Source organism: Carex rostrata, chromosome 25 (assembly GCF_964058835.1).
Source record: "Carex rostrata chromosome 25, lpCarRost1.2, whole genome shotgun sequence".
NCBI lineage: Eukaryota > Viridiplantae > Streptophyta > Magnoliopsida > Poales > Cyperaceae > Carex > Carex rostrata.
The window spans coordinates 2,448,870-2,581,074 of NC_135942.1; the positions used below are offsets into that span (position 1 = coordinate 2,448,870).

At 32.6% G+C, this 132,205-nt stretch overlaps 14 protein-coding genes, 1 non-coding gene and 1 pseudogene across 18 annotated transcripts; 11 read left to right on the forward strand and 5 right to left on the reverse strand.

Moving 5' to 3' along the window:
- The first annotated feature begins 2,035 nt into the window (after positions 1-2,035).
- Positions 2,036-4,227, forward strand: LOC144576054 (expansin-B3-like). The gene is made up of 4 exons (XM_078326297.1): positions 2,036-2,354; positions 2,996-3,105; positions 3,389-3,582; positions 3,718-4,227. Exons 1-4 carry the CDS (start codon positions 2,111-2,113, stop codon positions 4,043-4,045), a joined length of 876 nt encoding a protein of 291 aa, XP_078182423.1. The 5' UTR covers positions 2,036-2,110; the 3' UTR covers positions 4,046-4,227.
- Positions 4,228-5,455: 1,228 nt separating this feature from the next.
- LOC144543919 (BTB/POZ and MATH domain-containing protein 2-like) lies at positions 5,456-6,499 on the forward strand. Its single transcript, XM_078292370.1, has one exon. It carries the CDS (start codon positions 5,456-5,458, stop codon positions 6,497-6,499), a length of 1,044 nt encoding a protein of 347 aa, XP_078148496.1.
- Positions 6,500-10,157: 3,658 nt separating this feature from the next.
- Positions 10,158-12,428, reverse strand: LOC144543687 (expansin-B7-like). Of its 2 annotated transcripts, XM_078292046.1 has the most exons (5): positions 12,119-12,425; positions 11,989-12,088; positions 11,525-11,634; positions 10,926-11,119; positions 10,158-10,723 (listed from the first exon to the last, which is right to left on the reverse strand). In XM_078292046.1, the coding sequence occupies exons 1-5, from the start codon at positions 12,167-12,169 to the stop codon at positions 10,390-10,392; spliced, it is 789 nt and encodes a 262-aa protein (XP_078148172.1). In that variant the 5' UTR covers positions 12,170-12,425; the 3' UTR covers positions 10,158-10,389. The 2 variants fall into 2 exon arrangements, with proteins under 2 accessions (XP_078148172.1, XP_078148171.1); XM_078292045.1 differs by having other exon boundaries at positions 11,989-12,428.
- Positions 12,429-13,316: 888 nt separating this feature from the next.
- On the forward strand, positions 13,317-15,705 carry LOC144543920 (WAT1-related protein At5g47470-like). Its single transcript, XM_078292372.1, has 7 exons — positions 13,317-13,567; positions 13,670-13,735; positions 13,843-13,959; positions 14,103-14,325; positions 14,607-14,768; positions 14,923-15,074; positions 15,567-15,705. The coding sequence occupies exons 1-7, from the start codon at positions 13,326-13,328 to the stop codon at positions 15,703-15,705; spliced, it is 1,101 nt and encodes a 366-aa protein (XP_078148498.1). The 5' UTR covers positions 13,317-13,325.
- On the reverse strand, positions 15,433-20,634 carry NS1 (Class II aminoacyl-tRNA and biotin synthetases superfamily protein). Of its 2 annotated transcripts, XM_078326355.1 has the most exons (16): positions 20,223-20,634; positions 19,909-19,977; positions 19,713-19,823; positions 19,409-19,516; positions 18,854-18,991; positions 18,470-18,550; positions 18,254-18,331; positions 18,086-18,154; positions 17,917-17,991; positions 17,626-17,709; positions 17,435-17,521; positions 17,178-17,273; positions 17,022-17,096; positions 16,668-16,794; positions 16,409-16,533; positions 15,433-15,640 (listed from the first exon to the last, which is right to left on the reverse strand). In XM_078326355.1, exons 1-15 carry the CDS (start codon positions 20,559-20,561, stop codon positions 16,418-16,420), a joined length of 1,653 nt encoding a protein of 550 aa, XP_078182481.1. In that variant the 5' UTR covers positions 20,562-20,634; the 3' UTR covers positions 15,433-15,640; positions 16,409-16,417. The 2 variants fall into 2 exon arrangements, with proteins under 2 accessions (XP_078182481.1, XP_078182480.1); XM_078326354.1 differs by lacking the exon at positions 15,433-15,640 and having other exon boundaries at positions 16,237-16,533.
- Positions 20,635-26,654: 6,020 nt separating this feature from the next.
- Positions 26,655-31,667, forward strand: BETA-UP (beta-ureidopropionase). Its single transcript, XM_078326575.1, has 7 exons — positions 26,655-26,881; positions 27,304-27,411; positions 28,298-28,486; positions 28,864-29,091; positions 29,436-29,660; positions 29,879-30,243; positions 31,324-31,667. The coding sequence occupies exons 1-7, from the start codon at positions 26,780-26,782 to the stop codon at positions 31,325-31,327; spliced, it is 1,221 nt and encodes a 406-aa protein (XP_078182701.1). The 5' UTR covers positions 26,655-26,779; the 3' UTR covers positions 31,328-31,667.
- A 1,073-nt stretch (positions 31,668-32,740) lies between these two features.
- TRNAG-GCC (transfer RNA glycine (anticodon GCC)) lies at positions 32,741-32,811 on the forward strand. The gene has a single exon. It is a non-coding gene; the product is annotated as a tRNA-Gly (tRNA).
- Positions 32,812-34,239: 1,428 nt separating this feature from the next.
- Positions 34,240-40,248, forward strand: LOC144543922 (protein FAR1-RELATED SEQUENCE 6-like). The gene is made up of 9 exons (XM_078292373.1): positions 34,240-34,288; positions 35,720-36,691; positions 37,394-38,419; positions 38,527-38,651; positions 38,736-38,906; positions 39,270-39,338; positions 39,432-39,500; positions 39,841-39,936; positions 40,058-40,248. Exons 2-9 carry the CDS (start codon positions 35,730-35,732, stop codon positions 40,246-40,248), a joined length of 2,709 nt encoding a protein of 902 aa, XP_078148499.1. The 5' UTR covers positions 34,240-34,288; positions 35,720-35,729.
- Positions 40,249-79,055: 38,807 nt separating this feature from the next.
- Positions 79,056-80,932, forward strand: LOC144543826 (adenine phosphoribosyltransferase 4-like). The gene is made up of 6 exons (XM_078292258.1): positions 79,056-79,263; positions 79,489-79,599; positions 79,991-80,083; positions 80,195-80,344; positions 80,435-80,493; positions 80,691-80,932. Exons 1-6 carry the CDS (start codon positions 79,125-79,127, stop codon positions 80,742-80,744), a joined length of 606 nt encoding a protein of 201 aa, XP_078148384.1. The 5' UTR covers positions 79,056-79,124; the 3' UTR covers positions 80,745-80,932.
- Positions 80,933-81,107: 175 nt separating this feature from the next.
- Positions 81,108-84,479, reverse strand: LOC144543824 (spindle/kinetochore-associated-like protein). Its single transcript, XM_078292257.1, has 9 exons — positions 84,336-84,479; positions 83,591-83,715; positions 83,399-83,508; positions 83,117-83,228; positions 82,433-82,503; positions 82,235-82,340; positions 82,124-82,153; positions 81,728-81,841; positions 81,108-81,360 (listed from the first exon to the last, which is right to left on the reverse strand). The coding sequence occupies exons 1-9, from the start codon at positions 84,433-84,435 to the stop codon at positions 81,277-81,279; spliced, it is 852 nt and encodes a 283-aa protein (XP_078148383.1). The 5' UTR covers positions 84,436-84,479; the 3' UTR covers positions 81,108-81,276.
- A 1,715-nt stretch (positions 84,480-86,194) lies between these two features.
- On the forward strand, positions 86,195-88,121 carry LOC144543762 (autophagy-related protein 8f-like). 2 transcript variants are annotated; one of them, XM_078292156.1, is made up of 6 exons: positions 86,195-86,430; positions 86,593-86,639; positions 86,735-86,790; positions 87,159-87,211; positions 87,343-87,461; positions 87,816-88,121. In XM_078292156.1, exons 2-6 carry the CDS (start codon positions 86,603-86,605, stop codon positions 87,920-87,922), a joined length of 372 nt encoding a protein of 123 aa, XP_078148282.1. In that variant the 5' UTR covers positions 86,195-86,430; positions 86,593-86,602; the 3' UTR covers positions 87,923-88,121. The 2 variants fall into 2 exon arrangements, with proteins under 2 accessions (XP_078148282.1, XP_078148283.1); XM_078292157.1 differs by having other exon boundaries at positions 86,421-86,462.
- Positions 88,122-89,576: 1,455 nt separating this feature from the next.
- On the forward strand, positions 89,577-91,768 carry LOC144543854 (uncharacterized). The gene is made up of 4 exons (XM_078292292.1): positions 89,577-90,168; positions 90,267-90,384; positions 90,560-90,621; positions 91,456-91,768. The coding sequence occupies exons 1-4, from the start codon at positions 90,091-90,093 to the stop codon at positions 91,585-91,587; spliced, it is 390 nt and encodes a 129-aa protein (XP_078148418.1). The 5' UTR covers positions 89,577-90,090; the 3' UTR covers positions 91,588-91,768.
- Positions 91,769-92,077: 309 nt separating this feature from the next.
- LOC144543599 (actin-depolymerizing factor 2-like) lies at positions 92,078-94,469 on the reverse strand. Its single transcript, XM_078291920.1, has 4 exons — positions 94,311-94,469; positions 93,250-93,360; positions 92,708-92,856; positions 92,078-92,449 (listed from the first exon to the last, which is right to left on the reverse strand). Exons 1-4 carry the CDS (start codon positions 94,311-94,313, stop codon positions 92,299-92,301), a joined length of 414 nt encoding a protein of 137 aa, XP_078148046.1. The 5' UTR covers positions 94,314-94,469; the 3' UTR covers positions 92,078-92,298.
- Positions 94,470-107,322: 12,853 nt separating this feature from the next.
- Positions 107,323-110,228, reverse strand: LOC144543621 (scarecrow-like protein 14). Its single transcript, XM_078291950.1, has 2 exons — positions 110,135-110,228; positions 107,323-109,375 (listed from the first exon to the last, which is right to left on the reverse strand). The coding sequence occupies exon 2, from the start codon at positions 109,332-109,334 to the stop codon at positions 107,436-107,438; it is 1,899 nt and encodes a 632-aa protein (XP_078148076.1). The 5' UTR covers positions 109,335-109,375; positions 110,135-110,228; the 3' UTR covers positions 107,323-107,435.
- A 12,603-nt stretch (positions 110,229-122,831) lies between these two features.
- LOC144543783 (scarecrow-like protein 14) lies at positions 122,832-125,651 on the forward strand. The gene is made up of 2 exons (XM_078292178.1): positions 122,832-122,972; positions 123,579-125,651. Exon 2 carries the CDS (start codon positions 123,624-123,626, stop codon positions 124,704-124,706), a length of 1,083 nt encoding a protein of 360 aa, XP_078148304.1. The 5' UTR covers positions 122,832-122,972; positions 123,579-123,623; the 3' UTR covers positions 124,707-125,651.
- On the forward strand, positions 125,025-125,627 carry LOC144543923 (scarecrow-like protein 9 pseudogene; annotated as a pseudogene).
- Positions 125,652-132,205: the final 6,554 nt, after the last annotated feature.

Here is a 132,205-nt window from a genome sequence, read left to right on the forward strand (position 1 = left end):
CAACAGTGAAGATTTAAGCACCATGTCTTATGGAGCTGAAAATTTTATTTATACCATCTTAAAAAAAAAAATCAAATAATTATGATTTTGAGAAATTTAATTTGTAATACGGCAAATTGGGTGTCGGTTTGAAATTGCGGACACTTTTTTTTTCAACACTGCAATTTTGACTACCGGCTAAAATTGAATGAAATATAGATCTTTATGCTGGTAAAAAAAGTTGGCGTGCTAAAGACGTTATTTTTTTTGGCCCGCTACATAAAAGTTGTATATATTAAAAGCTAAAGATCGACGTTACGTGATATGTTATTTTCGATTGAAAAGAAATTTCACACGACACACAAATTACAAATTACGATCAATGTATATGACATAACAAGTCGTGACGAAACTGATAATATCGTAACTTTTACTTGGCTACTTCAAAGAATGATGAGACATCGCCCAAGGAATCGTACTTCTATTAGAATTGATCGCATGATCTATTGCCACATTGAATGCCAAGGGCTAGATTTGCACAATTTTATACCCAATTTTGCAATCAATAATACTGACTCAAGTCAAGTCCCCTGTAATTTGTACACCCGAAGAATGTTTTCGGATCATCTGATCTAATATCGTACTTTCAATTATTAATTAAATCCATACTGTTCTTTAATTGATTGTTGTACGAATCTTAAAAACGTACCCCTATATGTAAATATATATTGAACTCCTATTATGTATTGACAGAAATACGCGGTACTGTATACAGTATTTCACAGATATGCTTCAAAATAATATTAACTATGTCCACGGTATCTCAGTAGGGGTGAAAACGGAGCCGGATTATCCGGCGGATATCCGCTCCGTATCCGGATATAATCCGAATCCGGATAATCCGGATTCGGATAATTCCCGGATACGGATTCGGATAATTTTCGGAAATCCATAAAAGATCCGGATACGGATACGGATACGGATTAGGAGTCCTAAACGGAGCGGATATCCGGATTCGGATAATTTGGCCAAACCCATATAAAAGAGGAATAAATATTTGCTATAGGTGGGATTTGAACCCATGTCCTCCCATCTCAATGCCTTAAGACCAAACTTCAAACCACTACACCACAACATCTTTTGTTACCATACACTTATTTGATATATATATATTATATGAATAGATTATCTTTCATCTCTTATAAGTTCATTAATATTTATATTTAATGTTTTAATTAATATTTGTATTTTAGAAGTTCATATATCTTAATTATCCGACCATTATTCGTTTTATATCCGTATTCGAATCCGTATCCGTGGACTATCCGTTCCGTATCCGTATCCGTTTAAGGCGGATTTGGTTTTGAATTTTGATATCCGTTTACTATCCGTATCCGTATCCGTATCCGCTCATTATCCGACAGATGCGGATATGGTATTAGCATTATCCGCTCCGTATCCGCTCCGTTTTCACCCCTATATCTCAGTCATTTAATAAATAAAAAAAATAGCAAAGAAATACTGTTCACTGTTGACAAATACTGACAAAAATCTTGAATTTCAAATCAGGACCAATGCATATCTGGCGAACATAATAATATCAAATTTGACAATAAAATCAAAAATTTTCTTGTCAACTTCTGTTTACAGAGCATAATTAATTTAGCAAGTTGCCAATAAAATTTTCTTCCAGCTTCTATTGTCAGACTCAACCATCCGTTCCCCCATGGCAATTATATCACTGACAAGTTAATTAGCAGCTAAATATGAAAATTTCTGTCTAACTAGCACCGTACAATATTAACAAGTAGTGGGGCTCTTCTTGCCAACCAAACATAACTAACGAATCTTTACATACATAATAATTAATTAGTAATTAAGAGATGTTGTTTACTAAATTAAGTATCATTCATAAGCTCCCTCAAATATAGCATTGATAATGAGCGAAATAGACTCAACTATCATCGAGAAATATGCTAATCCGACAACTAATTAAACACATCTTATTGTACACGCACAATAGCTCATACCATTAGCTTATAAATAACAACATATTGCTGGTAGCAGATGATATCCCCTCCTGACTGCCTCATTTCTCTCGTTTGGTAGAGAGAAAGTTGAGGCAGATATTATGGCTCTCTCTCATTGCATTGTTTTCCTTGCTATTAGCTCCGTTTTGGGCGCTTGTGTTGCGCATGACCTGAGCTTTCCCCATCTTCCTGATGGCCATCATGTGATTGAGTCCCTTCATGGCATTCATGGCCGTCATAGCATTCATGGCCATGGGATTCGTGGCCATAATGACACTCAAGGGTGGCTCTCAGGCAGTGCCACATTTTATGGGTTGCCCACTGCTTCCGGGCCTCCAGACAATGGTAAAGGACACAATGCTTTGTTTAATACACACACACACACACACAAGTTATATATAACAATATGGTTTATTTTGCAAGTAACCTAGTAATCATTAGAGGTAAGATACGCGAACAGATTTTAATTGATTATATTTATAGGTCGATGTTTGTAACAGATTGGCCATGCATTACGACGACTTTGTAAATTGTAATCACTAGATATATATATATAGGTCTGACACTTTGTGAGCCTCCGTTTGAGAAATTTGCTCAGAATTTACTGGTTCCCAAGGCTTCTGGAGGGAAGCTATTTTAATTTGTTTCTTTTCTTCTTTTTTTCCAAAAGTAGATTTTGGAGAAACTTTTAAAAAGTACAAAAATGTAATGGTTCTGGCTAAACGTACAGTTATAAAATTGTGCTCTTAACAAAAATATTTACTCAACAAACATCTTTACTAGCTAATGTTAAAATCTTGCTGATTAATTAGCTAATTAATCAAGAAAAGAGATTTCTAATACATATAAGACCTATAAATTGTTATGCTGTATTGTATAAAGTCACAAGACTGCTTCAAGGGATAATATGCAATTTCCTAACATGTAACACTTTATCTCCTAATTAACTAATTGTTATGTTTCCTTAAACGGATGCATATATACAGGTGGTGGATGCGGATTCAAGAATGTGAACCTCCCTCCTTTCAATTCCTTGACTTCATGCGGCAGCAAAGCCCTCTTCAAAGGAGGCAAGGGTTGTGGTTCTTGCTACCTGGTAATTAATCAGTTCATTTTATAATTTTAATGACATTGTGAAATAGGTTTATAATTTGTTTTGTATTATTCTATTCATTCCATAAATAATCCGGGAAGCGATTTAAATAATAAAGGAAGATAAATCGATTTAAAATGATTAAATACTTTTTTGACGAACAGTTGAAAATGATATATATCGTGATATTGTCTTCTGACAAGCAGGCATGCATGAAATTTTGAATTAAATTTCTAATCCAAAAGTTCATCCTATAAATATCATGAGATATATTCGAATGTTTCAGGTGAAATGTACCAGCCATCCTCTATGCTCTGGCCAAACAAAATTGATTACCATCACCGACGAGTGCTTGTACGGTGGCTGTGCTGATGCAACTTATCACTTTGACATGGCCGGCATTGCATTCGGTTCTTTAGCTTTGCCTGGTAAAGAACTTGCTCTTCACTCAGCTGGAAAACTTGCTGTTCAGTTTAAAAGGTGAGCAAATTTCAATTCAAACTTTTAACCTTTTGTTTTAGACTTGTTCAGAAGGGTCATTTGATCAAAGTTTGATTGAAATATTAACTATTGTTTAATTAACTAGATACGATATGAATTTGGTCTTATATATAGGGTTCCTTGTGACTACAAAGGCCGTAATGTTGCATTCCACATCGAGAAAGGATCCAACCCGATGTACTTGGCTTTCTTAATCGAGTACCAAAATGGCGACGGCGACCTCTCTAATGTTGAATTGAAGGAAGGGTCTTCTACGACATGGACCCCGGTGAAGCAATCATGGGGTAAAATTTGGAGACTCGACTCTTCCCACCCTCTGCAAGGACCCTTTTCGATCCGCCTAACCACCCTTTCTGGTAAAACTTTGGTGGTGAATAACGCTATCCCGGCTGTATGGCAACCCAATACCCTGTATGAATCTAATGTGAATTTTGGAATCTGAGTAAAAAAGTATATACTTCTCTTCGGGAGAGAGTAGCTGGACTATTTAAGAGGGTGATATCTTAATGTATCTTTATGCTATATATATGTATATAGCATGTCTATGTATTTCTACTTGCCTTGTATGATGTGAAACCCGAATATTTGACATGGGTTTTTTCCAATGATGAGTTCCTTTATATATATATCTATTTGCCTTCTATATATATATGTTCGTACTTTAAATTTTTAGATTCCTCAAATCGTAACTTACTCATCTATAAAATTTCCATTGTTATGAAATAAAATAGAAAAACGAATGATAGCAACTGGTGACACAATGGGCCTCTTGAATGTTAAACGAAGTTTCAAGAATACTCCCCCTCTTGTAATGTTAAACTAATAGTATAGATATATTGGACAATGGGCCCCGGAGGCCCATTTACAGCCCAGTTCTGAGCTGACTAAAACAAGTTATTTGAGCATTTACATTGATAATTTAATTTTAATTTTAATTTTTAGGTAGTAATTTTATGTGTAATTTAAAGATGTATGCTCTTAGGTCACACAGGGCAATATTTTGGATAGATGTCACGTCGCTCCATCCAGAGCTTTTAAGTTAATATATCCTTCACTTAAATAAAAACAAAAGAGCGTTTCTAAATATCTATCTTAAAAGGTTTTTAAAAACTATATTCGAAATTCTACAGACATAGTTTTTTACGAGGTTATTATATAAGAGACATTTGGATGATGTTTTAGATAAAGAAGAGATAGAAACGTTTACTGTTCCTCTGTATCTAAATTGTTAATTTACCTAAAATATCGCAGTATTCTATATACATAAAGGAAGCCGTTTTTTTTATCCATAGCATTTAAAAGATATAAATTTTAATTTATGGTATCAAATAAACAAAATCTCCAAATATCTCTAAAGCAAACATTACTTGGGAAAATTAAAATAACTTGGTGAATACTATCAATGATACCATTTTTACCTCAGTACAAAAAAAAATAAAAAAAAATAAATAAAGCTGTTTTTGACAGCAAAGAATTCGGGGCTAAATAGCAGTCTAAAATTTTAGGTTCATCGATCTTGGAATCTGAAAGCAAAGAACCTTAATTGGTTCTTGTCATCTTGAACGTTGCCAAATGAATTAATATAGGAAGTTTTAAAGTTACAATCCACTAAATAATTATATTAGTTGCATTGTACTTGAAGTTAATTAATGCAATATATTATTAAATTCGCATAGAGAATCCGAGGAGATTATACTAGTTGCATTTTACTTGAAGTAAATTCAATGTATTACCAAATTCACATATGGAATATGAGGAGATTATATTAGTTGCATTGTACTTAATGCATTTTGCTTAGGGAAGACTAAATGTTACATTTTGCTTATATAAGCATTGCAGAAATTTGTGATATATGTGTAAAATTTTGTCATCCTTTTATGCTTCTGAAATCTCACTAATTTTTTTTGTTTTGGAGTCATGGATTCTTTCAGCATGGTGGCAGCTACAGGAGTCTACCACTTCAAAATCAACCACTCAGAAACTAAAGACATGGACATTGGTGAGAAAATTACCTCCCCAAATTTCCGAGTGGGTCAACATGATTGGGCTATTACTTGCTACCCTCAAGGATAATAGCGAATATGTGTCTGTTTTTCTAGAGCTGCAAAGAAAATTTGTTGATGTTAGAGCAAAAATTGAATTTGCTATATTGGACAAGGATGGAAATGTTTCGCCAACCACTTTCAGAGAGGCATCGCACACATATACATCACATAAAGAATCATGGGGTTTTCCTCGCTTTTTGAAAAGGATCAAATTGGAGGAAACATACATCAAAGATTGTATTTTTGTAATCTGTGTTAAAGTTACTATAAAAGATGAATCATGTACAGGAGCAAGTTGGAATGCTCATTCCATGTGCTTTCGGCATGAACGCATTCAAAAGTTTCGAGAGGAAACTAAAGGAACTGATGTCACTTTTGATGTCAATGGTAAGAATTTCGTTGCGCATATACTAATCCTGGCAGCTCATTCACCAGTATTTGAAGCAGCATTCTTTGGTTCGATGGCAGAATCTAATATGGACTGCAAGATAATGATAACTAAGATTATGCCTTCAGTTTTCAAGGCAATACTTGATTTTACATACAATGGTGTGTTATCGGTTAATGAGAAACTAGTTGACTGTGAAGAGTCAATGCCGTCTACTGTCTTCCTTCAACATTTGTTCGCGGCAGTGGACCGTTATGCGGTGGAGAATCTAAAAGCTACATGCAAGTATGAATTAGTTCAGTGTATCTCTTTGGACACTGTTCTTTCTATCCTACAATTAGCTGAAAATCACAACTGTAGTGACCTCAAGAAAAAATGTCTCCCGTTCATTGTTCATAAAGATAATTTTGTTTCATTAGTGTTATCTGAGAGATTTATTAATCTGATGCAAAATTATCCCTGAGCTTAAAGGCTTGGCAGAAAACGAGGTTTAGTATAAATTTTAAATTAGGGGAAGAAATATATTTGAAGGGTTTTATATTTTATCATCTTAATTTTTTTTATCGTTTTCATTGATTCCTTCCTTCTTGATGAATGCTTGTAGTTTTGTTAAATTGGCAACTATGGTTTAATTAATCAATTAATCAGTTGTTACTGTAACGAGTTTTCTTGTGCCTTTTTTTGGAAAAGAATTTTGTAGTTCATCGGGAACAAAAATAAATAGTCATTCAAAGAACATGAAATTATTAATGCACTTTGAAACTAGATCTTTTGGAAAAATAAATGATGCATCAGATCACAATTGTGTTGAATACCATATCTTTATAACGAAAGTTACCAAATCTAATAAAGATTCATCCAAAATTGAAATTACCAAACGCAGTTTAAAATCTAATAAAATTCAATTCACAATTGTGTTGAATTCCACTCAATTCATCTATTCTGGTCCAGTCGAACAGGCCCAAATGTGACTCCAAAAGCATGAGAAGAACACATCAAGGTATGTACTTATAACAATAATTGTTCATGAGCACGACTCCTGTTTCTTACTCAAAAAAACAATAATTGTTCATGTCTTTCTGTTTAATAAAACAATAAATGACTCAAAATGTAAAATGCTTGAAATCTAACTAGTTTTCAGATTAAGGAAATATAAAGTAATCAGCATTCTTGAGGACCAATCCTTGTTCCTACATGCTATTAGAAATTTGAGATTTTTGCTACCCTATTTCTTCTCTGAGTCCAACTGAAGTCATGCTCCCTTTAATTTAAAGTCGGTACCAGTACCAGTGTATTATGAGCTCTGGTACACCCTTTTATAAATTCCAGGGGTCCATTTCTAAGATCTTGGAAATTTAAAGGCATGCTTTGTAAAGTTTTCAATGAAGGGCCTAATCTCTCTTCCTTAGCAACTCAAAGAGACTTTCTCTAATTGTTGTCATTCAGTACCACCAAATATATACGTGCCATATTGTTTTGAAAATTCTTTTTTTCTTTTTTCTTTTTCCAATCGATCATACAATACAATCGATCATTCTCGTGCATGTCTTGCACATTAAAATGATTGATTAATTTATGTTCAACTTAATTACTCATCATACAATAATTTTTTTTTTTTTGAGTAAGAAATAGGAGTCAAGCTCCTATTTTATTAACCGCAATTGGTTACAATCATTTAAAGGGTTTTGAGAAGGAACCCTAGTGTAGATTTACAGATGGATGAAAAAAACAAAAATAGAGAAAACAAACAAGAAAAAAGAAAAAAAGAGTAAAGAAAGCGAAAAATAACAAAGTACAACAAATGAAAAGGTTAATTTCTTCTTGCATATAATTCTTCAATCTTCAATCTTCATTCTTCATTATTCAGAAAGTGCCACTGAGATCTAACTTCTTCAACTAAATCGTTGACTGTTTTATATTGCTCTCTAAACAATCGAGCACACCGTTCTCTCCAAAGGACGAATTGCAAGATGAGAATCAATGCTCTGCCTTCTTTCGGTATTGACCTGTTTACCAATTTTGCTATGATATCATTTCCAGAAGTCAAGAAGCCGTGGTGATTTGGCAACAACCTGGTCTCCACCAATTGATAAACTTCCCTTGAAACCATGCACTCGTTAAAGATGTGAGTTGTTGTTTCAATATTCGCACGACACAAGTAACATATACTCACCAAACTAAAACCTCTTTTGTTTAGATTTTCAGTCGTCAAGATCCTATTTAATAGAACCAACCATCCAAAGATTCTGAAACGAGGTGGGGCTTTGAGCTTCCAAATTAGTGGAAGAACCGATTTGATCCTAGGACCATTTTTCAGTGCAAAGTAGGCTGATTTCACAGAGAAAATACCCACTGATTGAGCTGTCCATATTGCATCATCCCGATCATCATTTCTTAACATCCGTCTTACGCCTTGGACTACCCCACACATATCCGATAGTTGTTGCCGTGCAGTCCTTGATAAAACTGGTCTGAATAGATCAGACAGATCGTGCTGCAGCAAAATTTCTTCCAAAGTGACATCCTTTGACCATACAAACGTGTACAGCTCAGAATATTTTTGCTTCATTACGCCACAACCCCAATTCTCATGCCAAAAATCAATTTCTTTTCCATTACCCACAACTCTGTGTATAAATGCTTGAGAAAAAGGTAGTAGTGTTTTCAATTGATTATTGAATAAGTATGAGTGGTTGATATTGCCCCCCGGCCTTGTGTACAGCTCTTGAAAAATTGATTTCCATAGTTTCTGATGCTTTGAATCCCATTGCCAGATCCATTTGACTAATAATGCCAAGTTTAACATTTTGAGATCGAGTACGCCTAAACCTCCAAGTTCCTTAGGTGTACAAACTAAATCCCAATTGACTAGATGAATTTTCTTCTGACCTTCTTGAACACCATGCCAAAGGAACCGCTTCCTGATTTTGTCGATTTCAAAGATAACCCATGAAGGCATTTTGAATACCGACATAAAATAAATCGGTATAGAGGACAAAACCGTATTTGTAAGTAGAACCCTGCCGGCTATCGAGAGAAATTTAGCAGCCCAACCTGACAATCTGTTTGCAATCTTTTGGATCAAAGGTAAGAAAGCCGTCTTTGGCAGTCGGCCATTTGTCAGTGGTAGACCCAAATAACAGAAGGGAAATGTGCCTCTTTTGCAACCCATGATTGTAGTTAATGTTTGAGATAGCTGTTCTGTTACTCCCGATATCAATATCTCAGATTTCATCATGTTAACATGCAGACCCGAGATTGAGGCAAATGTTAGAAGCACAACTTTTAGTAATTGGATTTGTTGAACTTCAGGTTTCACAAAAAATAACACATCATCCGCATAAAGCAAACACGGATGCATCCGTCGTATAGGTAATCTTATTGCATCTAGAACCTGAAGCCTCGATAGCCACCTTGGAAGGAAATCAATCGCCATGATAAACAAAAAAGGTGAGAGAGGATCTCCTTGACAGACACCTCTCTTGAGAATGATCTTTTTTCCGAGTAATCCATTTACTAAGACTTGAGATGATCCCTTTAGAACCAATTGCCGTATCCATCGTTGCCAAATTTCTGAGAAGCCTAAACCCGCCAATATTTTTTCAAGAAAATTCCAATTCAGCATATCAAAGGCTTTGTGAACATCTGCCTTAAACATTGCTAATGGCACATCGTTCCCTTTTGCAAAATGAAGCATCTCTTGCGCATATAAAAATCCTTCTGTAATTTGTCTCCCCTTCAAAAATCCAGTTTGTGACGCACTTAACAATTCTTGTATGCCTTCTTGTTAATAATTAATACAATCTTTCAAAGAAGTTAAGTTAAACATGCCAAATAGTGAAATAGATCCTAAAATATTTTTTTACGGATAACAACACTTATTGTTCGACTTGAGTCAGATATTTGATAATTGATAGTGGGATAAAGTGAAGTGATAAGTAGATAACTATTATTCTCATATTAAAGTAGCGTAAAAGAATTATTCTCTTGTTACCACACTCTATTCCATAAGACCATATATAACACAGAGAATTGTACAAAGAATGAAAGTGTAGACACATATCAAAAAAGAAAAAAAAAAAAGTTCCTTCTTGAATAAAGTAAAAGTTGTTTACTAAATATTTCAAACGATCTTTAATTTAATTCCTCTTATATATTATGTATATTCCGGAGAAGATGCCATCTGAACAATTACAACATTGCTCCAATAACAAAATAAAATTAAAATAAAACAAAGAATCACATATTAAACATCAAAACAACCAATATTTGGGTTTCACATAGTGCACCATAGCTAGAAAGAGCGATGCATACTCATCAAAAAGATCACTGCCATCTAAGAATGGGCAAACTTTAAAGCGCAGCCTGGAAGTTTACTTTAGCATCATACTTAGTGTTGGCCTTCCAGTCAGCTGGAATAGCATCGTTTGCCACTATGGATTTCCCAGAAAGGGTTGTAACCTTAACGGAGAAGGGTCCCTTAAGAGGGTGGGCAGAATCGAGTCTCCAGATTTTACCCCACGACTGCTTCAATGGGGTCCATGTAGAAGAACCCGCTTCCTTGATTTCGAGGTTAGAGAGATCCCCTTCACCATTTTGGTACTCAGTCAGCAAAGCAAGGTAGTTTGGGTTTGAGCCTTGCTCAACGTGGAAGTTAATGTTACGGCCCTTATAGTCACAAGGAACCCTACATTTAAACCAAAATCATGTTATGTATAATTAATTAAACAATGTACACTTCGATAATGGATTTTTGTAAGGATTGACTATCAGGAAAAAATAATCTATTGTCAACATCAATGTAATTTTATGGAACGATCGATTCAGCTGTACAAATAAACTAGAAGCTGTAAAATCACATATGATAGTTAAGAATGAAAACCGCTTACCTTTTAAACAGAACAGCGAGCTTTCCAGCCTTGTGGAGATCGAGTTCTTTACCGGGCAAAGCCAGTGAGCCAAATGCAATGCCAGACATGTCAAAGTGATAAGTTGCATCAGCACAGCCACCATACAAGCACTCATCAGTGATTGTAATGAGTTTTGGTTGGCCAGAGCAAAGCGGATGGCTAGTGCATTTCATCTGAAACGTTCAAAGATCTCGTGAATTTTATGGTTTGAAATTTGAAACGGAAAATTAAAATTTCATGCATGATTGTCATACGGAAATATCAGAATGTCATTTGCAACTATTCATATATTGTGCAAGTGCTACATGTAGGAAACCTATATATCTACATAAAGAAAAGTTGGAAAATATAATGCTAGTGAGGTGCATGTACACAATTGATTTCTGTGGTGGTTTCTTTCAAAAATCTTTAAAATGGTATCTTTAAATATCACTTCCCAGCCACTGTCAGTAAGTATTTTCAATAAAAATAAATATCACTTCCCCTTCTTTCGATGTGATAATTAAGTAGAATTACAAAACAGATTTATAATCACTATGCCACAATCTCATTCCAAGTTGTCTAAATAGTCAACTAACCAAGTAGCAAGAACCGCAGCCCTTGCCTTCTTTCCATAGGGCTTTGCTGCCGCATGAAGTCAGTGAATTGAAAGGGGGAAGGTTTATATTCTTGAACCCACATTTACCACCTGCATGTTTATGATAGAATAATGAACGACCACTTAAATCATTTTGCAAATTTATTAGAGATTATGAATTACATCTTACCCCTTGGAAAGTCAAAAATATTATTCACAATAAATTACTTCTTTGTCATATACTGACACCACAAGTTTTCTTTATGTTGCTTGTTTAAATTAATGAATAGTGCTAATGAATCTTGTAGAAATGTATTAAGTTCTTATGTATGTTTGGACCTTCGTATTCTTAAAACTTAATTGTTAATTCCGATACTGATCATTTGAATTAACTACTAGATCATTAAAAAAAACACATCCTTTGTTTTTACAGTATGTGAAAACAAAAGGGAAGCATTTTGTTACCATTGTCAGGAGGCCCAGAAGCAGTGGGGGACCCATAAAATGTGGAACTCCCAGAAAGCCATCCACCGGTGGAATTGGCAGCGCCCTCAGGAGCAGCGCCCTCAGGAGCAGCGCCCTTAGCAACACAAACACCCAAAAGGGAGGCAATGACAATAAGAGTAATGGAAAAAGTGGAAGTCATTATATTCAATAATCAATCAAACAAGAAGAAAAAGTGGCAAATGAAAGATGGATTTGCTTGCAACAATCCGGATGTTATTTATAGGCGAACTGTTCTCTTCAACTTTGCGTGTGTTATTTTATCTGATTGGGTGTCATAAGAAAGCTTTTAGATGCGAGTGAGTTGGCTATAATATTTACCGTTGGTTTTGGCGAAAGCTCTATATAAGATTTTGCTTAATTTAGCGAAACAACTTCTTTGACTAATTATGTAAAATTTGTTCATGCTAACAGTTGGCGAGAATGCTGTCCTTATAGCCTCATGTGTTCTTATTGTATACTGTAGACGTAAATTTCCATATTTATGTAGTTAATTAATGAATTAATAGTTGCAAAGTAGGCATTGTAATGCTTCAATTTGACGACCAAAGTTTTTTGCAATCAGAGACCTACCAGTTACCACATTGCTAATTACTTCAAGGACAACCACTTCCAACAATCAAGGTGCAATCGACCAATTAATTAAAAAAAAAAAAACTATTGCCGTTGTTACTTGTTGGGCTTTAGGAAATGTATCCATTGAAATATTAAAATAAGGATGTAAATGGCAAATACTAAATATTGCAAACGATAAAGTATATATGCTTTGTGTGTCATTCAATCAATTATCCTCTCCTGCCAGCCCTTGGATTCTAGCTTGATCACTTGTTGGTTGGCAAGACAGTGGTGATGCTCATTGTAGAAAGATGATAAATAGATAAATAACAATTGTCAACAGGAAAAAAAAAAAAAGATCAAATGATAATAGGAATCGTCCAAAAAATTATCCCAATAGAAGGAAATTTTAATGATACATCATCAATAGAGAATTTGTAATTTATATGCTGAATAATTAAGAAGTACGAAAATCGAGCATATGAACAAAATGTTCTAATTAAAGCATGAAAAAAAAAGCCTACACCTGCACAAATAGTTGAACAAAAATGGGGAAAAAAAATAGAACAACAAATTAACAAGAAGGCACAAGAGAAACAAGAGAATGCTACAGATCCAAAATTATAATAAAAAACTAGCAAGACCATCGAGGCGGATTGGAGGCAGAGGAGCATCTACCATACCTGTCCCACCACAATTCTCTTATTATGTCTTGTACCACAGCAATTGCAAGTTTATGTGCCATGACATGCCAACATTGCTCCCACCATGGCTCGACAGCATCATCTTTTGGTCCCAACGACAAAAAAGAATGGGATGATGCGATTATTATTATCGGCCTCGTGGCGGTGCAAATTGTCAATGCCGCATTCATGGTTTTTGTTGCCCCTCTTCTCTCTCAAGGACTTAATCCCCTTTTTCTTGTATGTTTTGGTAGCCTCACAACCGCAGTATTTATCCTACCCTTCGCTATTTTATTCGAGAGGTATACATTTATATTTCTTGACATTTAATTCTTGATTATGTGAATTTCTCATGGCTTCTTCTCATTTTCTTACAATTGAGTCCTTCCATTGTATTCTTCTAGGAAGAAATGGCCGTCTAGGTTGAAACCAGCTTTGATGGTGAAGTTCATCTTTCTAGCTTTGGGAGGGTAAATTAAGTCTTAATTATGCCTTATGTATATATATATACCATACAAGTATCAATTTAGAAGAGGCAACTAAATAGATAACAAAAACCTGGCAAACACTCTTTTAGGGTAGCCTTTTTTCAAGTTCTAATGATGATTGGAATGAAGAAAACATCGCCTTCAATTGCCGTAGCTTTGCCAAACCTAGCACCAGGCATCATCTTCATAATTGCTGTTAGTTTCAGGTATACCCCCGTTACCTACCCTACGTTAATATCCAAATAGATTACAATATTTTTCAAATTAATTTCACAGTTATACATACATCGCCTTCATGATATCAGAATCATGCTTTCAAAATTGCTGTCAATGCAATGTGTTATTATAGGTTTGAGAAAGCTGATCTCATGTGCTTCTACACGAGAGCAAAAGTACTAGGCACCTTGTTATGTTTGAGTGGAGCCATTGCCATTAGCTTCCTCCAAATTCCCTCCAACCCAATGCTGCACAAATCTGACAGTCCACAAATTGACAGCCACAGTGACTGGATCTTTGGTTGTTTGTGCCTTCTGGCTGCAGTACTTGTTGTGTCATGCACCACTGTTCTACAGGTATTCATTCTATCACTGTTTCTCTCTCTCTTTGCGACCTTTCTCTTTCTATTTTATTTATGAATTCCAGCAGCATGCAGTAAGTTGCCTGATAAATGGCAAACATGTTTGATATATTTTCTCGAATAATTATGACGTACATCCAAAAACAATGGACATCTAAATCTATGACACAACCAAAGGCTGGGATTATTTCATTTCTATATATGTTTTTCCATTTTTTTTATTTGTTTTCTCAAAGTTTTGCTTCGTTCGAATTCTTGTTTGTTACTTAATTATAGGCAGAGACCATGACTCATTTCGCGGCACCTTCCACGTTATGCAGTGTCACATCTTTCATTGGAGCAGGATTTACTGCATTATTTCAAGTAGTGATGGAAGGAAAGATCGACATGGGATCCCCATCTATCAAACCTAGTTCTGTAGCAAGCTTTATACTTGTGGTATTGAGTCTCTATCTCTTCAAAGTTTATCTGTATATAAATCTAAATCTAAAGCAAGTTTGCTTCAGTAGGTTTTGCCAAAATTGGTGGAGAATTCCTCCTCAAAAATATTTCTATTTTGTGAGGAAGAAGATATTTGATTTGTCATATGTAGGGAAGTGTGACAGGCTCAATATGTATAGCATTCAACACATGGGCAGTGAAGAAAAAGGGGCCAGTTATGGTGTCAATGTTTAGCCCCATCTCCACTGTGGGATCAGCAATCCTGTCTGCTATCTACTTGCACCAAATTTTTAAATTTGGAAGGTAACAATGTTTTCGAAAATATGTCTCTCCTGTGAGAGGTGTATCTAAAGACATGCCAAAGGTGCTTAGCCATCCTCATAATTAATTTTTTTTTAATCATGCATATTGAAATTTAATTGAATTTTTGTTTTTGTTTTTGTTTTTGTTTTTGTTAAATTTTATAAAATTTAGCCCCACTCATAAATTAACAAATGTGTTTTTATAACTTAATTAGTGGTTAGAATTTCAATTTGTAATTATGGAGACATGAATTCAAATCACAACTGTCACACATTATGCATTTTACGTTTCAGACTTGTTGACATATGCATATGCATTAAAAAGATTAAAGAAAATTAGCAGACTAATTGACATATGCATTAGAAAAATTAGCAGACTACTTGTCTTAAAAATTACAAATGGTTTTTTTAAAAGAAGGATTGAAAAATAATGAATACAACAAAAGCTTATCTTTTTTTATTCTAATAATATGTTTTCCGGTTGCTTTGACAGCATAATTGGGATGATTCTTCTCTCCTGTGGGTTATACATAGTCCTGTGGGCAAAGAAGAAAGAAGGCGTGGTACCTGCCACCACAAACGAAGAGGTATCAACGCGAAATGTTGACGCAGAGAGACCACTCTTAAATTAATCCGAAAGAAACAATTGCTTATTGCCACATATTTGTCATGGTATCGTGTATATATATAGCAACTTTTGGTTTATGTTTGGTGGTAGTGTACTGAAGGAAATGTAACTCGATTAGCAAGCTATCTTACCTCTTGTATAAATTCTTAGGTAAACTTGTTTTTTTGTGTGAAACCCAAAGGCTAACTAAGGCCAAACTGAAGAAGAAAAGTACATGTAGATCAAAATATTTAATGCAGACAGTACAGACAAATTTTATTAAACTGTTCTTTCAATGTGGTACAAAATTATAGAACATTTCTGTACAGATTATAATTCATTTTCCTATAACATGTTTGTCCAAGAAAAGACAGTGTGTCAAAGTGCCAGCACAAGAGAAATAATTTCATGAGAAGAGCACTATACCAAATTGACAATTTTGCAGAGATGCATAAATTTTCTGTTATATTTTTCAATCAGATTTTGATTTCAGAAAGGAATTTATGTACAATTATCTTTTTGAGAAAAACATGTAAAAAAGCCGCAGTCAAGATACGAAGCAACAAGTTATATTTTATCATTTTGTTCCCAAATTTGACTGTGTACAACCATAAGGTGTAAAATGAAAAGTCGCATCAAAATCATGATATTTTGAAACAAACAAAAAAATAAAAATAAATAACAACCTCCTCAAGCTGCTTCTTGAAGAAAGTATAAGACACTCTCACTTGGGGATTTCAAAAATCAGCAGAACCAGGGGTCCGGGGAAATGGAATAACATCTCTTATATTATCAATTCCAGTTGAAAATTGCACGAGCCTCTCAAATCCAAGCCCAAAACCAGCATGAGGAACTACAAAATGGGCAAAAGTCAAGTATACAATTTTTTTTTTTTTTTTAAAAAAAAAGATGATATAGAAATACAAAAATATGATTTTTTTTTTTTTTTTTTTTTTTTTTTTTTTTGGAGGGGGTTAGAGGAGTAACCAGAGCCGAAGCGCCTAAGGTCAAGGTACCACCAATAGGTCTCTTTATTGAGATTTAATTCCTCTAAGCGAGCCTCTAGATAATCTAATCTCTCTTCCCTTTGGCTTCCTCCTATTAGTTCGCCTACCTGAAATCAAATGAATCAGCTTTAATTTTCAGCCTTCTCAATTTTTCAATACCATCAGAATTCAAAAGTACACAAAGTGCCCTATATTGAATGCATCCAAGTTTTCTTTTTGACTTGCAAAAATTTATTCTTTTGTTTGTAAAGCTTTTGTCCTGTTAGTACATAAAAATAAGACCTTCATAATTACTGCAATTAAAAGAAATATATCAAGTTTCAGATGCACAAACCCTAGGAACTAAGAGGTCCATGGCTGCCACAGTTTTTGCATCATCATTTTGCCTCATATAAAATGCCTTAATTTCCTACAAAAAGAAAGAACAAATTGAATAAGCATAAATTTAAATAATACTTTCTTTTATTCAATAAACACAAAAAACTATTACCTTAGGATAGTCCCGAATTATTACAGGACTGCCACCAAAGGCCTGTTCTGTGATGTATCTTTCATGCTCACTTTGCAAGTCTAACCCCCATTTTACCTAATATTGCATAATCAACGTGTTATTTGCAAGAGAGTATAAATATCCAAAGTTAGATGTTATTTATGCACTTCAGAAGTGGATATACAATGATGTGGACACACTCATGCAAAATAAGTAATAATAATTAAAAGAACATATCAAATTAAAATAAGAATTACCGGGAATTCAAATTTCTTTTTGGATTTGATCAACAAGTCAATGGCTTCAGAATAAGACAATTGCACAAAGCTTTTCTCAACAACATCCTGTCAAAAGACACGAGACTACAATTATTAAATTAAAATTTTACTAATTCCAACTTGAGTAAGTCAAGAGAAATGTGAAAGTCATAAACAATGTTGGGTCATACATTTAAACGATTTATAATCCCTTTCTCAATCCAAGTGTTGAAAAATTCCATATCCTCTTTACAATTTTCGAGGACATACTTGACCTGCATGTGCCAAAGTAGAAGTGTATATTAATAAACTATACAAAAGTGCAATAATATGATCAATCATAACTTAGTTGAGTGAGGCACAACCCAAAAGGGCCAATATCAAAGTAGTGCTTTTGTAAAAAAAAATACTTAAAAGGGTTTAGACATGTAATTAGTTAGTCAAAAATGGATCAACAGAAGTAAAATAAGAAGAGGACATACTACATACTGGAGATAAGCAGTGGCACATGCCATGTCATCATTCAAATCCGCAAATGCCAATTCAGGTTCTATCATCTGCCATGAAATAAAAGATAAATGACTACAACTAACAACTCCTCGTTCATTTGAAAGACTAGCTAAAGATGTAGTACTCAAATAATCTCTGTACCCAAAATTCAGCAAGATGCCGTGAGGTGTTAGAGTTTTCAGCTCTGAATGTTGGGCCAAATGTGTAAATCTGGAGACAAATACACAGAAAAACAAAGCAAAATAAATACAGAAGTATCTATTTATATAAAAATGCATTTGTCCAGGAGAAAAAGAAGATAGCATATACATCAGATAGAGCACATGCATATGTTTCTCCATTCAACTGCCCCGACACTGTCAAAAATGCAGGTTTTCCAAAGAAGTCCTTAGAAGAAAAAAAAAATGTATCAGAAAATTATAACAGATAATAAAGTTGAAAACAAGGGAGAAAAAATGTTATTTCACATGAGGTGAAGTAATGATTTTAGTGGATAATAAAAAGGATAAGTGTCATCTTTTGTACCTGGGACCAATCAATTTTCCCATCCTTTGTAACAGGAATTTTTGAGACTGTGAAATTGTCATTTTCAGTGTCATTTTGAATCTGCAACATAAACATTAGTAAAGTACTTGAGAATGAAATGGAAGGAACCAAAAAGTAACCACACAAATGACCATGAAAAAGATACCAATATCTTTGTTATAATGCATGACAAGACAATGTGAAATAATATTTTCTTTCTTTTCATTCATGTTGTTATAATAAATACTCTCAGATTGATGCTAGTTGCTAGTCTGTTTATTTTAAAATTTATTCTCATCTGCCATTGTTTATTAACCATTGTCCAACTTAACCTGGAAATTTATTATCTTTACTCGGGAAATTTGGATAGAGAGAGTGAAATACCAATGTAGTAACACAAAATTGTTCACCGGCACCTTCGCAATCTGATGCAGTTATAATCGGGCTTGACACCCATACAAACCCGTTTTCTTGGAAGAACTTATGTGTTGCATATGCCAATGCATTTCTCACTCTTGTCACCTACAAACATAAATAATTTACCTGAATGAAAGTAGCAGTAAGAATCATTTTTCTGATTATTAGAATGAATAGAATGAAAAATGTTTATATTATTTAGGTATAGCCTGAATAAGTAAGACGATACAATTTTATTTTTATTTAACTTGTAATAGTAGAGAACAGATATTCAAGTAACAAGCATTTCACATTCTTTTACTTAGATTTTGTATCATATCAGTTAGGCCCAGAACCAGAAAGAACAACCAGGTCCCATACTTTCGTATTGGCATCCAAGTTTTTTTACTGTTTGCATGTTTGTGGTTTTTTAATTCTTATACAGCTAAAAACAGACTGGTACTAAGGTGTACCAGCAATTCACTAATCCCTGTATTATTAAAGGGGTATAAATGGCAATTTTGCAAATGATAATAAATTTACCGCGCTGAAGGTATTTGTTCGAGGACGTAAATGAGCTATGCTTCTCAAGAATTCTCTAGTAACTCTCTTCTTTTGTATTGGATAACTTGTGGGATCACTTCTACCTATCTAAATAATAACAAAACAATAATTATGATGACAAATTGTCACTTAAGAATTAAGAGCACTTTAAACAATGAAAATTATAGAAAATTGCAAACTATCCTAATAAAATAACCAACATTTCCAGTATCAGAAATAAACACATTAAACTTTACAGTCCTGCATCTAAGTTGCTAATAAAAATCTGCGAAAAGAGTGGTACCACAACGAGTCGTGTGACCTTCAGTTCGATTTTTTGTTTAGCCCCTTGACTTGGCACCACTGTGCCATCTATCAGAACTGATGCGCCTGTTGTAACTGCTCCTGACTCAATCTTGTACAAAAATTAAATGAACTTAATTTCATTAAAATGATTTTTTAACTTACAAAATGGAACACAAGAGGGATATCAGAGGTACCTGATCATAACCTTCTGCATCAGATGTCATGACACATTGCATATTAGATAAGCATGAACCATCATTGACCTAGATAATTTGTTAAGAATAATTTTGTTAAGGCCCAACAAAATACAAACTATGGTATGTACCAGTCATCCAATTTCGTCAAGAAAGGACATGATACAATTAAAGTACCATTTGGTCTTATACCAGTCATGCTCAATTCTTGTACTGAAAGTTCAACTCTTTTTGTGACATTACAGCTGGTACCAGTCGGTACAGAAACGCATGCATGTACATAGAAAACATGTAATATTACCGTAAGTTCCTACCTCAATGAAGGTAACACTGCTCTGGACTCTGCAAGTCCGGACCCACCCTCTGACAGTCAATCCCTTTCCGACCCAACTCAACCCTTCGTCAGGGCCACCTTTCAATTCTTCAATTCTCAATCTCTTTCTAAACTCCTTTACTGTATCTCCCAACTGAGCGGCGGCTTCGGTCGGCTCGGCTGTGCGAGCGGAGACTGAACTGGAGCAGAGGAACCGTCGATTCATTGCTCTGACGGTTGGAATAAGAGGGGATATAGGGTTAGTAGGTCTTCGGCAACGGCTCGAGAGGAGCAGCGTTGCTACGCGCCGACTCATAGCCGCAGCTGCTCCCGCCATCATTAGCGCTAAATCAATCTATCTATTGTTCGGGGTCTAAGTAGGAGAACTGCTCAAATGGGGATAGAAAGCGCCGAGTTTTTTATTAATAAAAAAAAAAAAAAAAATATCGAAATACGGCATAGTTTTTTATTTTTGTCGAAAAATAAATAGAACGGGATGTGTTATCCGTTCAGCAGCGGACGGGTCTAATTATTCTGTTCGACTTAATTTTAGTTATCACCTGTATTAACCAAGCTCAGCGCAGAAGAAGAAGAAAAAAAAAAAAAAAATGCGTGATATTGCTGTGCACCCATTTGCCGAGATTTTTATTTTTATCCAAAAAATAAATAATTTTATTATAAATAACCACGTTTTTCGAAAAATTATATTTATGCCCAAACCGCATATATTCCTGGCGGGCCGAATTTTTAATTCGGACTGCATATATTCCTGGCGGGCCGAATTTTTAATTCGGACCGCATATATTCTAGGCGGTCCGAATCGAAATTTTTTTTTTTTTCTTTTTTCTTTTTCTTCCTTAAGCACTATAACTAAAATGCAAGTTATCAATAGTTATGCCAATACACCAATTATTAAGGTTAGGAACTTTAAACTTCGAAGTAGATAGGTAATTATAATAGGTTAGTTAAATAAAACGCGTTTAATTTATCGTCTCAGGAATAATTAGGGTGTTCTAGGATGAAACTTGGCAGTGTTGTTCTAGGATGTCGAGACTGTATGTCGGTAAATTTTCATGATTTTTGGAGATATTTTGCTAAGGAAACCAGAGATGCAAAGTTGGACCCTGGATGAAACATTCATCGGTTGGGGCTATTTTTGCGATCTTATATCTCACGTTCTGTTCAGAGATTCTGCATGAAACTTGGTAGTGCTGTTCTAGAATGTCGAGACTATATGTCGGTAAATTTGCATGATTTTTAGAGCTGTTTTGCTAAGAAAACCAGAGGTGCAAAGTTGGACCCCGGATGAAACATTCATCGGTTGGGGCTATTTTTGCGAGCTTATATCTCCCGTTCTGTTCGGAGATTCTGCATGAAACTTGGCAGTGTTGTTCTAGGATGTCGAGACTATATGTCGGTAAATTTGCATAATTTTTAGAGCTGTTTTTCTAAGAAAACCAGAGGTGCAAAGTTGGACCCCAGATGAAGCATTCATTGGTTGGGGCTATTTTTGCGAGCTTATATCTCCCTTTATGTTCGGAGATTCTGCATGAAACTTGGCAGTGCTACAATTAGCTTAAAAATGTTATTATTTATATAAAAATATGATTTTTATAAGTTTCATGCAGAATCTCCGAACAGAATGGGAGATATAAGCTCGCAAAAATAGCCCCAACCGATGAATGTTTTATCCGGGGTCCAACTTTGCACCTCTGGTTTCCTTAGCAAAAAAGCTCCAAAAATAATGAAAATGTACTGACATATAGTCTCGACATCCTAGAACAGTACTGCCAAGTTTCATGCAGAATATCCAAACAGAACGGGAGATATAAGCTCGCAAAAATAGCCCCAACCGATGAATGTTTCATCCGGGGTCCAACTTTGCACCTCTGGTTTTCCTAGCAAAACAGCTCTAAAAATCATGCAAATTTACCGACATATAGTCTCGACATCCTAGAACAACACTGCCAAGTTTGATCCTAGAACACCCTAATTATTCGTGAGACGATAAATTAAACGCGTTTTATTTAACTAACCTATTATAATTACCTATCTACTTCGAAGTTTAAAGTTCCTAACCTTAATAATTGGTGTATTGGCATAACTATTGCTAACTTGCATTTTAGTTATAGTGCTTAAGGAAGAAAAAAAAAAAAAAAAAAAAAAAAAAAAAAAAAAAAAAATTTTGATTCGGACCGCCTAGAATATATGCGGTCCGAATTAAAAATTCGGCCCGTCAGGAATATATGCGGTTTGGGCATAAATATAATTTTTCGAAAAAAGTGGTTATTTATAATAAAATTATTTATTTTTTGAGTAAAAATAAAAATCTCGGCCCATTTGTTATCTGGTAATATTAAGTTATCTATCTAACCAAAGCAACAATTTCAATTTACATGAGTTCAGTTCCTTTTTTCTCTTTTTATAAAGATATCTCACCTTTCTCTTGGATTAAATTGGTGATCTCAGATATAGTCGAAGGATTTAATGTTTTCAAGACGTCAGAAGCCTCTTCATTGACGGAAAACTTCAAAGAGGAAGAATTTCCTTCTACTCAGACGAAGGAAGATGTGAAGCAGATTTGCCCGGACGGGTTATATTATACCGTCCGGCATTTTTTTTTTTTTTTTAACCCCAGATGGGTTGAAGTATACCATCCAGCTTTTTATTCCTTCTGCGCTGAGTTTGATTAATACGGGTGTTAACTAAAATTAACCCGGACGGGATAATTAGATCCGTCCACTGAACGGGATAACATAACTCGTTCTATCTATTTCTCTACAAAAATGAAAAGCTATGCCGTATTTCAATATTTTACTTATTTATTTTGTATTAATAAAAAACTCGGATGGAAAGCGAGCACGTGATATGAGCATGAGCACTTTTATGAGTATAACGGGTTCAAATGTTTTCATTCTTTTTGTCTTCATTATATTTCTACTTTTTAAATTTTTAATAACAAAAATTTTAAGATTATATATTTTCTATATGTATATGTACGTAATGAATTTATAATTTTTATTATTTTCTTTTTATATAAATTAAAAAATCAACGTTCAAAATTTATTCATATCAATATATTTTTATAAATTCTTGATGTTGACCTAAATAAAATCGAAATGTTATAATTTTTTATATGTACATAGAGAAAATAATATAAATCAAATATAACGATTGTAATTTGACATTTGAGTTTTAAATTGTAAACATTAACATTTAAAAAAATAGATTTGAACTCTCATTCTTGTATAGCTTCAAATTATTCATCGAAACAATCTATAAATTATTTTTCAATTTTAATACATTTATTTTTTATTATTTTGTTACCCACTTGATTTTATACTAAATTAATTCAAAATTATAAAAATCTTGCTTGTGAACGTATCACTCGTCATAGGCAGATACAAGTTCGATGTATGGAGGTCAATTGACTCTCATTTATTTTCAACTTTTTGTATTTATGCGTGATTTTTTATATTTATATAAAGTAAATTGTTACGGTAATTTTAAAAATGACCTCATGTATTGACCTCATTTACGTTTGTTCTCTACAGCTTGAAAGTCTGGCTCCACCCTTATTACTTGTAAAATAGTCCAGTTTTAATACTCGTAAAATCAATCCGATAAAATTTAAAATTAAACTCACCAAGAATTGATGAGCTTAGGAGTTAAAGAATACTCTAGTATTCTACGTACTTTTATAGTTATTACTTTTAGAATAGAACTAGGATTTTCTTAAATTCACTAAATCTCTTTGTTAACTTAACTCTAAAACCTACCGGTTAGCTTAAACGAGGAATTCAACACGTTAAAATTTATTTATAAACATTATAATTTTTAAAGCTTGAATTTATATAAATTAATTATAAAATTAATTTCACAGATTAACTTGATAAAAAAATTGATTTCAACAGTTTTAATTTGTCGTTTGAAGTACATCCGATAAATTTTAGAATTAAGTACATCCGAGAAGTTTGAACTTGACTATAGAAGTGCAGCAATTACTCATAGAGTCATAGTTTCATTTGACAATCATCGAGAAAACAATTTGATTTTAAAATACGATGTTATAAACATACAGAGTACTTATCAAACCTAAAAAATAAGTTTATATTCTATTGTTCATCAATTTATTTATTTCTCAAGCGATCTAAAATTAATTTTTATTACATCACTAAATAATATTTAAATTCCATATATTTTTCTAATAAAATATCTATATGTCAAGTCCAACAATATTATTTATGAATTATTTTAATGTTCAAATTATTTCAATTAATTTAAAAATTAATCAAGGTTGTAAAAATAAGTAATTATCAAATAATTTGATTTTTTTTTAATAATTATAATTGATATCGATTTGATCAGATGATCTGAATGAAATAATGAGCCGGATATCAAGTTTTGTTTGAAGATTTGCGTATGCTATAACTCAAAAACTTTTAATCCGTAAACATTGAAATAGAAAAATATGCTCATAACTATTTCATATCATATTATAAGCGATACACAATTTTTTTTTGGCATGTTTCTATATTTATAAATATTTTTTTTAATTTTGCTTCAAAATAATTTAAACCTCTGTTTACAAGTATATAAATCTCATGTACAAGCATATAAACCTCATTAATAACACTTTAAATCTCTAGAATAAAACATATAAACCTCATTAATAACACTTTAAATCTCTAGAATAAAGCATATAAACCTCATGTACAAATAATTAAAACCTCAACAATAATATTTCAAAGCATATAAACCTCAACAATAACACTGCATTTACAAAGCTCATTTACAAAACATATAAACCTCATGTACAAAGCATTAAAAATTTTAATGGTTGTAGACTGAGATTTAAAAACTTGAAAATTTAAAGTGCTCATGAGTTTTACTTTAAAAAATAAATAAATGACTTTAAAATTACTCAAAAGTATTTTTTTCATGAATCTTATTTGAAAGATAAAATCGAATAGAAAACGTTCGTATTTTTAGATTCATAAAATTTATCATGAATCGTTGAAAAAATAAATTATAACGATCAAAGAAAAAACAAAAAAGAGTGGGTGAAAGGAATCTTTCCGTTTTTGGCTTGAAGACAAAAGTAGTTAGAAATTAAAACTATACAGATTTAGAATTTTAATGCTTTTAGACGGAGGTTTATATGCTTGCGAGTAGTATTGTAAAATGTTATAAACATAGCTTTAAATGTTTGGATATTAATGCTGGAAATGGAAGTTATATAATATTTGAAATTTTTTCTGTTAAACTACTTTAGAAACGCGCTTAGATATGATGGCTCGGGATACCATAACATTTCTCTATTTTTTTTTTTACTTTTGGCATGTTACAAATTTTATTTTGAGCGAACAATGCAACTAAAATGAATTTTGGGTAAATTTCGAGATTTATTATTGCTGTCAGTAAAAATATATGCATTCCTACCTGACCCAATAAAATACTTACCAAAATACATTTGCATCTTTAATCATAAAACATGATGTAAAAAAAAAGTTAATGATGCCAACCATAGTAGTAAGATTCGCAAATTATTCGAATTTGAGCTGTTGGCGAATCAATTCCCGTATTATTCGGTTTTCCGAATTATTCGCGAATAATTCACGAATTTTACGAATTTTATCTCAATTTCTGAAATTTTTGTGATTTTTGTTTTTTTGTTTTTTTATGAGAATTTTTTTTCTCTCAATATATTATTTCGAACTATTTTTAAATCACGATTTTTTGACTTCATCGAATTTTTTTGGAATCATTAAGTTGTCGCCATCAGACCAACGCAATACAACGCTTCATTTCCAGTAATATTTTACATTTACATTTGACTTCAAGTTTACAAGTGGACGGGACACTCGAACAAGGATTAAATTGGTATTATCTAAGGTAACATGGTATTTCTGTTTGGATCTGGACTGTCTAATTATAATTTATATGATTATTAAAGCCGTCCGTTACGTTCTATGACTTGTATCTGAAATTGAATTAGCCCGAATTCTGATCGAGCGGTCTTGATCCAAACAGAAATATTCTGTTACCTCATGGATTCACAAAGATTCCCGTCAAATTCAAGTTCCTCATTGTTGTACAATGTACATAGAGCCCGACAAATCCATCTTACATCATTCCCTAAAGTAGCTCAAAAGGTCGACTTTAGATCTGGACCGTCCGATCTGCTTTGGCACGAATACTAACGTGATTCCGTGCATTCCACCTCGGGCAGGATTGGCTCGGATTCTGATCGGACAGTCCGAATCTAAACTCTAATTTTGTTTTACTTTAGGGGATCAGAATTCGATGAGGATAATGTATATAATATATAATATGGATTATATCAATTCCCGTGGGATGCCAAAATAGGACTGAATTGTGGCTCCCACTTCCAAAATTATATTGTAAAATAAAAGAGTTTGTAAAACAAATCCACCTGCTCGATAATACTTCCGATAGTTAGCAGCATTTTAAAACTTCTGTAATCCAACCAAACCAATTGCATCAATTTCTCTCCTTTCTCTCTATTCTCAGTGCCTCAATTGATCAAAGGAGATCATGGAAGGAGAAAATGGAGACAAAATTGCGGAGGGATCTATTCAAGGCTACGAGTCTCTCCAACGCCTTCTTGAATCCAACCTAAAGCCGGAGCTTTTCAAGGTTTTCCCCCTTCTCGTCCATTTTTTGTATCATTAGCTTCAACTGAACCTCTTGAAATTGCTATTTTTCAAATTATAAATAGAAAGTTCGACTGAAGTAACCTCTGTTTTATTCGGTGGTGGATATTCTTGTGTTATTGGTACAAAACTACAGGCTAATTGTGCATGCTCTATCTGACATGTGAATATTTATTTCAGAGATTTAGTTATGCTGTAATTGGTAAAATAATTTGTCCTTTTAATTTATAGCTTGGAATTTTTGGTATCAAACAATTACCCTTGCTATGGTGCCAGCATGAACTGCCTGAGAAGAGCTGGTATGGCAGTTAAAAAAAAAACAAGGGGTTTCATGAAATTTTCCTTACCTGTATAAAAATATGCATCTCTAGGGTGCAATTCTGATCCTATATATTCCGTAAGCAGGAAGTAAGTCGGGTCCTATTAGGACTGAATTGTGGGTCCCCACTTGAGCGCATCACTGTGCCAGAGGATGTGACTACTCTCTCTTCAAAATATAATTTTGATCTCCAGGTATTACCCTTATTTCATGTCATCTGAGATAGGTGATATAAAAGATTTTAATTTACTTGAATCATGAACTTGTGATTTGTTAGATGTTGAAAACTTGGATTTTTCAGCCAAATATCTTTTTCGGATTGTGTAGTGACATGATAGTTCCCTTATTTCGGATTGTGTAGTGACATGATAGTTCCCATCCCTTTTTCGGATTGTGTAGGGGCCAAGTGGAGATTATTCTGAATAGCTATTCAAAACTAAAAGCCTAGTGAGTGAAAGAAAAAATTAATTACAAAAAGGAATGGGATACTTGGTTGTCAAAATAAAAATAAAATAAATTTGTATATATGCTAGGTTCCCTATAGCTTAGATAGGTTGCATAGTAAATTTGGTACAACACCTTTGGTCAATGATCACGATAAAACTAAACTGTAAATTTTTCAAATTGCTTAATGAATGATCTCAGTTTTCAAATTGCACCAAATTTGATGCACAACCTATCAAAATTATAGTGAACATATCTAATATTTTAATTTTTTAAAATTATGATAACTGTTTATTGGTTGTCACACCAAATAAGATAGTTGTCAATATAAGTTATCCCTACATTGATATGAATTCGCATCCTCTAAGATATCTCATATTTTGCGTGACTTCTTGGAATATCTCAAACGTTCAAAGACGTTCTGCACGAATCTTATAGCTCAAATAATATTGGCCGCTGCGCTATCCTCGAATAGGCACCAGACACGTCGGTCACGCAAAATATGAGATATCTCAGAAGATACACAGTCCCTTGATATATGATGAGGCCAATTTATTAATGGAGACGAAAATAAAAAAATTCTTCATGACCTTTTTCTTTTTATGCATAACTTTTGTTCAATTCATTTATACACAGGCATTCTCTTTCAAAGCTGACAAAGAGCAATTGAGGGAACCTAGGGTTGTGCGTGTGGGGCTGATTCAGAACTCCATTTCTTTACCCACAACTGCTCATTATTCAGATCAAAAGACAGCTATAATAGAAAAAATAAAACCCATGATAGATGCAGCCGGTGCATCTGGGGTAAATATCTTATGTCTACAGGTACATTTAATATTATATCATGCTATTTTTCACACAAGAAACAAAAACTGTAATTTCTGTTCTGTACCGCCCCTGTATGGCAGATTATAACCAGCATAAGCAGTGATACTTTTAAGCAAATATTGCAACCTTGATCAGCTTGCAAATGGTATTTGGTTGGTGTATACTGTTGCCAGACTTGACATGCACCTGTAAGCACCAGTACCAACCAGCATTTTTATGGCAATACTCAATTTTAATGTTTGCAGTAACAGCAAGATAAAATTGAAGCCTAGACACAATTAATCCCAAAGAAACATAAATAACGCAGAAAGAATTAAAAAGTTGCCAAATTAAAAATTAGAACTTTACAGCATCTGTTATTTTTTTTATAACAGGAGGCATGGATGATGCCTTTTGCATTTTGTACTAGGGAGAAAAAATGGTGTGAATTTGCTGAGCCTGTAGATGGAGAGTGCACCCAGTTTCTCCAGGGTCTTTCTCGTAAATACAACATGGTTATTGTTAGCCCCATTCTTGAGAGAGATTTGAAGCATGGGGAAACAATTTGGAATACTGCTGTTGTTATTGGAAATCATGGGAACATAATTGGTATTCACCGTAAGGTAGGACCTTAAATTATTTTGGTAATTCTCGTACCTTCTTCGGAATTTATTTAGTTTAGCATATTGTCCAAAGAGTATTTGGAAACATTTTAAGGTCATTTCTTTCAAAGTCTTCGAATTGCAATTGTTATGTGATTATTTGGAGACCTTTTGCTAATTAACCACTCAGCCTTCGAATTGCAATTATTATGTGATTTTTCTTGGAAAACAATTTTTTTGAGTTAAAAAAATCTTATATATTTGCAAAATTGTTCAAGAAAAACCAATTTAAAAGTGTCTTGTATGATATCAATACATAAGGTGCAGTTGACTCTCTCTGTACTGATTCTGTATAATAAATGTAGAATCACATACCGAGAGTTGGAGATTTTAATGAGAGCACGTACTACATGGAAGGAAACACCGGCCATCCCGTATTTGAAACAGCCTTTGGTAAAATAGCAATAAACATTTGCTATGGGAGGCACCACCCCTTGAATTGGATGGGATTCGGGCTTAACGGGGCTGAAATTGTTTTCAACCCTTCCGCTACTGTTGGTGAATTGAGTGAACCTATGTGGCCCATTGAGGTTAGTTGCTTTTCTATTTATTGTTTGTTCTTATTTTTTAACATAGCCCATTTAAATTAATATTATGTACAACCCTGCTACACTTGAAAGGATTGTTTATTCATCTGCAAAATGAGATTTTTATGCATAACCTTAATAAGACATGAGAATATTAGATATACCCTATATAACTTGGAATTTTTCTTTTTTAACCTGTCTTCCCATTATTCATTTTTCAGGCAAGAAATGCAGCCATAGCTAATAGTTACTATGTCGGATCCATCAATCGGGTTGGGACTGAAACCTTCCCTAACCCGTTTACATCAGGTGATGGCAAACCTGCACATGCGGACTTTGGCCATTTTTACGGATCAAGCCACTTTTCGGGCCCAGATTCATCATGCACCCCATCTCTGTCCCGGTACCGAGATGGGTTGCTTATATCAGATCTGGATCTCAATCTGTGTAGGCAGATAAAGGATAAATGGGCCTTTAGAATGACAGCCCGTTATGAAATGTATGCAGATTTGCTTAAGAGGTACTTGGAACCTGGTTACGAGCCACAAGTCATTGTGGACCCTTCACTTCAAAAGCCTGAGCACAGGTTATTTTTTTCTCTATTTTATAGTGCTACTAATCCTGTTTACGTATTGTCATCATCATAGTTATCATTTGAGTGAGGCTATTACTATGCATAGCGCAAATTTGGTCCGTACTACGGATCAATATTTTTGTTTCCAAAGTTCAAATAGTTGATGTGGACCGTTCAACGTGATCTCCATATGAAAATGTACTTGCATATCAAATTTTACATTTTTTAGATCTTTTTACTATTTTTTTAGATAGGTAGAAAATCACTTTATTTTAAGATCAAATGATTTTCTATCTATCTATAAAAATAGTAAACAAATTCTAAAAAATGTAAAATTTGATCTGCAAGTACATTTTTGTATGGAGATAATGTTGAACATTCGGATTGATTTGTTGAACTTTAAAAATAGAAATATTGATCCGTAGTACATACCATTATGCGCTGTTCATAGTATCATAGCCTCACTCTTATCATTTACTACCACCACGTGTGGTACAGTATTGTTGCTGTCACCATCATTGTGTTTGATGCTACTGTTGTCTTTCTTAGTAGAAGGGGCACTACCAAAAGAATTGCATGACTGAAGCACTACCATAACTTGAACAAGTCAAGAAAAATATATTTGATGATTTGATCGAAGAATTGCATGACCAATGGATCATGAAAGTTTACTTGACCAAAAGAAAAAATGGTGCTTTGAGTCAAATAAGGTCGACTGCAGAACTGTTGCTGTCAGTACCCAAACCTCTAAATATTTTGCTGTTACCATATGAGAATTACAGATGTTTCACATGATCTGTAGACATTCCACAATACCATTACTATCACTATCACGTGTGTGCATAAGCATAACTGCACTAAATGTGAATGTTATATAGACCAAAACAGTTACCATTCATCCTGTAGTGTCACGCTTATATTTTCTTCATTGTAAATACAAATTGTGCCAGCTGAAAAGAACTTGAAGATGATTTTCATTTCTTCATCAGTAAATAGACTGCAAAAGGCATTAAATTGCTGTCAAGAGTGGCACAGCCTGTAATGCTGTTCACATTGTCACAAGGAAATATATAATTTTTTTTAAATTTGCAGATAATAATGGACAGACCAAGTCAAAGTAAATTTGGGACCCAGATAGTAGATGATGGTGCTATGTGTTTCGATTACCGTACTTGGCCAAATAAGCCAATAAATTGTGCTTTGTTGTTGGAATTTAGTTCCATCTCAAAACTTCATTACCTATTTATTGGTGAATAATCTGTCTGTTGTAATTAGTGTGGTCTTATCTGCTGAAATAGTGGTGTGTTTCCCTTTCCTCATTTCATGCAGAAAACACCTTATTATGTTCTTGTCATAAATTCGTTTGTCTAGTTGTCTGCTGTGCTGTATATGATTAAAAAAAATGGAATAAATAAAATCATTTGAATTGGATACCATTCTGAGTAAATCACACAAGGATATCTGGCATGTGACACTGGATATGCTTTGATTGATGTCGTCTAAGATATCATGTTCAAATTTTTGTTCTTATTTTGTTTGAGTAAATGCCTGTAGGCCATATCATGGTTATGTTGGAAGGTGCACTCAGTCTGATTTCTTGACTCTTGTCGGCTGTCATTTTTTTTTTCTATTTTGAAAATGTAGCAAAATTCACCTGTTTCTTAATGAAACAACTGTAGATACAATGTTCTTACATCCAAATAAATTAATCCAGAAACCCTATCTACGCTTAGGTTTCTAGTTTCAGCTGATTCTACTTAACCTCACCGAAGCTACAGGCCTACAGTCATGGATTTCAAATCACAAAAGGAGCATTCTCAGCTGTTGATTAGCATCATCACATCTTTTATACCTAAAGTGAATGGCCCTCCCCAACAAGCAAAAAGAGTGGCACCAAACTATTTTATTATATCAATTAGATGAAAGGCTCCACACCCATCTTCATAAGAGTTGGGCTACGGTGCTTCGCAAAGTAAAACGAGTACTTCACACTCATATTTTGCGATTTTAAAGTTCAAAAACGTTAACTCGAACTATTCAAGTTGATCTCCATATTAAATTATGCTTGGAGACCAAATTTTTACTATTTTTTTAGAATTTTTTAAAATAGTTGTTTTTTATGGTCCAGATTTTTCTGAAAAACAGTAATTTTAAAAATTCTAGAAAAGCAGTAAAAATATTTCCAAAAAATGTAAAATTTGGTCTCCAAGCACAATTTTAATATGGAGATCAACTTGAACGGTTCAGAACTTCAAATCGACTGTTTGGACTTTAAAAATCGAAAAACCGAGTTGTTTGTTCCAGAAACTAGAAAAAAGCGTTTTTTAGCCTTTCTCTATATATGCACGCGTTAAGAAGAAATTCTGAGTAATTTGTCAAATACTAGTTGCGACGGACGACGGTCACACTCATTTAAAAGACAGTATTTAATTTTCATTAGTGATAGGTGATATTAAAGTGGATCTGAGTTTATTACTTATAATAACAAAGCGAAGAAAATAGCACAGCAGCACCAGTGGTCTAGTGGTAGAATAGTACCCTGCCACGGTACAGACCCGGGTTCGATTCCCGGCTGGTGCACTTCTTTTTTTTCCTCTATTTTGTTATCAGAATATGATTTTCCGATTTTTTTTCGAGACGCTTTGCTTTGGGATTTATAAGATCACTGGTTTTTCCTCTATTTTGTTGTCAGAATATGATTCCCGGCTGGTGCACTTCTAATTCAGTAATTTGCATTAAAATTATCCTTCTTATCAGAAAAATAATAAACTAGTTGTGAGAATAAAATCACATCTATTAAAAACATTGAGAGTTGAGATGGCAAAACTCGCGCTACAAATTCTCAAAAAAATTAAGATCTTTTATAAGAATCAATTTGTCATTGGTGTAGTCTCGATTTTCTCATGTTTTCTCTTCTTCGTCGTCTTATCTGTCTTCTCAGCAGTATAAATCGTGATTTTAACACCAATGAACAACTTTTTCTTCTTTTTCCTTGTGGCATTTTTATTTAGAGGGGTTTTTTAACTTTTTCCATCGATTTTATTAAGTCCTGGGGTTTTTAGTTGTTTCAATCTTTGTTCTCTATTGTGCTAATTCACTCAACAAAATTTGATGTAAATTAAATTCTATTTTATTAAAATTCATTGAATTCTTTGTCATGCTTTATTGTTATTGCATTCAAAGGTCAATGCCGCGTTAGTTAAATATTGAAGGAAATTATGATAAATTGTTACTTTTTACACATTATGACACCAGCCACCGCCTAATTTTAAAAATAATAATGGATAAAATCTTATACTTCTAGCAAATTATCTTATTAGCTCTTACTTATTAAAATCAAGAATTCAATCTAAGGAGACATCATTTAAATAAGAGAAAAGGTCTTGGTCCACTGACCTTTGTCCACAGAATGTCCACCACGTTATCCAGTTCAATTAACTTCCTTATCCAGTCCAATTAACTCCCGACGTTCTAACTGTCTAACTTCCGACCTTCTAACTGATTTCGTCTCCGCTATTTAAACTTGCCATCGCGCGTCCGTACCTTCCTTTTTTGAATTTCATTTCCCAATTTTCCATTTCCGATCAGATCTGTCGTTATTTTCTCTGCGATTTTATTCCTCTTTCATCTCGATATTCCATTTCCGATCAGATTCCAGCGTGATTTTCCTTCCTATTTCGTCTCGAGGGAAGATTCAAGCCTGATTTTCGTTGCTCTTTCGTCGCGAGGTCGTTTCCTTTCTCTTTCATCTCGAGGGAAATATCAAGAGTTCCTATTGCGTGGCGATTACCTATTTCGTCGCGAGTTCGTCGTAATTTCATCAAAATTGGAAATCGTGACGTCGTCGCCAGTTCGTAGTCATCATTTGATCGGTAAATGCTTTCATTCAAACGAAATCTTATTTTTTTGTATTTTTCTTCTCTGATTCAATTTTGCTTTGCAATGATGATTTTATTTTTTTGAGATTACTGACTCAATCTCGTTGTTTAAACATGATCGCGACGTAATCATCAGGAGTCGATCTCTATTGGATATAAGACGGCGAAATTGAAATCCAGTAAGTTTTTCTTTTGAATTTTGTAAGATGTCGGATATAAGTTACAGCATGTAGTTAGTAATGTTACAGTATTGGTGTCAGTCAAATGACATCTTTTTTGGATGTATGGAAATGATAATTTTTTTTTCTAAGATGTGTTATATAAGTTACAGCATGTAGTTAGTAATGTTACAGTATTGGTTTCAGTTAAATGACATGTTGTCTGGATGTATGGAAATGATATTTTATTTGTTATAATATGTGTTATATAAGTTAGATCATGTAGTTAGTAATTTTATAGGATTGACATAAGTCATATGACATTTTGTCTAGCTGGATGGAAATGATAATTTATTTTTTGTCAAATGTGTTATATAAGTTACAGCATGTAGTTAGTAATTTTACAGTATTGGCAGGATTGACACAAGTCAAATTACATCTTGTCTGGCTGGATGGAAATGATAATTTATTTTTTGTAAGATGTGTTATATAAGTTATAACATGTAGTTAGTAATGTTACAGTATTGGTTTCAGTCAAATGACATGTTTTCTGGATGTATGGAAATGATATTTTATTTGTTATAATATGTGTTATATAAGTTAGAGCATGTAGTTAGGAATTTTATAGGATTGACAGAAGTCAAATTACATCTTGTCTGGCTGGATGGAAAGGGTAATTTATTTTTTGTAAGATGTGTTATATAAGTTATAGCATGTAGTTAGTAATTTTATAGGATTGGCAGGATTGACACAAGTTAAATGACATCTTGTCTGGCTGGATGAAAATAATAATTTATTTTTTGTAAGATGTGTTACATAAGTTACATCATGTAGGTAGTAATTTTACAGGATTGGCTTGTTATAATATGTATTATATAAGTTAGAGCATGTAGTTAGTAATTTTATAGGATTGAAAGAAGTCAAATTACATCTCGTCTGGCTGGATGGAAAGGGTAATTTATTTTTTGTAAGATGTGTTATATAAGTTATAGCATGTAGTTAGTAATTTTATAGGATTGGCAGGATTGACACAAGTTAAATGACATCTTGTCTGGCTGGATGGAAATGATAATTTATTTTTTGTAAGATGTGTTACATAAGTTACATCATGTAGGTAGTAATTTTACAGGATTGGTGCAAGTCAGATGTCATTTTCCTGCATGTTTTGGAAATATGTGGTATATAAGTTACATAATATACTTAGTATTTTTTTTTTTTGTAATATGTGGTATATAAGTTACTTCATGTACTGGGTAAATTTACAGGATTGTCACAAGTAAAATGACATTTTTCATGAATGTTTGGAAATGATAAACTCTTTTTTGTTAGATGTGTTACATAAGTTACAGCATGTAGTGAGTAATTTTACAAGATTGGTGCAAGTCAAATATATTTTGATGTACATAATGATATATTTTCTGTTTGTCTTACAATTTAATTCAATTTTTACAGTTTTGTTGCAATGGAATTTAATATGAATGAAGATGTGGCAATTTATAATTCTACAGTGAATAATGTTGCAGAAAGTAGGGGTTTAGTTATTGATTTGAATGTCGAACCCGATTTTATGGGAGATATAGGAATTGAAGAATCAGCAGAAGCAGAGATTGTGGCACTGGATTTGAATGCACCATTAGATGGATTTTTTGATTTAGTAGATAATGAATCAGGTGCATCTGATGTATCTGATAATTGCATAGTTGCTGCTCCTAGACTTGGTGACGATTTTTTTTCTGTTGAAGAAGCACACAACTTCTTTAAACTGTACGGTTTCCAAACTGGTTTTGGTGTGTGCAAGAAAACAAGTTATAAAAATGGTGATGCCGTGGTGGGCTGTAGATTTCAGTGTGTTAAATTCAGAAGAAAGCAAGAAAAGGTTAAAGATGGTGAACGTTTTCCAGAGAGGCGGAGACCTTCTGGAAATTCAGATTGCAAGGTTTTTATGACAGTGAAATATTCTGAACTCACTGGATCATGGCGAGTGATTAGCTTGCACTTGGAGCATAGCCATGAACTCACTCCAGGTTCTTCTTTTTTAATACCAGCCTATCGGTACATTCCAAAGAGGTTCAAAGATATGTTGGAATTCAATACAGATCAAGGGTTGCCTACAGCTGATAACATTGATTTAGTTTTAAAAATGGCTGGTGGTTATTATAAGGGTACATTTACACGGAAAGATGCTCGAAACCATATCGACAAGTACAAGAGAGGAAAATTGAGGGCTCTTGGTGGTGATGATACCAAGCTTCTAGCTGATTATTTCGAGAGGAAGCAACTGTGTGATTTAAACTTCTGGTATACGTATAAGCACACGAATGATGCACATTTGTGGAATATCTTCTGGGCAGATGGTCGTGGGCGTGCAGCGTACAAGTATTACCATGATGTTGTTGTTATGGATGCGACATACCTTACGAATAGGTAATTTTTTCTTTATCAGATTTGGACATTTTCTTTTATTTACATATTTCATTAAGTTACAGCATGTAGTTAGTAATTTTATAGGATTGACTCAAGTCAAATGACATCTTGTTTGCATGGATGGAAATGGTAATTTTACAGGATTGGCGCAAGTCAAATGTCATTTTCCTGCATGTTTTGGAAATGATAATTTATTTTTTGTAATATGTGGTATACAAGTTACATCATGTACTGAGTAATTTTATAGGATTGGGACAAGTAAAATGACATTTTTCATGAATGTTTGGAAATGATAAACTGGACAAATGTCTGTGGATTTGTAGAGGGTTGAGTAGTTATTTTGCAGGATATATTGTTCTGTGTTATAGTGTATTTTGTAGAATGTATTATATATTTTGCAGGATATATTGTTCTCTGTTATAGGATTTATATGTACTGAGTAATTTTACAGGATTGGGACAAGTAAAATGATATTTTTCATGAATGTTTGGAAATGATAAACTGGACAAATGTCTGTGGATTTGTAGAGGGTTGAGTAGTTATTTTGCAGGATATATTGTTCTGTGTTATAGTGTATTTTGTAGAATGTATTATATATTTTGCAGGATATATTGTTCTCTGTTATAGGATTTATATAATATTTTGCAGGATGTATTAGATATTTTGCAGGATGTATGTGATATATTTGTTTGTTTATGTCAGGTATGACATGGCACTTGTTTTGTTTGTCGGTGTAAACCATCACTGGCAGACAACCATTTTTGCTTGTGCTCTGCTTGGAAGAGAAACTGAGGAAGACTACATATGGTGCATGGAGAAGTTTGTTGCTTGCATGAATGGTGTCAAGCCGGGTGGTATCTTGACAGATCAGTGCCCGAGTATTGAGAAAGGTATTAGGTATGTGTTGGGTAGTGATACTGTACATAGGTATTGTGCTTGGCACATTCTTCATAAATTACCAGAGAAGTTTGGTGGTCAGGAAGATAAAACCGCTTTAACTTATTTGGTGAAGGCAACTGTCTATGAATCGAGAACTGAATCACAGTTTGAACAAAGTTGGCAGACCTTGATGGTTGAGATTGGATATGAAGATGCTCCATGGTTTAAGAGCATTTTCAGGCAGAGGCGTAAATGGGTGCCGGTTTATCTGAACGACAGATTTTGGGCTGGGATGAATACAACTCAAAGGGTTGAAAGTATGAATTCTTTTTTCGACAACTATCTCAGATCGAAATCAACCCTTGCTGAGTTTGTAGTGAACTTTGAATCTGGACTGAGTAGAATTTGGCAAAGGGAGCACTATTTGGACCATAAGGACAAGAGCACAACACCAGTTCTGATTTCTGATTTGGAGCTGGAGAAACAGTTTTGTCGTGTATACACCAATGAAATTTTTTATAAGTTTCAAGATGAAATCAGAAATTCTTTGAATCTGACCTGTGTGTTTAGGTTCCATCTAGATGACAACACGAAGGTTTACGAGGTCCAAGATATAGGTGGGAATATTTTTGATGTTCAGTACAAGGCTGATTTGAAAGAAGTTTTTTGTATTTGTAAAAAGTTTGAGGCATTTGGGATTTTGTGTTCTCACTCAATAATGGTTTTCAAACATGAGAAGCAACTGTGTGTGAATAATAAATACATACTTGACCGATGGAGGAAGGACCGGTTGCGTTTCGATTTAATCCCTGCTTGTTGTCCTGATGGTAGCAGTGTTGAAGTCAATAGGTAATGTATTTTATTTCTAATGGATGTAGTTATTAATTTTGCAGTATTGGCCTTTATGTTTTTTATCTTTGTATGTGAAATTTTTTTTTGATATATTTTTTTTGTAGGAGGTATGATCTGACAAGGAAGATGAATCCTATAATTGAAGATTTCCTTAACTTTGGTTGTGTTAGTGATGAGAAGGAAAATGAAGTTCTTAATGGCTTAGAAGATCTTCTAAATAGACTAAAAGGTTATTAATTGCAAAACATTTTTTTTTTTTTTTTGTATTTTTTTTTGGGAATATGTTACTTAGTGAAATTTTCATTTGTTTCAGGAGATGTCGTTTCTGGATCTGTAGTTGAAGATGTTTTAGATGGTACAAATACAAATGAAAATGGTGGATCTGGAGGAAGGGCTTCTAGAGGTAGGGGAAGTGGTGCATTGAGAGGACAAGTGCGTGATGGTTCTACAATCCCTAGAAAACGAGGCAGAGGTAGTGGGAAAGGTATTTCAATATAACATTTTAATTTATTGAATTTTTTTTTTTAAAGGATTGTCATTTAAAATTTACAGGTTTCATAGCATTATAATTACCAGGTCAGACATTGATTGGCCAAATAAAATTTTCAAAGTATTTTCTTGCAACTTTTGCATTGTATGTAGGTGAAATATATAGTATTGAGAGAGTTTCATATTATTTAACAGGCCATGAAGAAACAGTTCAAACAGATTGTGATGTAAATTTGATTTTAAGTGTAACAGCTAGAGTAATAGGTTATTATGTATTTATTTTATGGTTTGTATTGAAATTTTTACTTTTTATAAACATCTAATTTACAGGATTGAAATATTTGCATTTGTTTAACAGGCCAACCATTGTCTGGTGGAAGAAATGGTGATGTAGATCAGTCTTCAAATGCAACAGCTAGAGTGATAGGTAATAGTTATGTATTTTAAAGTTTGTATTGAAATTTTTACTGTTTTTGAAGAAGTAATTTACAGGATTGAAATATTTGCGTCTGCTTCGCAGGTCAACCATTGACTGGTCAAATAAATTCTGATGTAAATCTCACTGCAAATGGGACAAATTTAGTAGAAGGTAATATTTTAATCATGTTGTATGCTTGTTGTTTTTGTTTCACATTATTAAATGTAAGTCTTGATAGTATTTGATGATGTAATTTACAGGAATCATAAATCTTTATTTAATGAAATTTGAACCATTATAATAATATTTTTTTCTTAAACAACAGAGGCAATGACTGTTCAAAGAAATGATGATGTAAATATGTCTTCAATTAGCACAAATAGAGGAGGTAATACTTTATTCCTTTTTTTTTAATCTTTGTGACAAAGTATTTATTGTTTAATTGTGCTGTATTTGTTGGAGTAGTTTACATGATTGTAAACCATTTGGCATAATTTGCTTGTTATATTAGGTTATCCAGATCCTCGAGATTGGGTTGGGCTTATTGGATATCTTGAATCTATTGCCAAATGTAATAGGCAGTCAATGTCTAGTTCCTTTGTCAGAGGTAATATGGAATTAATCACCTTGTATTTGTTTAATTTATTACATTTATTTTACTTTTTTAGTATTTTTTTGTAGATAACTTACTATAATTGTTAATGATATTGATAGCATTTTAATTGTAGGTGAGGAAGTCCCAATGCAATCGTCATCAAGTGATCATCAAGAATTGAATATCACGACCAATGAAGTGTTAAATTCTGCACCATCAATCAATATCTTGCCTCCACAGAAATCAAAAAGAAAGGGACGACCACCGAAACATTCTTATAAGCACCCAATGGATGTTAATGTGAAGAATAATCGCACACAATAGATTTTGAATTATTTTTTGTCAATATATAGTGTAAAAACAGTTTACTTTTTAATTGTTTGGTTGTTTGTAAATATTTTGTTATTTTTTAATTTTAGTTATTGAGATTTTTTAATTTTAGTTATTGAGATTTTAATTGTTTGATGGAAATTATTTGAAATGAGAATATAAGTACTTTGGATTTATTTTTTAATATCTTTTATTTATTGTTTTATATGATATATTATACATACAATTATTATTTGTTTATTATTTGATTAGTTGAATATATAATTTTAGAATTTTTTTTACATTGCAAACTAGTAATCGTTATTTTTTTGGATATTTGAAATTAATTTATGTTTTTGAATGTTGAAAGCAAATCAATTCCTATTAACATTAAAATTTAATTAATAATAATTGTTAAAATATAAATCAATTTATATTTTATTTTTAAATTCAAATTAAGTCATATAATAAGTTTTTTTAATTATTAAGAAGTTTATAATTTATACATTATTAAAGTATAAATTTACATGTTCATCCCCAATTTTGATAGTATTGAAGTGTAAATTTACAGTTTCGTCCCCCAATTTAAATGCATTTATGTACAGTTGTGAAAAGTTGTATTTGAAATGGAGAAGATATTACATTTTTGTGGGTCCCAAAGTACAAAATTGAAATCTAACCGTTCTAAGACTATACTTTGCGCCACTTCATTCCCACCCTTTCATATTTTATGATTATATGTTATGATTATATAACTCGAGACGTCATTTCAAATTCATATGACTTGACTCCGATAACACTCCGGTCCGATCGATTCACTTTATCAATTACACTCAACCTCACTCTCTCACTACTTCTCTTTACCGACTAGTCCCATCAGTCTTTCTATCTTCTCTCTCTCTATCGCGGCGATAGAATCTAGGTTTTCAAAACCGTGGCATTTTCTTCTCTGTTTCTCGACGCAATCGCTTTTTTCGGCGATCGACTAGTATCAAGGACATTGTTTGACTGTTTTTCGTCGATCGACTAATCTCTAGGGCATTGTTTGATCTGGCAACGGTTTCATCGCTTAATCGGTGGATTAACTGAGTGTGATTTCGAATTCTTTTGAATAAAAATGAAGAAAAATAGTCAAGGTTACTCTTATTATCCTTATTTTCAACACATTTTTGTTATTTTGAACAATTTCTTACTGAAATGTTTCGATTTTGTGATTTTGCAGTTTAGATTTGCTATTTTGTTCTTTTTATTTGTCATATTTACGGTATATACTGGTATGTTACCAATTTGTCACTCAAAAATCAGAGTTTGTGATTTCTAAGTTATTTTATAGTTTTGATTTGTTATTTATACAGATTTGATAAAGTAATTTGTTCAAATGATTGTTGTTGTTGTTCAAACACTGATTTTATAGTTTTAATTTGTCAGATTTACTGAATCCACTATTTTTTTGTAATTGTTAATTTAACAGTATGTATATACTGGTATGTTACCAATTTGTCACTCAAAAATCAGTGTTTCTGATTTGTAAGTTATTTTATAGTTTTGATTTGTTATTTATACAGATTTGATAAAGTAATTTGTTCAAATGAGTGTTGTTGTTGTTTACAAGTTTCGATTTGATTTTTATAGTTTTAATTTGTCAGATTTACTGAATCCACTATTTTTTTGTAATTGTTAATTTAACAGTATGTATTTTAATGTTCACCAGATTTGCATAAATTGTATTAAAATTCATACATTTGTTTTTTTAACACTAATTTTTTGTTTCTCAGGTGATTTGAAGAAAAATGAGAAAGGGAATGATAAAACTGAAAAAAATGCTAGTCAAGATGTCAAAGTTGTAGAAGGTTATTATTATTCATTTTTTTTTGAAGTTTTATAATAAAAATTTTACTATACTCAGTTAGATATTTTACAGTATTGTATGAAATTACTTTTCAGAAGAAGTTCAAAGGAGGAGGAAAGGAAAGGGTAAGGTTCAAGAGGGTGATGGTGATTCTAAGAAAGAAAAAGGAAAGGGTAAATTTTTTTGTTTCTGAAATGATAATTTATATTTTATAAGATGTGTTATATTAGTTATAGCATGTAGTTAGTAATTTTATAGGATTGATAAAGGTCAAATGACATATTGTCTGGCTGGATGGAAATGATAATTTAGTTTTTGTAATATGTGGTATATAAGTTACAGCATGTAGTTAGTCATTTTATAGGATTGACTCAAGTCAAATGACATCTTGTCTGCATGGATGGAAATGATAATTTATTTTTTGTAAGATGTGTTATATAAGTTACAGCATGTAGTTAGTAATTTTACAGGATTGGCGCAAATCAAATGTCATTTCCGTGCATGTTTTGGAAATGATAATTTTTTTTTTGTAATATGTGGTATACAAGTTACATCATGTACTGAATAATTTTACAGGATTGGCACAAGTAAAATGAAATTTTTCATTAATGTTTGGAAATGATAAACTCTTTTTTGTTAGATGTCTTATATAAGTTACAGCATGTAGTGAGTAAGTTTAGAAGATTGGTGCAAGTCAAATATATATATATTTTTTATTTGGATGCCATGTACATTATTGTAGTATATATGTTTTTGATGTACAGTATTTGTCATACATTTCACAGCATTGAATTGAATTTACTTTTTGTAATATGTGGTATATAAGTTACAGCATGTAGTTAGTAATTTTATAGGATTGACTCAAGTCAATTGACATATTGTCTGCATGGATGGAAATGATAATTTATTTTTTTGTAAGATGTGTTATATAAGTTACAGCATGTAGTTAGTACTTTTACAGGATTGGCGCAAGTCAAATGTCATTTTCCTGCATGTTTTGGAAATGATAATTTATTTTTTGTAATATGTGGTATACAAGTTACATCATGTACTAAGTAATTTTACAGGATGGCAGAAGTAAAATGACATTTTTCATTAATGTTTGGAAATGATAAACTCTTTTTTGTTAGATGTGTTATATAAGTTACAGCATGTAGTGAGTAATTTTAGAAGATTGGTGCAAGTCAAATATATATATATTTTTTATTTGGATGCCATGTACATTATTGTAGTATATATGTTTTTGATGTACAGTATTTGTCATACATTTGACAGCATTGAATTAGGAATTTCACATGATTTGCGCAAGTCAAATGACAGTTTTCCTATATGTTTGGAAATTACAATTACAGTTTTATAAGTTTTGGTATATAAGTTATATCTTTGACTTATGAATTTTAAAACAATTGGTTTTTTATATGTTAATTATTTGACACTTGTTTTAATAAATACATTAGTAATATCACAGTATACATGTTTGTGTCTCACAGTGTCAGTTTGATGGTTTTTTCATCTTTTAATAAATACATTAGTAATTTGAAAGTATACATGTTTATTAAGTTTGCATTATTCATCACTAATTTCACAGTATTAAATTTAATTGTTTCACAGTATTCAATTAAATTTTTTCATCTTATTTTGCAGGAACTGGAAAGAATATGAAAAAATATGACATGGTCACAAACAAATGTGTGGTTGACCGTGCTATGACTTTTATTCATGGCAGAATTTTTCATCTTCTGAACCGAGAACATATCAAGCTCTTATTCAAGACACCATTTATCCATTTTCTTGTTATGCCGAAGAAAATGCAAGTATCAAATTCTGTATTGCATTCAATTCTTGCTCGGTATGACAATGAGAATGGTTATTTTAATATTCTGGGTAAGAGGTTGCACTTTACATGTAAAAGTGTAGCTCATTTTTTGTGCCTTCCATCAGAAGGTGAGGTTGTTGACCTTAGTCAGGTTAGATTTTCAACATCACCTCTTCGTGCGAAATATTTTCATGACCATAATTCGCAACTAAAGAGGTCTGAACTTGAAGATGTTATTGAGGAACTCTTAAATAAAAAGTCCTCTGATGCACAAGATGCAAGAGATGTGGTTTCTTTATTGCTGTTGTATGTCTTTACAACAATTTTATTCCCTAACACTGCTGGTAGCGTCCCGTTACAATTTTTCAGGTGCGCAAAATCTCTTTGTAATTATTATATGGAATTTTCTTAATATAATATATAGTATTGACTAAAATAAGTTATGCACTTTGTGAATTAGGTACGTAGATCGTATTGAAAAATTGTGTGATTACAATTGGGCTTCAGCTGTTTTTAATTGGATGCAACCACACATTGTTAATTGTGCTCTATGGTGCAAAATGAAAGATGATAAAGATGTGGAGTATTCTGAGGAAGAAATAGCAAGCCAGTTGGAAAGTATAACAGGGGATGAGGAAGAGATAAAGGAAACTGGCTATATTCAAGGCTGTGCTTTGGCTCTCATTGTAAGTATTTTTTGAAATATTTGATCAATGATTTTACAGTATTCAGCGAGATTTTACATTGGCAACTTTTTTGCTGCATTAGTTACATTTATTGTTTTTTTGTTCTTACTATAATTTATGACAGTATGCATATACCTTCCTTATAGCTTTGAGTAATTATTTGTTTAATTTATTTACTTTTTGTTTTAGGTCTGGTTCTATGAACAGACTTCATTTGAAAGAATGAGAACTTGCACTGGACGGATTCCTCGTTACTTGGACTGGTATTTGGGGTTGTCTAGTAAGGTGAAGAGACCATATTTTGAGAGGCAGTTGTATTATTTGGTTAAAGCAAATGTGTGTGAAAATGATATTGATTATAGCAAGTACGAGAAACCTTTGAGGGAGAAAGGTTTTATCGCTGCAAATTACTTGGAGTTTGTTGTTGATTCGAACAAGTTGCAGACTCTTTATAACACCTCAAAATTTGAGATGTTGGTTAAATACACTCCTATTTTGATGAAATTTGGTGTTGTACCATGCCCTTTCTTGAAAGAGAGAATCGGAGATGTAAGTGCGAAGGAAGTGTATGTGGGTTCTAGTTTTCCCGAACTTGACGAGATTGAACCTGATGTAATGCAGAAGATAATAGATGATAGTGATTTATTGGAGAGAGAGTACTATGCGAATAAGTTGATTGCAGAGAAAGCGGCTTCTGTAGAATCATGTAAGTTTCTTTGGATCCATGAAGTCTGTTAACTTTCATGGGTATTTTAGTATTTCACAGGATTGTTCAGTTATTTCACAAGGTTGATAGTACATGTATAATATAAGTCTGTTAACTTTGATGAATGGTATATTAGTTTTTTTTATATGATACATTAGTTTATTTTAACTCAGCACATCCAAATTTTACAGTTTTGACTGTCATAATTATATATGAATTATCTATATACATGAACTTCTTAATTATTTTGTAAGATCTATTAGTTAGTTCACAGGATTGATACTTAATTAATTTACTGTATTCAATTTGCTAATGTACAGTTTTCATAATGAATTTAAACTGATATTTAAAATGAATATTTATTATGCAGCTAAGAAGAGGATGTTGGCATTGACGTCTGGTTCATCACATAATGTTAAGTCAAGTTCAGAGAAGCGAACAAAGCGAAAATTCGATAAACAGGAACATAAAGATATAATCCCTTCTTTTAGCCTGAATATGGGACTTACACAGTCACAGAGCACTCAAGAGGAAGTGGATGGTTGTACATTAAGTGAGAGGGAAGATGAGGAGGAAGAAAGAGTTGTACAATCAGAGGAAGATAATGACGGTGGGAAAAAAAAGGAAGAAGGAAGAGGTGTTGTTGATAACCAATCTGAGAAGGTAGTTGAGGCACCAATGAAGTATGGGACTGTTAAAGATTCTGATAGTGATGATACTGTATCTGATGTGGAGAGGATGGCTACTATTGCAAGCGAAGTACCAGATAAAGTTGTTCAGTCAAAGAGAGAGAATTTAGTTGACAAGCAACCTCCGTATTCAATATACACAAGGAGAAGTAAAATTCTGCAGGTTTGCATTTTTTTTTACTATTAAGTTATAATTACAATATTTTTTTTGTTTTACAGTATTAACTTTGTCATTTTAAAGTATTTATTTATTTTTATTTATTTTTGCTGAAAAAACAGGAAAGAATGGAAGAGATGGATCGTTTTCAGAAGGAATTTGGCTCTCAATTTGATGACCAAGTTGGTTTTGGCTCTCAATTTGATGACCAAGTTGGTTTTGGCTCTCAATTTGATGACCAAGTTGGTTTTGGCTCTCAAATTGAACAGGACAATGCAACTGTCGAACAAACTGAAGTTGGAGCTGATATTCCTGGTGAAGGGGGAGATGAGGTCTGTATAATTGTTTTTCTACAGTATTAATATAGTATATTTTTGCTTTATTAATCCAGTTATTTTAGATTAACTTCTTTAGTATGCAGTATTCTTATGGTAATTTTACATTATTAAATTCAGGGAGGTATAAATCTATCTCAAATTAATGCGGGAGGGCCTCATCTGGATGATCTCATAGAAAGTTTGAATAAGAATCTTAATTCTCAAGAGCGGGATGCGGTAATTACATTTGCATTTGATTATTATAAAGCTCTTTTTGATGAAGCAATGTTGGAATATAACTTAGAGGTGTTGCAGAACAAGGAGAAAGAGGAGCTCAATAAGAATTTGGATGGATCATCAAGTACTGCAGAGGATGATGAGCAAAACGAAGCCTCGCCGAATGGTGGATCAGGAAGTACTGATGGGTTAGTAGAGAAAAATAAAGTACCGCTGAAGCGTAGAAGTCCAATTGCAGTAAGAAAGGTTGTAAGACGACGTAGAAAACCAGCTGTTAAGAAGGAGACTGATGACAAGAAGAAGTCTGTGCAAAACCCGGCAAATATTACAAAGAAAACTGAAGCCGAACTAAGGGCTGAGTATGTGGATGTTATCGTGGATTCTTCTTATGAGACAAAGTTGAATGCGGGTTTGACCTGGGTAGAGTGGGAAACTTTAATGCCTCAGATCATCGAAAATTACAGTCCTCCTAAACCTGTTATTTTTTATGCTGATGTTTCTGAATGGTCATTTAAAAATAGTTTGTTTTTCGATGATGGCGATCTTTTGATAGAGAAGCCTCGTGCTGTCAAACTTTATGGATATCTGCATCGCGAGAAGTTGTCCAAGGATGCAGCTTGTATAGTTGATGATTGGTGGATCCAGGTGAAGTTAAAAAAGAAGATAAATGACGAAGTGGTTTTCAAACACACTCGAGCTGACATATGGTGCAGTGTGGGAGCTTTGAAAGATTTAATGAATCCCAAGTCCCCAGTAAGCAGTGAGGTATGTTTTATAGTATTACATGATTAATTGTTAATTTTATAGTATTCATTATTTAGTTCACATGTTTCAAATTTAAGTTAACTACATACACCAGTTAGTTTATAGTATAAATGTAAATTACATGATAGATTAGTTAATTGTACATAATACATAAAGTTTGTTAGAGGCTTTATTTTGCATTTATTGTATGAATTAGTTAAATTGATAGTATACATCAGCTAATTTTACATGATATATAAGTTATTTTTGTTTATTTGACATATCATTGATTTTTTCAGTTTGTTGAGATGGTACTGAATTTGATTCAGTTTGAAACTCCAGTGAAGCATCCATGGTTTTTCATTTCGCCATATTTAACTGTAAGTTATTATGTAATGTTGTATATTATTTAATTGAATGTAATCTACATTAAAACTTAAGTAAATTTCAAATTGCTTTTTTTTTTTTTTTTTAATCCAGATTGGGATGCATCAGTACAATGAAAAGGAAGCGTGTCAGGCCCTTCCTCAGTTGTTTGGGCCACAATTTGACACTATTAAATGGCTGTTTATTCCCATATGTAAAGAAAACCATTGGATGCTTTTTGTGGTGGATGTTCCTTTGGTGAAGTTGCACTACTACTCGTCAGTTGGTGATGTTAATACATACTTTGAATACTTCTGGCACACTATAAAATGGCTGAAGGAATTTCTTTGCTGGAGGACTTGTGAGTTTTTATTTTTTTAAATAAGTACTTTGGAATGCATTAATTGTTTTATATTTTTGTAAGATGTAACTGTTAGTTTACAGTATTTATGCAATAGGTGATTAACAGTTGTTTCATATCAAATTTTATTTCAGCAAATCCACAATGGAAGGATGTTGCTATCAAAGAAGAAGATTGCCCTAAACAAATTTTAGGTTCAATGGATTGTGCTGTGTTTCTTCTCCGTTATTTGTACAACATCATAACAGAGACTCCTATGAACTTCAGCCAGGTAATTTATTATAATTTGTAATTTTATGATGTTATTCGTTTTGTTTTTATATTAAATTATGTCAGCTGGATAACAAGTTCAATTTATAACATGTTTTGGTGTTTTTTTTGTAGGATGATATTAGCAAGGAACGTATTGTTCTAGTTATGAGGCTACTGACTCATCCGAACAATACGAAACAAAGGGTGATGAAGTGAAAGTTTGTTAAACTGGTTGTATAGTTTTGAACAAATTGGATTATGTTGTTAGTTTTTGGTGAAAAAGTTGTTGTTTCTTGTGAATATGTGTTTGGTGATGAAGTGAAAAAGTTGTTGTTAGTTTTTGGTGAAAAAGTTGGTGGAATTTTTTTGTTGGATTATGTTGTTGGTTTATGTTTTGGTGAACAGTGTTTGTGAATGGTTTAGTGTTGTTTAAGAATTTGCTTATGATATATTTTTACTGATACTTTTTTTTAATATTGCTATGTTTTACGTGTGTTTTATTGGTTTCATATTCTAATTTTGAAGTATTGAAATTTGTAGTGACATTTTTATTCTTCTGTTTACGGCTTTTAATTTTGTATTATCGAAATTTACAGTGAACATATGTCTATTTAACTGTTTACATCTCTTAATTTTACAGTATTGATATTTACAGTTACATGTTTATTTTACTGTTTACAAGTTCCAATTTTGAAGTATTGAAATTTAGAGCGTACATTTGAGGTAAAAAATTATGAAATTTTTAAAAAAATTATGAAATTTTTAAAAAAATTAAAAAATTATAATTTTGCAGGAAAAAATTATTTTTGAATATTTTTGAGGTTTATTTTGAAAAAAAATGTCAGTTATAGATGTTGTCCTAGTTTGGAATCTTCTAGAAGTTTGTGGAATGTTCTAGAAGTTTTTAGTAAAATTAGCATTAACTGCAAATAACTACCATTAACAGAAAATAACTACCATTAGTCGTTAGTAAGAAAGTACAAGAAAGTACAGTTAGTTGGCCAAGTGGTCCCACACGAAGTACAATTAGTTGGCCAAGTTGCAAATCTTTAATCAAAGTTTCTGGATGGTTGAATATTTATATTAGGTTTTTTATAAGATTTTGTTTACAAGTTATAGCATTAAATTGTTAAATTTACAGGATTCGGGCAGGTCAAATGTCAGTTTTTCTGTGGACAAATGGTGGACAAATGTCTGTGGACAATTAGACGCTTCCTTTAAATAATGTTACGTGGTGTGTTGGATAAACTAGATTTGATGGTCGATTCATAAATACTAGAATCACGAATTTAGTGCAGTAGCATGACTTCTTGTCTCTTTGTAAAGAGAAGCAGATTTAATTCTAAAAATAACATTTGAGTGTACCGGACCCTCTAATAAAACAAAATTCATAAATACATTTAAACACTCAAGAAATTTTTAAATCATTGTTAAACGTTATTGAAATTAAGAATTTCGAATTCCTAGTGGTATCATCTTCATTTTATAAATATAGATTAGGAGTTAAAAGTAATGATTTTAGAGAAATCCTATTAATCACCCATGTAGCGTCTCATCTAATGTATAAAAATAAAAAAATAAATAAAATGCCGGATTTGTCTGTTGTTTCTATCTGTCATTGCTGAAGTTCTGGCTTTTGTTCATTTGGACAACTTGTTTATCAAATCAAAGCACTGTAAAAATATAAAACTGTTTTGGCTATTTGTGGTTGTGCTGTCGAAGTATTATTGGTAGGTTCATAATCAATCACAATTAATATATCGTAAATTGAAATTGCACGTTTTTTACTACTGTTGTTTCTCTCTGTCGAATTGACGTTCGACTATTTCAAGTCTCTAGGTTGCTATTGGTGACAGTCTCCCGAGTCCCGATAAGTTCTTTCAAAAGAAAAAGGATTTCCGCAAAAAAATTAAAAACTTTTAAAAAAAAAAATAGACACACAAAAAGAATTAAATCAAATCAATGTTGTAAATAACGGTATGCGTTTGTCGGACAGACATATATCGTTAAACAATTAATTGGTATGCAGCTGATTAATCAGAATCTCACTGATAATTTAGCGTTTTCATTAAAGATATGTGTATATACTTGTAATTATTAAAAATAATTAATTTAGCTCATCAAACTTATCAAATAAATTTGTTTTTAACTTAGTTTCATTGTTAATTAATAAAATTTTATGAAAAATTACCATTTAGAAAAACTTAGATAAGACAAGGCAAAATATAGCACATATAACAAATAAATGCAGAAAAAAAAATAATAAAAATGACCAACTAATTAGTTGTATAAACAGAAAACAGACAATTCGTAACGGTTTGGTCACTGCCAACGACTAATCAGCTAAATAGTCAGACTAAATAGCAGTTTTTTACAGCACTGGATCAAACTTTATATTTTAAAATATTTGTAAATTATCTCTTGTGACTTCTAACACACAAAAAAACATCATCTTACCCACTCAGGGGCGGATCCAGGATTTCTGTCAGGGTAGGGCACTAATCGGATTCAAATTATTTAATCAGGTTCAAACCCATTAACTAATCGGGTATGCGAACTGATTTCTTCTTGCAAGAGATAGAAATGGAAGATCGCTGGATGAGCGCTTCTTCAGAACTGAGTAGATGCTTTAATCAATCCAATCCAATTTTAAATCACCTTAGGCTAAACAAAATAGGGGTTAATTTCTAAGCAGTTTTTATTTTGCTAGTTTAATCTCTTTTCTGTTGCAGTAAAATAGTGGCAAACAGAAAACTGGTATATTGTTGCCCAATTACCTTTCTTTTTTTCTCAATGGTCTTTTTTTTCGTTTGCTCTCTGGCTCCAGAGACGCAATGATCTTTTTTTTTTTTTTTGGTTTTGCTCACCTCTCCTAGTAGCCAATGAGAATTAAGTGACTTTTTTTTATTTTGTTGCAAGTGAGTCAATAAAAGTCTCAAAGCAGCGGAGCAGTATTTTATTTATTGGGCCAGCGAATCAATCAAAGATTCAAAGTAGTATTTTATTTAATAAGAATTAGGCAGCGAAGCAGTCAGATCGAAGCTTGTTATTTATCTTTTAATTCAATCAAGCGGAGCGGGCCTTGTTATAATTTTATCTGGGCCAGGTATCTGAGCCAGGGTTAGACACAAGAGTAAAAACGTACTGAGCCTAAAAAAAATTTCAAATCCAGGAGTAAGCAAGTGCCTACCCCTGGGCCTATGTGGATCCGCCAGTGTACCCACTAGTTTAAAGTTATTCTCAGAACTTCAAAAAACTTATATACAATTTTTTATCACAAGTTTAAATAACTTAAACAGAATTTTTGTTAACTATAATTCAAAAGTCACGTCAAATAACTTGCATGATATATTATAAAAAAATGAATTTCTAGACAATTCTTGAATTGATTTGACATGTAATTAAATGCACTACTACCTTGGAATGTAGTAGGCTTGAATGTAGAGCTAACTGTTTATATATTTTCAAAAGTCTAGACTTCGAATAAATATCTCATCTCATCTGTGATAACACAACCATATATTGAAGAGGAGGGTACAAATGCCTCTGTTTTTTGTGTCTCTATTATGCTTTCATTTTTAAAAACTTTAATAATTCAAAATCTAAAACTTAAAAGTCAAAATAAAACTGTTGGATGTGATATATGTTATTTTCTCTATGTGCTCATTAAAAATTATCATATTTTAATTTTTTTTTTATGTGAATCAATAAGTTGAAAAATCAACGTCCCTAAATTATCCACATTAGTGCATTTTTTACAAGCTCTTGATGACAACCAAAATAAAGTTGGAATGTCATAAATTTTTACACGTGCATAGATAAAATGATATAGATCATATCCAACGGTTTTAATTTGACTCTTAAGTTTTAGATTTTGAGTTATTAAAGCTTTTAAAAATGAAGGAATTATGAAAGCACAAAAAATAGAGGCATTTGAACCCTCCTCTAAATTGAATGACTATAAGTTCCGAAAAGTAGCATAAAAAATGTGCAACTTTCTTTATAAAAAATGCTACGTAATACCACATTGACAACTTCGTAATTCTGAAAAAAGTTCCACCGTCATAAAGTTCATTTCGAGAATAATTTGAATATAATTCCGAAATAATTCAAAAAATAATTCAGATTTATACATTGAGTCTGGACCAGAGATCTTAGTCTCACAAAAGAGCAATATATATATATATATATATATATAGAGCTAGGCTACGGTGAGTTGCGAAGTAAAGCGACTATTTTAATTCACGCTCATATTTTGCGATTTTAAAGTTCAAAACGTCGATCTGAACCGTTCATCTTGTTCTCCATATTGAAATGTGCTTGGAGACCAAATTTTACATTTTTTGGAATTTTTTTACTATTTATTAAGCAATTTTGAAAGTCGCTGATTTGATGGCCCAGAAAATTTTACTGTTTACAGCAAAACAGCAATTTTCAAAAATGCTTAATAAATAGCAAAAAAAATCCAAAAAATGTAAAATTTAGTCTCCAAGCACATTTCAATATGGATTAAACATCTAACGGTTCGGATCAGACATTTGGACTTTCAAAATAAAAATACGGCGTGAAGTAGAAATGCATTTTACTTCGCAACTCACCGTAGCCCACCTCATTATATATATATATATATATATATATATATATATACACAGAGAGAGAGAGAGAGAGAGAGATAGGCTAATATCAAATCAATTGTTCCTGAGGCATGGAGCAATCAAGTTTTAAACCGTCCGATCTGTTATGAAATTCGTTCTTGATCAAATTGATCTGATACTCAAAATGTCGCTGGAAATTGAAATGGACAGTCCAGTTTCGTAAACCTCACCCTCAAACCCCGACTCCCTCTCTCTCTCTCTCTCGCTTTTTCCTTCTCTCAGCCTATCTCTGTACTAGAAAGTTCGTTTGTCTAGAAAATAATTTGGATATAATTCATAAAAGAGGAGGGTTCAAATGCCTCCATTTTGTGTGCCTCCATCATACCTTCATTTTTAAAAACTTTAATAACTCAAAATTAAATCTTAAAATTCAAAATAAAACCGTTGGATATGAACTACATCATTTTATCTATGCACGTATAAAAAAATTATGACATTTCAACTTTGTTTTAGTTATCATCTTGAGCTTGTAAAAATATATATTAATGTGGATAATTTCTAGACATTGATTTTTTAACTTATTGATTCACATAAAAGCAAAATCAAAATGTGATATTTTTTTATAAGCACATAGAGAAAATAACATAGATTACACCTAATGGTTTTATTTTGACGTTTAAATTTTAAACTTTGAGTTATTTAAGTTTTTAAAAATGGAGGCATGTTGGAGACACAAAAAATGGAGGCAATTGAACCCTCATCTTCCTAAAATTCACGAATAATTCAGATATATCGAATATACATGAATTGATTCGCCAATAGCTCAAATCCAAATAATTCATAAATAATTCACAAATTATTTGTGAATCTTGTTAATATGCGTCGTGCAATAATGGATGTGCAACTTTCTTTATAAAATTTTGAAAGCAAAGTCAGAACGGCTTAGAAAATCAAATTAGTGTCCACCATTTAGCAATGATTTGGTGAATCTAAGATAGAAGATCTCATTAGATAAGCACTTTTAGGCTAAAACCTAAAAGTGCAAAAGCTACCTAGCTAGAGACAGCACCATTGCTACTTCTATTGAGAAACTGTATTTGATGATAAGGTTGTCAAGTTAGATTGGATGCTTTCCTCAGAAAAAAGGACAGTAGATGCGATGTTAATTCCTCTCCTACTCTCCCAAAAATAGATAGCTAATTACACTCGAATAATCTTGAATTTAATTTTATAATATGCAGCAAGGACCCTTGTTTATTGCATAATAACATTACACACGTAAATTCACAATTAAACTCGCTTGTAGAAAATAATCATTAATAAAATAATGAGCGGAGTCAAGATTTTTAGAAGGATAAGGCATAATATTATAATTATTTTAAATTTTAAATATTTTTTTATAATTTTTTATGAAAAAAGCACTTGAATGAAAACATATCTTGGAGGAAAATCGAATGAGACATAAAAATCAAATCACAAGAGGGAAAGATAACGCAGTGCATTGCAGAGTGTTCTTTTAGTTTGGCACAAATCTAAAAGTAGGCCCCTTACAGTCACAAGTCACAACAGATTCGGATTAGATTTGATCTAGATGAAATTAATCCGAGCTATTCTTTCTTGTAAATTGTACCTTAGATAGCTGAGGGGACACGGACTCTTGAGAGGGACTTTTTTTTTTAAATAGAACTATTTTTAATTTTTTTAACAGAACAAGCAATGTCAGTGGGAAAGTTATAAAAAAAGATTGATAGGATCGGTGGAGGCAAAAAACAATTTTCTCCACCAATCCCTAAGATCAGTGGAGTCATTTTCGGACTACCGATACTGCTGATTTTAGATAAATGTGAAGTTTTTTGCTCCACCGATTCTAGAGATTGGTGAAGAAAATATATTTTTTGCCTTTACTAAGTCTTTTTTTTTATAGCTTCTCCACGTGCAGTGCTTGTTCTGTTAAAATTTTTAAAAGCGGATCTATTTAAAAAAAAAATCCTTGTAGAGTTTGATAAAAAGAAAAAAAAAAACATATGTACCAAAATTGGTACGATTTGTGATTCGTGACCCCCACTATACAATATACATAGCAAGAAAAAACCAAAAAAGATAAAAGACAATCCAAGAGGATCCTAAGCCTGGCTCCGGCCGTCGTATGGTGGATCCCATTCGTTTTCCAGTAGAGGCTGTTATTGCACCACAAATTGTGCACCAGATGTCTATGGTTCGAGTAGAGACATGTTTTTAGAGTTTATTCTTCACAAATAAATTAAAAGGTGACAGTAGAAGTGGAGAAAAGAGATATTGTATGGTAATTTCATACTGTTAGTTATGAATTAATTGGATCTTTTTTAACTTATTAACTTAAATTTGCAAAAAATTTAGCATAAAATCACTTCCGATTCAATATTTAGCAGGATCATATCGTTGAGATTTTAAAATTTATTTCAAAATGGCAAGGATGAATTGCAGTTAATGAATTCAATCAGTTATACTATGAACAATCTTGCCTTTCGATTTTTCAATTGTTAGAGGTAGGGCATGCAATGATACTTTGACTAGAATTCACATCAAGTTTGGTATCTTACCATGACATGTTAGACCAGAACTATTCAATATAAGTTTGCGCTAATTTTGAAGTGGACTCACTGTATTCTATATAGGATTGAATTTTTTTTATAGCTCTCCTAAGACTTCATTCTATTCACTGTGGTTATCAAACAATAAATTCTCATACGTATGGATTATGGATTGCTTGATTGCCGAAATTTTTAAATATACCATACCCAAAAAAAAAAAATCAAATTACCACGTTTTCTAAAAAATTCAAATTTTGACACGCCCGCATTCCCTAAGTGCGGCCACTTTTTTTTTTCTTTCCCTTCTCATGCGGCAGTTCAATCTGAAGGAAAAAAAAAACGGGTGTCGCATCTAGAGGATGCGGCCCCCTATTTATGGTCCGCATCCCCTAGATGCGGCTCCTAAAAAAGTGACCGCACCTAGAGGATGCGGCCATGTCAAAATTTGAATTTTTCAGAAAATACGATTATTTGATTCTTTTTTTTTTTTTGGAATATGGTATTTTTTAAAATTACGGATTTGATGGTCTCTCACTTCGTTTTAGTTTGGATCGACCAATTTGACCTTTTCTACTTTTATAGAATTCCAAAAAATTTTAGGACTATATGGTAATTTTTTTTTAGGGAAAATTTCCACTATACCCATGGAAACTTTCAAAATAGCCAATATCCCCATGAAAACCACAAAATAGCCAATATCCCCATCAAAACTTAACTTTCTTATTTCTATCCCCTTTTATCTATTTTACCTTTCATTTATTTGATTTAAAATTCAAAAAGACATATATACCCTTTTAATAAAATGGAGGCATCCATTGAATTTCTAACAGGATTGAATAAGAACTTCCTTCTTCCTTTCAAGAGACGCTTCATCTTTTCAGTGGTTAATTTGTGCCAAAATTTCATCGCCCTAATTTTATCTTTCAAAATATCATGGCCAAGATTGGCATCACCATGATCTCAAGAATCGAATGACTTTCTTGTTGGCGGTTGAACTCGTCGGAAGGGCCAAGTCATTGATGACTTCATCAATTAGGTCGTTTTGAGGCTAGAAGAGGATCTTCATGGATTTAATATTGTGTTCCACTAAAATTGCTTTATTCCTCACAAAAGAAGCATCGTTTCTATATTTCAAAGAGATTGTTGGCTCCAATTTGAAATTAAAATCAACAAACCAGATACTATCATGAATGACATGAAACAACAAAATCTTTAGAGATGAACATACACCACCCCATGTTCTGGCCAGCAGAATAATGGAAGAAAGCAGTATGTGGTCAACTTTCTGTTAACGGGCGCACTACAACCCAATTAAGTTTTTTCTCCAAGCTGATGCCATCATTTCTACCTCATGAGGGGGCTGTACTGGATGTTTGATGTTGTTTGCTTAGTTTAATTTCTATTTTTTTTGTTTTCATTATGTACCTGGAATTCTATCTGGACCTCATGAGTAAGTTAGAGAATGTAACAGTATTGCTACTGGCACTGATGTACTGAAGAACTATGTTTCAATAAAACCTTGACTGCATCAGTCAAGTTATAAAAAAAAAAAGACAAATTGTGTTGATTTGTTCGAAAGTTCTTAACCTTGCTACAACATAAAACTGGAAAGCAACATAAATATGTAATGTTATTTTAGATTTCTGATAAACCAGTCAGTGCAGACTGGTACAAGGACTAAAATGAAAAATAAACTATACTGGCATGTAGAGTACTTCAAAACACACAGAATTGACACAAATTTCATATTATTTGGATTTTATTTCGATTTATTATGAATTTTTGAAGTTTAGCTTTTGAAACATGAAAATACAGCAAAATACCAGCACAGTTTCCTAATTTACCCCTCTGTTTAGACCACAGTCTGGTACAGGTAGGAAATCCCAAAATTCTTGAAATTTTACCAGCATGTAGAGAATCATTTCCTGAGAATTTTCATATAGAGTACACTAAATTTGGTTCAGTAAAACTCCCATAATAAATTTTCAAAGTCGGCACTTCCGTAAAAATAAATACTGCACAACTTAAGTTCCAAAGTTCTGCTCAGGTCATTACTTTGCATCATTGATTGTACAAAGTGACTATGTTAATTAACTACTGGATAGTCTTTTGTATGCTTTCAATAATTAAATAGTCTTTTGTATGCTTTCAATAATTAAATAGTCTTTTGTATGCTTGTATAAGAAAATTGATAATACTCATACTATAACATTGATGAAGTCATTAATAGAAAAAATATTTAAAACTTGATTAGGCTACATTTACAAATTATAAATTTAAACAGAAAATTATCTCTATGCCAATATGTCCTGGCTCCTATTTAAACAGAAAATTATCTCATGCGTAGCGCCCTTTAGCACAACGTATATCAACGCTTTATCTCCATGGTCATTTTCCGTACCAGTAAGTGTACCGGCATTCGTTTATCTCTGAAAATTATGTTGTTCATTTCTCTCCAAATTGCCCACATCTCGGCTGTCCATGCCATGTGCCACCCAAATTTTGACCTTGGTTGCAGTGTACTACCATGATCCCTCCATAGTTGTGGTACTGTTTCAATACCAGTACTCGATATCTCGAAGTTTAGGTGCGTCATGAGTCTCATCCAAAGTTGTGTAGTATAAATGCAGTGCTAAAATAGGTGGTCCTTTGTCTCAAGGATACTGTCAAAAAGTACTGTCACCACACAAAATAATACATCTAAACTTATTACCATTAAAATATATTTAATGCACAAATTAGTTTCATCAAGACTTAAGAACATCAAATAAATGTAAACTAAGAACAAATAATCTGCAATTTTGAACAAATCAACACAATTTGTCTTTTTTTTTTTTTGATAACTTGACTGATGCAGTCAAGGTTTTATTGAAACATAGTTCTTCAGTACATCGGTGCCAGTAGCAATACTGTTACATTCTCCAACTTACTCATGAGGTCCAGATAGAATTCCAGGTACATAATGAAAACAAAAAAAATAGAAATTAAACTAAGCAAACAACATCAAACATCCAGTACAGCCCCCTCATGAGGCAGAAATGATGGCATCAGCTTGGAGAAAAAACTTAATTGGGTTGTAGTGCGCCCGTTAACAGAAAGTTGACCACATACTATTTTCTTCCATTATTCTGCTGGCCAAAACATGGGGTGGTGTATGTTCATCTCTAAAGATTTTGTTGTTTCATGTCATTCATGATAGTATCTGGTTTGTTGATTTTAATTTCAAATTGGAGCCAACAATCTCTTTGAAATGTAGAAACGATGCTTCTTTTGTGAGGAATAAAGCAATTTTAGTGGAACACAATATTAAATCCATGAAGATCCTCTTCTAGCCTCAAAATGACCTAATTGATGAAGTCATCAATGACTTGGCCCTTCCGACGAGTTCAACCGCCGACAAGAAAGTCATTCGATTCTTGAGATCATGGCGATGCCAATCTTGGCCATGATATTTTGAAAGATGAAATTAGGGCGATGAAATTTTGGCGCAAATTAACCACTGAAAAGATGAAGCGTCTCTTGAAAGGAAGAAGGAAGTTCTTATTCAATCCTGTTAGAAATTCAATGGATGCCTCCATTTTATTAAAAGGGTATATATGTCTTTTTGAATTTTAAATCAAATAAATGAAAGGTAAAATAGATAAAAGGGGATAGAAATAAGAAAGTTAAGTTTTGATGAGGATATTGGCTATTTTGTGGTTTTCATGGCGATATTGGCTATTTTGAAAGTTTCCATGGGTATAGTGGAAATTTTCCCTTTTTTTTACTATCTCATAATATCAGAAAGTTCAATGCATTTTAAAACTAATAGAATTTTATAGAATTTATTATAGGTAAATGTGTCGCTTAAAAATCAGTACTTTGTAACTTATTATATTTGTTTCTAGTTTGTTAATACTCTTTTAATCTTTTTAGACAATTATATCGTATGTATATATAAACATGATTATGCAAATTAAATAAATATAACAATAATATTCGGCTTTTTATATTGGAGGCTAGGGGCTAGTGTTTTATTGATTATGATTGTCATGTATTTATCAGCGAAACCAGTTATTATATCTTCTGAGTCTAGATCTCGTGAAGTAACTCAAATTTCGAGTTTGAATTCGGAACATTTGATTTGAATTCAGGACAGTCTGGTCTAAGATGAAATGCACGAGACTCCTTTAATATCTGTGCAAAACTTATTTGATGGTTCATATCTAAACTCACAATTTAAAATCCCTCAGATATATAAATTCTTCTTTGGGTACAAAAATTAAATTAGTACATTATTTACTTTTATGTACCTTTTTAAAAAAAAAATTGTATTAGATATCATGATTTGGAGATAATATACGATTTCCAATTTCTGGAGATGTTTGTAAAAGTAAGAATATTTCATGCGCTAGTTTGCAAAAAATTGTGGGACCACAACAGGTAAGATTTGGTCCATGGATAGGTGCGTACCGGATTGGGCCCGTGGCGAGTACCGTCCTTGCATTTGACAAGTTCCTTTCTTCATCTCAAAAAAAACAAGTTCCTTCCTTGCATCTGGCACACAAATCAAATTAAGTTAGATACTAAATAGAAATTAAAAACAATTGTTAATACCAAGTATAAATTTTAAAAAAAATTAAGTTAATTTTTATTTCTAAATCTCTAAACTTTTGTAACTAATTTTTATTTGCTTTTAGCAACCACATCAGCAACTATTACTACGGAACAGCCAATAAAAACAATTAGGAAGTAAATTTTTTTTTTAAATATTCCTAAATTAAAAATTATGCTACATTCAAAAAATGGTATTATGGAAAGTGAAAATGTACTTGTAAAAATAAATAAATAAATTACAATACAAATGTTCTAACACAAATCAAATAAGTTAGATACTAAATAGAAATTAAAAACCATTGTTAATACCAAATATAAATTAAAAAAAAAAAGTTAATTTTTATTTCTAAATCTCTAAACTTTTGTATCTAATTTTTATTTGCTTTTAGCGATCACATCAGCAACTATTACTACGGAAGAGCCAATAAAAACAATTAGGAAGTAATTTTTTTTTAAAAAAATATTCCTAAATTAAAAATTATGCTACATTCAAAAAATGGTATTATGGAAAGTGAAAATGTACTTGTAAAAATAAATAAATAAATTACAATACAAATGTTCTAAAATAAAAACACAAAAAGCGGGCATATTTATAATTCATAAAAAAAAAATGCTCCGTAGAAAGATTTAATTTCAATGCAAAATAAATTTGATAAATCTATGGAGAAGGTGATTTAGATTTTTTTTTAATTGTAAAGTAGGAACAAATAATCTTATGAAACTTTTTTAAATCATGAGTAATACGTTATCTAGAAAGTTAAAATCCTCACTTAAATAAACAGATGTGTGTTGTTCGTACAATAATAATATTTTACGTCTATTTGACTAATTTGCAAAAACATACAATTATTGAATTTTACGATTTCTTCTACTTTAAGATTATGTAGGTTCAAGAATAATTGGAATTGCAATGTAAAATGCTTTGACAGAAGAAATCATGAAGAATTGGAATTGCAAATTGTAATACTTTGTACTTTGTAAAGTAAGTTTGAGTCTGTTTTAATAGAGGTAAAACGTTAGTAACGTTTTAAACCTGTCAGAAACACTGAAGTAACAGCTTGATCAAACTCAGAAACAATATGAAATGTTATAACGTTTCACAAAAACGTTATAACGTTTTAAGGATGTGACATAACGGTAAAATCCAGTTGTACAAAAGTCCTAAAACGTTATAACATTTTTACAAAACGTTGTAACGTTTTAATTAATTTTGAGCTTCAAAAATCATGTTTTTGAACAAGATTTTACAGAGCAAAATGTTATGTAACGTTTTGGATCGTTTAAGCTGAGCTTTCAGACAATTTGAAACTCTAAAATTGCAAAGGGAAAACGTTGTAACGTTTTAGCTCAATTTGCTATTTCTGGAGCTGTCTCTATAAATAGAGCTGTGGGGTCTCTTCCCCACTTTAACCTAGCCGTCCCTAATTGCAAAAGAAGCAATTTTCTGTGAGCTTGGTCTCACCATTGTTGATTGAGCTTAAAACTTCAATATCTCTCAAACAACCTCAAATCTGCTTTACTAATCTCAAGTTAGATTTGGTTAGAGTGATCTATTGAGTGTTTCTCTTATTCATCTAGACTTTGAGACTTCGTTCTCACCTCGAGTAGCTCGTGTGACTTCCCTTGGTTGTAAGGGCTCGCCGGCGCTCATCTCAAGTAGCTTGTGCGACTTCCCTTGGTTGTAAGGCCTCGCCGGCGCTCATCTTTTGTTGCCCGTGTGACTTCCCTTGGTTGTAAGGGCTCGCCGGTTCACAAGTTGTAATTCTTTCGTATTGGGTAATAGAAAGGCGCACCACTTGAGGTTGCGAAGCCCCGGAGACGCAGGCCTTTGTTTTGCCGAACTCCGTTAACATCCCGCGTATCAAATTTCTCTAAACTCATCTATTTACTTTTAATCGCATTTATTTTCAGTTTTTTAGTTAATTAGCGGTGCCCCTAATTTTAACAATGTGTATTCAGAAATTTTAGTGGGTGACATAGTGTATTTTTTTTTTTTTTGCAAATAAATTTTGTTCTTGTCACGAAAATTTTGCTAGAAATAAATGTAATACTATAATAAAAATGAATGATTATTATAAAATATTAATACCGACAGGAATCAGTAATCACAATGCTTATGTCATATATTTCATCAACAAATTATATACATTATATAAAAACAGTAATTCTAAAAATAATATCAAGAATTAAGCTTTCATCTAGTGATAAAGATATAATTCTCCAATGTCAAAAGCCAAAGTATTTGAAATTCTAATGGAGAAAAATATTTATTATAATAACAAAAGTTTGAAAATAATATTGGGTGCACCCAACCCTCTCATTCAAAAAAATTCATAATATATTATTGAGCACGTCAACTTTAGTGAACGAGATCACTTGCCCTCAGGGGTGCATAAAATTCCTGCTCCTAGAGCCACTGCCGGATGAAACTGGATCACTTTTAACATTTAAATATTTGATCTGGGGCCCACTTTGAATCCACCAGCAGTAACTCTAGGGGCAGGAATTTCCTGCCCCCGAGTGCAGGAGATTCGATCTCCAACTTTAGTGCTTTGGTGCCGAGTATTGATTTCTGAGATTCAAATAGTTGATTCGTGTTACATATTGAAAATTTGTAGGAAAATAAGTTTCACATTTTAAGATTATATTACTATTTCTCGGGCAGAGAGAAAAAATATTGGTTTTAAAATTCTGTACCGTTACGTCCAATGAGAATATTGTTTTCATGTCAAAAAAAAGAAAAGAAAGGAATCTACAATTATAAATTTAGTTGGTATGTTTGAATTGAGAATGAGATTACTGAGAATAGCGTGTTAACTTCGAATTTAAAATAGTCGCTAATTTAACATTTCAGTAGAATAACTTCTAATTTGAACCAACTTAAGTATTGAAAATAGCTATTTTTTTTACTTAAATGTGAAATAGTCGTTAAACCGAATTTAAAATAATAGCTAATCTAACTAACTCTACTATTCCTTAACATCCAAATGCATCTTTATTTTCAGTTTGTAAATGGAATTGAAATTGACGACTCCGATTGATCATTACAATAATACAATGTCAAAAATTGAGATTAAAGCCGGTAGCATAGCACTGAATACTAGAGTAGAACTAGGGTGTTTTTAAGCTCACTAAAGTGTTTGGTGAGATTATCTCCAAAATCTATCTGATTGGCTTCAAACAATAAATCAAAACTGTTGAAACCGATTTACTTCACGAGTGATTAATTTACATGTAAATTTTTTTAGAATTTTGAACTTATTTTGTATAAAGTCAATTGGTAAAAAATTGTTCAAAAAATAAATGCACTAAAATTAATTTATAAACCTCTAATTTTGACCGCTTGACTTAATACTATAATAATTCAAAACCTTAAAATCTTTGCATGTAAATTTATCACTTGTGAAGTAGATGGATTTCAACAATTTATATTTATCGTTTAAAATGGATATAATATATTTTGAAATTAAGCTCAACAAACACCTCAGTGAGCTTAAGAACACTGAATGCGTATCCTCTCTGCATTAACTCAAAAGATAATCTTTTGAGTTAATGAATCTCAACCATCTGATTTTAAACGGAGCCAATCCGATTTCTATCTATAATATATGGGCCCTTTAATATTAGTGCAAATTTAGTCTGCACAAATTTTAAAACAGATTAGACGGTCGAGATTCATTCACTCAAAAGATTCACACTTGAGTTAATGCAAGGATATGAATTGAAGAACACCCAAGTTTTACGAATTCTTATCCTCTGCATTAACTCAAAAATGAATCTGTTGAGTTATTGTATCTGGACCGTCTAATTAGCTTTGTGATTCGTGCAAATTAGATCCGCACTAAAATTAAAGGCCCCATATATTTTAAGCGGAGAACTAGATGTGCTCCGTTTATAATCGGACGGCTGATATCTTTTAACTCAAAAGATGCTCTTTTGAGTTAATGCAGACTCCTAGTTTTACTCCCGAATACTAACTCAATTTATGCACATACATCTATGTTTCGTATTACATATACAATTTTTGTTTGCCGACAGCGAGGGAATCCGTATCCTCTGCATTAACTCAAAAAGGGAATCTTTTGAGTTTATGCATCGGAACCGTCCGATCCGTTTTCAGATCCGTGTGGACTAGATTTACACTAATATTGAAAGACTCCCTGAATCATAAACTGTGATCGGATTGTCTCCGTTTTAAATCAGACAGCTGATATAGACGGCCGATCTGCGTTAACTCTTTTGAGAATGCAGACGATGCGGGCTCACAGCAGGGGCCCGTGGCAGAAATTCTGTAAAGCCTGAATTGAAACAGGAAAATAGAGGATAGACCAGGTCTATATGAAGGTCTATGAAAATCAGGAGGTAAGATACGGTGCTGTTGAGGTCCACAAATGACATCAGCGAGATCTTTTAGGTGTACCCGGGATCATTATGGGGTTTTGAAACAGAGCGGAGCGCACTTTTTCACACTTTTTCATGCTTCCTTCCATAAACCTCTCTGCGCCAGATTTCTTTACGTCCTTCTGTTAACCAAGTGACCGACACGTGAGGCCCACAACATTTATCATTTTTTGCCAGATTTTTAGTGCGTGTGATGTGGAGCCCAGCTCTCAGTGAATCCTCCATATTCCATAGTCCAGCCTCCCGCCTCCCGTTTTGTTCTACTGCTACATGGTTTCTAATTTGTGCCCCTAGAATTTTAGAAAAATAATCTTTTTTATTTTATTTAACAATATGATTATCAGCGTTGTAAATAACGGTATGCGGTCATTAGACAGACAGAGTACTGTCAAGTGATTAATCGAAAATAATCGGTCATAATCGAGAATAATCAGTTGATAAGTTGAAAAAATTTATAACGGTTTGGTTATCGCTATCGACTAATCAACCGATTAATCGACCTCAACAGACGTTTTTTTACAACACTGATGATTATATGAACATCTTGAAAAGGCGCTTTGATTTTTTTTTATCTATGGCATTTTAAAAAATAAAACTAAAAAGTAGCATGCATTTCTCGAAATCTAGAAATTTAACAAATACACAAGCTTGAGAATTTTTTATTTATAGATATTATTATCATATAATAAAGGGAAAAAAAGTGTTGGGATTTTTCCATAACATAGATAAATTTGAAAAAAAAAAACGGATTCAAATTTTAGAGCCAATTTTTTTTTTCCGGATGGCACAGATATCAAATGTCTTTCATCTATATTTTGTAAGGTTCTAAATAACAATTATAGCGCTATAGCTTTTAAAGTCCGAAAAAGCTATAGCGCAACTATTTATTTAGAATTATTATATAAAAAAAAATTAATAGCGTTATAATATTTTAGGACCCTGATAACAATCCCCGCAGGTCTATCCCCGCAAAAAACCCCGCACAAACTGCCAAAAATATCATGGGGGGGACCGCCCAGTCATTAATGCTCCGCAGAAACTGTTAGTATTTAACTTGAAGCATCAAAGTATTTATCTTGAATTCGCAAAGTATTAATCCCTATGCAATGATCTCTATTTAGGAAAGAATAAATCAACCCATGAGTTGTCCCCGCACAAAATTTTCTTTTTTTTTGAATCGTCCCCGCACAACTGGGGACCATTAAATAAGCAATTCCCTCATAAATACTTGCCATTTATCCCCGCACAAATTTTTCTTTTTTTTCTGGATTGTCCCCGCAAAATTGGGAACCATTAAATAAACAATCCCCCCACCCAATGATAAATACTTCTCAGACATAAGAATAAATATTTTATGATACATTGATAAATACTATATGTTACATGGATAAATACTTATCAGACATAATTGCAACTTTTAGTACAATATCAATGATAAATACTTCTCAGACATAAGGATAAATACTTTATGATATATGGATAAATACTATATGTTACATGGATAAATACTTCTCAGACATAATTGCAACTTACAGTAAAACATCTGTGACAATGATAAATACTTCCCATATATAATCGTAAATACTTGTCAGAACAACGATAAATACTTTCTTGAACTTTGTTCTTGAACTTGTCAATAAGTAATGTTTAATCAAATCAAAGTATTATCATGTCAGGGACAATGATAAATACTTCTCAGACATAAGGATAAATACTTGTCAGAACAATGATAAATACTTTCTTGAACATCAATAAACAAATTAATATTTATTAGCGGGAATTGTTATTAAAGGATAGTATAATTAATGCGTGGATTGTTATTAGAGGACAATATAATTAATGTGGGGATTGTTAATTAATGCGGGGATTGTTATTAAAAGGCAATAATTAATGCGGGGATTGTTATTAAAGGGCAATAATTAATGCGGGGATAAATGAAAATCTTAGAGGAATTAGTGCGGGGATAAAAGACAATTAAGGGAGTTAATTTGGAGAGAGAGAGTGCGGGGTTAAATAGGGGGACAGGGTTGAGGGAATTGTTATAATTATTCAATATTTTAATGTTCGAATGTCTTTCATCGAAGCTATTACATAGGTAGCGATTGAGAACCTGATATTTTGAGATTCCTCCAACTGTCAGGTACTGTTTTGAATTTTATTGTTTTAAAATGGTACATATATAATATTCAGTGCACTTGGACAAGAAAAGTTTTGAATTCTGCACGGTTTCTTAATTATTATTTGAGTGAGCCTATGGTACTATGCATATTACGATTTGTTACCGTGCTATAGCTCTATATTTGAGTTTTCAAATCCTAATGGTCGATCCGAACCGTTCATCTTGTTCTCCATATTAATATGTGTTTGGAGACCAAATTTTATATTTTTTGAAATTTTTTTACTATTTTTTTAGATTTATTGAAAATCACTGTTTTTGGATGGTCCAGAATTTTCAGATCAAGTGATTTTATAAATATCTAAAAAAATAGTAAAAAAATTTCAAAAAATGTAAAATTTGGTCTCCAAATACATATTAATATGGAGAACAAGATGAACGGTTCGGATCGACCGTTAGAATTTGAAAACTCGAATATAGAGCCGTAGCACAATAACAACCCGTGATATGCATAGTACCATAGACTCACTCTTATTATTTTATATAAACCGAAACAAGGTACGAGGGAAGCCAAGTCATACTTTCGTATCAATACATTATAAAATGGGAATATTAACCACTCAGGCACCCACTTTGTACATCGGCAATATAATAATACATCAATACATCATTATGTGGGAAATATTTAAGCATTCATTTGGACCTCTCTATATTTTTTAATTCATCTGTCTAACAAAATTTGGTAAACAGACTTTGGTGATGTCTTAGGAATTAATATCTAAATTTAATGTTGACCCCATTTTTCTCTCTGAAAAATAAACTAAATTTAACAGTGATCCTTGACATCTAATTTTAATACTGACCTCATATTTTTCATATATTTAATTGATAATTTTTATCAAGAGTTCATATTCATTACAGGTCTTGTTGTCCAATGATAAGTTAACACGTAACAAGCATTTGTTGTTAAATATAATTCATGTAAAATTTAAATTAAATTTTTTAACCAATAGTCTAATGTTCATTGACGTTTGAGCAATCTCAAATGAGCTAATTTGAATCAATAATTATTATTACAATGTACAATATTGATAACAATTGCGATCTACAAGTTTGTATCCTCTGTTGTGCTGCACGAGCTAATAAATTTTCAAAATAATTTTTTAAGTTTAAAATTACACAAATTTTAAGGAGAAAGTACCAAAATTTTTATTAATATCCAAAAAAAAATGAAATTTCATAAACTACTCAAGTTTTAGCGTTTTTTCAAAATCTACTCAAACCGCAATTTTTTTGCGGTAATTCAGTCTAAAACCGCAATTTTTTTGCGGTTTTAAACTTTGAATTCCCAAAACACAAATATTTTTTAGCGGTTTTCAATTTTTCATATTATTATTTTAATTAAATAGAAACATTTATAATTTATTTATTTTTTGTATTGAAATATTAGAAATCTTTTATATAGTTCTTTGAAAATATATGGAATACTATATGATTTGATTTATTAGAAAAACTGCTACAAATAACCCGAATCAACATTTTTCATGTTGGACTTTTTGCGGCTATAAGAAAAATTAAAATATTTCTCTGTGTTACTAAAAAAAATAAAATTGTTTTAAATTTATTAATCCCGGTTCAAAAATCACTTCTACGTAAATACATAAATTTTTTGAATTCTTACATGTTTGGAAAAATAATAATTTTATCAAATTGGCTTTGACACGGTTCTGACATTTGAAAACTTGTTTCAGAGAAATTTCCTGTTTTTCGAAAATAGAAGAATTTAAATATTTTAGGTATTTACCTAGAAGCTACTTTTGAACCATAATCAATAACTCAGATTAGAGGTGTAAACGGATCGAATATTATCTGATTTTATCTGGATCCAAATTTAGAAAATTACCTAAATTATCCAATCTGTATTCGTATCCGAGACTATCCGTATCCGTATTCAAAAAATTATAACAGATAAGGATACAGTTAGACTTTTAACTATCAGTATCCGACCGTTTACACTTTTAAACCACAATAAATATGCTATATGTTCTTAAATTGATTTATTAAATTGCATATTGTACCAATAATTTATTAAATTGCATATAAATATATATTTTAATGAACAATATAATACTATGACATAATTAGTGACTAATATTTTAATAATATAATAGATGTTTTTTAACCAACAAGCTAATTATGAAAAATATCCGTATCCGTCCGATATCTGATCTCTTTAATATCCGACCCGTATCTGTATCTGAGACTATCCGTATCCGAAAAACTATAACGGATACAAATATGGTAAGACCACTATCTGATCCGTATCTGACCGTTTACACCTCTAACTCAGATTCAAAATAATTTTATTTTTTTTCAATAACACACAAAGAAATATTTTAATTTTTCTTACAGTCGCAAAAAATCCAACATGAAAAATGTTGATCTGAGTTATTTGTAGCAGTCTTTCTATTAAATCAAATTATACAGTATTCCATCTATTTTCAAAGAAATATATAAAATATTTATAATATTTCAATACAAAAAATAAATAAATTATAAATATTTATGTTTAATTAAAAAAATAATATGAAAAATAAAAAACTGCTAAAAATTATTGTGGTTTGGAAATTCAAAGTTTAAAATCGTAATTCTTTTATTGCGGTTTTGGAATTCTAAACTGCAAAAAAAAATTGCAGTTTGGGTAGATTTAAAAAAAAACACGAATACCTAAAATTTTATATATTTTTTTGAATATTAATAAAAATTTCGGTTAAAAGTACAATGCAGTACAATAGAGAATTCAGAAATCACATTCTACTTCACACAAGTCTAGGGGTGGCAACGAATCAAACCTGCCCTAGTTTGAGTTTGATTTGAATAAGATTTGAACCGAATTGAGTTTGATTTTTTCAAATCGAATTAATTGCAAATTACATATTTTTCGAATCGAAGTCGAATCGAATACCTGAATAATTTCTGAAATTTCATATTTTTTTGGATATTAATAAAAATTTCGGTTAAAAGAAAAATGCAGTAGAATAGAGAATTCGGAAATCGCATTCTAGACACAAGTGACAAAGTCCAATAATTGCTTGAATTGCTTAGGTTAAAAATTTCAAACTAAAGCCAAATCAATAATGTATCCAATATCCAACAATGCTCTATCAAGATTTGATTAAAGCAATCTATGCATAAAAAGAGCAGATCAGTTATTGGAGTAATGGCCTTTTTGTTGAATTTAAGGGTTTTTATAATACCTAGTGGCTAGTGGTTAGCCATTGTGCCAAGTTAGATACTAGAAGATCTTGTGCTTTTTTCCTTTTGATTAAACATTTGTTTGAATAAAAAGTTGTAGCAACAAAAAAACATGTAGAATCTATCTATACAATTAAGTATTATAAGTAATGCTGCCTACCTAGAAATCTAGAATGCATGGGGGAGATTTTCTACACTTTTAGTCACCTTTTATGTTTTTTTTTTTCTTTGTGTTTTTATCAACTTCTGTGTAAAAAGTCGCAGATTCAAAACTCGATTAAAGAATTGTTTTCAATATTTAAAGTTAATATTTTTTTCACCGTCGTCATGTCTAATTCTTTTTTGTTTGTTCTTAGGTAATAACGACTTAAAAAATTGCACTGCAACATCATTTATGAGAACCAGACAAAATCAACCAATAATGGGAGGATAAAATTGAGGGGTTTCTAAGATGTTATAATTTAATTTCTTAGCATGTATGCATCAAGTTATCGTTCAATCAATAATTATTATAAAAATCTTTCAATTAATAATTACATAAAATATGTGGCCTTTTCAATATTATATCTCAATTATTTCCGAAATTTTTAAATGTACCATACTCTCAAAAAAGATAAATCAAACCACCACGTTTTCTAAAAATTTCGAATTTTGACACGGCAGCATTGCCTAGATGCGGTTACTTTTCTGCGGGCCGTATCTAGGGGATGCGGCCCATTTATTTTTTTGGGGTCTCCTTCTCGTGTGGCAGTTCAATCTAAACGAAAAAAGGGGTGGATGCGGCCAGCAAAAAGGTGGCCGCACCTTGGGAATGCGGCCGTGTCAAAATTCAAAATTTTCATAAATCGTGTTGTTTTGGTTTATCTGTTTTTGGATTGTGGTACATTTAAAAATTTCGGCAGTTATTTGTCACTGTGCTCCTGTGGGTTTATGCTGGTACTTGCATCTGTAGTTGTATATCTGCTCCAGAAAAAAGAAAAAAAAGAAGAGAGTATGAAATGACTAATCATAAATAATTTTGTTGTCTGAACAAATGGCATGATGCTGACATTAATTTAAAAAAACAATTGTCAATAGGCACTTATGTCTTATAAATTATAATGCCAATATAAACTTGACAAGTGACATTTACAGACTACAGTTTTATTGATTTATCTGTTTTTGGGGAATAATAAATAGTAAAGAGATGAAAGGCACTAACAAAGTAGAAAGCAAAAGAAACTTAGTGTTGGTGTTAGATACTCATATTTTATATTTATTTTATCTATTATGAGCTTGGAAGTAGTTTTTGTTTTCACAAAAAAAAAAATGCTTCAGCAAGGGAAAAAAAGAAGATAGCCTTTATAAAAGAAAAACGGCTAGAGTTGGTTGAATTTTTTTCGGCCATTTTTATTAATAACCCAAAAAAAATAGTTTTTTTTATAAATATACCCTCAAAATATGAGTTTTTTCAAATATGCCCAAACCGCCCGGGACATGGGCGGTCTGCTTCTATAGCAAACCGCCAGGAACACGGGCGGTTTGCTCATTTTTTTTTTAATTTATTTAGAGATCTGATTTTTTCTTAATATTTTCATTTGTGAAGTTTTAGTTTTTTTTTGTTTAGGGTATTTGCCAAAAAATAAAACATTTGATATATTTATAAGTGGTGTCGTAACTTTTTATAACTTTGATTTGATTTGTCAGTTGAATATGACAAGTCTAAAGATAACACTAATTAAGGACCACAGATTTGATTTGTCAGTTGAATATCATCAAGAATCTTAACTCATTTGAGAATTAAGAGAAATGAAAATTGAAGAGATTAAAGTCGACCATTTTTATTAATACCCTTCAGAAAAAAGTTAATTTTAAAAATAACCATCAGTTCTGTTTTTTTTCAAAACTAACATAACCGCCAGGCCCACGGGCGGCCCAATAGATAAGCAAATCGCCTGGCCCATGGGCGGTCTGCTAAGGGACCAAGCCGCCCCCCCCCCCCCACGGGCGGTTTGCTATAGGTGCCTACTTAACCCGATTTTTTTCTCTCTCCTGCCCACTCCAACCATTCTGTAAACTACATTTCATATGCTGCGATTTTACTGTTTGAGAGAGAACTTAAGACGATTGTCGGGCGATTGAAAGGCGATTTTACAGTAGCAACAGGTTTTTTTAAATTTCTTGTTAATTATTTGCTAATTATTAATTAATACAACTGTTGCAATTACTGTAGCAACATAAATTTTTTTAATTTTTTTATTTTCTAATTAGGTATTGATTACTGTACCCGTTATAATTACTGTACAATTACTTTAATCCTTAGAAAATTATTTTTTAAATGTAGTTTGTCAAGGAAAAGATGTTAGTTGCACTATATGTGGGCGGCAAGCTACAAAGAGGTGAAGATGGCGTGGAGTACACGAAAGATGCCGCATTTGGCTTCGAGATTAATGAAAATACCACATTTCAGGAACTTAAGCAGCTAATATATGAAAAGACTGCTGTGAACCCCAACAGGTATGAAATAGAATTGGTTACACGGATTGACAACTCACATGGGGGGGTAGACCTTACTTTGTTAGGTTTCCAATAACAGATGCGAATTTGTGGAGAGTTGTGTACACTCAATTTGTGGCTAGTGGGGTCCCGGTAATGAACATATATTCAAAGAGGGTTCCCCGGAATAGGGCTGGACCTTCAGGTTATGACAACCAGGGGTACCATCAGCACTCCCCTTATGACAACCAGGGGTACCATCAGCACTACCCTTATGACAACCAGGGGTACCACCAGCACTCCCCTTATGACAACCAGGGGTACATGTATTTCAATTGTTTACATATATTATTGTACTTTAAGAAAACAAATTTTTTTAATACAATTGTTTACTTACATTATTCTATTTCCTTATTTTTTATGTAGTACATGCCAAAGAAAAATCTCTACTTAATGAAGGTGGGCAAAAATAATCCCCGAGATGTCAACGAAGATCCAGCATACGAGAAAATATATCAATCCCGTGATGGAGGTTGGCGTTGGGGAATTATGACCACCAACGGATCCGAGTCGCTGAATGCAGTATTCAAGTAGAGCCGGATGTTGCCTGTGGTTGCAGTTGTAGAGGACACATTCTACAAGTTAAATGTCTAGTTTCAGGAACAGCGTGCTAAGGCTGCATAATTAATAAGGATGAACCAGTCATTTTCAACAAGGGTGGAGGAGAAACTAAGACGACACAGGGACAAAGGTGCAACTATGACCGTGATCCCGATGGGTAATGATGGAACAGAATTCGAAGTGCAAAATCCAAATGAGTACGTTCCTACCAGCCGTAAACCAGATGGCACTATGGCATTTGTCAAGAGGGCTTGCAAGTACGTGGTTAAATTCGGAGATGCCAGGGCGGTAACCTGTACATGCCAAGGACCCCAGCTAAGTCATATACCCTACAGTCACGTGATGGCGGTATGCCGAGTGAGGAACTACTGTGAGGATCACTATGTTGCTGACATGTACCGTATCGATTACCTTGCTTCCACTTGAGGTGGATCTTTCCATTCTTATCCCGATCAGCATGAGTGGCCCTCATATGTCGGTGATAGAATACTTCCTTCAGAAGGATGGATAAGAAAGGGGAGGAGGAGACACAAGCGTATTATAATGACCATGGACGAGATGAGTGGCAGGCGACCGTTGGGAAATCAGGCTCGCCATTCTGTTTCTGACAGGCGCAGGGCAGATATGTAGCATTGTACGAAATACATTTATGATCTTATTATATTACTAACTGAATTGTGTTCTTATGTTCAGATGCCATAAACGAGTACAACGAAAGAGAAAATGCCAGAGTTGTTGCTGAAGCAACTGGTAGAACACAACCCCCCCTCCTCCGAGCCAATCATCTAGTTGCCAAGGCTCTACAAGTAATGCCGCACCTGTAACTGGTACCAGTAGAACTAGTCGTTTGTTAGGTCTATTGAGACGTGGTGGCAGGGGCAGATAAACCTACTATTTTGCTAGTGTGAACTTATTTCGATGTGTTATAATTATGTTGTAACTAATTAGTTATAATTTGCTAGTCTATAAAATTGCTTAGTTTTAAAACTTGCTTAGTTATAATATGATATGTTTTAATTTGATTTGTTATAATTATGTTGTAACTAATAAGTTGTAACTAATTTTAGTTTCTGATTAAATAAAATATTAGATTAAATATAATACAATATTAATTTAAATGTTAAATGTAATATAATATTAGTTCAAATATTAGATTAGTATTAAAATAAAATATTAAATTAGCATTAAATAAATATAATATCATATTTAAATAGATTAGTATTAAATTAAATTTTCGATTAGTATTAAAAAATATTAGATTAGGTTACTCACTATAATTATGTTGTAACTAATTATCTCCATAAAAAAAAATAATCTCACCCATTCATCTCACCACACTTAGAAAATATATATCATAACCAATAATATTTTTATGAATTTTAATTATAACGAATTACCAAATAATATTTTTTTTATTCAAAAACCCTAAACCTATAGCAAACCGCCCGTGGGGGGGGGGGGGGGGGGGGGGGGGGGGGCGGTTTGGTCCCTTAGCATAAATTCGACTTTCCTAGCCAAAGTTATGGGTGTTTAAAGTTTTTTCGAAAATTAAACTTTGGAAATTCATAACTAACTGTTTAAAGTTACGACACCACTTATAAATATATCAAATGTTTTATTTTTTGGCAAATACCCTAAACAAAAAAAACTAAAACTTCACAAATGAAAATATTAAGAAAAAATCAGATCTCTAAAAAAAAAAAAGGAAAAAAAAAGAAGAGCAAACCGCCTGTGTTCCTGGCGGTTTGCTATAGAAGCAGACCGCCCGTGTCCCGGGCGGTTTGGGCATATTTGAAAAAACTCATATTTTGAGGGTATATTTATAAAAAACTATTTTTTTTCTGGGTTATTAATAAAAATGGCCGAATTTTTTTACTTTGAAAATTTTGATGTGTTTAATTTGCGGTACATGTTAATATGTTATACTATTATCCGGTCAGATCCTAAAGTATCTCAACTCTCTACTAGTTGAGTATAGTTTTCCAATAACAGTAGGCATTCGATCGATGAGCATTAAAGTCCTCTCATCTGCATCAATATTTGCATACAACTTCAAATTTCATATAGATTAAGTGTGCACAAATTTTAATGTGAATCAGATGATTCTGATCAAGTATCAAATCATTTGATCTAATGCTCTTGAGAACAAATTTAAACATATTACCGTCTTCTCTAAAAGATGAAAAAAATGTTTATGTGTTCACCCTCTCCTCTCCATATCCACAATTTCTTTTCCTTATATTCTTGTATTTTTTTTCCATTATATATATTTTTTTTTCCAGATGAAAGAAACATACAACTCTCATGTGAATAAACATACCAGTTCACATTCATTTTTTTTTTTTGTCTCCACAATATGCAAACTATTCTGCTCAGGATCATATGAGACCATTTCTATACCACTACATTAAAGGAAAAAAAATGTTCTACTTAATAATATTAATAAACAATGACAATACATCATGAAAAATAAATAGGTACAGAAATTGAAGGATTTTGCAAATGGCAGCAAACAATTTGTGAACACATGAAACTCTAAAACCATGACAATACATTCTGCCAAATATTGACTATTTTGTCCCTAATTTAAAAAATACCAAAACATTAAACTCTAAAACCATGTTATGACACAAAATTATACTTTCATATAGAAAATTCTATAATTATTGTTTAAGAAAACTATATATACTATTATACTGTAGATTAGATTATTTCATCAAAGTAAAATTTTGGTGTTGTTATAGGTAATTGGCAAGGGGTTTTTGAATAATACCAATTACAAATCGCACAGAAATAGAGCAACTACAATTTGATACTAGCTATTGTTGTCAGTTTAAATTTAGAATTGCATCAAATGGATGTTAAAACTGTATTTCTAAATGACAATCTAGAAGAAGAGATATATATGGAACAAGTTCTCAGTTTTGTTGCCGAAAATCAAGAGCAAAAAGTATGCAAATTGTTGAGATCTATTTATGGTCTCAAATAATTTTTCAGACAATGGTACATTCGGTTTCATCAAGCAATCATATCATTTGATTTCGAAATGATTGATGAAGACCACTGTGTGTATATCAAGAAATCCAAAGAAAAATTTGTGATTCTATCGCTTTATGTGGATGACATACTGTTAGCTAGTAATAATAAAGAGTATGTACAAATCATTAAAGAATGGTTATCCTTCAATTTTGATATGAAGGATGTGAGTGAAAGCAGCATACATTATTGGAGTGAAGATTGAAAGATATATTTCCAAGAAGATGTTAGCTCTATCGCAAGAGCATTACATCAATCAAGAAAATATTTGAAAACTTCCATATGCAAGACTGTAAATTCATTGATACTCTTATAGCAAAAGGCGAAGGTCTTAGTTTAAGAATGTGTCCAAAGACTCCAAATAAAAAAGCACAAATGGAAAATGTTCCTTACTCAAGTGCTATTGGCAGCCTCATGTATGCTATAATGTGTACTAGGTCGGATATCAGTTTTGCCGTTGGGATGTTAAGTAGATATCAAGCCAATCCAGGACAGTCTCATTGGAAAGCAGTAAAAAGAATACTTAGGTATCTGAAAGGTACTGCAGATTATTCATTGTGTTTCCAAGGAGAAAATCTGCAACTCATGGGTTACGCAGATGCTAATTGGGGAGGAGATTTAGATGAAAAAAAATCTATCTCATGCTATATTTTCTTACTTAGTAATGGAGCTATCTCTTAGAGTAGTAAGAAACAGAGTTGGATATCCTTATCCACAATGGAAGCTGAATTTGTAGAATTTTCAGCAGCAGTATAAGAAGTAGTTTGGCTTAAAAGATTTTTGAATCACTTGGGTTTTGGTGAGAATAAAACTAACTCAATATTGGTACATAGCTGTTACGGTATAGTGCATGCTAGAAGGTACAATTAAAAATTTACTGAGCACTATATGTACGATCTTAACATAACATTCATTCACACGAAGTTTATGGATCATGTCACACACATGATCTAGCTGAGTGTAATAAATCATTCCTTGTCCTCTCGCGAGGTGACGGGCTTGGGTGCCACAAGCTGCATCTTCGCGATCCGCTCGCTCCTTCTCATCTTCCCAAAGTAGGGAAGCCGAGTGGGTGTACACCAAGGGTTAGTCAAATAACCAGCTCGCTTGACTGCTAGATCAGCGCGCCATTCCCAATCAATATCACGCACGGTTTAATCAATCTCCAACAGCAGATAGATCAACAACACCGATTCCCCAATCAAACACACCCCATGGATTTGATTCTCAATCCTCGTGCAAGATCAATCAATGGATCTTGCATCTTAATCAATCAAGCAAGAAAGAAAGGGAAAAGAGGAGAGATCAAAAATCCAAATCAAGATCAACGAATCGAATCAAGAATGAGAAGTACAAACCTCAACCGATCGATCTAGATCTCAACAAGTAGATCAAGATCAAGATCAAAGATCCCAATCGAATCACAAACCCGATCGGATCAAGAAAAGGAGATTCGGTCGGTCCTAGGTGGAGCTTGGCGGAGCAGAGGCGACGGCGGCCTAGACCCACAGCCTGTTGGGTAGGCTGAGAGGAGAGGCGGAGCACGGCACAAGGCACGGATCGGCCTTAGGTGCGGCGGTGGGAGCAAGCCGAGGCGGCTCGGCTAGGTGGAGGCGCGGACCCGAAGCGGGGCTTGGGGTGGCGGACTAGCAGCTGTGTCCAGCGGGTGTGTGGTGGTGCTTCGGCTAGGAGGAGAAGAGATGTGGTGGTTCCACTTGGATCACACCCTTGCTTGCTTGCTCCTTAGCTCGATTTGATCAATGGAAGAGGAATAGAAGAAAGGAGAAGTTTCTGGATTGATCTTGACAAATGAATTGATTGGATTAGAATGAAGGGATACCTCTTCTTAAATAGAGTTTAACAATTACTCAAATGCCCTTTAAAATATCTCATCTCGTGTTGAATCATGAAGGCTCATTTGGTAATTTCCATAATTAATGGTCCATTGGACCATTGGTCTATTTAAGAATATATCAATCAATTGCTTGCTTTTCAAGCAACCTCATCCCTCTCATATCTTTAACTGGTCAAACATATGACACCTCACCTCTGGTAAAAAACGTGTTTGACCTGTCTTTGACTTTGGTCAACTTTCTTATCTCTTCACTTAAATGATCATAACACGAATCAACTATTTGAATCTCAAAAATCAATACTCCGCACCAAATTTAATTTGCAAATTTATTTTTGTGTGTAAATATGTAAATCTAAATACGAATTTTTAATAAAACATATTTAATTGTGTTCACTGTCTTGGAGATTTTTTAAATGCATTTTTTGGAGATGCATTGCAAAACAGTGAAAGCAACCATAATTTTGTTTTTTCGAATCTTGTACAACTGGGTTGAACAGTTTTTTGGTCAAAATGAATTACAACCGTCAGATGAACCATTTTTGGTCCATAATCTTAGCAACTCGCGAATTTTTTTTTTTTTTTTTCAATTTGGATGGTTGGTAATTAGTGTGGATCATTTTTATACATCCAGATTGTACGAAATCCATTTTCAATTTCAAAGAGCGGTAATGGATGAGTCCATTACAGTGGGAAATGGAGAAATCAAACGCGCCGGTTCAGGCTAAATGAACTTGGTCCATTAATTAAACATTATACTGATACACCATTCGGTCCCCTTTATTTCAACGTGTTATTATAAGAACTTTAATGATCATGATAATGAGCCTCTGATACCTTTCTTCTATGGAATCAAAAAAACTTTCTATCTTTCTAGTTCACTAAAAAATATCTATTACTTTTTCAAAAATAAAATACCGTGGAGAAGAGGGTTTAGAAAAACATTTTGCAGAACTCTTCGGAGGAGTGGAAAGTGCGTTTTAAACTTTTTAAATAAGAGAAAATTAAATAATTTGTTCTGGCAAGGATCTCAATTCTCCCGTTGAGCAGAACTCTGAAACTTTTCGGGGGCCATTTTGAAAAAATATTCTTTATTTTCTCTATAAAACCTTAAACTGCCTCACTTCTCACTTGCATTGCTCTGCACACTACACTGTCCTCTTACAAGCAGCAAGGGAGAGAGAAAGAGAGAAGATGACAATTCCACAAGAGGAGGCAGTTGGCAAGGAGAGAGAAGAGAAACAAATTATGAAGAAGAATAACAAGAAATTAGAATCAATAATAGAAGGAATTGCTTCTTCCATTCGTGTGGTTCCTCATTTTCCTAAACCTGGTACAATTGCTTTGTTCATAATATATTCATACTATCTAAGTTCAAATGTTTTCAGAAAGGGGGGAAATTATTTCTCCATAGTAAAGAAGTTGATCTCTTCCAATTATGCCCCCGAGGGTTCGGCCTTCGGTTAAATTATTCTATACTTAAAAATTTTGTAGGTGCTATAATATATTAATATGATCAAACCATAGAACTTATAATGTTCTCTTGATTGTCTGATAGGGATAATGTTTCAGGATATAACGACATTGCTTTTAAATCCAAAAGTTTTCAAAAACACTATCGATTTGTTTGTGGAGCGGTACACCAGCATGGACATCTCTGTTGTGGCCGGTAAAGTTTATTTTTATAATTTTGCATTAAAATATAAAATAAAAAACACAAGCGTGTAACCCTTATTTTTGCTTTTTAAGAGGGACCATCGTTTTGTTTTTTTTCCCAAACTCGTGCCTTAGAACAATTCAGTACCACACCAGCTAGCCAAGTGGTCTCAGTATTGGGCTGTAGTGCTGTACCATGTTTTTTTTTTTTTGGTGAGGTAGGGGCTGTACCATGGTTAATCATTTACATTTGACTTTATATAGAAATGAATTAGAACAAGAGTAAATAACCTAAAGCAAAGACAGGAAATTAGTTTTTAGAGCTGGTATGGTACCAGGTTCTTTGCTAGCTCCTGCTGAGAGTTCTTACTAATTAATAAGTTTGATTGCTTGTACTTAAGCAGGAGTTGAGGCAAGAGGTTTTATTTTCGGACCCTCAATTGCCCTTGCAATTGGTGCAAAATTTATCCCTTTACGAAAGCCAAGAAAATTGCCAGGTATTATCGCTAAACTGAAGTTCCGACTTTTGAGATTATGTTAGTAACTTCTTTCTCAACAAATTTGAGTACATGCATTAAACAAATAAAAATTTGGGTACATGTATATAGGTGAAGTTATTTCTGAGAGATACGAGCTTGAGTACGGTTCTGATTGTCTTGAGATGCATGTCGGTGCTGTGCTACCTGGCGAACGGGCCTTGGTTGTAGATGATTTAATTGCCACTGGTGGAACGCTGTGTGCTGCCATTAATTTACTAGGTAAATTTGTTGCTACAAACATATTGTTTTATTTTATTCCTCATTGCAAATTTACTTGTGTTAATTACACAAATTTTGTTCTTGCATTAGAGCGTGCTGGTGCTGAGGTGGTAGAATGTGCTTGCGTAATTGAACTTCCTGAGCTTAAGGTACATTTTCTTACATTACCATTACCAGAATATACAAAAGATGAATAACAAAATTTAGCAACCAATGAATTTTTTTTTTTTGTCATTCTGACTAACTTTTTCCCAAAAAAAAAAAAAATGAAAAATTTCAGTATTACTTTAGACATGACAAATGGTTTATACTTAAATATCTTCCTTTTTGCAATGAAAAATTTCAGGGGCGTGAGAGGTTAACTGGTAAGCCCTTATTTGTACTTGTGGAATCACATTAAGAGCAATCTCGTGTATTTTTGCAAGGAGGTTCGCATTAAGAGCAAGTTTTCCTTTTTTTTTTTTTTTGTAGTTTTGGTCCCTGGTTCAAGGCTGTTAGAATTTTTATTATTTTTTGTTTTTGCAAGAAGGCATGTTTAATTGTTACCCAGATATTTCAATCTTGCTGTCAATGTTATTTTTCTTTGAATGTTTTTCACCTTTTTGTCAATGTTTTTGGTTCTTTGCAATTTACCAGTAGATGGTCAACAAAGTGCCCCCAAATTATTTCCAATTTGAAAAAGACAATGCACAAAGAGATGCTAGGAACGATATTAACCACACATGTATCATCATAGAGCACCAACTATCTCCCCTAAATCATGTGATTCTTAATTTCATGAGAAGGACAATGCATCCAAAAGATGCCAGAAATGACATCAACCACACATATTACAGAACTCCAATTGTCTGACCCAATTTCACATTAATTCTTCCAAGTAAATAAAAAATAATAATCAAACTATCCTTCCCAAACCATGACATACTTCTTCTTTAGTGAACTCGAGGTTTCACAAGGATTAGTACACGGTGAGGCCCAATCCGAGTTTCTTGAATTCTACCAAGGTGTCGAAGAACCTAAAAATAAAAGAGCAATAATTTGTAATCTTCTGTAAAAGCTTAAATTAAACAAAGAAAAATTATAGTTCATCGTAGTCCAGTAAAATGTAAAATATTTTCACAACCTACGAAATATGTGAATATCACAAATGGTGCTCACTTCTGTAAGAAAATACTCAAATAATCCCTCTCATATTCCTCGTTTAGGGAGAGATGCAGGGGCGTTCTATTTTAGCAAACAGTTGGGAAATACTCTGCACGCATTGTTCAGATTCTAATATTTCACTAGTGTTTAGGAGTACCATGAAATTACTCATCTTGCAAGATACATGAATGAAGTTTTAGATTGGTGCAAGAATGAATATTGAACTGGAACTTGTATTACCGTGAGAATAGCCTTTCCAGTGTTGTCAAGTTTTAATCCGGGACCTTTAATATCTGATTCAAGGAAAAAATGCTTCCCTTTAACTTGGTCTGTCACACCTATGTCTCTCAGTTCCTGAAATCACACCAGATCTTCCAATTATTTAAATATCACCCAAACTGCCCTTCCTTTGTTGCAGTATTTCCATTTTACGGCAGCACAAAAGTACCATTAAAGATTTGAAGGCTACACATCATATCGCCTCATAAAAATGGAAAATTATAACAAGAATGATTCAGTGTTTAACTACTTGGTACATAGCACAGACTACCAGTAAATCTGCATTTTGAGGCATTATTAAATACTAGTGTTTACCTCCAAAATAAAAATTGAGTCAAATAAAGAAATAAAACTTACCAAAACCTTCTCCCACATATTTTCTGGTACCTAAAATTGGAAGAAATCAAGTCAAAATACAATCTCCCAGCAAATTAAATAAAAAGTAAGTAAAAGAAGCAGCAAACATACCTTGGTCTTTGAGCAAAAAATTAGATGCCGATTGGAATCAGCATATGTTGCCAGCTCATTAATTGCTATATTAATCTTTTCAAGTGTTAACCTTCCCCTCATATAACTGTTAAAAAAATGAGATCCCCAGTAAATAGCTGAGTGATAATAAAATTATTTATAAAGTAAAAGAAATATGACGAAGTATATACAACTCACGAGGAGACCGAATCGAGTTCTTCTGGAGAGACATACCAGCGAGGTGCTGGCCCTTTTCCCCTCTTCTCAAACTAAGTTTAATAATCAACAATTATTAGTTCTAAGAAAGAGTGAGGCTAGGGTACTATGCATAGTGCGGATTGGTCCATACTATGGATCAATATCTCCATTTTCAAAGTCCAAAAAATTGATCTGAACCGTTCAACATGATACCCACATGAACATGTGCTTGTAGATCAAATTTTACATTTTATAGATTTTTTTATAACTATCTTTTTTAAATAGGTAGAAAATCACTTGATCTAAAAATTCTAGGCATCAAAAGTAATGATTTTCTACCAATTTTAAAAATTATATAAAAATTCCAAAAAATGTAAAATTTAGTCTCCAAGTACACTTTCATATGGAGATCATGTTAAATGGTTCAGATCATGTATTTGAACTTTGAAAAAAAAGATATTGATCTATAGTACGGATTGGAAAGATATACTACGAGAGTTCAATTTTCAGCATAGCATAGGTATTTAGAAAATAAGAAAATGGAGAGGTTCAAACTAGGGAAATTCTCAGGATAATGCAGGACACATACCATGTTGGATACAATACATAGTTTCAGTGGTTGCAAATTTTGCAAGGTTGCCCTGAAAACAGTACTATTTTGTTTATTTTTATTTTTTAATGTACCTTAGGGCGTGCTGTAGGATCCTCCTTGATCCTAGATTTCGACTCACTAGCTTGTATATTCAATTTATACACACCAGGAGTGGAAGTGGAATCCAATACATCATCAAATTTACTATCAACAAAAGAGAGACAAATCATAACTTTTTAGAAGGAAAAAGAGGAATAGCGAGAAGCATTAGCTGTAAAAACAGAACTGTAAATGCCATGGCAAATAAAAAAAAAAGGAATGTAGGAAGCAATAAAACACAGTGAGATAAAACTGATAATGTTTTCATAAAGCACCTTGAGTGGTACGGATCAGTTAGGCTCGTGCTCTCTTGCATCCCTAAAGGCACGTGTGTCAGCATGTGTTCTAGCTTTCTTTGTTGCTTCTCAGAATGTTCAATCAGTTTCTATATCAGGATAAAAGATTTAAAAAAACCAGGTTGATTGATTAAGTAAAAATGAATCTATTCAGGAATAAAGTGATTAAACCTTGGCTTTAGGAATTGCATGCCTCTCTTCATAGAGCCTGTTTTTTATGGCATCAATTTGAGATTCCATAGCATTTAGTGTCGTGTCAACTGATGCCAGATCGGGAACACTTGTTGGTGCATACACTATAATGATTATTTCCAAAAATCAATAGAATAGTATTTACACAGGAGAAAAAAAACTTATATAATTAAATTGCCCGTCTTTTCATAAAGATTACAACTATTTTATGCTAGTAGAATATTTATCTTAATTAGATTTTGTTATCATTTTGGCATGAATCAATTATGCTACTGTTTTACAGTGTTGAATGTAAATGAATCGAGTCCAACTGTAATATCATGGTTTAGATTAATTAAAATTGTGCATTTTAAGTTCCTGCAAGAAATTATCCCTTTATTGCTTTCTTGTCTATTACGCCATCTTCCTCAAGATCTTGTGCATCTCTCTATTTTTTTATTTTATTTTATTATTATTATTATTATTTTTAATCCAAGACCTCATTTGCATCTCTCATATCTTAAATCTTAATGGAAAAAAAAAACACACACACACACACACACACATTCCATCCAGCATCAAGTGTCTAAACTTGTCTATAAATCTGGATATGTTACTAAATAAAATGGGCATTTGAAATAGCAGTTACAATCAAATACAGTCAAATGGGCGGCGCATGCAAAGCCTAATCAGGGGTGGTTCATAAATTAGGGAAATTAAGTGGGGGGAAACGGAAAGATCTTACTGTTGCGAGCAATGACAAGCTCCTGTAGTTCCATAATTCGGGAGTTGAAAGAGGCCACGAGCGCGTCGAGAGAAGCACCCGTCTCCTTCGCTGGATTCATTTTTGTGTTCTTCTGTGTGAAAAGAGAGAGGAGAGAGGAGCAAAAAATTGGCGTTTGAGCGGGAATAATTCGACCACTGGATATGCATAGTAAAAGTTACCACTGGAGGTCTGATACAGTGAAAGGTCAGTAAAAGGATATCGAGCGCGGTCCGATGCGCGATCGGAACCGTTTGATACGTATCATGATTCGCGCTAAAAGATTGAGATTGGTTCTGTTCAAGTGCACACGAATCTTATTGCGAACGGCTCCGAACGGGCCGGACCCTCTGCCACTCTTAGTAAAAGTGGGTTGTAACGAAGTATGCTTGAATGAGGCCCAAAATGTAAGGCCCGATAATTTTAATTTTTATTGATAACAGATTAAGAACGGGCCCAAATCTAATTCGAGGCCAGCATGCCTTAGACACCGACGACTCGTATATTATATTGTTGCTATTTCCATTATTATTTTTCTCTGTTTGGATAAATAGGGAAGACTTCTAACTCACTCATTTAACAAATCAGAGGATCTTTTGAAGCTATCTAAGAATTTTTCAAAGGACAAAAGATAATCTTTGACGTTTCCTAGAATATTTTATGACAGTGTTCATCTTTTTTTAGGATAAACTTAGTGATAACATAAATGTTAACAAATGTGCTCTTCATCCAAATTTTAGGATAAAATATTATATGTTGCTACAATTCTATATCACATTTGTCGCAATTGTTGAGGGGCGGATTTAAGTTATAGCTAGAGATGACCTGTAAATTAAAAATTAGCAATTTTGTCTGTTATATTTTATAATTTTTACAATTGTAATTTTTTTTTTAATTTTCTTCATAAAATAAAATTATACTAACTATAATTTATTCAGCTCTCTAATTTAATTTCTGATTCTATTCCTGCGGGAGTTGAATGTGAAGATATTAATTCTTTTCTTTTTCAGGTATAACTATATTTTACAATTTTTTTTTCTCGTAAAAAATCCTGAAACTAAAAAAAAAAATATGATCCAATGTTTGGCCTAAATACGGATTACGGAGCTTGGTAACCAAAGAATATTGGCAAAGCTAAAGAAGAAGAGTGGGGTCGCCTCCACGTCTCTTTTGCATATCTTTTACATTCTTTTCAAAGCAAGTTGTGTAGCATTTTGAATAAGACATTGAGTACAAGTATCTAATAAATTTTATTTACGATACACTTAATATTCAAAGTAAAAATTCATTAATTTTTAAAATTACTGAACTTATCAGAACTATATATATATATCATGTTATATAATTTGTATATCGATAGGCACCTATTTATAAGATTATAAAGTACAAAGTGTCAATTTTAATAAATCAGTATCATCTCATATTAGAAAAATGAAATATATTTACTAACTTTTATCCCGACCAAATTTTAAAAATAGTTAATACCTCAGTCGGTCGATTAAATTAAGTATTTAAACTAATACAATTACTAACATTAAATAAATGACACGGGACAGTTCGATGAGCATCAGACCAAATTTAGTCTGATGTTCGATCAAATTCGAGATCCATCTGATCTGCATTAAATTATGTGCCAACTTGATCAGCGCAAATCTTGAAATTGACCGCACAAATCTTAGTGCATATTGAACGGCTCAGACCGAGTTGCCCCTCCTTAAAATAAAAAAATCGTTATAATAATATAATATCATATATAAAACACACGTTGAGAGAGAAGCAATTTGGTACCCATAAGAAAAATACTATAAATTTTCTTTTTCTATTTTTTCTTTTCTCTTAAAATATAAACAATTATTTTTAGCTTCTCCTTGGAGTATACTCCAAACTTCTAAAATTAATCTCCGTTTCCCCCGTCTTTGTCCTTCCTCTTCCCTTCCCTTGCTTCTTTCAATAACTATTTAAATACTCTTTTCCTACTCTTTCTCTCTCCCTCTCTCTCTCTCTGTCATCTTCCTCCTCGCATCTTCCGTCATCAATATATCTTTTCTCTCCAAATTGTGACAATTGTTATCTCCGGGTAGGTTCAAAGCTTTCAATAATTCAATAATTGTAATCCCTGTTGCTTGTACTCTATTTAATTTGAGTAATTATAGTGAGGAATTTCGACAAGGAATTGCTATTTCACTTTACTGATTGATTATTCCAGTTATCTTTTTTTGTGTGATTATTTTGTTTCTAGGCCTAGAGATATGTCAAAGACGAGTTTCAAGGAGCAGCATGACTTTGGTACGCATTTGCTAAATTCCTTCTCTTTATTATTTGATATTGGAAACAATAGTGTATATAATCTTGATTTTTGTTCCATTTTGTTTCACTTGTAGAGAAAAGAAAGGCTGAAGCCGCACGGATTAGGGAGAAATACCCGGACAGAGTCCCGGTAGGTTATCTCAGTTTATTTAATTATGTTGTTAATGATTGGAAGTTATCCTTCGTTAACCATTTTGTTTGGCTGTGGAACTGTGATTTATTAATCAATTATGATTCCTGGTTTTGATTCGAGGGAATATGAATTTTGCAAATGCATGCTGACAATAAATTTCGCATGATGTAGATGAAATCAAATCCTGTTATTTAGTGTTATGAAGATTAACAGTTAACTGATATTATCAAACCAGTGATTGAATCAAATATGTTAACTAGTTTTATCTCTTCCCTAATTGTTTTGACTCTGGAAAATGTTAAATTTCAAACTAAATTAGCATGAAGTAATGATTCATAAAAATTGTTTATATACTGTGCTTGTAGGTAATTGTTGAGAAGGCTGATAGAAGTGATGTCCCCAATATTGACAAGAAGAAGTGAGTTTCTTTCTTTCTTTGTTTTTTCAAAATAATTTTTCTTTCTAAAATTACTGAAACATTTTTTATAGAAAGAGTGCATCTTGGAAAATAATATATATATTCTAACTTTGTTCAACATTTATATGCAGGTACTTGGTGCCGTCAGACCTAACTTTGGGGCAATTTGTCTATGTAATTCGTAAAAGAATTAATCTAGGCGCCGAGAAGGCCATATTTATGTTTGTTGATAATGTGCTCCCTCCTACAGGTATTACTGTGTTTTTTTTTCTGAATTTCTACAAACGGAAATTTCCGCATACCCCCCTTGTATTGTCTTTACATTACAAAATCTATGTTTTTTCCAATAAAAATGGATCCTGAAACTTTTCTTAAAATTGGGCACGTATAATTGTTGATGGTTGTACCAGGTGGATTGTTACCTGGTATACGATGGTATACTTTGATCAGTAATTACTGTGCTTTTCAGGATACATTGTTCATATTACCAGTTGTCAGGTTGAATTCTTTAAATTGATTTTATGGGTTGTACAACATTTTCTGATTCATTAATATATATAAAGAATTGCTAACATTTCTATTGTATATTTTTTGTTATTTCTAGGGACTATAATTTCGAAATTATACGAGGACAAAAAAGATGCAGATGGATTCTTATATTTCATCTACAGTGGGGAGAACACATTTGGAGCTGATGAAATGATGAACTAAATCGCCATCCTTTTTTAAAATTTCTCTCTTTAATTTAGATGTTCGTTGTGAATTATCGTAAAATTATGAATGCTGGATCATGTCAGTATAATTATTCCTGCTTATATGTAAGCTTTTTAATTATCTTGCTGTCCTGAAACAGGAAAAGAAAAAAAAAAAAACTGAAACAAATTGAAAAAGTAATAGACTTTCTTTGTTTTAATATAATGGTGTTTTCTCTATTAATATTAGCCTTTTATTCATTAAATAAATGTAATTATCATCAATGCCTCTATGGAGAGCATGGCTGGGGCACCTTAATCATTTCCTCTTTTATAAAATTTGCAAGAATTAAGCACCTTATTATTTTGTTTATAAAATTAACCTATGAACTGGGTCCTAACTAAACACTTGTCCAAAAGGTAATTAATTAATTAAAGCCTCAGAAATAGCGTGTACTGTTTCCCTTTATCATACCTAGGTGACAAGAAGCAAAGTTCAAAAGCTCCACTAAAAGAATAATTAATATAGAGTTAATTAAGAACAAACATCCTTTAGATAACTCCAAGAGCAAGTCCAGATCCTCTCCATTTGTAACACACCGGATACTTGTGTTTCTCCTGCCAAATTGGGGCCCTCAAGTGCGTCTGGAAATTATATAATATACGCAAACTTATTTCATCACAAACCCTCCCACGTGGACCTTCTATTTTAAAAAAAAAAAATATATAGTTTGACTTGTAACCCTTTTGATCAAGTATGAAAGTTGTATAATAAATAATGAGGAGGGTTCAAATGCATCCTATCCTTTTTCTTCGTTTTCAAAATCCGAATAGTTAATCCGAACCGTTAGATGCAATTTATATATTGAGATGTGGTTGAAGACCAAATTTTACATTTTTTGAAATTTTTTTACTATTTATTAAGCCACTTTGAAAATCGCTGATCCAATGGTCCAGAAAATGCAAAATCAGCGATTTTCAAATTGGCTTCATAAATAGTAAAAAAATTCCAAAAAATATAAAATTTGGTCTCCAAGCACATCTTAATATATAGATCGCATCTAACGGTTCGGATTGACTATTCGGACTTTGAAAACAGAGAAAAAAAATTTGAAAAATAGAATGCATTTGAGTGCACAAAAATTTGGATGTATTTGAACCCTCCTCATAAATAATTATTGATATAATGATATCTATCTATATTACAAATAGATAAATGTTTCATTTTTTAATCCAAACAATTTGATAAAATTTTGTATGGTTCCAATCAGATGGAAAGAGGCAGAGGACCACCTCCTTTAATAAAATCCAACCTTTTAAACTAAACAAGGACACATTTGGGTCACCACAATAACTGCAAAATAATTGACAAATTAGGTTCCTTTCTATTTGTTGTTATAATTTAGCGTATTTTACTGGGTAAGGATATTAACAGAGCAGTTTTGGATTAATCATGCAGCGCTAATTTAATTGATTCTATAGTCTGTGCGCTCCATAAAGATAAAACTGCTCTGTTAAAATCTGTGCCCTGTTTTACCGGGTATAACTTCGTGATATTTTTCTGCAAATCTAATAATTTTTTTTTCTATTGCTTCTATAATGCGAACTTTTTCTTGCAATCTAAGGACAAAATGGGGAACCAATTATTGTCTCTAAGAGTCAAAGTACTACTTTTGGTTACACGAGGAACAATAATATAATAATAAAGTAAAAAGTGAAAAAGAAAATTTTGAATGTATAATTAATCTAGTTGTATTTGTCAACTGTCCCCTAAACCCTCAACCAACACTAATACCAAGTAGGCAACTACCCAAATCACTGCCATGCTTCCTTGCCAGATAGCCATATCAAAATATTATTATAATTTCTCACCATATTCTTGGGTTTCAAACTTTAGAATATATACCTTAACTTTTCTCTCTTGTATGTATATATACCTTTGTTTCAACCTTCTACAAATTTGAATCTCTTCAATATAATCAGACAAACTGCCTCCCTCATATTTCAACCCTTTCTAGTTCTTCCTCTCGCTGTGGAACATTTATTGCACCAACTTGTATAGCAGCATCATTCACTGCCATGATCTTCTAAAAAAATACATCTTATCTTCAGTTCCCCATCCCTCCTCTATCTACAAATACTATAACTCAGTACAACTGTACAAGTCATACCAGAACCAAGTATACCATGTCTACTCTTACTCTATTTCTTCTCCTCCTATCTCTTTCCGTAAGTTCCTGCGAATGCCGGATACAACCAACAAAGGTTAGAAATCAAGATCTTTGAAAATCTGCTTGCCAGCTGATTAGTTATATTTGCAAGTGTGTTTCTCTGATACTTTTATTGGTTTCATTTTTTCATAGAGCAATCTAGAGGGAATACGGAAAGAATTCATGCATATGATCGAAACAAATCCTGTACGAGGTGACACATTAAATCAAGAAAAGAAAGTTGATGTGATACAAGAACTCATATCATCAGGTATATATTTAATTTTTTAAAGTGTTTTCCTTCATCAATCTGGCTATATATTTTTGGGCATTTTGTAAATGAACTTGAAAAATCAATCCTCAAATATTTTTGGGAGATAAGCTCTGATAGCACTTAAGGAGTCAAATGTAGACTAATTTTCCAAGAAAATGTCACAATTGTGCAGGATTCAAGGCACTCCGAATATTGTGTCATGGTAGCTCCAAAGGATTCAACTTGAAATTGAAGGTATGTTTGCACACTTCCTCTGTGTGTGTGTCCTTATTTTTATTTTATCATGAGGTGTTTCTTCTTTATATATAGATGTATAAAATAGAAATGCTAGCTTTGGGCCCATCTCATGTGATATGGGCCATGTTCCTAGCTTGCATGTACAAGTTGTCAATCTGCCCACAAATTAAGCTTCCTCATCCAAATTGGACATCTCTCTCTCTCTCTCTAAAGCCCAGGCACTGACCGTCAAGTACTTTTTTTTTTTTTTTATATTGACAGCGGTTATCATGTTATACCAAGTACTATCTCTCTCTTGAAAAACTTGGCAACCAAGGTTCTCTCTTCTGGTTAGAATTCCAGATGGTGACAAATATTAATTTATTTCATCTGATTGTATTATTAAGCTATTAATTATCTATTAAATTATTAAATTAAAATTATTCATTTAGACATTCCTTCCTTCCGTGAGCTATTTCATCACAGCATGGTCCCATCTCATTTTGTGCAATTTTTTTTGCTATTGTATTCTATTTGATTGTCTATATATATCTCAATTTAAAGAATCAAGTCTTTCTTTAAGGATCATTTTTATTTCCGGGACGAAGTCTGAAGAACAATCTATATATGTTTCGATTTGAAATTTAGCCGCAGAATCTCTTGCATGTGAATATTTAAAATTGAGAGGCTTTAACTCTAATTGTTATTTAAAAACAAAATTATTATCATGTATGAATAAATTAATTATTCTAATTAAAGCTACTAATTAATGATACGTGTGTTATATTATGTGCAAAGATGCATGTAATTATATATAGAGATTAACATGCATGTCATGTACTCTTTTGGCAGGGGATGAGATCAAATAACAGACATAAACTGTTAGGATATGAATCAAAGTTGAAGGAATCAAGAACAATTGAAGAACTGGTTGCAATGGATTATTCAGGAGCGGAAAAAGGACCATCTGTTCATAACAGATAGAAGAGGAAACAGTATTCGATCGATTCTTTCACAAAATTTTGACACCATAAATTAATTTGTTCATTGCAAGATAAGTTTGAATTTCCAAAACAGTGGGGCTTCTGAGAAATTTTGATTGGTTTTTGGTTCTAGATACTGATGCTAATTATGAGATGTACTACGGAAATGACAACCAAATTTAGGTTCTTAATTGGTTTAGCATGAGTGCATTCATAGTAATATATACTGTTCTTCTGTTATCTCCAAAATAAGCGTTTTTGCGTTACCTGTGGTAAATATAATTAAAAGACCTTTCATTTTGGACTTGGATTTTGGTTCCAATTTGAAGAAATGAGATTTTCCACATGCAATTAACACACATGTAATTATTAATTGTTCTTTTTTTCTATCTGGTTTCAGAATTTATTAACCCTGCAAAATCAAACTGATACCCAGGTAATTAAAAACAAAGTCACATGCATGGAAGCATCTAGTTTTACACTGAACAAAATTTACGGTGCTACAAGTTTGCATTACTCAGAAAACAATAATCCAATAGTGACCAAGGTAACATCACAATTGCCCTCCACCAAAAAGCAGGAAAAATAAAAGACTAATTAACAACTCACATGGAATTAAAAAAAGTGAACAAAAAAATGCACACAAAAGTACAACATACCAAATATATGTAGATCTTATGTATAAAAGTTTGAAATTTCAATTCTTAGTCATTTAGTACACACGTCCTTTAACGACATCCATGCTCATTTCGCTGGGATCAGTTGCCTGTAACTCGACTTGGATACCGTCGAGTTCCCTCCTGAACCTGTCCTTGGAGCTTGCATAAACCATCTTGCTCCTTATCTTTGCGGTGTCAGGAGACCTAAAATGATACAGTGTAGAGAAATAATTAACTTACACAAGAACTAGAGGTCTCAAATTTTTTTTTGAGTAAAAGTTGGAGATCAAGTCACCCAACTATTTAATACCCTTGTAATATAACAAAGAATTTTTCCCATTTGAGTTTCGAACTCATGATCTCTTACATAGAGACCATGTGCCTTTGCTACTAGACCAAAGACTAGTTCTCTAAATGTCTCAAATTTTAAAGAATGTACTTTGATTTAGAAATTTAATTTACCAAGAGATGAAGAAGATCTTGCTCTTCTGACAGTTATCAGTTGACATGAAGTCAAAGTCGTACACGGCATAGCGGCACTCATCGGCCGGCAGGCATGCAGCGAAGTCATCATAATTCTCCTCTGGCTTACCTAGCTTCTCCACGACCACCTGTAACATATAATCGATCTCATCATTAGATGATTAGATCATCATGTCTTATTACCATTGTCATCGTGTATAACAAAATATTTTCAATATTATCATCTGATAAACCTCCACCAGCATCATCTTGACATCACCACTGTGATGATCATCACCTTTCCTCAAACAAATTGATGCACATGGTAGTCTTTGAGGTGGAAGATGATGTGTGTTTGCTCAATTGCTCGAGTGTTTTTCTGAGTTACACCGTTTTTACTTCTTTGACCTCATGTAATAATTTAATTTGTTTTGCAAATTTTTTTTTTTTTGTTTAATTCATTGTCAGCTTGGTAATCACCAACCAACATACGTAAAAAGATGATGATGATGATGATGATGATGATGCTGATGATAGCATACCTGCATATCGGCGATCTTGAAAATGATATAGCGGAAGCTCCGCTTGGCCTTCAATTCGATAAATTTGAGCTTACAGTCATCATCTACTCCAAATCCTGACGCTGAATTTGCCTTTTAAAAAAAAATGCAATCAGTTATATATAGGATTAAAAAAAAAAAAAAAACGATTGTTATAGATTGTACAAGGCCCTCTTGCTAAAGCAATGCAATGAAAAGGAAACTAAAAAATAGGTTAATGGTAGTCTCTACCAAGTTTTAAAAAAAAAAAAAAAAAAAAGGAAAAAAAAAGGGTTAATATAGCTAGAAATTTAACTATTATGTATTAAGTTATGTGCACTTGCACTTGTAATAATCTCATTCAAAAGAAACTTTAAAGGATAATAGGATTTACATTATCATTTCCCGTGATCCGACACAATCTTTTCATTCTAAACAACACACGATATCAGGGATAGATCAGTAATGCTATGATTTAATTCACCAAGTATTTAGTTTGCATAATAGCACCTTGGAAATTTTTTGTAAAGAAACTCTCAGACCGAATCTCGAGGTCAACTTTGATCGATCCTTTCCTCATATACTTACAAAGCAATTAATGCTACGAAAAGCTTTGGCAGAAGAAAGGCATCTCAAAATGAAGGTTGACCATGAGTATATATTTGTAAGATGATATGATCATTTCAACATGTAAAAATTTATAAGATGATATGATCACTTCATCAACATGAGTATTTCTAAAAATTTACTAAAAGCTTCAACAAATTAAGTCTCATCATCTTATTGGCAAGAAACTTGAGATCCTTCATCATCAAATCAGAAAAGAAAGTTGCAACAACAACAACAACAACAACAGATTCTTGATAAATTAAGACACAACATGTACATGATTGATTTCAAAATAATTAGAAAATATATTATGAAAGAAGCGTTAAAAAGAAAGAATCTTTAAAGGACACATGATCATAATTTAGAGTAATTCCATGAACATTACCTGACATTAATCCATATAGATAATGTTAATCGATCATGAAATCAATTAAAACAGATAGAGACAAACTAACCATGTTTCCTTTCTTGAATTAAACTTGTGATGCTACGAAAGATGAATGGATGGGTGCTCTCAAAAGGCGGAATTCTTTGTGAGAGAGAGAGAATGAGAAAGGGATGCGAGACGGAGAGATGAAGAGAGAGAAAGAGGGTGTTTTCAAAAGGAGAAAAATAGAAATAAAATTGTTAGAGGAGAATTAATGGAGAGCAAATCACTTGCACGGTCCCACGTCCTAAACAGTGTGTTTGACCAAGTTCATGCTCTCCAGTTTGACATCCACTGGAAACCTCCAGTTCAATAATAATTTCTCTCCCATCTAGTTTCTCAGCTGGGCATGTTTTGTGAATATACATCACCTAAAATATTTCAACAATTGAGTTGGTTGTCGAAAATCTGAACTGTTTAAATTTTCACCGCACAAATCTCAAAACAAATCCTTTCCTATTAATATTGTTTTGTAAAATACAGACAGATTCCGAATTAAATATGACTAGATTTTGAGGGTAAACTAGAAATTTCAGTAATTACAGATAATACAGACTACCACAATATATTGTTGGTAGTTCCTGGAGTGCAACTTCCTTTTACTAGGCCATGTATTGTCTTTTTTTTTTTTCTATTTTTAAAATTAAGATAAAATTTGCTGCCTTGTCATACAAAAAATTCAAAACGATTGTCTTTTATTCTGCTTTTGCTTTTCCTGTTTTACCATTTCTTACAAGGAGAACATGCTATGCACCAAGCACCAAGTCCTATATAGGCTATGGACAACACACAAACAGCTAATAAATGGGGATTTAATTTCTCTAAACATCTCCAATAGTGGGTTTTTTTTTTAATCAGACTACTTCATGCAACTCTTGACATGCTATTTTCATTAGTGACCAGAATTTTTTTATATCATTTACACAAAGAAAATTAATTAAGGCACTACAATGTACAAACCTTAGCGAGAAAGGTTTGTCTTTAGAAAGTGTCAAGGTACAATACGGATCGGATGGATGGAGATATTTACATACTTATATCTGCATAAATTTAGTCTTATATGTATTCTGTTTTTACATGTTAAGTATTAGCCTTATCAACACTTTATCTTTATTTGTTAATTTTAACGGATAACAAAACAAATTATAATGGATAATTATCATATAAATTGATAGCTTATATAATATAAATAAAAAAATATAACAAATAAATATATTAAACACACGTACGTAATGTCATAAATATAAAAATTATAATTTTGTATATCATTTTTAAAAAATATAAATTTATTTTATCATAAGTCACTAATTAAAAAGTTACATAAAATATTGAATAAATCAATTTTATCAAAAACAATATAATAAGTAAATCAATCTAGTCATAATAATAAAAAATATATTGTAATATGTATAAATAAAAAATTATCATATATGAATTTATATTTTATCATAGAAAATAATAGATACGAAATAGCTTTTATTCAAAACTCTTACTCGATAAACTAACAAATTTGTGTTTCTTACCCGTACTCGTAAATTATAACTTACGGAAAAAAAAATCTTATTTATACATGTCTTATCGAATATTATACGAATTGGATAAATATATAAAAGAGTTTCGTTGACACCATAATAGAATGTGAAATTTAAGATGACATATAATTATTGATAATAGAATGTGAAATTCAAACAATAGATGATGAAAAATGTTATTTTATAAAACTTAATAGTGTGAGACTAGAAAAATATCACAAATAGTAATCATACCGCATTCCCCATAATGTATACTCGCATTCACATAATAAGTCTTAATAGAGTCCGAATCCGTTATCACTAAAGTAATAAAACAAATGTAGATATTTAATCAGAAGCAAATTATTTAATTAGATTTTAATATTTTTGCCATCTTATTTGAACACATCAATTTTAATGATGACTCAAATACAAACAGTCATACAATTGATATAGAACTTGTATATATTTAATTTATGCCCCCTTATAAAATTCAAATTTATTAAAAGCTCATGTAACTTGTATGATCTAATTAACTTATCAAATATATTTTAAGTATTCCACGAAATATTAGTCTTAGCCCATGACAATGCAATTATCTAATTTCCGCCTATATGTATCTCTCTCCCTGTTTATATTGTCAACACCTTATATGTGTAAAGATAGGTTATATATAATCAGATTCAATTCTTTATATATCTGAGTCTGATCACCATTCTTTATTACAATACGTTCTCAATTTGGATTTTACAACTTTTGCAAGACATGATATATGTAATTTAAACAAAACATTAAACATTTACAATTACTTGAACAAAACTAGTGAACTAAATTATCTAGGTGTGATGTGCCAATCTAATTCTTGAGATAGAAAGTAAATTAAAAGGAAAACGGACATTCTGAATTATGTTCTGTGTTTTAATTAGGTCATATATTATTGTTAAATTTAAGAAGAATTCAGTTGTTTTTCTATTTTACTAATCTTGTTTTATGTTTTGTTAAACCATATTTTGTCGTAACTTAATCTTATTTTTCATGTTTTATATCTCGTTTGACAGCTAAAGTGTGGAATAAGAAATTTATCTTGCCGCTTATTCCACAACCAAAATGGCTTAAAAGTTGTATGGTTAATGAATATATATTATATATAGAAGATTTCAATAATTTAACAGTTAGTGATTTGAATGTAGGTTTGAAAACAAGTCGGTTGCGTATGTATGAAAATGAGAAGCTTTAGTCCTTGAATTTGTTTCATTTTGCGCGCTTGTACCGCACACAATTATGAGGATTTAAATACTTTTATTTTCAATATTTTACTTTATCTCGTTTTCTATTTTTTTTTAATAATATAACTTTTTTAACTGCAAATAACAAAATTTAAAGTATTTATTCTACACCATTTTCTTTGTATGTGCATAAAAAAAATTAGTATTTCGACTTTGTTCTCCAGAGATTGACTTGGGTTAGCCATGGAGTAAATTAAATACGTTTGTACTCCACGCCATATTTTCATTTTGAAAATCCAAACAACCGATTCGAACCTTCCAACATGTTCTCTATATTGAAATGTGCTTGGAGACTAAATTTTACATTTTTTTTGAATTTTTTTTTACTATTTATTAAGCAATTTTGAAAATTGCTGTTTTGCTGTGAACAGTAAAAACAATAAAAATTCTTAGACCATCGGATCAGCAATTTTCAAAGTGGCTTAATAAATAGTAAAAAAATTTCAAAAAAAAGTAAAATTTGGTCTCCAAGCACATTTCAATATGGAGATTGTGTTGAGCGGTTCGGATCGGTTGTTTGAATTTTCAAAATGAAAATATAGTGCCATGGAGCACCAACTTGTTTTACTCCATGGCTCATTTTAGCCATCTTCTTGTTTTCCATCCTCTATCATGAGTCCATTATTTAAATTCCTAATAATAAACTTTCTAAAAGTTAAATAATAATAAAAATAAATTTGGTAGATGTGATCTATCTTGTTTTCTATACATAAAAATGAAAATTGTTCCACTTCAATCTTTATTTAATGAAACTCAAAGGACCTTAAAAAAATAGCATTTATAAGTTGTGCACATCATTGGGTTCTTATAGGCTCTCGATATCAATGAAAATAAAATTAAAATATTATGATATTTATATGTGCGTATGAAGAATAATATATATCATATTTGACGGATTTAATTTTACAATAAAGATTCAAACTGTGAGTTATTATAGTGATACCAATTTTACAATAAAGATTCAAATCTGATCGAGCACTCTCTTATTCTTCAATCCGAACCGTTCAAAAGCGATCAAACGGCTTCAATAACATCTGATTAGTTTTAATAGATTATATTAATATAAACGAAAAAGTAATTAAAACCGTTTGATTGATTTTGAACGGTTCGGATTGAAGAATAGGAGGGTGCTCCTTTTCTTGAGAAAATGAGTAGATTTGAATCCCTCGGAGTAGGTATGTACAATGAATTTATTCTTTTTTTAAACTTGAAATAATTGATCTGAACCGTTCAACATAATTTTTATTAAAAATGTACTTGAATACAAAATTTTACATTTTTTTTTTAAAATTTTTGACTCAAAAATTATTTAAACTAAAATAATTGTAAGTCCAAAACTGCAAACTAGCTAATCAGTTTTTTCTTTGCCCAATTGATTTTATATATACCCTGTAAGATATTTACAAAACATTAATTGCAGTCTGATTTTTCAGTTATGATTAGTCGTTATTACTTTAATGGCAATTGAATCTATTAAAAAAAAAAAAAATGGACATCTGTTCAACCTCACTAGCGGAATCAATTGCAGATAGTTTGCAAAAATTTTTGCCAGTGATAATTACATCATCCGTTTTTGTGAAAAAAAGTTATTTTTTCCAATGCACTTAATTTCACATAAATTGTTTTAAATTACTTTCTCTTATGACATTAGATATGCTAATTAAGTTGGCAAATATTAGAAACTGTGAGTGGTGGTTATTTTTAGGAGTGGGTTTCTGTTGGATATTTTTAACGAGGGGAATATAAATATTGGGCTGAAGATTTTATCAATTAATTAGGCCCTTTTGGGTCTCTATTGGTATGAATTTGTTGTGGCCTCATAATTAGAAAATTTACAGTCTACCCATCAAAACTTTTAAAAATATAGCTAAAGTCTCTATCAAAACATTAAAATATTTTATTTTCTCATTTAAAGTTGAAATACGTCCTTATTTCTTCATTGATTAATTCTTAAAATATAAGTTGAATTTAATAATTTTATTTTATTTGAAGTTTAAATAACGATTTTGCCATTCTATTAAAAACTAAGGTTTCCTTTCTTCTCCCCTCCGTCTTTTATAGAGTTGCTCTTAACTAAAAGTGGCGTTTTGAAAGAGAGAAAAATGGAGAGATCTTTGAATGTCAGAGGCCGTAGCTTCAAATATGTTAATATTAAACATTCAGAATCTTCGGAGGATCTAAATTTCACATTATGAACTATTTCAAAATTTCATATTTATATCCAAAATATTTCACAGAACAGGTTTTATAGAAGATGGGGTGAATAAGGATAACAATGATCAGAAAGAAAGAGAAAATAATGAAGAAGAAGAAGAAAGAAGAAAATAAACATATCATCGAGAATATTAATTAGCAATTATCATAAATACTTAAATAGCAAAGGGGAATTGAATTTAGAGGCTTTCTTACCCTTTCTTTTCTTATTCCTGCTCATATGATAATGCACATCTGACAACTCTGGTACTGGTATATGCCAGTTGTTACCAATTGTGGTTGTTCTGAAAGATTTTTTTTTTAATTTTGGCTTGACTTTTGGGTTTATGGGATAAAATTGGGTAAATGTTTTTTTAATATGTGTGCAACGTACTGTGACATTTAGTTTTATTAAGTATAGCTTTGATTGCTCTATCTCTCTCTCTCTACAATATGATTTAAGGACTCCAACGAGATATTTGGATAGCAAAGTCCCTTCAAAAAGGCTTAACACTGGTGCTAGCTCCTCTAGACAAGGTAAATTAATTTCTCTCCTCTAATTCTAAAAGATAAATAAAAAGCTGCATATGCTATCAAAATTTTCAAATGCATATTAAATAGTTGTAAGATGATGTATTTTTGCAAAGGAAATTTGTTTCTACATTTAAACAAGAAAAGGTGAAGTGGAAGCATATGTAGCAGCATCTATCTGTGCTTGCGATAAATTCTAGATATATAAAGCTATACTTGCTGAATAATATGCCTGCTCCCCTAAGTTCTTAGAGGAATACCTGACTATACCTCTCCTCTCATTTAAATAATATTAATCTGTGAGAAAGGAATGGTAATTTCTGCAGCATTTTGAGGAAAGTGATGGGAATAGTTGTGTAGATGGTAGTTGAAGTTGTATAGGCACTTGGAAACTATTCCCACATGTTGAAAGATAACCTGAGTAAACTAAATATCAGTAAGAGGGTAGTTTGGGTATTTAAGGTTATTAAGAGAGAAGGATATGTGTGATACTTATGGTACTTTTCAGGTCTTATAATCATGTGTACATAATCTTCATCACCTGATAAATTTGTATATAGTAAATTGTTAACCAATGTGATTGATTTGTATGGCAGTTGGCACGTCCAGTAGAGAGAACCACAGGAAAATGCTTCCTTCGGCACTTTGATTAATGACTAATGCATCTAGAAGGTTGCAAAAAAGGACCCTGAGAAGATAAGGAGATAAAGAGATGAGCTAGAAAGGTTATAAAGAGAAGGTGGGTTGTTGTCTTCTATGCCAAACAGTTCATTTAACTTTCAATAATTTCTGTTACTGATTATTAATTGCGATCTTTTGTTCTTTATTATTATTTTTATTTTTGGGCATTTAAACAAAAAAGACAAGGCTCCAAGCAAAGGCAAAAGCAGCTAGCTGAGGAAGCAAGGAAGCATGCCAAAGCCGAGGAGGTCAAAACGCAGGAGAGCCCAAGAGAGAGAGGCAACCCTTCAAGGCCTGCAACAAGTAATCTTTCCTTTCAATTTGAGACCTTTATTTTAATTGAGCAGGTTTATGTGTATGTTTATTCAAAATTTGAAAAAAAATTGCATGTGCTCTGTCAAGTGAGAATTATAATTTGTCCCTTGCAAAATGAAATATTATGTGTATATCCTCCAAGAATTAGAAATTTCTTATAAAAATATCAAAATTAGTTCTCTATATCTCAGTATAACTTACATATTATAGAAGAGTAAATATGATAATTTTGATGAATTAGGACCAAGATATTTGACATATTTGATGCTCTCTTTGGGCAAATATTGCTCCTAATTGTAATCCTTGGTTCATATTTTGGATTCTTTCTTGACTTCTCTGTGCTTAATAAGAGATTTCATATCATGCTTGCAAATGCTCGTAGTCCTTTTATACCATATATTTGAAATAGAGTGAGGCTATGGTACTACGCATACTGCAGATTGGTCCCAACTACGGATCAATATTTTGTTTTCTGAAGATCACCCATATTCAACATGATTTCCAAATGAAAATGTTCTAAAATTTACATTATTTTAATATTTTTTCACTATTTTTTAGATAGGTAGAAAATTACTACTTTTGAATGGTCTAGAATCTTTATATCCTACCTATCTAAACAAATAGTACTTTTTTTTTAAAATTGAATTTGATCTACAAGTACATTTACTTATGGAAATCACTACTTTTGAATGGTCTAGAATCTTTATATCCTACCTATCTAAACAAATAGTACTTTTTTTTTTAAAATTGAATTCGATCTACAAGTACATTTACTTATGGAGATCATGTTGAACGGTTCACATAGATTGTTTGCACTTTGAAAATTGTGATATTTATCTATAGTACAGACCAATCTGTGCTAGGCATAGCACCATAGCCTCACTATTTGAAATATTACAAGATTATATATATTAACTTCTGATAATGATTCTCTCATTATCAGATGGAGAACTGTAGAAATTGACAAAGGAAATATATTCACGAGAGATCTCGAGATGCTGAGAACAGCCCCAGAGCATATAGCCAGTTTAGTTAGCGAGACCAGTCCAATGGATTGCCAAGAGGGAATCGGAACGGGTTTCAGACCCGGTACAAAACCGCTAGAGCAGCTCGAGCTATTCCGAGTATTGACAGAAATTTAAACAGATGCTGCCCTTAATTCTGATTTTGTTGTAAACCCTTTTAATTTAATGGTCAACATAGAACTTTCCATTTCTCCTCAATGGAGTGTATTTTATTTTCAATAGCTATGTACATGTAGGTTAAAAAATGTTCAAGGTTTCGAAATTTAATAGTAGAACTTTGCTACTTACAGGAAATTGTGTGTGTGTGTGTGGGGGGGGGGGGGGGGGGGGGGGGGGGGGGGGGGTTGAATTTAATGATCAAGGAGAATGTATTTTTGAAGTATATTGTAGCTTCATTTTATTTCTCTGATTTTTCTAAAAACATTACATTTGTAGAGGGCTTTAGGGTGTTTCAAATATCAAGCTTTCACCTTTCCTGGTATCATGCAGGAGAGAATTGAAAAAAATTCTCATATTCCCATGTTATTTGCTTGTGAGTTTCTTTCTAATTCTGTCTTTATTTGCCTTAAAAAAATAGTTTAGGTATACAGGGGTGATGATACTAAAAACATATATAGGATATCTTATTCCGACTACTGTTGTATCTCATTTCCTTGATGATTATGAAAAGAATGGGATACATACTGGTATTTTAACTCTTATATGTCAGTTAAATCTTTTTTAGTTGGTAGTAGATCATGTCCGATTATTGTCAACTCTTTAATTGCATGTCTAATGCCATTTAAACATGCTTGTTATGGTTTTACCCAGTTAATGTTACACCATTTGTAGTAGTATTTGGCTCTGTTTCAATATCTGTGGCCTCATAGAATCCTTTATTGTATACAGGAGGGAGAAGAGCAAAACGGTATCAATAAATTAAACAGAAAATGTTTGAAATTGTAGATAATATACAAAGTAACAATATTTAATGTGAAAGAAATTACAGTACTATTTCTAGATATATTTTTCAATAAATACCTCTTTCATGTGTACTCTCTTTCTCATAAGGATTGTCCTTGGCTTCTGTTACAGATTCAGGAGAAATGTGTTTTATATTTTACTTCTTATTGAAATATTTTAATGAATCTAGCACAAGTTAAATCTTGTAGGAAATTAATGAAATATTGTCAATTCCCACCGCAACGCGTGGGCACTTGACTAGTATATTAAAATATATGATATAAATTTATAATTTGAATACGAATAATTAAAAATAAAATCATATCAATATCTATATTCACACAGATATTCGAATATCAAATATCCATATCTAATTTTTCGAATACAAATTAAATATGAATCAAATATTATCCATACCGTTTACACCTCTACTGAAGGTTTATTCGCTGCATTCTCTAAAGAATAAAATTATTGCAAATTTGTTTTATATAAATCCCAAATTTTCTTAAAATTATATTGAATTGATGGGCTGTGAATCAAGGACTACAACTGAGTACACATCCTGATCCATTAGATTACTATTTTCCAAATAATTTAACGGGCCTTTTTTTAATTGTATTGTTGAGAATTGCATATTGGGCAATTGAGGCCCATTCTGGACGAAAGCTCCTCCGGTGAGTAAATAGATTTTTTCTGATTTATTTAAACTGATTAATCCCACGAGGAAAGTTTAACTATAATTAAGTGCGTTAAATAGAGGCTCCATTAGATACCCAGTGGAGCAAAGCCCGGCTGAGGTAAGTAGCACGTGTCAAGCGTGCTTAGCAATTTTTTTTCATTAATTTGATTTTTCTCGGTGGTACTGCGTCTAATATTCTCGGTGTTAACTCATGATGTCATGCTTCATAGAGGAATTCATTGCGAATCAAGGTGTGAGGTTTGTCAGAATTGCTCCATGGAAACATCTTTACACTTTTTTTTAGGTGCATATTTTCCAGGAGAGTCTGGACAAGGTTGAATTGTTTGCTTGGCATCAACATCATCCACTTTGGAGATTCAGTTCAAGCAACAGTAGATAACTCATGGAGCCGATGTAAGACCAGATACTCAAGGAATACACGGGGTTCGTACTTCTTCTCAATTTGCTGGTACCTGTGGAGGGGTAGAAATTAGAAATTTTTTGAAGATTGCGTAGTTGACCCGGATTGGATGGCACACCGGGCCAGAAGAGAAGCAGAACTTTGGATGAAATATTGTTGATGTTATTTTCTTGTAATTTTGGAGTTCTTGGGGGTGTTTCTTGTAATTTTGCTGTTGTATAGGTACTGATAAAGGCGGACTGGTATGGTACCAGTTGTCAGTTGTATATACCCTGATAGCTTCTGTCGGGTTTTAAAAAAAAAACTTAATTTTCATATTTAAATTAGTTTAAAAAAATAATAACAAAATGTATCAAAAATAAGAAACTATTACAAAATAAATTATAATTAAGAATAATGTTGAAAATATTGGTCACATATTGGTCAAGTAACATGTTATGTGATGTGACTAAGATGATGGAGGACAATCACGTCACACGATATGCGAGTCACATCACATGATTAACATACGTGACATAACGTGCTGTGTCGTGTCATGACATTGCGTAACTAGTAACGACATAACTAATTTCTTGCTCTAACCTCTGCCATGGTCGCTTCTGTTTTAGCAATCAACATACCGTTGCTCGCCATTGCAAATTAATTGCTCTTCTCATCAGCTAGTATAGGTATTTCAGATCCCCAATTTCTATTGATTAATTTTAATTTCCTTGAATATTCAAACTATGAATTTTGGTTTATGGATTTGATTTTGGTACGAGTTTGAATTGCTAATGCCATGTTGCGAATTGGGTGTAGTTTGTTGAAACGATTCTCTGATTGCTCAAGTAGTATAATGATATTAACTTTAATTATTGTTAATTCAATGAAAGTGTAATTAATATTTGGGCATTAACCAACAGTTCGGCAATCAAGAACCAAGCTAAAAGGAGTGACTGAACTCGCCAAAATTACAACCCTTCAGAGATAATACTCCTCTCATTTCAATGCTTAGGTCATTCTAGTTTTCCCCCGAGTTGTGCAGAAAAGATGACAACCATATTATATTGAAAAGTATATATGTAAAATATTAACTTCTGTTTTATTTTCTTATGGGGTGTAAATATTAATAGTGTCTATTTTATTATTATTTTTTTTTCAAAAATGCCATAATTTTTTAGTATTGCCTGAGCAGCTGGAACTTTTGTGCTGCGAAAGAAAAGGAGCAGAAGAACCTTCTCGTAGATTAGAAAAACATTGAGTATATTTATAGATGAAGCCGCAACTGATATACATAATTGGCAACTATTTGCCTAAGTACAGGTGTAGAAGGGGAGTCTTGGATCATACGAGTGCTTTCTGCGCTCTTCTTGCGATTTGATTTCCAAATAGTAATAATTATTGTGTAATGAAAATTAAGGATTTGTAAATAACTTTTCTTTATCAATATATTTGTTGAGATAATTGCCGGCTATATTAAAAAAATGCTATAAAATTTCTCCTTACTTTTAATTGTACTAAAAAACAACATCTACTTGCATTTATGTAGAGTTGTTAAGATTGATATATTACAAGAATTTGTAAATATATGATAGTGTAAAAAATGACTATTGTTGTGAGTAAGCCGACATAAATTACTATTTTCGAAAGTATCACTATTATCAACGGGAGTATCCGCTACCATACCGACACTACTATGTATTTGTACCATCGTGATTTTTTATGTACTTTGGGCAAAAAAAAATTTATGCACATTTTATGTCAACATTAGTTTCAAATAATAACTTTGATTTAAAAAGACATTCTTAGTAATTAATAATATTAATACCAAACTGAGTTTCTTTTATACAAGGAAAATATGTATCATATTCTTTGAATTTATATTTGATTTTTCTTCTATTAAGTAAATAGACGGAAATATTTGATTAATCCCACGAGGAACCTTTTACTATAATTTAAACCCCGTGATAAACCATAACTGACAGAGGCCGTGATTTTTTTTTTTTTTTTGCAAAAAAAAAAAAAAAAAAAAAAAAAAAATATTAATAAATTATTACATTTTCTCTATTTCTCGATAAAACGCAAAAGCGTTCTCTAATCTCGATATTTAATTAATATATTTCTTATTAATAAAAATTTCGGCACACATTGGTCGCCTCTGGTCGCTCTCCATTTGAGCGATCAACACAACGCTACTCGCCATTGCTCACCTTCTTGCTTCACTGGAGCCACTCCCTTCTCATGGAACCGTACGTGAGACTTCCATATCATACGGCTCCGTCCCGAGCTTCCGTCGTCGGCCCTTGCTTGTCGTTAGACCACTATGCTTGTCTTTTGCGCCTTGACTCTCGAATCTTTTGCTTCTGGTGGCGAAGAATGCTGCTTGCATAGCCGTGGGATATGCCCGTAGGGCCCGGCCTGCTTACCGCCCGAAAGAGGGCTAGCCGGAGGGGGCTCGTTAACCTGCTTTTCTTTTGAAGCAGCGAGTGAATGAAGGAGCCAGCATTGGGAAGAGCGAATCTACCCCCGGAGGGAGGGGCCCTTGGTGATTGAGCGTGTTTTTTCCTTTAGAGCGAGCACATGCCACGCATAGTTGGGTTGCTCACGCCTTAGATCTCCTCTCTGCTCCCGTATCATTGCAAACCCCAGATAATCCTAGCTCAAGTCCAGGTAGTATAATTCAATTTTCAGTTGTGCGAGGGCCCAGTTTGGACGTTCTCGCGCTTCACTGTGCATTTGGGTAAATGCTTCTTGGCTCCTGCAACACCTTGCATTTTGGTAAATGCTTTCTTTTTGGCATGACATTTAGTATGTTAAGATAGTAGTTAATTATTATCTATGATTATAAAAGTTCCTCTCATAGCAAATGCTATTTAATGTTTTATGATTTAACAGTAATTAGAATCAATGGGAGACAAAATAGAGAGTAGTTAATGGGTGGTTTTAGAGAGCATTTTTTTTCATTTTTTTAGAGAAGTTAATGAGTGGTTTTAATATAATTAGATAAGAACTAACTTTAATTTGTTCTAGTAGCAAAGTCAAGCCTCTCCTTGTAGGAGGGTCATAGTTTCGAAACCCAAAAAGAGCAATCCTTTGTGAATATAAAATAATTGGATAGCTTGACCTTCAATCTTTACTCAAAAATATATATAATTAGAGTGATAAGTAGAAGAAATTAGTTATAAATATCCGTGTAATTCTTGTGATGAACATATTGAATGAAATTAATTGAGTCTTTCTCTTCTCTCTAGTCTCTCTCTCCCCTTCTCTCTGTACTCTTCTATCCATTTATATTAAAATACCAAAAATTTCTACAATTTGCTAAAGATTCTCCAATTGCCCTCAATGTTTGTTTGGTTTGGGTGTTCCCCAAGGCTTCTGGTATATTAGCTTTTCTGTTCAAAGATAAATTGCTTGAAGGGATATTAAAATCGTAGTATGCAAATAATAAAAGAAAAAAGTTGCAAGAAGAAAAATAAAAACATAATTTGTAGAGTGGTTGAACTCATAGTCCTACATTTTGGTACATAAATGGGTGGTTTGTTAGAGAAATTAAAAATTTCTTTGTTTTCTGGAGATGACCTGGAAGCTTATTCAACTTTAGGTTTCCACAATGAAATAGCATAGAATATGTTACCCTTCCAACCCCAAAGGAACCAATTGCAATCTTCTTCAATAAAAAATGCCTCGTTATAACCATTTCTAACCATTTCAGAGCATTCTTTCACTACACGTGGATATACCGGAAGCTGTTCAAAACCGGTCTGTAAATTTCGCATGTGCCACTGCTTATAGGACTCCATTCTTACGACCAAATCTGATCCTTCACATGCTACCAAATTTATTATAGAAGGGCCCAACATTTCTCTTTCCATTAGTTGCCTATGCTTGTAGTCTCGTGGAAGCAACGTGTCAAGCATGTCGAAATACCTGGAGAACTGCAACAAAACATTTCTAAACCGTGTGATGTAGAAGGAACTGAAGGATAAGTTGAGTATTCCTTGAATGATAACCTTCGGTTTGATCTCTTGAATCAGACCGAGGAGCTTATTCCTAGGATTATTCCTGCCTAATAAAGGTTCGTCCCTTACTCTACCTAAGCTAAACATACTATTAACTATAAGCACTTCATCATCATTGATACTAAGATCATCAATACAAATGGAGTCCCATTGTGAGGCGAGCCCTTGATACTCAAAAGAAACTCCAAAACTTCGAGCATAATCTTCCAACCTCCTTCCTGTCTCGTTGATTCTTTCTGCAGGGTGAAAGCCCGGCAGAGGCAAATCTACCCCTGTAATTCGGAGTTTCGGGGGTCCATTTTTTCTTTTTGCAAGTGATTGAATTAGAGATGGCCATTGGAACCCATGAGTAATGCCAAAATCAACTACATGGACTTTCGATGCATTGCCTATGGCACTACGAATACTCTCATTAGCAAAATGATGTGAAACCCTCAAGACAGGGGATACCCTTGACAACATATAATAGGCCTTCAGATAGTCAATGGTGCATACCTGCCTTGTGACATATTGACGATAGGCCACACTTTGTGTACCAGCCAAGCGTGCCTCTAGCCCATTAACAAGAATACATGCAAGCCTTTGGATCCCATCTCCAATAGGAGATGCTTCCTTTCTTATTTGTTGTATAAGTTCACAAGCAATTTTATTATCATTCATAGATATCGCCTCTGCACAAGATATGAGACTTGCTCTGAGATTGATATGGTCGTGTTGGTTTTGATACTCACTATATGAGTTTGCTTCGAGCTCCTTGATTTCTCTTAGGCTGGATATTTCTTCTCTTGGACATTTTTTCTTGTGGTATAGTAGTACTTTATCAAACATCTCATCTCTAATTGTTTCCTCACAGGAGACCATGGGTATTTTGCAATTTCGCCCCTCCAAAATGTCCAAGTCTGCATCATTTGTATTCTTTTTACCCTTAGACTTATTTAGCAAATCACTTTCTTTCTCTTCCCCCGATTTGATTTCTAGTGAGTTGCTATGACATTTCTTTGTTGGATTAAGTGAAAAATTACTCACTTGAAAATTAATTGACAATCTATTGTGATTTGGAAGGAACTTCAATCCTTCTTCTACACCTCTCTGAAATTTAGTAGCCAGCAACTCTTCTATACACGGGTGTTGTTCCAAACTCTCACTAAAGGTTGGACATACTTGATCTTTTAAATCAGAAGTTGTAAAATCATGATTTACCTTTGATTGTTTTGATACCAATTGATTATCTTGTGGAGGTGGATACTTCTCCCCAAGAAAATCATAAAAGGGTTTCTCCATGTCCCTGAGAGCTGCCTCTTGATAACCATGTATCTCAAACTTCTCTTGTTGGTTCAGAAAAAGGTTGTTGTATGGGTCTTTGTCGGGGATAATTTGTGAGGAGTTTGTGTGATTACAATTATTAATGGAACCGTGCAATTCGTTCGACTTCAAATAACATGAGTTGTTCTCTTTCGGCAAAGCCATGTTGCTTGCAGCTTCCAAAATTTGATTACAGAAAATTTGATCTAGAAATTTCATAAATGAATCCAATTAGTGAAGTGAAATTGTTGAATAATATTATTCAGTGATTTTTTTTTCAATTTCACCAATATTAGTTGGCTAGTTAATATTTATTTGGCAATGAAGTCTAAGAAGTATTAAAAAGAATAGAAATAATCTAATTAACTATTAGTTAGATCATATATCTCATATCGTTAGCAAAACACAAGTAACAAATGAACAAATTTTTTTGATAAAAAGAACTCAATGCCATTATCTATTTGTTCTTAAGTTCCTTATTTTCCAGGGAAAAAATATACCAAGAATTAAACTTTTCTCTCAGCTCTTAATGTTGTGATTGGAACACTTAAAATAGTTGAAGTACTTAGATAACTAATTAAACAAACCAACAGCTGTCAACTGTTCTTTAATTTAACTAGCTATGCTATTAGAAACTAACATGTAAAAAAAAGGAAGAAATTCATTAGTTTTAGCAAGAAACATAGCATTTTAAAATGTCCTTAATTAAGTATTAATAGTGTCCTGAATTAACTTTCAGATAGAAAATGGAAGTTCTACAAATAAAATAAGAAATATGAAAGCTTGTTTTTTGTTTCTAAAATCCGGAGGAAAGAAGAAAAAAAAGAAGGGTGCTAAACACCCTATATTATTAGTTTTCTTTTTTCCTCTAGTTCTAATGATTTTCAGTGAAATCGGTGGCATTTTGAGGCCAATATTTCAGAAAAAAGTGTAAAAGAATTCGGAGAGATAATTTTTCAGCGTACCTCAAAAGAGCATATATCACCAGTTAGCTAGAGCCTAAATGCTTGAGGAAGAAGCTCTCTAGATATTATATTGAGAAGTTTGGGATTTTTCAAGTGATAGAGATCATCACATAATAATAAGTCTTAGTATGTCGCTTTCTAGACCATCAACATAGTGAATTTTCTTCTTGGTATTGGTGATATATATATATATTTTTTTTTTTTTTGACAAAAGTGGTATTTTACCACTGGTTTCATTACGAAACAAAAAGTTTATACAACATGTCCAAAATAAAGCGCTAGCATACAATCCATCGACACCTAATAACCAAAAAAGTTAAAAAAAAAAAAAACTAACAACAAAAGCATACTAGCATAACATAAAATAGTAATACTAAATGGAATCAGAAATGACTATATCATTAGAAGAGGAGGCACTGGCTGATGAAGATGAAATACTTGGCAGAAGGCAAACAACACAATCAATAGCATCAATAACGGCTCTGTCACTCAAATAATCAGCTAGGTCCAACCCTTCTAAAGCAAGACCAGGGTCCTCGTCTAAATCCAGCGGGGAGTTGTCCTGGTCCTGTGCATCCGTGTCGGATAATACTATCAGAGGCCCTATCTGAGACAAAGAAGAAACATCAAAAGACATAATCATAGATAACTTGAAATAAGAATTATCTAAGCGCGACTTACACCAAAATGAAGTTAAAGCAATAATAGAAGCAGCTACAAACCTAATAGAAGGTATGAGAGAATTTTGAAAACAAATCTTATTTCGTGTTAACCATACAATCCAAAGAGTTGCAGCCCTAATCAGTTCCACTAGTACTGAATCCTTTAATGAAATCCAATAATCGAAATACCAAAGATCAGACACCTTAGTACAATTTAAAAGAAAGTTGTTATGGTTACCAATCCAATACCATAAAGAAGAAATAAAAGGACAAGTAACAAAAATGTGATCTACAGTTTTTGGGGCACCACAACAAACACAATCAACAGTACCATGCCAACCCCTTGATTGTAAATTGCATTTAGTAAGTATTTTATCGTGCCTAAGTAACCAAACAAAAACCTTAATCTTAAGTGGAATCTTTGCCTTCCAAAGAGTATTGTAAATACTAGTTGGAACACCTCTAAAGGACAACCATTTATAGAGAAAATTTACAGTAAAAGAGGAGGGTTCAAATGCCTCCATGTTTTTGTGCCTCCATCATGTCTCCATCTCTCTCCATCATTTTCAAAGTTCAAACAGTCGATCCGAACCGCTCAACCTAACCTCCATACTAAAATATGTTTGGAGACCAAATTTTATATTTTTAGGAATTCTTTTACTATTTTTTTAGATAGGTAAAAAAATACTGTTTTTAGATGGTTCAGATTTATTGATTTTGTACTTATCTAAGAAAATAGTAAAAAAATTTCTAAAAATATAAAATTTGGTATCCAAACATATTTTAGTATGGAGGTTAGGTTGAGCGGTTCGGATCGACTATTCGAACTTTGAAAATGATGGAGAGAGATGGAGGCACAAAAACATGGAGGCATTTGAACCCTCCTCACAGTAAAAAGACCAGACGAATTTCATCTCCATAATAATCTGTCAGGACATGATGAATTTAATGAATAAGAAGAGAAAAGACATAAAAGTTGTAACCATTCAGAAAATATAATACAAGTTAATTGTCTATTAAATTGGAATGAGGAGGGGAAATTAGTGAATACATCTGCTACAGTGATATTAGGGTTAGAAATAATTCTAAAAAGATTAGGGAAAGAATAATATAAAGCACAACTGCCATTGCCATGCCATCTATCGAACCAAAAAGAAGTATTGAAACCATCGCCTAAAACCCTACTTAGGAACTGTGCAAAGAGCTGCATATATTGACTGAAAACAGTGCTGGTACCAGAGAACAGGGACTATATTTAAAGATATTTTGTATTATTTTGGGGAGGTTAGTACTTAGTAGCACGCTTTGTAAAGTGTGTCAATGAAAATTGGATTTGGATTTGGTTAAATTTTTGGAGTAGGGGTGTATAATGCTTTGAGAGTGAGACTTTAATGGGCATAATAAATTATGGTAATTGAGATGTTACAAACATGATCCCTGAGGTGATGGAGGTAAAAAAAATACAAGCTTCCATTAATAAGAAATTGGCAGTACTGGTACCGTTTACGCAATATTTACCTTCCACTTTTGTCCAGTTGAGGGGTCCGGATCCCCTAAAGTAACCCAATCTTTAGGTTTTGGATCAAGACCGTCCGATTCGAATCTGTCGTTCGAGATTTGCTTTGCGATTCGAATTCATCTCTCGGGATGTGTGCGCTCCACTTCTAATAGATTATCACGGATTCGAATCGGACGGTCCTGATTTAAAATTCAAATATTGGATTACTTCACTGGATCTGAACTCGTTGAGGGGTAGGTTGTTGGTCTCAGGCATCATCATTTTGTTATGAAGTTTACAAATTAAATAATAAATAATAGAGAACAAAAAAATATAATATGAAACAAGTCTTGATTAAAACAATTGACTAGTATGTGGTGGTAATTTTTTGTCAATTGGAAAAATTTGACCATCTCACTTCAATAGATTAGTCCCTTCAAACTACCACGGTGTAGTTGATAGTCAATACTAATTGCTAAAGATTGAAAGAGACAGTTTGGATAAAAATGTGAGAGGTTGTAAGTTTGAAGTTTGGAAAGAGTGATCTTCAACTTTTACTAAAAAAAATTATTAGCTATTTGTGTTCATAATTGAGATATTCATAAAAAAAAAAGGCAGGTGAAATACCTGCAATTATATCAATCCGAGTCACAATTAGGCTAAGAGTTCTAAGATGGTTAAATTATATTTGTTCAACCAATAATACTTGTTTCAAATTTTTGAATAGTAATACTTATTTCAAATTAAATTGCTAACATTTTCCAACTAAGCAGAAGCATATTGGGAGCATGTGAAATTGATTCTTTACATGCCACCCCCAAAAAATGATATAATTAAGAGACGGTGAGATACCAAATGGGTTTTTCTTAATTTATTTCTTAATCAAATTCATTAGATAAACCTTGGTAAATCTGATCTGTACATTTTAGATGAAATGATTTATATGCACACGGAATAAGTAGTTGGGAAAAACTTTTTGAATATAAAAGTTAATATATATCAGTAATCTAAAGTCTACACTGAAAGTACTGTCCAGATTTATTTGGTGTTTTTATAATTAATTTCGTACAGCTGAGGGAAGCTCTTAAATTAATAAAGTCCCATGGTTAAATTCCAAGGTATTAATTTGACTAAGAAATTGTTTTCTATTCAGGGCATTTTAAGAGTTGGGACTTTGGATAGATCATAGATGGCTGATGTAAGGATCAAAACGGAGCGGATAAAACAATATCTATTTCTCTTTTTAATTTTTTAGATATATATTAAAAAAATATTAAAAATATTTATTAAATTATAATAGTGAATAATATATATTATATGATATAAATTTATTATTTGAATACGGATAATTAAAAATTCAATCATATCAATATTTATATCCACACGGATATTTGAATATTAAATATTCATATCTAATTTTTCGAATACAAATCAAATACTGATTGAATATTATCCATACCGTTCACACCTCTACTGATGGGTTATCCACTTCATTCTCTAAAGAATAAAATGTACTGCAAATTTGTTTCATATAAATCTCATTTTATATAAATATATTGAATTGATGGGCTGTGAATCAGGGACTACAACTGAGTACACATCCTGATCCATTAGATTACTATTTCCAAATAATGTAACGGGCCTTTTTTAATTGTACCGTTGAGCATTGTCTTGGGCAATTAAGGCCCATTGTAGCCGAAAGCTCCTCCAGCCCTCTGCTGAGTAAATAGATTTTTTCCGATTTGTTTAAACTGATTAATTCCACGAGGAAAGTTTAACTATAATTAAGTGCGTTAAATAGAGGCTCCATTAGATACCCAGCGGAGCCGACAGAGCAAAGTCCGGCTGAGGTAAGTAGCACGTGTCAAGCGTGCTTAGCAACTTTTTTTTATTAATTTGATTTTTCTCAGTGGTACTGCGTCTAATATTCACGCGACTAAAACTTAAATTTTCATATTTAAATAAGTTAAAAAAAATAATAACAAAATGTATCAAAAAAATAAGGAACTATTACAAAATAAATTATAATTAAGAATAATGTTAAAAATACTGATTAATATTACGTATGTTATGTGATGTGACTAAGATGGTGGAGGACAATCACGTCACGCGATATACGAGTCACATTACATGATTAACACACGTGACGCCATGTCATGTCATGACGTTACGTAACTGCTAATGGCATAACTAATTTCTTTCTCTAACCTTTGCCATGGTCGCTTCTATTTTAGCGATCAACATACCGCTGCTCGTCATTGCTCATCTTTTTTGTTTTTGCCCAATTCATCATGGATTCATCGGTTCTGGGGCAAATTCCTCTTCTCCTCAGCTAGTATGGGTTTTTCAGATCCCCAATTTCTATTGATTGATTTTAATTTCCGTGAATATTCAAACTATGAATTTTGGTTTATGGATTTGATTTCGGTACGAGTTCGAATTGTTAATGCCATGTTACGTATTGCGTGTTAGTTTGTTGGAACGATGCTCTGATTGCTAAGTAGTATAATGATATTAACTTTAATTGCTGTTAATTCAATGGAAGTGTAATTAATATTTGAGAATTAACCAAGCTAAAAGAAGCGACTAAAAAAAAAATTTAGTATGTTAAGATATAGTTAATTATTATCTATGATTATAAAAGTTCCTCTCATAGCAAATGCTATTTAATGTTTTAAGATTTAACAATAATTAGAATCAATGGGAGACAAAATAGAGAGTAGTTAATGGGTGGTTTGAGAGAGCATTTTTTTCATTTTTTTAGAGAAGTTAATGAGTGGTTTTAATATAATTAGATAAGAACTAGTCTTTGTTGTAGTAGCAAAGGCAATGCTCTCTCTATGGGAGGTTGTAGATTCGAAATTCAAAAGGAGTAATCAATTGTGAATATAAAATAATTGGATAGCTTGACCATCAATCTTTACTCAAAAATATATAATTAGAGTGACAAGTAGAAGAAATTAGTTATAAATATCCATGTAATTCTTGTAATGAACATGTTGAATGAAATTATTTGAGTCTTTCTCTTCTCTCTAGTCTCTCTCTCTCCCCTTCTGTCTGTACTCTTCTATCCATTTTATATTAAAGTACCAAAAAATTCCACAATTCGCTAAAGATTCTCCAATTGCCTTCAAACTGACATGGCCTACTCATCATTTGGGTCATGACATGCCCTCAATGCTCGTTTGGTTTGGGTGTTCCCCAAGGGCTCTGGTACATTAGCCTTTATTTCCAAAGATAAATTGCTTGAAGGGATATTAAAATTGTAGTATGCGAATAATAAAAGAAAAAGTTGCAAGAAGAAAAATAAAAACATAATTTGTAGAGTTGTTGAACTCATAGTCCTACATTTTGGTACATAAATGGGTGGTTAATTTGTTAGAGAAATTAAAAATTTCTTAGTTTTCTAGAGATGACCTCGAAGCTTATTCAACTTTAGGTTTCCACAATGAAATAGCATAGAATATGTTACCCTTCCAACCCCAAAGGAACCAATTGCAATCTTCTTCAATAAAAAATGCCTCGTTATAACCATTTCTAACCATTTCAGAGCATTCTTTCACTACACGTGGATATACCGGAAGCTGTTCAAAGCCGGTTTGTAAATTTCGCATGTGCCACTGCTTGTAAGACTCCATTCTTACGACCAAATCTGATCCTTCACATGCTACCAGATTTATTATAGAAGGACCAAAAATTTCTCTTTCCAATAGTTGCCTGTGCTTGTAGTCTCGTGGAAGCAATGTGTCAAACATGTCGAAATACCTGGAAAACTGCAATAAAACATTTCTAAACCGTGTGATGTAGAAGGAACTAAAGGAAAAGTTGGCTATTCCTTGAACGAAAAACTTCGGTTTGATCTCTTGAATCAGACCGAGGAGCTTATTCCTAGGATTATTCCTACCTAATAAAGGTTGGTCCCTTGCACTACCTAAGCTAAACATACTATTAACTATAAGGACTTCATCATCATTGATACTAAGATCGTCAATACAGATGGAGTCCCATTGTGAGGCTAGCCCTTGATACTCAAAAGGAACCCCAAAACTTCGAGCATAATCTTCCAACCTCCTTCCTGTCTCATTGATTCTTTCTGCAGGGTGAAAGCCCGGCCGAGGCAAATCTACCCCTGTAATTCGGAGTTTCGGGGGTCCATCTTTTCTTTTTGCAAGTGATTGAATTAGAGATGGCCATTGGAACCCATGAGTAATGCCAAAATCAACTACATGGATTTTTGATGCATTGCCTATGACATTGCGAATACTCTCATTAGCAAAATGAGATGAAACCCTCAAGATAGGGGATACCCTCGACAGCATATAATAGGCCTCCAGATAGTCAATGGTGCGTACCTGCCTTGTGACATATTGACGATAGGCCGCACTTTTTGTACCAGCCAAGCGTGCCTCTAGCCCATTAACAAGAATACTTGCAAGCCTTTGGATCCCATCTCCAATAGGAGATGCTTCCTTCCTTATTTGTTGTATAAGTTCACAAGCAATTTTGTTATCATTCATAGATATTGCCTCTGCACAAGATATGAGACTTGCTCTGAGATTGATATGGCCGTGTTGGTTTTGATACTCACTATATGAGTTTGCTTCGAGCTCCTTGATTTCTCTTAGGCTGGATATTTCTCTTGGACACTTTTTCTTGTGGTCTAGTAGTACTTTATCAAACATCTCATCTCTAATTGTTTCCTCACAGGAGACCATGGGTATTTTGCAATTTCGCCCCTCTAAAACGTCCAAGTCTGCATCATTTGTATTCTTTTTACCCTTAGATTTATTTAGCAAATCACTTTCTTTCTCTTCCCCCAATTTGATTTCTAGTGAGTTGCTATCACATTTCTTCGTTGGATTAAGTGAAAGATTACTCACTTGAAAATTAATTGACAATCTATTGTGATTTGGAAGGAACTTCAATCCTTCTTCTACACCTCTCTGAAATTCAGTAGCCAGCAACTTCTCTATACGCGGGTGTTGTTCCAAACTCTCACCAAAGGTTGGATCTACTTGATCTTTTAAATCAAAAGTTGTAAAATCATGATTTACCTTTGATTGTTTTGATACCAATTGATTATCTTGTGGAGGTGGATACTTCTCCCCCAGGAAATCATAAAAAGGTTTCTCTATGTCCCTGAGAGCTGCCTCTTGATAACCATGTATCTCATACTTCTCTTGTTGGTCCAGAAAAAGGTTGTTGTATGAGTCTTTGTCGGGGATAATTTGTGAGGAGTTTGTGTGATTACAATTATCAATGGAACCGTGCAATTCGTTTGACTTCAAATAACATGAGTTGTTCTCTTTCGGCAAAGCCATGTTGCTTGCAGCTTCCAAAATTTGATTACCGAAATTTCGATCTAGAAATTTCATAAATGAACCTAATTAGTGAAGTGGAACTGTTGAATAATATTATTCAGTGAATTTTTTTTTTCAATTTCACCAATATTAGTTGACTTGTTAATACTTATTTGGCAATGAAGTATAAGAAATATTAAAAATAATAGAAATAATCTAACTACTAGTTAGATCATATATCTCATATCGTTAGCAAAACATACAAGTAACAAATGAACAAAAAAATTTGATAAAAAAAACTCAATGTCATTATCTATTTGTTCTTAAGTTCCTTATTTTCCAGGGAAAAAATATACCAAGAATTGAACTTTTCTCTCAGCTCTTAATGTTGTGATTGGAGCACTTAAAATAGTTGAAGTACTTAGATAACTAATTAAACAAACCAACAGCTGTCAACTGTTCTTTAATTTAACTAGCTATGCTATTAGAAACTAACATGTAAAAAAAGGAAGAAATTCATTAGTTTTAGCAAGAAACGTAGCATTTTAAAATGTCCTTAATTAAGCATTAATAGTGTCCTGAATTAACTTTCAGAAAGAAAATGGAAGTTCTACAAATAAAATATGAAATATGAAAGGTTGTTTTTTGTTTCTAAAATCCGGAGAAAAGAAGAAAAAAAAAAAGAAAGGGTGCTAAACACCCTATATTATTAGTTTTCTTTTTTGCTCTAGTTTTAATGATTTTCAGTGAAATCGGTTGCATTTTTAGGCCAATTTTTCAGAAAAAAAAATGTAAAAGAATTCGGAGAGATAATTTTTCAGCGTACCTCAAAAGAGCATCACCAGATAGCTAGAGTCTAAATGCTTGAGGAAGAAGCTCTCTATATATTATATTGAGAAGTTTGGGACTTTTCAAGTGATAGAGATCGTCACATATAACAATCAGTCTTAGTGGTTATGTCGCTTTCTAGACCATCAACAATTCAACATAGGGAATTTTCTTCCTGGTAGTGGTGATGTGTCGCCTTTCTCAGGAACTGTGCAAAGAGCTGCATATATTGACTAAAAACGGTGCTGGTACCAGAGAACAGGGACTATATTAAAGAGATTTTGTATTATTTTGGGGAGGTCCGTAGCAAGCTCTGTCAAGTGTGTCAATGAAAATTGGATTTGGATTTGGTTAGTTTTTTGGAGTAGGGGTTTATAATGTTTTGAGAGTGAGAATTTAATGGGCATAATAAATTCTGGTAATTGAGATGTTAGGTGATGGAGGTAAAAAAAATACAAGCTTCCATTAATAAGAAATCGGCAGTACTGGTACCGTTTACGCAATATTTACCTTCCACTTTTGTCCAGTTGAGGAGGGATCCGGATCCCCTGAAGTAACCCAATCTTTGGGGTTTGGATCAAGACCGTCTGATTCAAATCTGTCGTTTGAGATTGCTTCGCGATTAGAATTCATCTCTCGGAATGTGTGCGCTCCACTTCGAATAGATTATCACAGATTCGAATCGGACGGTCCCATTTAAAACCCAAATATTGGATTGCTTCACTGGATCTGAACTCGTTGAGGGGTGGGTTGTTGGCCTCAGGCATCATCATTTTGTAATGAAATTTACAAATTGAATAATAAAAAATAGAGAACAAATAGATATGGAGTAAGGCTTGGGTGTTATAGATAGCATAAGGCTATTTCATGTTACAACCTCAAAAACTTATCGTATAACATTCAAATTTCGATTTAAATAGCTTAATAAATTGGTTATATGATAAATAGGGGTGTCAATGGGTACGGTACGGGTCGGGTGGAGACATTTTCATACCCATACCCATTAAAATTGATCGTATCCATACACTACCCATATCCATTAAAAATTGATCTTACCCTACCCTACCCTTACCCGTTAATATTATCGGGTAACAAAACGGTAACGGGTGAATAACGAATAATACTAGTATAATAATTAGTTTTATTATATTTTACAAATTAAACATCAAAAACTCATTCATTTTAACACATATATAATTGCATTTCTAATAAAAAAATAAAATAAATGTGCAATTAATTTCAACTAAATTATTTTTTATAAAGAATAAAAATTTAAAAACACAAATATACATTTAAGTGGATTAGAAATTGAATTAAATATACATTTAAGTGAATTGGAAATTGAATTGAATATATATTTGAATTTTATAATTACCCTATAGGGTAACGGGTACGAAATAGTCATTACCCATACCCTTACCCATTTATTTAACGAAAAAAAATTCTTACCCATACCCATACCCAATAAGCTAACGAAAAAAAAAATCTTACCCATACCCGCCTTATCGAATACGATACGGGTCGGGTAAACGGCTAAAAAGGTACCATTGACACCCCTAGATAAACTTGTAGAATACTAATTTTTACTATTTTTGGATTTTTTTTTTTACTATATATTATGATTTATGAAAGATGGCCAAAAATAAACTAAATTTTTTTGGCCATCTTTCATAAATCATAATAAATAGTAAAAGAAAATCTAAAAATAGTAAAAATTAGTATTCTACAAGTTTATTGTATAACTAATTTATTGAGCTATTTAAATCGAAATTTGAAAGTTATACGATAAATTTTTGAGGCCGTAACATGGAATGACCTTATACTATCCATAGCCCCCAAGCCTTACTCAAAGATATAATATGAAACAAAGTCTTGATTAAAACAGTTGACTGGGATGTGGTGATAATTTGGGATCGTCGACCAATTTTGACCAAAGAACGCTCAATTGGAAAATTGGAAAATTGGAAAAATTGGATGTGGTGGTAATTTGGGATCGTCCACATTTACATAATGTATACTTTTTGGTCAATTGAAAAAAATTGACCTTCTCACTTTAAAAGATTAGTCCCTTCAAACTACCCGTCTACCACGGTTAGGGGTGCAAACGGATCGGATACGGATCAGATAGTGCTCAACTCATATTCGTATCCGTATTTTTTTTTCGGATACGGATACAGATCGGATAGTAATCGGATACGAATTGAATATTAAACGGATACAGATACGGATCAGATATTTTCAGATACGAATACAGATACGAATATAATTCGGATTTCTAATTCAAAATATATATCTAATTAACTTGTTACACCATTACAAAATATATATCTAATTAACTAAAATTCACCAACTAAATATAACTTTAATTAAAAATACCAACACAAAAGATCACCTTTAAAGATATTCTAATACAAAAGATAAATAGACACAAAAAAAAATTTCTCAAGTCTTAACATATCCGGATATCCGAAAAATTAAAATATCCGGATCCGGATAATTATATGTATCCGATTCCGAAACTCAACCCGTATCCGTATCCGAATCCGCATAAAAAAAATCTGTATCCAAATCCGCTACTATCCGTATCCGAATATCCGAATCCGCAAAAATTCGGATACGGATCCGGATTCGGACAAGTAATATCCGACCCATTTGCACCCCTAACCACGGTGTAGTTGATAGTCAATACTAATCGCTAAAGATTGAAAGATATAGTTTGGGTAAAGCAATTGACAGAGCTATTTTGACCTCACACAGCGTAACAAAGCTAAAATTAACAGAGCTATTTTGACCTCACACAGCGGTAACATATATTGACAGAGCTATTTTGACTTCACACAGTCATATATGTTGGGTAAATATATTGAGAGAGCTATTTTGACCTCACACAGCGGTAACATATGAACAAATATATGACTGATGTACTGCGTGAAGCTAAAATTGTTCTGTCAATATATTTACCCAACAGTTTGCTGATACCATTTGGACAATTTGATCGTGACAGGCAGAACTTATCTTTTTATCAATTTAAGCTTATATCAAGATATAATTACAATTTAGCCCAATAATTTACATAATTTGTGAATAGACATCAGCTTTAACCTCAACAATTTCTGCTTGTATCAAGATATAATTATAACTTAGCCCAATACTTTACATAATTTGAGAATAGCCCTCAGCTTTTGCCTTATCAATTTTGCTCAGTTTGCACAAGAGGGGGGCAGGATGGGATGGTTTCATACCGATTTTTTTATTAATCGAAAATAAATAAAGAAAATATCAGGAATAGGTGACGTTTTGATCAGAAATTGAAATATAGGTAAAACGGGACTCTTTTTTCTTTTTTCTTGTTTGTTTTCTCTATTTTTGTTTTTTTCATCCATCTGTAAATCCACACTAGGGTTCCTTCTCAAAACCCTTTAAATGATTGTAACCAATTGCGGTTAATAAAATAGGAGTTTGACTCCTATTTCTTACTCAAAAACAAATATTTTCATCTAGATTAATCACCGCTAATTCAAACCGTAACTCTGCTAATTAAAAAAATAAAAAAATCCCGGCCAGGATAATCCGTCCCTTCCAGACAAACATTTTTTTTTCTAGAATCCATCCCAGCCTAGAGTAACAAATACTCGTCATTTACTCACAAAAATGAGGCCATGGATGCAGCAAATTACAATTCTAGCCTTGCATTAAAATACAATATAAAGAACCTATTGGGTGAAGCGAGCCCTTAGCTTAGAGAGGAATTAGCGGATCCGACCTGATATGGTTTTGCAGTTGCCTCAAAGACGTTCAAGCTACCTGAAATTTTTATTAATAGGAAATTAATTAATTAAATATCGATAATGAAGAATGAATTTGAGTTTTCTCGAGATATAGGAAAAACGTGATAGTTTATAACATCCTCTGAACGTTATAGACTATTACGGCCTGGAACAGTGTTTCTCTGTCAAAATAGGGTCTGTTCTTGGCGAAAACAGATGCCGAAATAGGCTGTTCCTGGACGTGATGATCTATAACGTCAAGAGGACGTTATAAACTATCACATTTTCTCTATAACTCAAAAAAACTCAAATCCGTTCTCAATTATCGATATTTATTTAAATAATTTCCTATTAATAAAAATTTCGGTGGTTTCATATCCTATTTCATTTTCTTTTGTTGAAAGTTAAAACCAAATAATAACATATATACAAAAAAAGAAATAATAGGAGAAAACTCTTGATTGCCAACAGACCCTTCAAAAATTATATCGTACTGCCAATGATATCAGTTGAAATAGACATCTCACCAGTACCAGGAAGAAAATTCACTATATTGAAGGTCTAGAAAGAGACAACCATTAAGTATGGTTGTTATCTACCATCAAAAGAAGTATGGTTTTTTTTTTTTTTTTTTATGGTCCAAAAGAAGTATGGTTGTTATCTGTGATGATCTCTCTCTCTACAAAAATACCAACTTCTCAATATAATATCAAGATCCTAGAGAGCTTCTTCCTCAAGCTGTCAAACATCTAGTTTCCAGCTAACTGGTGATGCTCTTTTGAGGTATGCTAGAAAATTATATCTCCGAATTTCATTTAATTTTTTTTTCTGGCAAAAAGGAAAACTAATAATATAGAGCTTTTGGCACCCTTTTTTTTCCCTCTTTTCTCCAGCTTTTAGAAACAAAAAACAAGTTTTCGTTTTTCTTGATTCATTTATAGAACTTTCATTTTCTTTTCTAAAAGTTAATGTGGGACACTATAAGGATACCATGTTGCTTGCTAAAACTGATGATTTTATTTAAGTTTCTAATAACATAGCTAGTTCAATTAAAGAACAGTTGACATTACTTGAGTACTTCATTAAGGGGAAGAGCTATTTTAATTTTTGAGTGCTCCAATCACTCTGAGACAAAATTTAATTTCTGTATACCGGTATTGTCCCTATGTAAAGCTCTTATTTATTTGCAAAGTTCTGGAGCTTAATTAATGCATTATTATAAAATAAGGAACTTAAGAATAATTGAACTTGCATTGATGTTTCTTATAAGTGTACTAAATTAATCATCACTGGCCAACTATTAATGGTGAAATTGATTTTTTTTTTCCACTAAATAAAGTTATTCAACAGTCTCACTTCACTAATTGGATTCATTCATGAAATTTCTAGATCAAATATCTGTTCATCAAATTTTGGAAACAACAAGCAGCATATATGGCTTTTCCGAAAGGGAACAACTCAAGGTTTCTCAAGACAAACGAATTGCACAGTTCCAATATTGATAACTGTAATCACACAAACTTCTCACAAATTATCCCCGAAAATGATCCAGACGACAATCTTTCTCTGAACCAACATGAGAAGTCTGAGATACTTTTCGATCCAATACTAGACTACATAAGCCGGTATTTGTTGGAGGAAGATACAGATGAAAAGATTAATTGTTATCAAGAGGCAGCTCTCAGGGACATGGAGAAACCTTTTTATGATATCCTTGGGGAAAAGTATCAACCTTTACCAGATAATAAATTGGTACCAAAACAATCAAAGGTAAATTCTGATTTAACAACTTCCGATTTAAAAGATCAAGTGGTTCCAACCTTTAGTGAGAGTTTGGAACAACACCTACATATAGAGAACTTGCTGGCTACTGAATTTCAGAGAGGTGTAGAAGAAGGATTGAAGTTCCTTCCAAATCACAATACATTGCCAATTAATTTTCAAGTGAGCAATCTTTCACTTAATCCAACAAAGAAATGTGATAGCAACTCACTAGAAATCAAATCGGGGGAAGAGAAAGAAAGTGATTTGCTAAATAACTCTAAGGGTAAAAAGAATACAAATGATGTAGACTTGGACCTTTTGGAGGGGCGAAATTGCAAAATACCCATGGTCTCCAACGAGGAAACAATTAGAGATGAGATGTTTGACGACGTACTACTATACAACGGGAAAAAATGTCCAAAACAAGAAATATCCATCCTAAGAGAAATCAAGGAGCTCAAAGCAAACTTATATAATGAGAATCAAAATCAACACGACCATATCAATCTCACAACATGCCTCATCTCTTGTGCAGAGGCCATATCTAAGAATGATAACAAGATTGCTAGTGAACTTATAAAACAAATAAGGAAGGAAGCATCTCCAATAGGAGATGGGATCCAAAGGCTTGCATGTATTCTTGTTGATGGACTAGAGGCATGCTTGACTGGTACAGGAAGTGCGACCTATCGTCAATATGTCACAAGGCAAATACGCACCAACGACTATCAGAAGGCCTATTATATGTGCTAGAGGGTATCCCCCGGTTTGAGAATTTCATATCATTTTGCTAATGAGAGTATTATCGGTGCCATAGGCAATGCATCGAAAATCCATATAGTTGATTTTGGCATTACTTTTGGATTCCAATGGCCGTCTCTAATCCAATCACTTGCAAAAAGAAAAGGTGGGCCCCCAAAACTCCGAATTACTGGGATAGATTTGCCTCGGCCGGGCTTTCACCCTGCTGAAAGAATCAACGAGACAGGACGGAGGTTGGAAGATTATGCTCGAAGTTTTGGAGTTCCTTTTGAGTATCAAGGGATCATCTCACAGTGGGACTCCATATGTATGGATGATCTTAGTATAAATGATGATGAAGTGCTTATAGTTAATACTATGTATACCTTAGGTAGAGTAAGGGATGAACCTTTCTTAGACAGGAATAATCCTAGGAATAAACTCCTCGATCTGATTCAAGAGACCAAACCGAAGGTTTTCGTTCAAGGAATACTCAACTTATCCTTCAGTCCCTTCTACGTCATGCGGTTTAGAAACGTTTTGTTGCAATTCTCCAGGTATTTCGACATGTTTGACACGTTGCTCCCACGAGACCACAAGCATAGGCAACTAATGGAAAGAGAAATGTTGGGCCCTTCTATAATTAATCTGATAGCATGTGAAGGATCAGATTTGGTCGGAAGGCTGGAGAACTACAAGAAGTGGCACATGCGGAATTTACAGACCGGCTTTGAACAATTTCCGGTAGATCCATGTGTAGTGAAAGAATGCCATGAAATAGTTAGAAATGGTTATAACAAGGCATTTTTTATTGAAGAAGATTGCAATTGGTTCCTTTGGGGTTGGAAGGGTAACATATTCTATGCTATTTCATTGTGGAAACCTAAAATACAAGAAGCTTCAAGGTCATCTTCTAGTTTACAGAAACTTTGAAATTTTCAATTTACTTCTCTAGCAGTTATTAGCAAAGCACTCGTTCATGTGCCAAAAAAAAGATTGTTTTGGTACCAATTTATGTTTTCATGTGGAGTTGTTGAATTGTTTTGATGTCCACAAATTATGTTTTTATTTTTCTTCTTTCAACTTTTGTTTTTATTAATTGCAGACTAGGATTTTAACATCCGTTAGAGCAATTGACATTTGAAAAAAAAAAGGCGAAAGAATAGTTCGCTCTGTGCTCACCACGCAGCTGCAAAAAAAAAAAAAAAAAAAAAAAAAACTCATTGCTCAAATTCTGTTAGCTGGTAAGTGAGTATGGTCCTTCATAAGACTGGTATGCAAGGTCAGCGGTACTGATTTTAATATATTTTTTTCTGATTTTTGAGTGGTTACAACTGTTGTCAGATGTTATGGTACCGGGTTTTGGGAACATAGTCACTGCAAGTTGTAAATTGTAACCATGGTTTGTTGTTTTTATCAATATAAAACTTGACAGCTTTTGGCAAGCTTCTCAAAAAAGATATTTGAAAAAAAAAGCTTCTCTTTTCGTTTGCTACGAGAGGAACTTTTATAGTCTTGGATAAGAATTAATTAACATCCTTAACACACTAAATGTCATGCAAAAAAAGAAGGCATTTACCAAAATGTTGGAATCCTCTGCTGTGCTCTACCGACCACCACTGCCTACTTGCACAATTGAAAATTGAATTATACTACCCTTACGTACGGCTTACGCAGTATAAGAGAGGAGATATCAGAAGTCGAAGGGCTGGAGGCTGGAGCCGGGGCCGGGTTTGCAATGATGTGTTAAATTTTAGACATTCTACTGTGTTAATGCAAGTTAAAATTATCTTTGAATTAAAGTAAAAAAAAAAAGACTTGAAACAATCGAAGTCCCGAGGTGACGAAAGGAAGGTTAGGTACAAGACTTACAACGTCAAGATTCGTAACAATAATTTACGATTTTCTCTCTTTTGTTACTTATTTTTGTTTTTATTCTACAAGATATTATCTTTTTTCTAACTTTAGTAGTGTGTTTTATCCACTGATGAGAGGCTTATTTTATTTTCGTAAAATTATAGTTTGTAAATTCAAATACTTGATGCAATTTAATTAACTTTACTTGCTTAAATTTTTGCTGTGATTTATTATACTTTATATATAAAATCTGAATTGAAATACGTCAAAAATGCCAACATAAATTAAATAAAGAGGAAATTAACTTGAATTGAAATTGCGGCAAATTAATAAAAAAGAACTCTAAGAACTTGTCTTTAACCGAACTTCCTTATGAATTAATGATAAAAAAAAGTTTAGATTGATACTCAAAAAATTTTCTATGGTTCGACATCCAAGATTACTATGACGGTATAATCTTCACTTGCATCCCACTTTTTAGTTTTAGGGTTTAATTTTAGGGATCGATTCTCCTGCCCCCTGGGGGCAGGAATTCCTGCCCCCAGAGTCACTGTTAGTGGGCCCCACCCACCCTAAACCCGACCCCACTCCACAATAACTGAGGGGGCAGGAAAATCCTGCACCCCGGGGGGCAGGTGATCTGCTCCCTTAATTTTATTAGATATTTTGACGGTACAATGTGTTTTTAATTGGCTTTGTTGATTACAATAGTCCCTGTTCTCTTGTACCATATATAAATGACTTCACAGACATGATCCTGAAAAAATCACAAGCAAAGCAAAAGATAACAGTCACGTAAAGAACAGAAAGAATTTTTTGTAATTTGTAGAGCAAATATCAAAAAAGTAAAAAGGAAAAAAGACAACACATCATGTAAATGCAGAGCAACATAGCCCAAGCAAAATCTTTCTAATATTTTTCAGCTACCATATCTAATACCATAAAGAGAAAGTAATTTAAAGCAATTCAGGTGAAATTAAGAGCAACCGGAAAAAAGAACTTTATTTCACAAGAAATTGATAATGTAATTATCATTGGCCAATATTTTTCCCAATCTATCTGCATTTGATCCTACTGGTGAGGTTGAACAGATACATATATAAATTTTGTTTTTATTTTCTTTTAGTTGGACACATCCAATTACCATTAAAGTAGTAACCACTAATTCTATCTGAAAAATCAGACTACAATTCATGTTTTGTAAACATCTTACAGAGTAGATAAACTGAATTGAGCAAAGCAAACACTTCAATAAAATTTTAGAGTATCTACATCTCTAATATTACGAGAGTTTCTAATTTGATGTGGCAATTTCTAATTCAGTTTTAGAGATGTGAGAGATTTTCTTATTTGGAAAATATGTAGAAAAGTTTTTTTTATTAAGAAACTTTTCTATACTGGTCAAATGATTGGCTCAATTATTTCTCATTTTTAATTTATTGTTGATGTGACTTAATATAAACTTTAAAATTAATTTTAAAAATGCGAAAGTTAAAAATTTTAGAGACATTAATTTTTAAAAAATAATTAACAGTTATTTAAAAGCTTATTTAAGCTACTGGGATATATATGCTCTAGACGTAGACGATTAATAATCCTCATATACAAAATCTGATCGTCACTAACTGAGACCAAAAACCGCAATCAACATGTCTGCCGAAAGTCCGAAACCAAAATAGTACTGCAAATGAATTAAATTAAGTCGGCTATTTTGGGCCGGGCCTCATTCGCAATCACAAGAAAAAATTATAACGTATATATACGAAATATTGTTGAATGGTGTTTATTCTTAATTATTTTCATAATATTTTTTCTTAACGGCCTTCATCTTAACTTTTCAGGCCGTTGTATCTTCGGAATTAAGGGCAGTCCAATCTGATCAAATTTGGGTCAATCTCGATCAAAGTTGTTCGATTTACATCAAGATTCGAACAACTTTTAAATCATGTTGATCAAGTATATACGAATTTTAATGCAAATTGAACGGTTCATATTGGACACCGGACCAAATTATAATCCAACTTTTAGATGATTTTAGACCCCGACATTTTTATTAAGATCCAATTTAAAATATAAATTATTAATTATCTTCACAAAATGTAGTTTTTTTTTTTTAAATGTCGAGTTTGTCACACTCTGGATACTCATATAGGGTTTGTCTAATGTTATTCTCAATGATATCTGTAATAATTGATGTCGTGAGACATACATGGTCAGTCCTTATATATTCAGACCTGGATTTGTGAAGCTTGTCTTGCTTTGTTATAACCAATGCATCTCTATAACCCGTTACTTTTGTCTGAAGTTCGTGCCAGTGCTTGTGTGTCATTGTCAAACCAACGATTATTGTATGTCACAATCAGTGTATGTTCCCTGTGGCAAGTAAATAAATAAGTAAAACTTAACAACAATGGTTCATTTTTAACAAACCTAACAAGCCATTTATTTTTTTGCCAAATATGCCCTCGGGCTTCCTAACAAGCCATTAAATTGTTTTTTTTATAACAGTACATTTACCAACGGTTTAAATGAACGAACCGTTGGTGTAGGGAGGTAACATAACAGTCACCAACTGTTATTTAAAATGAAATATTGGTGATGGAAAATTTAGTACAACAAACGATTTTTGTCTGTGAACAGTTGGAGTTGTTTTTGGTGAAAACTTAGAATCTCGTGATCACCAATGGTTCAATGTTAATGAACCGTTGGTGAATGTCAACTAATGATAGTATATAAGATCTCTGATATAAATATGGTGAAAATATCAAATTCTGTATGGTAACTCAACATTGGATTAGTACATATATATAAACGATACTGAAACGAATCGTCAAACCAAAACTATGTTTTTATTCTCGAAAATATGTCTGAATTTTGGATTATAAATTAATGGTTTTTTAGTACCACATACATAGGCATATCATGGTCATAATGGATCTTACTCATAGGCTTAATAAACTTTGATTTGCTTATCAATTCAATTTATCTCATCTCCGAACTTTTCTCATTAGGTTTATATGTTCGTTCATTTCTATTTCATGAAAAAAATAGCTGGTTGTGGAGCAAAAATATAAAAAAATAAAGATGTTTGACCCCTATTTTTTTTAAACTATTCTTTAATTGTTAGATTGTCATCATAAATTTTGTGTGAATTTAAAATTGGATACATACTTTCAAGTCATGCATAAAAATGAATTTTGTGTGAACAACAGCTATTTATATATTTTAGCTGTAATTTTCAATTCATTTTGTTGGTAATGTTAAATTGTTAGCTACCATTAATATATTACTTGTTAAAATTAATATTTTTAATATAAAATTGGGTAAATTTCTTGAGAGGTCACTAAACTTTGTTCTTTGTTACAAATTGGTCACTCAAGTTTGAATTGTATTTTGATAGCCATTGAACTTTCAATTTATTTTGATCAAGTCACTCTCTAATTATTTCTTTTAAAATACTAAGAGAATATGATGTGGCAGCCTAGTCACCCAGTTTGGTAACTTATGTGACTTACTTTGGGGGAAGTTAAGTATTTCTAACATATTTTTCCCTCTTACTTTCTCCTGTCTTCCAGCACGCGTCAGTCTACCCTTGCTTTTCTTTTATTTTTCCAGCCATCCATCAATGGTGTCTCTCTTCACTAAAGCAAGGTTTTTAAAGCCCTCAATTACATTTCGTTCATAGCGATTATAATCAAAAGTCTTCTGATAAATCAATTTAATTAAAAAAAAAGCTAGTTTCTTATTTTATTGAGCTCTTGCCATATTCTACCCGATCAAAGTATAAGCACTAATGGCATAAAATTTATAACAATTAATACACTTCGTTCTAGCTTACCTTCATTTTTAAGTATAAAGCCAACACGTGTGTACAAAAAAGAGTCTGTGCATGCATATTTTAATAGGATTCTAGAACTCCGGTAACAAGAGACGTTAAATTGCAAGCGTCTAGTCTTCAATCCTGACATTTTTCAATTTTGTGATCTCACCAAGACTCTAATAAGCGTCTAGCCTTCTCCGCGAGAAAACAGGAGAAACCTCAGTTGCTTGATCTTTTGTTTTAGAACTGCCATGATGAGTGAAGTTGGGGAAGGGAGGTGGATCTCTGATCACCCATGGCCGCTGGGAGAGAGCAAGAGAAAGAGAGAAAGGAGGTGAGAAATAATTCACGTCCCCAAAATAAGTTATGTAATTTATCAAACATGGTGACTAGGCTGCTACATCATATTCTCTTAGTATTTTAATGAAAAACAGTTACCGAGTGACTTGATCGAAACAAATTGATAGTTCAATGACTACCAAGATATCAAATTTGAGTGACCAATTCGTAACAAACCATAAAGTTTAGTGACCTCCGATGAAATTTACCCTATAAAATTTATCATGTTCATCTTAGATTTCAGAGTAAATCAAATGTTAATTTCATTTTCTTAATAAATTTAATAACAACACTCTCAAACATGAAATACAATAAAATAGTTACAAACGTTACTGATCAAACATCTATTTTATAGACAATATAATTGTAATAATGATGCTTACTATTGGAGATTTGATTGTTTTAATACATTGAAATCTACAACCGACAACAGCATCACTATTTCTATAAGTTGTTTTCTAGGAGCACTTACTAAAAATTTTCAGATAAATCAAATCCTCCCGATCGATTATCGATTAAATCTAAAACTTCATCTGCTGGTGCATTCAAATCCAATGGCTGAATCTCTGACTGTACTGATCCTTCACTTACTACATCTACCAAAAAATCTGGTTCAGCATTCAAATCAATTTCTACACTCCTATTTTCTGCAACATCATTCACGGTAGAATTATCACTTGCCAAATCTTCATTCAAATTAAAATCCATTGCGGCAAAACTGTAAACATCAATACTATAGAATGTAAGACACAAACAGAAAATATGTAATGATGTATATCAAAATGTCTTCATAAAACTGTATTTGTATCTTATATACTGTAAATTACTTAATATAAAATGTAACATATACATTTCATAAAAAATAATAAAAAGTGAATATGAAAACACTACATACATACTGTAAAATGTGTCACCTATACTGTCAACCAAACCCATCTATACTACAAAATGATATACACAACATTTAAAAAAATAACATATATTCTGTAAAATTGTAATTTGACTTGCGTGAATTCTGTAAAATTCCTAATTCAATGCTGTAACTTATGTAACAAATCTTATAAAAACGTAATTATAATTCAAACATCCAAAAAAATTCTTAATTCAATGCTGTAACTTATGTAACACATCTTACAAAAAACGTAATTAAAATTTTCAAACATCCAGAAACTTTCATAATAGTTTGCAACTTGCACAACTTGGCAGACTAACAATAGAATATGAAAACATTTCAATGTGCCATATCCTGTAAAATGAGACATATATCTTGTAATACAAATATATATGTATTGTAAAAACAGATAATACAAAATCCAACGAACTTACAACATACAAATAAAATTGATATAATTTTTTTTTAAAATGATAGATTCGTTACTGCATAAAATGAAAACAACAAATTCAATCGTTACTGCGATCCACGGCTGGACGTTCTATTGCGATCATGTATAAAAAATAAGATCGAGTCAATAATCTCAAATAAATTCGTCATTGC

Excerpts from the sequence above, each read along its gene's own strand:
- LOC144576054 (XM_078326297.1), top strand. The coding sequence starts at position 2,111 with ATGGCTCTCTCTCATTGCATTGTTTTCCTTGCTATTAGCTCCGTTTTG. Across the intron at positions 3,106-3,388 it reads GTTGTGGTTCTTGCTACCTG|GTGAAATGTACCAGCCATCC; the intron begins GTAATTAATCAG and ends CGAATGTTTCAG. Across the intron at positions 3,583-3,717 it reads CTTGCTGTTCAGTTTAAAAG|GGTTCCTTGTGACTACAAAG; the intron begins GTGAGCAAATTT and ends TCTTATATATAG.
- LOC144543919 (XM_078292370.1), top strand. The coding sequence starts at position 5,456 with ATGTGTAAAATTTTGTCATCCTTTTATGCTTCTGAAATCTCACTAATT.
- LOC144543687 (XM_078292045.1), bottom strand. The coding sequence starts at position 12,169 with ATGACTTCCACTTTTTCCATTACTCTTATTGTCATTGCCTCCCTTTTG. Across the intron at positions 11,120-11,524 it reads GCTGCGGTTCTTGCTACTTG|ATGAAATGCACTAGCCATCC; the intron begins GTTAGTTGACTA and ends TGAACGTTTCAG. Across the intron at positions 10,724-10,925 it reads CTCGCTGTTCTGTTTAAAAG|GGTTCCTTGTGACTATAAGG; the intron begins GTAAGCGGTTTT and ends GTTTAAATGTAG.
- LOC144543920 (XM_078292372.1), top strand. The coding sequence starts at position 13,326 with ATGACATGCCAACATTGCTCCCACCATGGCTCGACAGCATCATCTTTT. Across the intron at positions 13,736-13,842 it reads ATCTTTCTAGCTTTGGGAGG|GGTAGCCTTTTTTCAAGTTC; the intron begins GTAAATTAAGTC and ends ACACTCTTTTAG. Across the intron at positions 14,326-14,606 it reads CATGCACCACTGTTCTACAG|GCAGAGACCATGACTCATTT; the intron begins GTATTCATTCTA and ends ACTTAATTATAG.
- NS1 (XM_078326355.1), bottom strand. The coding sequence starts at position 20,561 with ATGATGGCGGGAGCAGCTGCGGCTATGAGTCGGCGCGTAGCAACGCTG. Across the intron at positions 17,710-17,916 it reads CTGCTTATCTCCAGTATGTA|GTCAAGTATGTCCTCGAAAA; the intron begins GTATGTCCTCTT and ends TGGCACATGCAG. Across the intron at positions 16,534-16,667 it reads CCTTAGGCGCTTCGGCTCTG|TTCCTCATGCTGGTTTTGGG; the intron begins GTTACTCCTCTA and ends CCCATTTTGTAG.
- BETA-UP (XM_078326575.1), top strand. The coding sequence starts at position 26,780 with ATGGAAGGAGAAAATGGAGACAAAATTGCGGAGGGATCTATTCAAGGC. Across the intron at positions 26,882-27,303 it reads TAAAGCCGGAGCTTTTCAAG|GAAGTAAGTCGGGTCCTATT; the intron begins GTTTTCCCCCTT and ends TTCCGTAAGCAG. Across the intron at positions 27,412-28,297 it reads AATATAATTTTGATCTCCAG|GCATTCTCTTTCAAAGCTGA; the intron begins GTATTACCCTTA and ends ATTTATACACAG.
- LOC144543922 (XM_078292373.1), top strand. The coding sequence starts at position 35,730 with ATGGAATTTAATATGAATGAAGATGTGGCAATTTATAATTCTACAGTG. Across the intron at positions 38,420-38,526 it reads AGCAGTGTTGAAGTCAATAG|GAGGTATGATCTGACAAGGA; the intron begins GTAATGTATTTT and ends TTTTTTTTGTAG. Across the intron at positions 38,907-39,269 it reads AGGCAGAGGTAGTGGGAAAG|GCCAACCATTGTCTGGTGGA; the intron begins GTATTTCAATAT and ends TTTGTTTAACAG.
- LOC144543826 (XM_078292258.1), top strand. The coding sequence starts at position 79,125 with ATGACAATTCCACAAGAGGAGGCAGTTGGCAAGGAGAGAGAAGAGAAA. Across the intron at positions 80,345-80,434 it reads TGCTGCCATTAATTTACTAG|AGCGTGCTGGTGCTGAGGTG; the intron begins GTAAATTTGTTG and ends TTCTTGCATTAG. Across the intron at positions 80,494-80,690 it reads TTGAACTTCCTGAGCTTAAG|GGGCGTGAGAGGTTAACTGG; the intron begins GTACATTTTCTT and ends GAAAAATTTCAG.
- LOC144543824 (XM_078292257.1), bottom strand. The coding sequence starts at position 84,435 with ATGAATCCAGCGAAGGAGACGGGTGCTTCTCTCGACGCGCTCGTGGCC. Across the intron at positions 82,341-82,432 it reads GAACTCGATTCGGTCTCCTC|TTATATGAGGGGAAGGTTAA; the intron begins GTGAGTTGTATA and ends TTTTTTTAACAG. Across the intron at positions 81,361-81,727 it reads CTGGAAAGGCTATTCTCACG|GTTCTTCGACACCTTGGTAG; the intron begins GTAATACAAGTT and ends TTTTATTTTTAG.
- LOC144543762 (XM_078292156.1), top strand. The coding sequence starts at position 86,603 with ATGTCAAAGACGAGTTTCAAGGAGCAGCATGACTTTG. Across the intron at positions 87,212-87,342 it reads CCCAATATTGACAAGAAGAA|GTACTTGGTGCCGTCAGACC; the intron begins GTGAGTTTCTTT and ends ATTTATATGCAG. Across the intron at positions 87,462-87,815 it reads TAATGTGCTCCCTCCTACAG|GGACTATAATTTCGAAATTA; the intron begins GTATTACTGTGT and ends TGTTATTTCTAG.
- LOC144543854 (XM_078292292.1), top strand. The coding sequence starts at position 90,091 with ATGTCTACTCTTACTCTATTTCTTCTCCTCCTATCTCTTTCCGTAAGT. Across the intron at positions 90,385-90,559 it reads ACAAGAACTCATATCATCAG|GATTCAAGGCACTCCGAATA; the intron begins GTATATATTTAA and ends ACAATTGTGCAG. Across the intron at positions 90,622-91,455 it reads GATTCAACTTGAAATTGAAG|GGGATGAGATCAAATAACAG; the intron begins GTATGTTTGCAC and ends CTCTTTTGGCAG.
- LOC144543599 (XM_078291920.1), bottom strand. Across the intron at positions 92,857-93,249 it reads TCAAGATCGCCGATATGCAG|GTGGTCGTGGAGAAGCTAGG; the intron begins GTATGCTATCAT and ends TATATGTTACAG. Across the intron at positions 92,450-92,707 it reads AAGATCTTCTTCATCTCTTG|GTCTCCTGACACCGCAAAGA; the intron begins GTAAATTAAATT and ends GTATCATTTTAG.
- LOC144543621 (XM_078291950.1), bottom strand. The coding sequence starts at position 109,334 with ATGGCTTTGCCGAAAGAGAACAACTCATGTTATTTGAAGTCGAACGAA.
- LOC144543783 (XM_078292178.1), top strand. The coding sequence starts at position 123,624 with ATGGCTTTTCCGAAAGGGAACAACTCAAGGTTTCTCAAGACAAACGAA.